General features: G+C 44.3%; 2 protein-coding genes across 2 annotated transcripts; one reads left to right on the top strand and one right to left on the bottom strand.

The window, feature by feature from the left end:
- Positions 1-57540: 57540 nt before the first annotated feature.
- Positions 57541-87528, bottom strand: LOC148525183 (carbonic anhydrase 12-like). The gene is made up of 7 exons (XM_088471133.1): positions 87462-87528; positions 84216-84380; positions 74288-74382; positions 68631-68723; positions 67788-67851; positions 59956-60110; positions 57541-57666 (listed from the first exon to the last, which is right to left on the bottom strand). The coding sequence occupies exons 1-7, from the start codon at positions 87526-87528 to the stop codon at positions 57541-57543; spliced, it is 765 nt and encodes a 254-aa protein (XP_088327259.1).
- Positions 87529-96637: 9109 nt separating this feature from the next.
- On the top strand, positions 96638-143962 carry LOC148525182 (uncharacterized). Its single transcript, XM_088471132.1, has 5 exons — positions 96638-96675; positions 103168-103267; positions 115546-115674; positions 130884-130959; positions 143679-143962. The coding sequence occupies exons 1-5, from the start codon at positions 96638-96640 to the stop codon at positions 143960-143962; spliced, it is 627 nt and encodes a 208-aa protein (XP_088327258.1).
- Positions 143963-144179: the final 217 nt, after the last annotated feature.

The following is a 144179-nucleotide window of genomic DNA, read 5'->3' as shown; positions in this document are numbered from 1 at the left end:
TCTTGGTCTGTTTATGTATTTTTGGATGAATAAGCATGTATGCATTATTGGATGTGACAGACCTTTTCCCTTTGTTGTTGTCGATTTATGTGGGATTAACTCCAGCTGGTGAATTTTAATTTAGAGGTCTGATACGACTGAGGGCCTGATTCAGACCCGGACACAAGAGTCCGCTCGCTCGCTCTGAGCGATGTTTTTCTGTCTGCGCATGCGTACGGTTCTAAATACGCATGCGTCAACCAGTCTGTGCGATGTGAATTCGTACACTCGTGAAACAATGACTGAGCGCTACTTTGAGTGACAAATAGTGTCGTTTGTGGGTGGTAACAGGGGAAGGTGCTTGTGAACGGGGGAGTGGTGTTGCGAATGCAGGCGTGTCTGACCGTCAGAACGGAGTTTAATGGCTGTGCATAATTACCAAAGGAGCGTCATTGTACACATCACTTGGTTGTTTTTTACCCTGAACTGCTCGCAGTGCTTGCGGTAGGTAAGGTCTACCACAAGCACTGCGATCGGCTCCGATGGCCCTCAATGGCCCCGATTAATCCTACAATTTCCGGAGATGACGTGTGTTGTGAGTGGAAAGGGGGCACCTTCATACAATTGCGAGCGCTTATTGCCGTAGCTCGCTAAGACAAACAGGGCGTTCTTACGAGATGCAGTGCGAGCGGTTAATTTAAATATCCGGCCCTGTTTTTCTACCGAGGGAGCGCAAATTGCGAGCGGGTCTGAATCAGGCCCAGAATTTATTGTATACAGCAAGAATCCCCATAAACATTATTTTTATTTTTTCTTTAATTTTATTCATTTTTTTTTTTTTTTTTTATCATTACATATGCGCATGTCTTTCCACTAGGCGTTTTAGTGCAATAATTTATGTTTTACGGTATTACATATTACTGTATATGTCTTTCTAGACTGAATGTTTAAATAAATTCATTATGTATATTCATCTTCCTGCACTCACTTATTTATTATTCAAGCTAAAGAATTGTGTTTGGTCAATGAACACTAAAAGCCTTTTGCTGATGGCAGAATGATTAACAATTGACTTCCTAAGTCAGAATGTCACAAACGCTCTGATCCTAATTCAAATACCTTTATAATTTACAATCAGTGCATAGCGCCTGGACTCAATCCTCTTTGGCACAGCAGAGCCACCTATTAAATATGACATGCTTTTAAAGCTGTGCATACTCCTAAACACACTCTGCATAACACTAGCTGTATATTCAGTCCATATTTCATGCATTGGGCCAACATCTCCCCTTGATGGTACTACATCACGATAGTTTATTCAGTGGCGGCCATTTTAGCTGTGAGGCTCAGATTCTCAGCCACAGACTATATTTTTGGACTCTTCCACCCCTGTTGCAGACACTTTGGGGTCTATTTACTAAGCAATGTTAGGCGACAGAGTGAAAAGTGATAAGGTGCCAGCCAATGAGCTCCCAACTGTCATCTCACAGGCTGTGTTTGAAAAATTACAGTTGAGAGCTGATTGGCTGGCACCTTATCACTTTTCACTCTGTCTGCTAATAGAGTGCGTGGCTTCGGTAAAAAGGGGGTGGGGCCTGTGGAAAATGGGGCGGAGCCTCACTGCGTCCCCCGTTTTCGTCACTATGGGGGCGTGCCCAGCACTCTCCGAGATTCTGGGCAGACCCCAGGCTCTCCCTACATGAGACATGCGCACAGCATCTGTTCACCTCCTGCACACCCGCTGCTCTGCTATGCAGAGCAGCGGTTTGTGCTCCCCTCAACTCCCCCCCCCAACGCAGGACTCTGCGGCCCACAGGTGGGACAGTGGGACAGCCCCAGGAAAATGAAAATGTCCCGCTGGATGCGGGACAGTTGGGAGGGATGGCTTATACGCACGCACCCGGCCACTGCAAAAATAAGCTAATGACTGTGATCCGCCACAGCACAAGATGCAGACGCCCAGCACTACATAAAGCCGCCCCCTCCCCTTTACTCACATCCGTAAGAGCTAGTAAAACAGAAAAAACATTGGTAACCCTTACGCACAGTTGTGGTTGACCTGACCTCTCACACAAACTGCTAAACTTCCTGCACGCAATGAGAGCTCAGGCTGCGTATGCCATCGTAGGGGCTTAATTATGCACGCCCCTGTAACAGACATGCCTGCGTTTCACTGACCACCCCCCATCACCACCCACAAATGGCACTTCCTGTCAATCAATTTTCCCTTGGTCTGTGTATAGACTGCGATTGCTTCTACGATCGCAGCGGCATACGCATGCGCGGAACGCAACCATCGGCCGATTGCATGCATATAAGCAACAGCGTTCCTTGATGAATCAGGCCCAGAGATTTCTATCCTTACAAATACCAATATGTGACAACACTGGAATAAATCTATTGATTTGTTCTGCATGAAGACCAGTGTACCTCAGTATTCTCTTGGTAAGTCATTCAGTATATGGTCTTTACATTCATGAAATATTATTTCAATTACAAAGATATGTTTTTTTTCTAAAGCAATGAGACTATTCCATTGGAGAATGCTACAAACAGTAGGCCTGATTCAGACCCACTCGCAAGCGGCTGTCCGCTCGCAAGTGGGTCGATGTTGTGCACTGCGCATGCGCACGACGGCGGGAGCTCCGTCGTGCGCATGCGCCAGACGCGACGAGCGAAGGACTTTCCTTCGCTCGTTGTGTCTGATCAAAGGGGGCGTGCTGTCGATGTTGATTGACAGCACGCCCCCTTTGGTGGGCGTGCCGGGGGCGTGCCTCCCTGACGGGGGTGTTCCCAAGGGAACGCCTACCGTCAGAAGCCGGCCCACTGACATCACTAGTGATGTCAGTGGGAGTGATTTTGGCTCTGATAGAGCCAAAATCACTCCGGGCCTTGCGGTTGAAAACCTCAACCGCAGGCTCCGGCTCGCAGTTTCGATGGACGCGATGGTCACGACCATCGCGGCCATCAAACTGCACGCTCGTATAGGCTGTGGGTGGTGACCCACAGCTATACGAGCGTCCAGGAGGACGCTCCATAATTATGGAGGGCGGCCCTCATTCAGAGCGTGCGCTCTGCTCAGAGCGTGCGCTCTGCTCAGAGCGTACAGCTCTGAATGAGGGCCAGTCATGGCAAAAATACATGACTTATGCATTAATCTGAACCCTGACATTATTTTGATACTACTTTGGTGGTTTCCTTCACGTAATTTACTTTTCTCTGGTCATAACATGGTAGCAGGCACAGGATTGCCCACCTATTATGCTATCGTCACAGGCGAAGAATTATATTTAGTGGTAAGGGGGCCTCAGCGGTTTTAATTGGCATCCTGTTTATTGTGCCTCACTTACTGGTATTGACCCTTTGGTGTCAACTTCCCTATTCAGGGCCAGATTCAGCAAGGAACGCACAGGAGAGAACGCACACACTCAGCCAATGTTTCAGCTCTGCGCATGTGGCAACCAGCTATTGCGATGAGTACTGCGTGTGCAGAGGCAACGCAGAACCAGAGAAAAGTGATTGACAGGAAGTGCCGTTTTGTGGGTTGGACGGGCAAACCAGGCGTGCCTGTGCGTTTGGATGGCGTCTTAGGGGTGTGCATAATTAAGCTCTTGCGGCGACGTCTGTAGCCTGAGGTTTAGTTGCACACAGGAAGCGGCACACATCCTGCGTGGTGTCAGGTCAACCACTAATATGCTAATGTTTTCAATGGTTCTCGATCAGGGGCGTTTCTAGAGAGGAGGGGGCCCGTGTGCAGTCTCCGACATGGGCCCCCTCCTCTCCGCCTGGCGGCTGGCAGCGCACTGAGCTGTGCGCGGCCAGCGCCGGAGTTATAGACTCTGGGCACTAGAGTGTGCCCAGAGTCTATAGTGTATGCACAGATCACCGGGAAAATGGCCACGACGGCCATTTTCACTGTACTGCGCATATGCGCCAATGACGGGAAAATGGGCGCCGTGGCCATTTTCCAGCCGTTTTACAGTGCCGGACGCCAGCGCTGACGTGGGACTCTGGAGAGGTAAGTAATATTATGGGTGCAGGGTGTGCGGTGCGGGGCCCCCCTGGACCCAGGGGCCCGTGTTCCCCGCACACCCTGCACCCATTATAGATACGCCCCTGTTCTTGATGTTTCCGCTGTCTTGCGTGGTATAACAGAACGCACGTTAAAGGAAGTGGGAGGTATTTTATTTTGCTAGGCATCTGCTTATTCTGCGTGCGTATACATTTATTAGCAAATACTCGCAGCGGACTGGTGCGTGCGTCCGCATCTGTGCGTTCCTTGCTGAATCAGGCCCTCAGTTCAGGAAATGGAAAGCATATAAGACCTGACTCTTCTACATCCAATATTATAAGACCTGACTCTCCTACATCCAATATGCAAATAGTCATCCTATTTACACAAATTAGACCTACTCAATAATTCCTCTCTGTATTCTCATAAGTATGACAGGATAACTACTTGTTGAAAACTGCAAGTAATGTAGATAGTTAAAAAAAAGTAGTGTATTCAACCTTGTTAAGTAAAGAAACAGAGGACCTGACTCAATGCCAATGTATTTAGGAACTTAGCAATGTGCATGAGCCAAGTGTAATTACTGACGGCGGTCGCAGTGATGATTTGTACACACAGTGATTGACAGTATGTCAGTGTATGATGGAGGTAGCAGGGTGGGGTGAGTAAAACGCTGGCATGGCTATTTTGGGGGGCTAGCCTCTGCCTGCGACTGTGTCTTTGTTATCAGTCAAAACAGCTCAGACGGCTTCCGATGGACATTCTAAGCTATCATTGGGTTGCTCAGATGTTCAATGTTAAGACCAATTTGCCAACGATGGTGTGTTGGAGTATGCAAGCTGTGGAGTTGAGACACAGCCAAATCCAGGCGGCTGCAGCATTCTACTAGCAGAAGGTTTGGATGAGCCTGGAGTGGCTTAAACCAGAAGGCTGGTGGGCTGGCTTGAGTAGTGATCCCATGCTCCCTGTTGTACCTATTAGGAGTCAGGAGCTGTGGTTTGTTTAGAGTCTATTTATGCAGGTCCTGGGCCTCTTTTCTATCAAAAGTATGGCTTATCATCAGCACTGGTGCAGTAGGTGCATTGGGTGCACTCACTATCTAGAGATTGTGGGGAAATACTGTACCACCTTTACGGGGGCACTATGTCCATCTTCGGATGGAAGAGTGATAGTCGAAGGTTTGAGTTTAGTACCTTAGGGGTCTAGTTACTAAGCAGTGTTAGGAGACAGAGTGAAAAGTGATAAGGTGCCAGCCAATCAGCTCCCAACTGCCTTCTCACAGGCTGTGTTTGAAAAATGACAGATGGGAGCTGATTGGCTGGCACCTTATCACTTTTCACTCTGTCTACTAACACTGCTTAGACCCTCTAGTGATTTGGTTTGACATCCACTGGGCAGATACCGCCCGAAATGCAGTGTTTGCTGCTTAAGTTTGCATTGTTGGGCTGCACTGTTTAGGGGCCATCCTTTCTTGCCACCGTGCAATTCTTTAAATAAATAGCTGGCCTTTTTTTTATTTCCAATGACTATCTCTGTGTGTTTATTTCTTAGATAAGTTCGTTATGTATGATAATCACACAATCAAGGCATACCTCAGCCGTTACTAGGTTTAAGGCCCAGAATCAGCAATTAACATACAACAGTTCTCAATGAATGAGTCTCACCTTTGCAAGATGCTTTAAAGTGACATGTCCAATAATTTAGAGGTTGCAAATTTCTGACTATTGTCTAATAAACCATAAGCTCCTATTTCACCAGAATAGTAAACCGATATTTAAAGACAAGGCTGGCATTTATTTATTTATTTTGTGTTTCAGCTTTGCCAGGTATATGAACTGTACGATAAGATCCAGGGACAATTAGAATTTCTGCCTCATTATCGTGGTAATCGTATCAGCGGGATAATGAGGTATTAATGGAGATTTAATGTGCATCTCAAAGCAGAATCCCTTGGAGAAAACACACAAGGAAATTGCTGTAAATTCAGTTAATGATGGAAAGGTCCCGAAACGAGATATTTCTACTGGATGAAAAATGCACCATGTAAATGAGATAGAATCAAGGTCACCGGCTCAGCAGGGACCATGCAGAGAGGAGGTATAGTTGAGAGAAGGGAATATGTCTTATGGAAAAGACAAGAAGAAATGCTCTCTGATTTGGAAGTTCAATGTACCTTGTTGCAATGTCAGACATACCTACATATCATGGGACCAACCTTTGTTCATCTGTGCAAGCCAAACTGACCCTTATTCCATAATGCAATCATTTGCATGTGTTAATGTCCTAGAGGGCAGGTCATGGGGCAAGAATTGACATCAGACTGAACCATTTAATACAGAATACATGTATTTGATTTCGATATTACATCAAAGAAAGAGAATATAATGGAGAGCCTTATTGTTTAATAAACCACAAGCAAAAGAACTTCAGTAGGAATATACAAAGGTTATACAGGTTGAGTCTCCCATATCCAAAATGCTTGGGACCAGGGGTATTTTGGATATCGGAATATTCCGTATTTTGGAATAATTGCATATTATAATGAAATGTCTTGGAAATGGGACCCAAATATACACACAGAATGCATTTATGTGTTATATACACCTTATACACACAGCCTGCAGGTAATTTTAGACAATATTTTTTATAATTTTGTGCATCAAAAAAAGTTTGTGTACATACATGAAATTCATTTATGTTTCATATACACCTTATACACACAGCCTGTAGGTTATTTTATACAATATTTTTAATAATTTGTGCCTTAGACAAAGTTTATGTACATTAAACCATCAAAAGTCAAAGGTTTCATTATCTCAGTCATGCTGAAAATATTCTGTATTTCGGAATATTCCGTATTTCTGAATATTTGGATATGGGAGACTCAACCTGTATATCCATTTACAGTAATTATCCTAGACGATGGCTCTACGCTGTTTCTCTAAAAGGACTCTACATCTAGCAGGGTAAAGAAAAGGAGCAAGTGTAAAAGATAACTCCACCCAACACTTAAAAAAAGAAATGTATAATTACCATGTATATTCTGTTTGCCAGATCTGGCATGATCATTGATGACCTGTGTCAGGTTTATGAAAAGAGCTTGGAATACAATTAGTGGCAGATTGAGGCATTCCTCTACATGTCAGCCTATTTCCACTGTTTACACTGATTGCCTGGACATGACGTAATGTCCCTGATCAGGCATTAGGGCTTGGCAATGGTACCTACGCACTCGCTAATTTGGCATTTGTATGATTACAGCAGTGGACTTGCGCAGAACAATAAGAGGTACACTAGATGGCGCTCCAACAATTTAGAATCATACATTAGGTCATAGAGCTGGTTCATTCTCTGTGCACCCAATGACACTAGGTCTGATCCAGGAGAGAAATCCCCTGGCCAACGATGACATGGAGAAAGGAAGAGATTTGCTTGATTGGCTGGAGGCCCTATGAGTTTTTCTTTGGTTTCCCATTTCTCTGGATCAAACATCCTTCCAGAAGTTTTTGCAAAGTACTGGATACAGTATGTTTGCTATGTCTTGCGCTTGCCATATATGGGTTGTTATATGTATGTTTACTTGTTTCATCTGGCCCCATATCCCTATACATTAGAGCAGCAGTTCCCAAACTCGATCCTCAAGGCACCCAAACTGTAAAGGTTTTAAGGATAACCATGCTTGGGCACAGGCAACTTAATTAGTACCTCAGTCAATTTGATTTAACCATCCATGCTCAACCATGGATATCCTTAAAACCTGGACCATTCGGGTGCCCTGAGGACCGAGTTTGGGAACCTCTGCATTAGAGTATATTGTAATTTATTACCATTCACAGGTAACAGCTGGGAAATTGTTTTTACTGTAGAGCTGGTCCCTGAGAAGGCACAAATGAATGGACGTGGCCTTAAGCTGCATACACACACAACGATTTGGTTACCAACGATTTTATGAACGATTTTATGAACGATTTGCTGTCAGATTATCTGTCAGATTTTTTTAAAGTGTAATGAACGATTTTTTTGAACTACAAACGATTTTGGCATATTCCCTTAATGAAAATCGTTGAGTTGACAAGTCTGACTGAACTACAAACTACAAACGTGAACACGCATGAACGATAATCGTTCATCGTTTGACTCAGAAAGTGAACGATTTTTTCAAACGATTATCGTTAAACGATATTGTTTAACGATAATCGTTAAAAAAATCCTTGTGTGTGTATGCAGCTTTAGGCTAGGCTCCTGAGAAGGTACAAATTAATGGGCGTGGCCTCAGGCTAGGCTCCTGAGAAGGTACAAATTAATAGGCGTGGCCTCAAGCTAGGCTCCTGAGAAGGCACAAATGAATGGGCGTGGCCTTAGGCTAGGCTCCTGAGAAGGCATAAATGAATGGGTGTGGCCTTAGGCTAGGCTCCTGAGAAGGCACAAATGAATGGGCGTGGCCTCAGGCTAGGCTCCTGAGAAGGCACAAATGAATGGGCGTGGCCTTAGGCTAGGCTCCTGAGAAGGCATAAATGAATGGGTGTGGCCTTAGGCTAGGCTCCTGAGAAGGCACAAATGAATGGGCGTGGCCTCAGGCTAGGCTCCTGAGAAGGCACAAATGAATGGGCGTGGCCTCAGGCTAGGCTCCTGAGTAGGCACAAATGAATGGGTGTGGCCTTAGGCTAGGCTCCTGAGAAGGCACAAATGAATGGGTGTGGCCTTAGGCTAGGCTCCTGAGAAGGCACAAATGAATGAGCGTGGCCTTAGGCTAGGCTCCTGAGAAGGCACAAATGAATGGGCGTGGCCTTAGGCTAGGCTCCTGAGAAGGCACAAATTAATGGGCGTGGCCTTAGGCTAGGCTCCTGAGAAGGCACAAATTGATGGCCGTGGCCTTAGGCTAGGCTCCACATACATGAGGTTTTTGTATTTATGACTATAGAGAGAATTTCCAGCAGCGGGAGTCTGAGGGCTATTTCACACACGCCGGTTTTGGCTGGCCAGTAAAAAAACTTCCAAAACGTCAGTTTTTTTCCCGGCAATCAGTGGCTTTCACATGCAACAGCTTTATGCCATTTTTAATGCTGTGGTTTTGTTATTTCAAATAAGTAGGCATGCACAGCAGCTGCAGTTGTGGGTGGGTACAAGGTAAAAAAAAAAAACTGGTGTGTGTGAAAAGCAAAAGTTGGAATTTGTGCTTCACTGACTTGCAGTGATGGCACGGACATGGCACAGTCAGTGGATATTCCTGTCTGTAACACAGCAATCGTGCTGTGTCCGTGCCATCTGAAAGGACCCATCTGTTTTTATGCATTATTAAAAATACTACATGGCAAAAAAAACGTGCGGTTTTTTTGCTGTCCGGTGAAAACCGGCAGGTGTGAAATAGCGCTGAGGGCAGTACACATACTCTTAAGCAGTTGTGGCAGGTCATGGTGGGGGTGGCTGGAGTTGGTCCCTTGGAAGACAAAACAAGGTACCATGCTAGATGGTAAGTACTGAAAGTATCCCTAGAGTCAATCCAGTTAGCTTTGTGGGCAATGAAAGGACACCCCGCATGAGGAGGTTGAGAGTGAGTGCTTGCTAGAGCCATGCAAAGGGTAGGTGGATGTGTTTTACCCCAGTTGGCTATGGAGCAGTCACAGCGGCTGTCCCCCATGTAAGTGGTGTGGGAGAGGATGACAGCACAAGAAAACTTTTATAGAGACCCATCAGTGCACACTGACAGACTTGGGAGAAAAAGGAAGGAAATTACACAGACACATAGGGATACCACAGGGGTGCAGAGTCACATGGGGATGATAAGGTGTCAGTATTATATACCCCCAAAATGTCTCCATTTATAATTATATATACAAAAATGTTTGCTATGGAACTGCTATGTAATGGGAAATAGTTTAATGTCAGCAGCATTATTGGTGGCCTCACCTCCCAGGGACATCTTGCCAGGAGTCACCAGGAGGGTACTGTAAAACGTCGCATGGACCTTGAAAGACTAGTGGATTGTGACGTGGACAATAGGCACGGCTGAGTGGCACCCCTGGTCAGCATCACCACGGGTCACAGAGGAACCTAATTCCATTGATATTTAGGTTTCCACGGCTTACAGAAGATGCCATAATGCTGGGGGCCAAGACTGTCAAGTACCCACCATGTTTTACGGGGTACGTACTGGCTGCCTTCATTTCACAGTCGCGATTTTATGAGGGAGAGGAGGGTAGAAGTCCCCATAAGCAAGGCACCCCTGAGTACACTAAAAGAGGGGGGCTACCTAATGTGAGAGGGTGAGTTTTTTACATTTTTCTGTAGGACAGAGCCCCCTTGAAAAGGCTGCCATACTGTGAGGGGGGATAACTGCATACTGGTAGCATGGCTTCAGTGTAAAAGTCTGATGGAGGGGAGGAGGGCTCACCAGCAGGCGTGCCCCTTGGTAAAGTAAGGGAGAGGGGGTCATCCCTTGTTAGGCAGTGTGTCTGTTCTGGAGGGAAGTAGATGTTTAGCCTGATGGAGGAGCCATATATATGGAAGAGGAGAGTACCCTATATGAGGGAGAGACCAAGCCAGCAGCAATATTACCAGCAAGTGACAGTTCCTGTACTGTATTTGGATGGCTGTGTAACAGCAGGAGGTGGCATAACCTTTTGTAAAAGACTCTCATACTATGTAGGGGAGAGGGGACGCTGCAACAAGGCAATCTTGCTGCAGTTTCAGTTCCTGGCTAAGGGAACAGTTGCAAGTTGATCCCTGTTATAGGTGAGGGTAATGCCGATGTATCATTTCCACAATAATATAGCAAAAATTTGCCTGTTATCGTAAATTTTCGCAAATGCCAAACAAATCTTTATCGGCGGAATGTAACAGAGAGAGTCAGAGCAAATGCAATGCGAAAACCACTCTGGAATGCAAAACTAGTTAAATGCAATGGTTTTCATTTCAGCTTATCGCAGATTTGTAGACCAAGACCCTGGAATCTAAAGCATTGTGCAAGTGCCCAGAAGAAGAGGAGCACGTGCAGTCATCCAAAAAACATGTTTCGGCTACCCATTACCAGTAAGATAGGATTACAATTACTTCATTAAAATATATCAAATATTGTGGATCGATTGACTTACACATGTAGAATAATAATTAAAGATTCATTTGCAGCAATCTGTGATGAAGGCTCCTGCTCACTAGTAACAAGTAGAGATGTGCGGGTTCGGTTTTATTCGGTTCTTATCACCAAATTATCACATGTTCGAATTAGTTTGAATTTCTCTTATTGGCTATCCAAAACACGACAGCCGGATAGCCAATATGATGCTGTTTTTGAGATCCGAACATATCCGAGTAAATACGTGTAAAACCGAACCGCACATCTCTAGTAACAAGTAGGCCAAGAAAAAGGAGGAGCTGCACTACATGGGAGGTCTTGCCATACATGGGTGGGCTCTCAGAACCCCCTCTCCTACCTTCTTCTTATGAAAAAGCTATTTCTACACCACCTGAGGAATGCGATAAACAGGAGCAAGAGAATCCAATAAATATTTGCAATACTTGAATGATACATAAGAAAATATCGCAGTTTTACTATTTTCAATTGCAAGAGAGAGGTTTTGCAATCCTCTCTAAAAAGATATTTACCGCAATAGTTTTCCATGAAAAAAAATCATAATTTCTTTTTTAATACATCTGACTAATACTACATTATAATGAAATCACTTTTTTTTTTTTTTGCAGGATCCATCTTGTTACATTTGCCCTGAGTAATTGTGACACTAAGTGGTCTATTAACTAAGTCTTGGGTGGAGATAAAGTGGATGGAGATAATGTACCAGTCAACCAGCTCCTAACTGTCATTTTTCAAACTCAGCCTATGATATGACAGTTAGGAGCTGACTGGCTGGTACTTTATTTCCGTTCACTTTATCTCCATCCAAAGGCTTAGTAAATAGACCCCTAAGAACAGTGCTGGCTATTAAGAATGGAGGGGGCCCGTGTGCATTCCCTATCCAGGGCCCCCTCCTCTCTCCCCGGTGGCAGACTGACCGCAGCAGTAGACTCTGAGCATTAGAAGGAAGCAATGGGATATCAGATGGCGCTGTATAAGCTGCAGGTTCAAAAGGGGGTAGCACCCCCTATATAAAGAGAAAACACAAAATGGTAGAACCGCGCTAAGAATTATTAGAGTGAATATCAATATATGTATATATTGTGTACAAGTAATTCACATAACAATAAACTCAATGCAATGAATATTCCATAGGCAAACAGAGATATAGGTATGGTAAAAAAATATAAATACGGCTTGGTTGAAATAATCAATAAAAATAGTTTAATAGCATCAATAAAAAAACATTAATGGTCTAAAAAATCAAGAAAATTATATATAAGTCTTATTGGGACGCATATTATTGTCCACTGATGGTAAGTCACTAAAAAAAAAAAAAGAGTATTCCTTCAAAAGTCACGGAAATAAAGTGAAATGTTGAAATAGACATATATCAGTTCTCAATCCGGATTAATGTCCAGCTGTAATTGTATTTACCAGCCTCCAATGGAGCCTCACGTCCTTATTGTAATTCCACCAGGTGATATTCGGCGTGGTTCCAAGGTATGGATTTGGCTGGATAAGCAAAGTCGCCGGTCCGGAATAGTCAGTGGACAATAATATGCGTCCCAATAAGACTTATATATCATTTTCTTGATTTTTTAGACCATTAATTTTTTTTATTGATGCTATTAAACTATTTTTATTGATTATTTCAACCAAGCCGTATTTAGATTTTTTACCATACCTATATCTCTGTTTGCCTATGGAATATTCATTGCATTGAGTTTATTGTTATGTGAATTACTTGTACACAATATATACATATATTGATATTCACTCTAATAATTCTTAGCGCGGTTCTACCATTTTGTGTTTTCTCTTTATATAGGGGGCTGACTACCCCCTTTTGAACCTGCAGCTTAGACAGCGCCATCTGATATCCAATTGTTTCCTTCTTTGTTATTAGTCTGTATCAGGGGCTGCAGTCATGACAAGTTTCTCTAGTAGAGCTAATAGGAGACAGGCCTATCTTTCTAAATGGGATTCTGATTTAAATTCTACTAGTGAATCAAATAATGTTGAATTGCATAAGAAATTTTATTTACTGGAAGACTTACTAAGAGCTGAATCCAAACATTGGTTGGATAGCCTACAATTAGAGAAATATATAGAAAAAAACATGATCCCACATGGACTTAGGCTATTCAAACCTTCTGTTTTTCCAGAGGACTCTGAATTTCAGACAGAATGGAATAATATTTTGGATTGTTGCTCCATCTCCTTAATGAAATTAGTGGTGAAATTTAGAACTTCTAGGATCCATGACTGTGAAAAGGAGATAGATAATCTTAAAAAGGAATTAGATCCTTATAGTTCCACTGCTGAATTTATTGAAAAAGATTGTATTACTTGTGATCGAATAGAAAGATTTGAGAAACAGCTACTGGAAAATAAACAAAGGAAATTTAAAAGAGATCTAGAAGACTATAGGGACAACAAGGTGAGGACCTATAAAAATAAATCAGATCCTCGTAATAACAACTATAAAAGTATAAATATTCCACTAGATTAAAGAGAGATAAGAACAAAATAGAGGGTAGGAATGGGCCTATACAAGATTCGAATTTTGATAAATATGATGATGAGACCACTAAAGGTGAAATATCAGAATCATCTAAATTTACATCGTTAGGTGCTCGTTCAAAAATTCAATCTTCAATTAGAGACCCTCATAGGAAAAGGAGCCCTTCTCCTGAGGATTTTCGGAGCGGTCACCCACCACCGAATCATTGGGAAAGAAATTCCAAATCTCACCTTTATGTTCCCAATTACAAAAGACAAAGAGACAGAAGCCTAGAGGGAGGAGAGGAGGTTTTCATTCCCAGAAAAAGCATCAAGAGAGTTTAAGTTCCCGTAAGACTGTAGTTAAAGAGCAATCGGAACTAAATACACCGTCTAATGTATTCAATCTTTCATCTAAACCATTGGATAGAGATCAACTGTCTTTACTAAGTAAAGGTTTGAAGTTCTCACCCTCATCAGATCCAAACATTTTTGAATTGTTTGTAGATCTCAACAGATTTGTTCGCAATTTATGTCGTCAAAGATATTTTGCGAACAAGTCTTTTGAGAAAAATAGGGTTAATTCCATTCCGATCTTACTCGATTCCAATGACTCTGTCCCTTTGTCTATTCTTGATGATTTGTGGGAGGAGGGTAGAATTTCACCTAATCACTCTCCAACTACTGTACGTATCTTTGATTCACACTCTCATGATCTCACTAGTAAATTAAAAAGTAAGTCAGAATTTTATCCAATATCAGCGAAGAGTACTACAGTGGATTCCTTTTATAGAATTACATTAGAGGATTTTAAGACTCTATGTCATCAGAATCAAAGAGTCAGACACCTTCCCTCAAATCTATCCAGGCAAGAAAAGAGAGCTTTAAAATTGCTGACTCAAGATACCACAATTGTCATCAAGGAGGCAGATAAGGGTGGGGGTTTAGTGGTTCAGGACAAAATAGATTACTTAAAAGAAGCATCGAGACAACTCAACGATGCTTCTTTTATTGTAAATTATCCACTGACCCCACCCAGGTCTTCTTGGTTGAGTTAAAAACTATACTCAACAAGGCTTTATCGGAAGGGATTATCCACAAAGAGACCTGGCGGTTTCTATTCAATTCACATCCAGTTACACCAATATATTATCACATCCCCAAAATTCACAAATCTCTCACTTCACCTCCCGGGCGCCCAATTATCTCAGGTATCAATTCCCTCACATCCAATCTTTCACAATTTGTAGACACATTTCTTCAACCTTATGTCCCTAAGCTCAGATCACATCTAAAAGACACCACCCATTTTCTTCAGCGGATAGAAACCATAGAGTGGAAAACATCCTATGCCTTTTTGACTATGGATGTCTCCTCTCTATATACCAACATTCCCCATTCTCTTGGGATTCACAGTATTTCCTCTGTACTTCAACAAGATGTTGATCTGAGCCAGGGACATAGAACCTTTCTATTAGACTGCATATCCTTTATTCTTACGCACAATTATTTTCTTTTTTCTGACACTTTTTATCTCCAAGTCATGGGGACGGCCATGGGGACCAGATTTGCGCCGAGCTATGCGAACCTCTACATGGGCGAATTTGAAAATGTACATGTGTGGGGCAGCGAGTTCGGTGCGGGTCTGGTCTTCTATGGCCGTTACATTGATGAGCTATTTTTTATTTGGGATGGGGATCTTTCCTCTGCTTCACAGTTTGTTTCTTCACTAAATCACAATTCCTTCAATCTTTCTTTCACCCATCAGTTTAGTTCTAATCATATAGATTTTCTAGACTTAACATTAGAAATAGTGGATGGCCGAATAGTTTCATCCAATTATACCAAATCAGTCGACACTCAATCCTATCTTCATTTTAGAAGTGCGCATTACCATCCATGGAAGATTAATATTCTAAAAGGCCAACTTATGCGATTACTTAGGAACTGTTCCACTCTGGACTATTTCAAGTCACAGGTTGTGGTTATGTTGAATGCATTCAGCAAGAGAGGCTATCCAAATTATATTCTTTCTAGAGCTTTCAATGAAGTTATTCTGATGGACAGATCTGAGTTACTCAAATCTAAAAAGATTGAGAGCTGTCAGACTCAAGATTTTGGCGATAGCAATGTTGGACAGCAGAACAAAGTGATTCCATTTATATGTAAATGTAACTCTTGTCATAGGGAAATTAAAGAGATTATATCTAGGAATTACAAGATCTTACGACATGATAATATTCTGAGGGATCTCTTACCATCAAAACCAACAATCACATACAGGAAAAATAGATCTCTAAAAACGATTCTTGCACCTAGTTACCTTAAATCTAATAAGGAGATGAGAATACACAAGACACCAGAAAATGCTGAACAGTGGATACCATATAGACCACCTGGTTTCCACCGTTGTGGCAAAACTAGATGTACAATGTGTACTTTTATTCCAAAGAAAACAACCTCGGTTCTCTTAGGATGTGGGAAGGAGACACATGTTATTAATCGGTTTATTAATTGTGATTCCACATACATTATTTATTTGATTACTTGTGGATGCGGTCTACATTATGTGGGCCGCACCACAAGACCTCTAAAAAAGCGCTTTATGGAACATCGACGTAATGTCCTTAATAAAGTCACCACCCATAGCCTATCTTCTCATTATTTGAAAGAACATAATAGTGATCCCATATCTCTCAAGATCATAGGACTTGAACAGATCCCCAATACCTCTAGAGGTAGGGACAGATTCAAGATCCTATGTCGCCAAAAGAGGTCTTCTGGATGTTTAAATTCAACTCACTACATCCAGAGGGCCTCAACAAATCAGTGGAATTGAATTCATTTTTATGATGTGAAACTATAGATAGATAGGGTCCCCATCACCTGTTCTCTCATGTCATACCATCTGTACATCCTTTTTGTAATAGTTCTGCCCAGGGTCATAGGCACTACATCTGATTAGTTTTTGTCAGACTTAGATTCTATAGTCTTTTTTATTTAATAAATAGCCTATTATTGTTTATTGTTGTATTTATGGAAGCTGAAATTCTGCCCAATTATTTTGATTACGACAATTGTCTGTGTGATATTGATCAATACACGACACCATGCATATCCCCATTCCAGTCCATTTATTTTTTGGATCAATAGTGACCCTAGGTAATTTTTTATATGTATATGATATGTATATGTTTAATATGAATTCCATTATGTGATCAGATGCATTGATTAAATGTTATTATTATGTTTTATATGTATCCACTTTGGATGATTGTATCATTTGGGAGAGTAATATATTGTGTGCTGGATTATGGTGACCTTCAGGGTCACCAATTTCTTAACTTATCAGGGGTCTTTCAGTGCAGTTCAGTATAGATAAGTTTAGATATAAATGGATACATGTGAGCTCATAAGGTTTGCTATGCAGCATATGAGCGCATTGTTGGGGAAATTGATTTTGACGGCTAGCATATCACAGGTTGTTTTATACCCGGGTGATCGGCAGTTCACCTAATATATTTGAACCATTCTATGGTTTATATTATATGCTTGAGATGAATGTGATTAAGACAAAACTTGATTTTTATAATAACCTTACACGTCCTTATGATGCCCAAAACTATATACCCCATGATTGCAATGCTGGGGAGTCCCGATTCGGCTGCCAGCATATCGCATGTTGTTGTTTACACACGTGACTGCTGGTTTGCCGAGGGAACACATGAGCCATGTGGTTATTGTTTACATCACGTGATTGAGATACTAGTGTCTAGCATTTTCTAATGAAAATTTGATCCGCACGATCACCTGATGTGCCCCGTGATTCGGGGCTGGAAGCCGGATGAGCGGCTCCTAGTATTATGTGATGCCAATAGGACACGTGATTGGGATCTTTCCCATTATGTTAATGGCTGTTATGGCCCATCTATTTCCTATTTACAACAGGTGACTAGAGATTTTAATGTGATGTGATTTTCATGTTTTAAATGTATAGATATGTGTTTTTGATTATTAACAACGATTTCCATATCACTATCTCAGGGATGGAATATATATATATATATTGTATATTAAGACTATGATCGATAGATCCTGGTTTCTACGGCTTGGTTGATTAATCTTTTTTTTTGCATCAGCTGATACCATTTACATCCCATTAGGAGTATAAAAAGCCATCATTTCAGTCTAAGGGAACACTGGTTCTGAGGAAGGTGTGGGTTATTCCACATCGAAACGTGTTTAGCTGTTTCCTTTATCGTTCATCCCAGTGGGAATTCATCTGACTCTATTCCGGACCGGCGACTTTGTTTATCCAGCCAAATCCATACCTTGGAACCACGCCGAATATCACCTGGTGGAATTACAATAAGGACGTGATGCTCCATTGGAGGCTGGTAAATACAATTACAGCTGGACATTAATCCGGATTGAGAACTGATATATGTCTATTTCAACATTTCACTTTATTTCCGGGGGGGTGCCTAAACCTAACCTCCCCCCGGTGGTCCCTAATCCTCCCTCCTTGGGGTCCCTAACCCTAATCTCCCCCCAAAACCTAACTCTAACCCCGCTAGATTGCCTAATACTAACCCCCCACCACCCCGTGGCTACCGCTAGGGGCGGCCTGGACTTACCTTCGTTCGGGCTGGCTTCCTCGGAGTTCTGGCATCGGAATTAACATAGGCATCTGCCGGGATTCCGCTGTCGGCATTGAGACTGGCGGCCATGCGTATATATTTGCCTATGTCCATCCTTTCTGAGTTAGATGAAACTTGGCCGGATCTGTATTCCCGTGAACTACGGGCATTAACTGGGTGAAGTCGAGCCATCGGCTTAACCACCCTGACTGGGAGTGACGTAGAATGTAGTAGGTGTGAACCGAAAGCTCCATGCAATTCTGAGTCATGCCTACGGGTCAGGGATGCCTGTTTCTGATGGATCTCTTGCACCTTGCATGGGGCTGGTGATACTAGTGATGATGGCTGCAGCAGTTGGTGTAAAGTCAAAGGGCGGCACAGGCTTACACTTTAACGATACTGGATTTAAACCTCTATATGCTCCTGCCTACACCTTCTAAATCCTGCCTATACCTTCTAAATCCTGCCTATACCTTCTAAAATTGTTGCTATTTGCGTACACAGTCATATAGTAAATAAATGCCTTCAGACTTTGAAATGTGTTTCCAATGCACAAAGGTTATTATTCAATATAAAAACAGTAGGTTACATGCTGTGATCTAAAGACAATTTAGCTCAAAGAAATCATACAGACCCAAGGTACAGTTATTACATACGCACGCGCTCTGGGACCAGTTACCGGCATCAGCAAGAAACCTCCGTCATCATCAGCAAGAAGACTCCAGATTGGGGTCTGAACGCACATATATACCCTTACAGGGATAAGCAATACAATAGACAAGTTTGGCATGATTCCATTGGTTCTCCGTCACAGTGCTTCTGTTACAGGACATTTAACAGGTCGATTCAAATGGAGACAGGTCAGCCTCCAACAGCCTTTTGTCTCCTTTTTCCCACCGCATGCAAATCTAAGCTGCTAACATTACATAGTACATTTTAGTGCTTTAACTCTCTACAGTCCATAAGTTGTGAACTCATGTTGCGATCTTCTCACCGATGACACCGGAAAGCTGTTGAGACAGAGTAGATCGGTACAACACCAAACACGGTTTGCTTATCATGTACTAAACCTTAGATATCAAATAGTCTTTATTTCACAACATTAGTAATAAATGAATAAACCTTGAATATTACACTTTGAAGCTATGGAACCTTTTATGTGAGTGTGCAGTGTGTAAGTATTAGGGGTTTGGGAAAAGACGCTAGTTAGATTTATGTAGCAAGGACTTTTAACTTAGGGAAGATGTGTACACATAAAGCTAATTAACAGCGTCCGTACGCGGGGTATTATGCATTCGCTAATGTGCGTATTTTTAATGTGTGTATGGGGTATGGTGAAATATGCGATCGCATGATGCTAATAATAGCATCGCCGTATGTACTTAAGTGTGAGTTTCTCTAAAATGGCGCTGGGCGGCCATTCGCAAAATGGCGTCGTGCAGATCTCATTTTTTTTTTAAGATGGTGTCTTGTGGCCATTGGCAAGATGGCGTCGTTACAATCTAATTTTAAACTGATTCCGTCTCAGCTAATTATCCAGCTTTGACAGTCCACCCTTTGATAGCAACCAACATGCTATCATACACTGATCTTACATTTAATTTTTAGGCTTACATTTTGACATATTATTTAATGTTATTATGGGATGGTACAAGGTGGCTCTTAACCCATCAATAATGGGTCTCTAGGAGGGGACATAAAACTACCCTTATACGCACACCGCGGATCTTGAAAGATCATGGGAGAGATGTGGGGATGCACCAATCCTATAAAGGAAGTCTTGAGGGGGAATAGGGACTTACATCATTTGAGGTGTTTTAAAATAACATTTTAATAATACATTTTGTGCATGTCTAAATATAATACATTATATGATGGTATTTCCTAGTTCAGGGTTGTAATTCAGTTCTACATTTACCTCAGTATTCATATTGTCACTACTGACCACCATCATAATTTCGCTCTTCCGGTTTACCTTATTTTTACATCTTCCACACTTCAACACAGTAGGAACACACTTGACACATATGCCAATTACTATGATGACAACCAGTATGAGGATCAGGAGTTTACCTATGCTTGCGATCATTTCCTGGACCCACTCTCCTAGACCTGAGAACCATTTTCCTGGGTTCAACCATGAAACCCATTCCTCTACCTTCTCCTCCACTTCAGCCACTGAAGCATTATGGTTCTTTCGAAATTCCCATTTTAGCTGCAGAATTTCATCCATCTTCTGGTCTATCACCTCGTTGGGGTCGCTGGTATCATTCATGACATAAGTGCAACACTTCACTCCAAATTGGGTGGCCAAAGTTACGCAGTACCCTCCAGTGACAGCTGTTGGGTAATTTAACACTACTCTGTGTTGTACCAGTTCTTTCTTGTACGCTTGCAATTCCCTGCCTGTATACCTGAAGGTGTCATCATACATCTCGGTTATATTATCTATCAATTTAGCAAGATCTTGGATATATCTAAAATTTAGTGTACCCCGAGCGATCCTGGTGGGATCCAGTGCTACTAAAACTTGAAAGCCAGTTGTCTCACTAATTAACTGTGTGGCTTTATGCACATCACCAGGTATCATATTTCTTTTGCTTCTGTGTTCATACTGCGTGTGAAGATATGGTGATGGTGTGTTTTTTTATGAATACCAAGCATTTCAACATGTGTGAGGGTCATATCTCTTAACAGTTACAGTACTAAGATTGGTCAGACACTCCCCTGATTGGCATAACACTCCTCCTCCTGACTCCACTCCATCAGAACTGCCATCAGCTCCCATCTCCTCTATCGGTCCCCCGTCACAGAAACCAGATATCCCCGAGCAAACCAGGATGATGGAAACTCTGGAACAGAATATAAAAATTAACATAGCAGACCAGTCCATCGCCGCAGCAAGAACCTGCAAATTTCTTTAGCTCAGGTATCTCACTACAACCTTTTAATTCTCCCGGAACAAGCTCGCGATCGACAGGTCCACATTATCAGCCTTGTCTCCGCCTTGTTTCTCTACCGGTTGGTTGACCTTTTTGCACTGAGTTTCAATGGACCCAGGTATCTCTCTCGGCCACCTTCAAAGATGTGGTACTCATCAGCAACACCTGATACGGATCCTCCCAACGATCAGTCAAACAACCTGACCGTAAAAATTTTTGGATCATAACAAATTCTCCAGGTTTGACATCATGACAGTTTGCATCAGACATGTTAGAAAATAACATTTTCAATTTCAGTTGTTCTTACTCATCTTCGTGAGACACTGCACAGTAACCTCATTATCATATTTTCACATGAGGCTGCCTGTCACACAGTATCTCAAAGGGGGACAGATAAAAAAAAAGAGAGACTGTCTGGGGTGATCTTGATATTGTTAATACCCACCAACTTACACATGTTTGTTTTTAAAGACATCACCTGTGAAATGAGTATCCCTATACTCTAGGGATACTGTATCTGCATACAACCTTCTGTACAATTAAACCCTGTTATTAATAGCTACTGCTCTAGGTAGTGTCTTAGCCCCTAGGTTTGGACAGTTTCTCAAGTACTTGACCTTAGCCTGGCATGGCTGCAATTTGTCCTTAGCAACCTTGTGTCCTGTGTGTGAGAGATGATGCACAACAGTTTAGTATAATTTAAACATGGCATAAATTAAACAGGCCACAACAATAAATTGTCCACATATTTTATCAGAACAGATCCATTGGCAGGTTGAAAAGATTTTAAACAGTCGTATAAGGCCTGGGAGAAGATACTGGGGTTGTCTATGAACCCATGGGACACTCGTGTCCATGTGTGGTGTACACCTCCCCCTATGTGAAAGCAAAGAGGTACTGACAGTCAGGGTGTTATGACACAGGGAAGAAAGAAGAACAGAAATTGGGTGTCAGTTACATTAATTACCACTACCATTTTTTTTCCTAGTACTTCCCGTCAACCTGTTTATCTGTAGACCACAGGTATGACCCGACCCCTAGCATTGGCTCCCACTCTCCAATAAAGCATTAACGGCCACAATTGGAGCTGGTGCATGTTGGACATTTGCTGGTCTCTGCGTATATCCTTTATGGGGATATCCAGGTATTCCCTTGTTAGGGGGTCCTATCCTCTTTGCCGTACAGTTCTTACTTACATGTCCTGGCTGATTGCAATTAAAACACTTTCGTGGGTGGGGTGGATGAAAGGATTGTTGTGTGGGTTGAGCAGGAGAGAAAGGTGGTGGGTATGGGTAAGGATATTGAGGGAGAGGATAGTACGGGAATTGTGGTTGTGTGTGATAAGTGGGGTAGGGCTGTGTTTGTGGTGGTATAGGATTAGTGAGGATGTGTAACTGTTCAGGTGCAGGTGCAGGAGTGGATGCAAGTGTGTCTGCTGGCTGTGATGTTATCGTCATTCCTTCTAGAGCTTGAATACTGACAGCCATTAGTTTCTCGCTCTGGGTCTCTCTCTTTTTAGATGGTTACTTAAGAGAGGGTACAAATTACTTGTTACATTTTTATGGGTTTTTTTTTTTCAATAACTGTACCTGCACCCCCATCCACATAGGGCGGCGGTGGTGCGCGTGAACCACTGGCAATATCTTCCACAATGCTACCTTGCTGCACGTGCGTGCCATTTCGCGGCTCGCACGTATTGCAATTTAGCGCTGTGGGTGTACTCTCTGGTAATGCGTTCGCAACGCTAGTTGGCGTCGCTTGCACACCTTTAAGCCACGCATCCCCTTCATACTGCCATAATTTTAAACATTAGTTATATTTTACCTTTTTCACTCGAGAACGTACCAGACTGATGTGATCTCGGACATTGTTCAATACATCCTTATCAAAGCTACCAATTCTGGGAAACGGTCTAACACTCTTCGTTGTCATTTTACACCATACATTGCAGTACCTGCTACCATAAACACTGTACTTAGTATGCATAATCCGGCGTGCCGACCCAAGCGACGCCTCACACTGCAGCACATCATTGTCTAACATCTCTACAGTTTGCGTGGCTCCCACCCTGGAAGAACCCTACGTTTTTCAATAAAGATTTAAACCGGTGAAAGACAGTCAACACACTTTCACTTACCTGTGGACGTCTTGGAAAAAGGGTGTATCCACAAGCCCTATGGAGGACATCTAGACGCCTCCACTCACCTATGGAAGAAATGCAGCTTCCACTCAGAAATCCCTTTTTGACTACGTTTCAACCGCTAGGGGGCAATATATACCCTTTGTTTTCCAGTTGATTTCGTCCACCCTCTCACCAGTTCACAATCACAGTTTATCCCAAAACTATGCGGTTCAATTATAGTGCTCAAATAAGCCTAACTGATTACTAAATACTATAATCACACTGGGAGCTGAACCCTAACAAAAATAACAACCCATACACCTGCCTTGCGTAAAGTAAACAGTAAGCTGCTACCGAGTCACTATGCTGTTCGCCTAGCACTTAAGGGTCCTACGATACCCTAAAAATTTAGGTCCCGTGTTACACCCTAAACAAATACTCACAGTTACACACTTTTTTCCTGCGCAGAAAAATACACGTTAACCCAGTTATTGGCAACAATTGATAATGTAATCTCAACGGCTTTGTTTAAAACATGTGGCAGCAAGACCGGAAATACGTATACGCTATTGTGCGACTAGTCGCATACACAATAATGCGACTACTACACAACCGTATTATGACTCTTAAGTTATATTACAACTTAGCTGCGTACGCAAAAATGCGACTCCGCAGCATATGCAATAATACAACTCAGCTGCATACGCAAAAATGCGACTTCCTCTTTTTTAACACACAAAACAAAACCGGAAAAACCTATCCACGAAGGAAAACAAACTTTTTCCTCCCCCGTCCCTGGATTCTCAATCAGCGCTCCTAAAGTCACATTAACCGGTAGCGCACTCCCAGCAACAACGGTGGTAACAGATTCCGAACGCACAATGTCAGGCGCCTCCACCCTTTTGATGGGAGTTCGATACCGAGCATTACCGACCGGTTGCGTAATTACACTGCGAGCCCCCAACTGACTATACTGGATTTAAACCTCTATACGCTCCTGCCTACACCTTCTAAATCCTGCCTATACCTTCTAAATCCTGCCTATACCTTCTAAATTTGTCGCTATTTGCGTACGCAGTCATACAGTAAATAAATGCCTTCAGAATTTGAAATGTGTTTCCAACGCACAAAGGTTATTATTCAACATAAAAACAGTAGGTTACACGCTGTGATCTAAAGACAATTTAGCGCAAAGAAATCATACAGACCCAAGGTACAGTTATTACATACGCACGTGCTCTGGGACCAGTTACCGGCATCAACAAGAAACCTCCGTCATCAGCAAGAAGACTCCAGATTGGGGTCTGCACGCACATATAGGGCCTCAATCAACATCGACAGCTCGCCCCCTTTGGAAAGAGACCCGCTACGACCGGCGCTGTCGGTCGTAGCGGGTCTCACGCATGCGCACGAAGGAGCTGGCTCCCTCGTGCGCATGCGCACTCGCCAAACACCGAGGCGGCCGTGCGGTCGTAGACCGTACAGCCGCCGCTGAATAATGTCCTTATACTCTTACAGGGATAAGCAATACAATAGGCAAGTTTGGCATGATTCCATTGGTTCTCCGTCACGGTGCTTCTGTTACAGGACATTTAACAGGTCGATTCAAATGGACACAGGTCAGCCTCCAACAGCCTTGTGTCTCCTTTTTCCCGCCGCATGCAAATCTAAGCTGCTAACATTACATAGTACATTTTAGTGTTTTGACTCTCAACAGTCCATAAGTTGCGAATGCATGCTGTGATCTTTTCACCGATGACACCGGAAAGCTGTTGAGACAGAGTAGATCAGTACAACACCAAACACGGTTTGCTTATCATGTACTAAACCTTAGATATCAAATAGTCTTTACTTCACAACATTAATAATAAATGAACAAACCTTGAATATTACACTTTGAACCTATGGAACCTTTTATGTGAGTGTGCAGTGTGTAAGTATTAGGGGTTTGGGAAAAGATGCTAGTTAGATTTATGTAGCGAGGACTTTTAACTTAGGGAAGATGTGTACGCATGAAGCTAATAAACAGCGTCCGTACTCGGGGTATTATGCATTCGCTAATGTTCGTATTTTTAATGTGTGTATGGGGTATGGTGAAATATGCGATCGCATGATGCTAATAATAGCATCGCCATATGTACTTAAGTGTGAGTTTCTCTAAAATGGCGCTGGGCGGCCATTCGCAAAATGGCGTCGTGCAGATCTCATTCTTTTTTAAGATGGTGTCTTGTGGCCATTGGCAAGATGGCGTCATTCCAATCTAATTTTAAATTGATTCTGTCTCAGCCAATTATCCAGCTTCGACAACTTGCACAAGCATAAACCCCGTATTAGTTGAATGGATATTCACATTAGCATAAATAAGTAAAGTAGGCTTCCGCTCCTACTTGCAACTACAGCCACATTGCAGGCAACTTATACCCCTTTTCCACTGACTTTTTGCACATGAATGCACATCAACCCGGGATTTTGGTAAATGGAAACTGCTTCACCCAGGTCCAGTCACCAGGGAAACCAACCCTGCTATCGAGCATGTTTTTTCCTGGGAAGGACCAGGGTAAGGCTCAGTCGAAATGGGTAACATTTACAGAATCGGGAGAGGTGCATTCCGGCACAAGGAGATGATGTCATCTTCAAGCTCTGGCACTGCACCCTTTTGCAGTGTGAACAGCGCTGATCCAGGAATAACCCGGATCTGCACCGCAATCGAAAAGGGGTCTGTCCCAGGTCTGACCCAGTTTAGAACGGGAAGCAGTCGGGAAGCCAACGGACTAAATCCCGTCCGCCGGATTCCCGACTGTCTAATCCCGACAAATGTCTAATGACAGGCGTCGAAATCCCAAGGCCTGTCATTAGACCTACGCCGGGAGCCCGACACCTGGCTTACCGATCGAATGTAAGCCCGGCGTGGACAGCCGGAAGGGGGGGGTTAGGTTATAGGCTCCCCGGGGGGGACTTAGGGTTAGGCACTCCCCAGGAGGTTATAGTTAGGCTAGAGGAAGGGGGGGTTAGGGATAGGCACCCCCGGGGGGAGTTTAGGGTTAGGCACCCCCTTGGGAGACTTAGGGTTAGGCACTTGGGGGGGAGGTCAGGGTTAGGCACCCCTAAGGGAGGGTTAGCGTTAGGGGGTGGAGGTTAGGTTAGTAAATAGAAAATATACTTACCTGTCGTGATCTTCACTGCAGGGCTTTCGCTGTCGGGATTTGCGGCAGGCGGTAAATCATACCAATCCCGTTTGGAACTGTGTTCCAAATCTCAGGCCAGACTCGGGACTTAGGTGGAAAAGGGGTACTAGAATCAGCCCCAAAATACGCTCCACAAATGGAGCTGTGTTCAGGTCTGCATTAGCCCCCGTGCCTGCTCTTGATTGTTGCAGCTATTCCAACTTTTTGACATCATAGAAATATTCTTCGTTTCATCATGAAGTCGTTGAATCTACTTCAGTTATCCAACTTTTTTCCATGATTTCACCACTGGGGGCCTGTTCCTTTGTAATCCATTCACATGATCAATATGGAAGCTTTTACCAACAAAATACATTTAAATGTTTAGAGAAATAAAACTGAATAAATAAATAAATGCGTCATTTAATATTCATACATTATTACATTATATTTTCCCTCTTAAAAACATATTGTGAAGAGCAGACACCTTCCATAATTTGCTCCACTGAAGGTTTACTCAGCAGATATTGTCTCATTAGCAATATGACAGACGTAGCTGTTTTAATTATAGGTAGTTAAGTTTAATGGGCCTGCACAGTGGGACTCATTCTCCACTAGTGTTAGGACAGCCGCTGGCAGAGATGATGATGATGGTATTTTTGCAGATGGAGCTGTGGAGAAAGCCCAGGAACCTCCCAAGCCACTTTCATTTTTGTTTTGTTTATCTTGAATTCACCTCCAATGCTCAGGCCTCAGCTGCGAGGGGACGTGTGGTGCTATCATTATCACCTGTCAGCCCTTCATCTGCTCACTCCTAAAAAGGTAAATAGGTTACTGCCATCAAAGAAATGGTATTCAGATATGTGCTGTTTGCTGCATTAATTATAATGGAGCTGCGATTTACTCAACAGTCAGTTGTATCGCTTGCTATTTGTGTTTGAAGTTAGCCATATAAAGAAACATTAAACTGAAACAGACATTCATAATTCATACATTGGAACAAGATTTGGTGTGATAATTCCAAAGAGTTTGGTATAATTCCAGCCAAGTCATTAGCATAAAATAATTCAGTTATAAGGGCCCGGAATAGTCAACTGGGGAATGCGATTGAAATGCCGGCGGCTGTTTATCCGCTGGTTCCAATCTCGACAGCGGATGTCCGACAGGAGGAGATCCCGACAGGGGCAGGTAAGTATCCTAACCCTCCCTTGTCCCCCCCCTAACCATAACCCTTCCTTAGTGGTGCCTAACCCTTACCTCCCCCGCTAGTGCCTAACCCTAACCTCCCCCCATGGGTGCCTAAACCTAACCCCCCCTCCCCGCACCCTGAACTTAACTGTCCCGATGGGGAGCCTAAACCTAACCTCCCCCAGTTGGTGCCTAGCCCTAACCTTCCCCCCTAGGGGTGCCTAACCCTAACCCAGCTGGAGTCTCTAATTCTAACCTTCCCCCCCCCCTTGGCTAACCTTAAGGGCGCCCCGTACTTACCTTCATTCGGGCTGGCGTCCTCAGCGTTCCAGCATTGGGATTAACATAGGCATTGGTATTTTGACGCCTATGTTAAATCCCTTGCTGGGATTCCGCTGTCGGGATTGAGACGCATAACTACATCCTGTCAATTGGTTATAAGCTTAAAATACACTGTGAATATGATATAAACACACATCTTATAATATTATCAATATAGATGAGCAAACATAAGCAAAAGGACAAAATCTAAAACAACATAATAAAGCAGACATAATTTTCATGCTGGCAATCTAAAAATAAATGTGTCTCTTTAGAGATTAATATAATCCCTGAGGATGTCATAGGGGAGAGTTTTATCCATCAAGCAGCCTTTTGTACATTCAACAAACTACGGACCTCGTCCAGACTTGTACGCAAACTGATGATTTGCGTACAAGTCCGATGGCGGGAGGACTGTGCATGCGGAGGACCCGTTTTGCACTCTGCGGCTCCAGACGTCAGGTGAGTGACAGTCTGTAGCCATTTCTTAGGCCTATTTACTAGCAATGCCCATTTACTAGCCATTGCTAGTAAATAGGTATAAGAAAAAGAATTACTCTTATGGCATTATGCACTTAGAGGACCTGACAACGTGTCATATAAGCATGTGGAGTACCATCCCTCTACACAATTCATTACTAATGCTGGGCATACACTGCCAGATAAAATGCCTATCAGACCGCCAGACATTTTATCTTGCAGCCTGACACCCAGCAGGTATGGCGGGCATACACTGTGAGATATCTGACAGTCTATTGGCCCCGATATCTGCGCTCCTCCCCTGGGGATAAGACATTTCCCTGTTCCTTCCCTGTGAAGGAACAGGGGAAATGTCTGCCAGTCGGCCATGGCTGGGCATACACTGCCCAATGCGGCTGACATTTAACTTACTGAATATCACATCGGACGGGCATGCTGGATGATCCGGCATGCCCACCGATCGATATTTTACCCTCGGTCGCCCGTACACACAGTACAATTATCGGGGCGATCCTCTAATATCGGGCGGATCGCCCCGATAATTGTATAGTGTATGCCCAGCATTACCAATATACAATGTGGCTGTTCCAACATGTAGGTGCGAGGTAAAATCCGTGTCAAAACGACCAAATCGGCCTTGCGAGTCCCGATTATACGGCGCAGGAAAAAGGCTATTTAATTGAATAGCTTTTCCCCGCGCCGTGGGAATTTAGGCCGGTAATTAGTCGCGGGGTAAATCCCGCTGCTAATTGAATCTGCCCCTATGTGAGGGTTTTATTTGCCATTGGCCGAACATGGGGCCATAACAAATGTGGTTATGGGGCCCAGGGGTGCCAAGAAGGGGGGAAATAATAGATCCTGCAATAATTGTACCTATTTGTGCCATACTAGAAATAGCAGCACAATAGTTCTCATCATATCTGATTCAGTAGTTTTAGTCTAGAGAAGGAATTCAAGGCAACTCTCTCTCCACTCGTTATACATTGGCCCAGTGGTTTCCCAAGGTTTTTATATCACAGGGCTCTAGAGTATCTGCATTTATTTCACGGCATCCCTAAGCCAAGTTTCTTATAGAGAAATTGTGCCAATATTATTAAATAAATTGTGCTTACTGTATATATCATCCCCAGGGTCAGTTATGTGATGGTGGACAAGGTTGCAATTCTGGTTATTCACACATCATATAATTGACAGCGACAAGTTCTGGTTTTGCCAATCACATTGACCACAAATAATTTGACTTGGTCCTGGAACACCAACCCGTTGCACCCCTGCAAGTGCCCCACGGCACCCTAAGGTGCCATGGTACCCAGTTTGCATTAGCCTATATAATAATTTAACCACTAGTATGTTAAACAATTGTATTTCAGGTTTTGAAATGGTCATGTTGTTAGATATCCATTAGATGTCAGTATAATAAAACTATTTTCTAGAGAACTTTAGAAAATCTACTGTCAAATTCTGTTCTTGTAAGGTGTATTATTTTCAGGGTTTATGCTGCTGTAGGTTTTCTGTCACCCGGGGTAAAGCCTCAGCTTGGCAATTCCCTCCCCGGTATCTCAGCATATACGCTGCTGACAGACGCGTCTGACCTTGCACATTCAGACGCAGGGATGTCCATCATGGAAAGGGCTTTGTAGTGGCATTTGCATAAAGTTGCAGGCGGGCGACTGCCAAAAGCTGAAATCTACTCAGAATTAACCCCTTAGTCCTACGTGTTCAACTTTTCTTTCAATGTCCATGAGCTCGATAACTAAATTTAAAGTATGTATGTGTTATGTCGACAATCACACTGTCAACAGTCAAAAGGTCGACACCATAATGTTGACTGTCGTAATGTTGATATGGATAAAATTTAGATGCCCAAAATGTCGACACAGTCAAAATGTTGACATCAGAAATATTAGGGTTAGGGGTTAAGTTTAGCTTTAGGGATCAGGGTTAGGGTGAAAATTGTGTGTCAACATTATGTACCTTTCCACATTTTGAATTTTGACATGAAAAAGTCAAAATTTTTCAGTGTCAATAGTTTTCATGTCGGCATTGTGGTTGTCAACATTCTGGAGATGTCGACATTATGGTGTCTAGATAATGAATGATGACATTATGAATGTCGGAAAAACAAACTGAACCCTCAATGTAAAGATAAGGGTGATTCGTTGTTAAACCTTGAATATTAGTACACAGTTAAGTCCTCAGGTATATACTGTACGCATTGTGATTGAGGCTCCACACCTTCCTCAGCTTCTATTCTTACCTGTACATTTGATATGTCCCATTCTGTACATCTTTAGGCTCACCCTGCCAGATCACTCCAGCAATGTGAGCCACGTATTTGTTACCTAACAGTGGCGTAACTAGTAGGGATGTGCACTGGACCATTTTTGCCGGATTTGGATTTGGTTCTAATTCGTCATCCGGCTTTGGATTTGGATTTTTTATAAAAATTGATCAAGAAAGCTAAAATCACATAAATAGTTTTGTTTTTTTTCTTCCTAGAGTATTATTAACCTCGATAACATTAATTTCCAGTCAATTTAGACACCTCACAGCTTATAGTATTGTTTTCACCATTATTGGCCAAAGGTTGCAGTGAGCTGACTGGTTACAAAAAGGGCTCTATTTATTAACATTATTTTTACTAAAATAAAGTGAAAAAGGGTGTTTTCACACCCTTTTCACATTATTTTAGTTTCACCTGTAGTTATTACAGGGCAATTGGAGTAGAATTAGTAAAATTCTACTCCAACCCCCAGTATCACTTATTTTTAGTAAAGCAGATCGCATTTCCCATAATTGTAATGGGAAATGTAATCCGACCACAGTTACTAAAAATAAATTGTAAAAAAATACCGGGGGAAGCCCTGTGATAATAACGCCACCTGGAGGTGGCGTTATCCAGGGTCTCCTCCGGTTACCGGGCTCCCACTCTGCTCTAACGGGGAGAGCAGAGCCGGGAGCCGGTACCAGTAATCAGCTATGTGGTCTAAGCAGACCGCAATCTGATTGCTGTAAAAAAAGAAAAAAAAAATTAAACATTTTTTTTTACTTACCTGAATCCAGGGACCGGTGATCGGGCCTCCGGTGATGGCTCCTCTCCGGTCAGCTGGTCTCCCATAGTACACTGGGGCCCGGTCATCAGATGATCGGGCCCCAGTGCAGTATGGGAGATCACCTGATCGGGAAGCCCGGAGAAGATCACCGGAGGCCAGGAGAATGCAGGTAAGTGTAATGAAGGTAGGGGGGGTCGCGGGGGTCCGCGGGGGCGGGGCTTAGCACCGGGGGGCGGGGCTTAGCATTGGTAGGGGGGTAGTAGCGGTAGTCGGTCGGCGCATGCGCGGGCTCTTGGTCGCTGTATTTTTTCCGAAAATACCGCGACTAGAGTGCAGATGGGAACCGCAGGGACAGAGCTTTATCGCAAGCTCTGTCCCTGCAAGGGATTTATAGTAAATCCCTGTGATATTGCCTGAATTCGCAATGCGAATTCACTCGGTAATATCACACTACAATCCGCATTCAATATACGGATTGTAGTAAATAGAGCCCCAAGTGACAGAGCAGCGACACAGACACCATAGTTTAAAGCACATCAATGACACATTGCCACACAGCAGTGGCAGAAATGAAAAGTAGTGTACCCACCCAGTGGGATACGGCCAGCAGAATCACAGTACTTGTTTACAAAGTGGGCTACGGCCCTAGGAGTCACAGTGCACAATCTTATTCACATTACACCGCACATAGGGCCTGATTCAGAACCGCTCGCAAGCGGGTCGATGGCCGGTCAGTGCGCACACGAGAAATTCTCACTCCGGGGCTCACTACAAACGGGGTGGCTGTCGATGTTGATCGACAGCTCGCCCCATTTTGTTGGGGAGAGGTGGTGGCTGGCCGTTTGGGGGCAGCCCTACTGACATCACGAGTGATGTCAGTAGTGAGCTTCCGGCTCTATTAGAACCGGAAGCTCACTGGGGCTTGCGGCAGACGAGACCCTACCACAAGGGTCTCGTCGCAAGCCCCAATGGTCGCGACCATCGTGACCATCACCTGGCAGCTCACCAAAGGGGATTTAGTTTGGAAGCCGACGGTCTAAATCCCGACCACCGCCTTCCAGACGTTCTAATCCCGGTGTGGTACTAATGACAGGCGTCTAAATCTAGACGCCTGTCATTAACCAGACGGCGGAAGACCGACGACCGGCATCCCGATCTAAGTTATACCGGGTGCGGACAGCCACGGGGGGGAAGGGTTAGGTTTAGGGCTACCGGGGGGGACTTAGGGTTAGCCTACTACGCCCCACAGCTTAGCGAGCGGCCAGAAGGCCGGCCTCAAAATAAAAAAAAAACGCCCTTCAGACCTGGGAGCTGCCTCTGGCAGCGAGCGGGTCTGAATCAGGGCCATAGTGCCCCTGATTCACATTACACCATAAAGTAGTATCTATTATTTATGTTACGACACATAGTAGTGACCCTTATACACAAAGCCCACAGTAGTAATGCCCCTTATACAATGCCCACAGTAGTAGTGCCACTTATACAATGCCCACAGCCAGGGCTGCCATCAGAAATTGTGGGGCCCGGGACTGACAAAGTAGGCAGGACCCCCCCCGCCCCCCTTTCGACCTTCTGAATGTGTATATTACTTTAGAAATATCGTTCAGCCCTTGTTCCCTAACACAAGGATGGCGTTCAGTGATAAGAAACAATTACGTTTAAGCACACTTTTTAGTAGCTATAGCCCCATCGCTTTTCTTTGTGGATTGGCCCCCTTGGAGTGTGGTCAGTGCCACTGAAAAAGGTCTTCCACCTGTATTTGTGCTGCTACAGCTGCCCATTCACCAGTTTGGAGTCTGCAGTCAATACAGTCATGACAGCAGAACTTGGAAACACAGGGGGCTCAGACTGATATTCTTATTACAAACAATACCTGGATATCTCTACACTATGGGGGTGATTCAAATTGAATAGCGCCGGAATGTTGGTCCCGGAGCTATTCAATTGACTGCAATGTGAAGTCCGAATTGAAGCGTTTAAGAATGCCGGCTCTCACGACTTAAGCAGTGTATAGTAGTGAGAACCTGCATTCACCCAGACCAAAGTGCCGGCAGCGAGGCTGTTAGATCTGTGCTAAGCCGGAAAACAGCCGTGCGGGCACTTTAGTCGGATTTCTCCTCACACCCACAGGAGGGTGTGGAGACAAATCAATTAGTCGACCTAACAGCATGCTGAACTGAATAGCTCCGGGAGCTCCCTCCCGCCGCTATCAATAGCACACAGAATTGAATTGGCCCCTATGACATAATAGGTAATGATATTTCTGAAACAATCCACATAATGCTTAAGAAGTACTGTATGGCACGTTTCTACTTGGTACCTTAATATAGAACTCAAGTTACATGTTCAGAATTGGGCCTGATTCTACAGGGAGGGTGAGGGTAGGGACACTGAGGGAACATTACAGGAAGGGTGAGAGCTGGTATACTGAGGGGAAATTACAGAGAGGGTTAGGGTAGGGGAGGTTACAAGGAGTGAGGGTAGGGACACTGAGGGGAGGTTACAGGGAGTGAGGGTTTGGACACTGAGGGGAGGTTACAGGGAGTGAGGGTAGGGACACTGAGGGGAGGTTACAAGGAGTGAGGGTAGGGACACTGAGGGGAGGTTACAGGGAGCAGGGCCGCAACTAGGGGGGGGCTAGAGGTGCACGTGCACCGGGTGCCGGAATGCAGGGGGTGAAAAAGGGATGACTCACTGTGGCTTGGGGACTGGAGAGTCAGAAAACGGCTATCCAAAAATGGCCGCCGCCAAGGAGAAGACAGATGCTAGAGGTCCTTTCTGGACCTCTAGTGTCTGTTAGACCAGCGCAAGTGCCAGGAGAAGATACTGAAAGCTGCATCTTCTCCCTTGAAACCCCCTGGCAACGAGCATAAACCCCATGGCAATGAGCATAAACCCCATGGCAATTAGCATGTAACCCCTGGCAATGAGCATAAACCCCATAGCAACGAGCATAAAACACCTCTGACAATGAGCAGGTAATTTTAAGTAATTAGAAGCCTTACTGTGGGGCATAAAATGGTGTCGGGCAAATATGTAAGTGGCACTTTGGAAATAGACATACAGTGTGTGGCACAATGTGTAATGGGCATTATTGTGTGTGGAATAATGTAAGTCACTATACCAGGGACGTTTGACTAGTGCACTGCCTTATGGAGGAGCAAGGACAAAATCCAGGTACGGGAAGGGAGGGGGCGTAAAATTGCTACCTTGCATTGGGTGACAGATATCCTAGTTTCGGCCCTGCAGGGAGTGAGGGTAGGAACAGAGGGGAGGTTACAGGAAATGAGGGTAGGGACAATGAGGGGAGGTTACAGGGAGTGAGGGTAGGGACACTGAGGGGAAATTACAGAGAGGGTTAGGGTAGGGGAGGTTACAAGGAGTGAGGGTAGGGACACTGAGGGGAGGTTCCAGGTAGTGAGGGTAGGGACACTGAGGGGAGGTTACAGGGAGTGAGGGTAGGGACACTGAGGGGAGATTACAGGGAGTGAGGGTAGGGACACTGAGGGGAGGTTACAGGAAATGAGGGTAGGGACAATGAGGGGAGGTTACAGGGAGTGAGGGTAGAGACACTGAGGGGAAATTACAGAGAGGGTTAGGGTAGGGGAGGTTACAAGGAGTGAGGGTAGGGACACTGAGGGGAGGTTACAGGGAGTGAGGGTAGGGACACTGAGGGGAGGTTACAGGGAGTGAGGGTAGGGACACTGAGGGGAGATTACAGGGAGTGAGGGTAGGGACACTGAGGGGAGGTTACAGGGAGTGAGGGTAGGGACACTGAGGGGAGGTTACAGGGAGTGAGGGTAGGGACAGAGGGGAGGTTACAGGGAGTGAGGGTAGGGACACAGTGTGGGGAGGTTACAGGGAGTGAGGATACGAACAGAGGGGAGGCTACAGGGAGTGAGGGTAGGGACACTGAGGGGAGGTTACAGGAAGTGAGGGTAGGGACACTGAGGGGAGGTTACAGGGAGTGAGGGTAGGGACACTGAGGGGAGGTTACAGGGAGTGAGGGTAGGAACAGAGGGGAGGTTACAGGGAGTGAGGGTAGGGACACTGTGGGGAGGTTACAGGGAGTGAGGGTAGGGACACTGAGGGGAGGTTACAGGGAGTGAGGGTAGGGACACTGAGGGGAGGTTACGGGGACTGAGGGTAGGGACACTGAGGGGAGGTTACGGGGAGTGAGGGTAGGGACACTGAGGGGAAGTTACGGGGAGTGAGGGTAGGGACACTGAGGGGAAGTTACGGGGAGTGAGGGTAGGGACACTGAGGGGAGGTTACAGGGAGTGAGGGTAGGGACAGAGGGGAGGTTACAGGGAGTGAGGGTAGGGACACTGAGGGGAGGTTACAAGGAGTGAGGGTAGAGACACTGAGGGGAGGTTACAGGGAGTGAGGGTAGGGACAGAGGGGAGGTTACAGGGAGTGAGGGTAGGGACACTGAGGGGAGGTTACAGGGAGTGAGGGTAGGGACACTGAGGGGAGGTTACAGGGAGTGAGGGTAGGGACACTGAGGGGAGGTTACAGGGAGTGTGGGTAGGGACAGAGGGGAGGTTACAGGGAGTGTGGGTAGGGACAGAGGGGAGGTTACAGGGAGTGATGGGAGGGACAATGAGGGGAGGTTACAGGGAGGGTGGGGGCAGGGAGAGTGAGGGGAAGTTACACAGAGGATGTAGAAGAGCCACACTCACATCAAACAAAGCCCAAGGGATCAACTGGGGGGGTCTACCCAAAGTGGCATCCACAGAGACCACCAATGATGGAATAAAGTAAATGGGGCACTCAGCATGGTTCAAGAGATTTGCATATATACATATATATATATATATATATATATACACACACATATAGAAATACACGCACTCTTACCTGATAGCTTAGTTACTGTAGGCAGCATCCACTCTTCTCTGCTTCAGGGTTCAGGGTCAGCTGTCACATTGGGTCTTTCTCCCAGCACAAGCTGACACTCTGCAGCGTCCACCTTCTCCTGAGCTTTTTCTCCTCCTCAGCTCCTCATCTCCTCTCCTTCACGTGCAGCCGCTGGCACACAAAAGAGCATGCACGGCATGACGTCATTAGGCCGTGCGTGCACTGAAAGGCAGTGACTAGAGGCAGGGGAGATGGACCTCTAGAGATTCCTCTCCTCTTGTAACTCCTCCCTGGTTGTTACCAGGCAGGCGGCGCGTTAGCGGACCTGACCAGAGAGTAATTACAATAAATTGTTGCCCAGCTGACTAAAGAGTGGTCCTTAGTTTCGTCCTCTCAGAGGACGGGCCCCGGCGGGCCCCCTTTCCCCCGTTCTACCAGTGGCTGGGCCAGGGACTCCAGTCCCGACAGTCCCCCCCTGATGGCGGCCCTGCCCCCAGCAGTAGTGTCCCTTACACAATGCCCCCAGCAGTGGTGTCCCTTACACAATGCCCCCAGTAGTGGTGCCCCCTATGCAGTCCCCTTAGTAGTAGGGCCCCCTATGCAGTGCCCCCGTAGTATGCCCCCAGTAGTAGTGCCCCAGTAGTATGCCCCCCAGTAGTATGCCTCCCAGTAGTATTCCCCCATTAACAGTGCCCCCAGTAGTATGCCCCCATTAGCAGTGTAACCAGTAGTATGCCCCCATTAGCAGTGCCCCCAGTAGTATGCCCCCATTAGTAGTATGCCCCCCAGTAGCAGTGCCCCCATTAGTATGCCATTAGCAGTGCCCCCAGTAGTATTGTCCCCAGTAGTAGTGCCCCCATTAGCAGTGCCCCCAGTAGTAGTGCCCCCATTAGCAGTGCCCCAATTAGCAGTGCTCCCAGTAGTATGCCTCCAGTAGCGCCCCCTTACACACACAAAAAAAAAAACTTACCTGAATCCCCGCTCCTGCCGCCGTCCACGCTGCTCTGTCACCTGCTGAGGAGGCAGCAGCTCATCTCTAGTAACTAGTGAGCGGTGGACCCAGGTGCATATCAGTTAATGAGCAACTGGGGCAGTGGTTCCCAAACTGTGTGCCGCAGCACCCGGTGGTGCCTCGGGACACTTGCAGGGGTGCATCAGGTTGGTGGTCCAGCACCAAATCAAATTATTTATTGTCAATGTAATGCAAATATGTGGACAAACAGAAGCGCAATCCTGTCACCCACTACATAACTGAATCTAAGGATGACAGATAGCACAATTTACTTCACTTTACTACTTAACTACATTTTTTTCTGAATTTTTCAATAACAAACCTTTGGCTTAGCGTTGCCGTGAGAACAATTCTGATACACTAGGGCACCGCGATTCAAAAAAGTTTGGGAACCACTGAACTGGGGAGTTAGCTGACAAGAATTGGGCTTATATATGGAATATGGGGTGCAAGAGAAAGTGAGACCACAACATTTTATATAAATAATAGGCTTTAGTCCACGGACTCAACCATCTGCAGTGTCTGAGGTAGGTGACCACACCATTTAAATAAAAAAAAAATCATACAGTACATGCTCTGCACTCTGCTACTTACACCGTAAACTCTGTTTCATTTAAATTTAGAGAATGTTGGTTCCAAAATATTGCAAGAATTTGTCAAGCCGGCCAATATTTTGGAACCAACATTCCTTGAATTTAAATGTTAGGTGGTGTTAGGTGAGTGTGTTAAATGTTAATGTTAGGTGAGTGTGCCCGGGATTTCAATTTTTTATTTTCAAAACATACTTTGCTGGCAGCTACCTGGAATTTCCTCGCTAGCTCCAGTGTTAAGGCTCCTTGCGGCAGCTCCCGACCCTCCTCCCAGCATTCACTACAGCCAACAGAGAGATAGACAGCTGCAGTGGCGTCAATGTGAAGGGTGATGATTGATCTCCCCATCATTCATTTGGACTGATGACATCATCGAGGCTTCCCCCATAGCTGTGCCCATGCTCCTCTCCTCCTGCCCCAAATCACATCCGGGCATCCTCATTATCTTTACAACCCACAGTGCAGCAACAAATGGCATATAATGAGTCATTCATTATAATGCTGCGGGTCCTTTATTTGCGGCGGGCCTCGAATCAATGACACTGGCTGCACTGCCGCTAGTTCCGCCCCTGTTGCCTGACTGCATTTTAGAACAGTGCTCAGCAATCACCAGCTTTTAATGTAACATGGCTCCCACTCACAATGGAACTAGCCATGGTTTGGGCTATACTGACATTCAGGAACCAATGTCTTCCAGGGACAATTTACAGCTGGATAGGTGCCGATCAGTATGTTTGTATAGCGCTCTACATGCAGACCTTGATGTATTATAATATTTATTGTGACATCTTCACCAATCATAGTTATCAGTTCATTCTGCCATTTAATATTCTCATCTTTAAAACATATTAAGTCCATGGAAAAAAGTGAAGACGGTAATAAATACCTCTTCTTTTACATGATACAATATATTGTACTATACATTAAATATTGGGAAAGGACTGATAAAACTGTACAGCAATTAATCATTCTTCATCTGTTCATCCAAATGTTTGATTGGAGAATGAATACCTTTCATGTTTCCGCTTATTATTTTAAGGGTATGTGACATGACATATACATTGCTTCCTATACTAATCCACTGTTGAATTGATCTTTCTCACATGACAAAAACCCACAAAAATTGTATATGCATTGAACTAGCAGAAAAAAATCAATTATTATAACTAGAGTACAACATGAGTACTCCCTGTATACGGTACATCAGGCCTGTGGCTACCCCTTAGCAACACTATTACCCATGGTCTGACTTAGAGATGGGCACCAAAGCCACCAATGAGATCGAAACTACGATTTTTGTATGCAACATAGTTTCGAAAAATTCTAGTGATTGTACAGATCACCCAAGCGTAGGGACACTCACTGCTGCCTTCTCATCTGCGTACAACGTCGCTTACAGTACCTGCGTAAATATAGGTAATGTCGACGCATATAGAGCAGCTATCTTGCCATTGCAGAAGGCCTGACCAGCCGCAAACACTGCAGTTCTCCTCGCACGCTGAGAGCACTCATGCAAATGCAATCTAAGCACGCCCATGAAACATGAAATGGCATTCAGACGGTCAGACACGCTTTTTTCTGACACCCCCCCGTTACCACATCTGGACTCTGACTACCTTTCACTCACTTTGTGAGTGGATCTTCTGTGCAACAGATTATTATCTGATAAACAATTAATATAAAAGTTTTAAAAAGATTCCACAGACCAATATTTGCTTATATTAGATATAGCATAACAGTAAGATTATAGAAGAAATTATATAAATACATAATAGGAGGTAAATAATTCTTTTAGCTGGTCTTTTCAAAATTGATAAGACTATGGCAAGCCCACTGCTTGTCCCATTGTGTCTGAAATAGTCTCTATTATCTTATATTTATCACATTGTTGATTTAAATTTACAACTACTGCATTAGATGTTAATTTTTGGCAATATTTCAAAGATACTACTTCTATGCTATCACAAAAAAAATTAGTTACCCACGTATTATTTAGTCATTCCATCTGAACTATGAACAAAGTAGTTTCTAATTATTTATCTATAAATTGTTTATATTCTCTGCACCAATATATTTTTTATTTGATTCAATTTTTACTTACAATTATTTTCTTGTTGTTAGAATACATCATAACTGGATGTGTGGGATGGCCAATGGTCATTTGCTAACCTTTACAAATGCTAGTTGGAAGCTAATATTTATTTTGGACAATTTATTTCCTCTACTGAGAAGGTACATGTAGAAGATACTTACAATATGAATAAACCTCAAGAATCCCTAGGTGGATGTATCTTAGTCCTGGATGACCCTAATTATAATTTAAAAAATTACTTAGATATATTGTGAAACTAATATCTTTTTAGGCCATATTATTTCTATTAAAATAATAGTTTTACCACTGTGCTTTTAAGAAATGCTATTTCTTAATGCCATCCACATAGTTGTCATCAGGAAAAATAATTATTAATTATACCTTACAGTCAGATTTAAAATAATTACTTTTTAAATTTATATTACAAAAATATGCAATTTTTTAATACGGAGTGTAATCCACAACATTGTGTTACTGAGAAAAGTAATATTGGGAATTTCGTTTGTAATGCAATGCAATTTTATGATCCCTTATCCCAACTTATCCCAAGGTCATCTACAAACTATATATTTTTAAAAAGAAAATATAGGGCCATACGTAATAGGGTACGAGTTTAGAAAATGGGAGATATTTCTCACACTTTTTAAACTCGGCCAATGTAATAGAGTCCGAGAACAAAGCAACAAAGCAAACTTGCATGTTTTTGAGACTCAAAAAACTTTCACAATTTAAAATCTCATCCAGATGTTTTCCCATTTTGAAGATAATACTCGACCAATGTGAAAGTTTACTGCGAAACTCTCACATTTTCTAAACTCTCACCCTATTATATTTGGCCCATAATGTTTGATGTTATTTGTGCACATTGTAACACTTGCCTTTTATTGAAAAAAGAATCTTCTGTAATAAAATTTAAATAAGACATTACTGTCTAAGAAAATATATAATCGATTTCTTAATGTATGTATTTGGTACAATCTGAAGGATTGGCTAATATAACATACAAATAACATTAAAATATTTCTAAAACCAAAATAGCCAATGGTAAAAAATAGTATACTAACACAACTTCATATTTTGATTCATTTATTATATTATATATATTTTATATATATGCTTTGTATTAAAGTTTACACAGTTGTTACCAAATGGAAAAATATGTTATCAGAAGCTCTAATGTGTCACAATCTAGATGTTCTGCTAGCACTCATACCACTTCAAAAGAAGAGACATTAGCACTTGCCTCCTGTATTAGGTTATCTGTATCTGGACTTTTACTTGTGACATTCTCCCTTTTATTTTCTTTTTATTTTTTTCTATTATGCCATTCACAAGGGTAATGGATAATCCTCACCAAGTTCCTGATTGCTGCACCTGTGGCTTCTTTATATACTTCCCTAAGCACTCCTCAGCTATCCAGTTCCTTCCCTGTGTGTCCTGTTGTAGTTCTGCTTGATCTCCCAGCTTTTGACCCTGATTGTCCCTATTACTCTTGTTGGGTTCCAGTCAATAGATCTACAGTAAAAAGGTTGACAGTGTGTAGACACCAAATGAATAGGTCGACAGGGACAAAAGGTCAATGGGGACAAAAGGTCGACATGGATGAAGGTCAACCTATTACCTGTCTAACATCCGTTGTCTATCTATACATTGTCTATCTTTTTCTTGTAGATCTTTTATACCACACCCTTTTCTGTTACAGTAGTCTACTGATTTGGTACCTCACATATGAACTTCTGGTTCTGACCCTTGGCTTATCCTGAGTATCCTACTGTACTTTCCCTTGTTTTATCTGCAACAGTTAGATGCACCAGTCCGTGGCCTGTCTAACCACAGTATTTCTATTTCTGCTACACAGACTTTATCTTGTACTCTGGAAACCCTGTCGCCACCAGCTCTCGTCAGTCTCTCTGTGTACAAGCTCCAGTCCCTTTGCAATCATCAATTCTCTCTGCTATTTTGTACATAGTAGTCAGATCATCTCTTAGTTTCACTATCATTCACTTTTTGTCCTCATTCTGCCTTTAACATTTTTTCTGACTCCCGTATTACATTGCATTATGGGACTTCATGTTGTAATTGTATATTGCCCTTCTGTACAACCTGATTCATGTTACCGGATTCAGTGTTTCAATATGCAATAGTATCTACTGGACTTTTTATTTGTTTTATTTCAATATCAACTCAATATCAAAACCTGCTGCAACTCATTGGAATCTACAATGCTTAATTAACTCGGATGTCTTTCTCTGCAAGCCTTGGTTACGTGTATGTAACACATTAATAAAACTAGAGTTGAGCTGTTCAGTTTTGACTTGGATCTTCCCACCAAGTTCAGATCTCAAAACAAGGCAATACGTCATCTTTCACGGACATCTGTGCCTCGTTCTGAAATTTTACCTTTGTGGGAAAATCCGAGCCAAAACCAAACCACTCATCTATACTTATAATAAAGTTGTAATGGTTATGTCTGAACATAGAATTTTTTTGGAGAAATGTGCTCCTTGGGACTGTGTATGAACTATAGAGACAAAAAAAAAATCAGAATATTGGTTTGTCTGTCTGCCTGTCTGTTCTTTCCGGCATCACACAAAAACTATGGGATGAATTTGGACTGCATTTTCAATACTGTATAACTTAGTCACCTAGAAAGAAACTGAGGTATGTATTATCTCAATGTGATATCAGGGAGAGGAGCAATAAAGGAAAAACCAGACGCTTGACACTTGGCATGTGCAGTCAAGCCAAAAATGACTAGATGTATAACAAATATCATTTTGGGGGGTCAAATATACTTTTAGGGACTGTTTATGAACTATGGAGACAAGAAAATGTTATCAGAATTTGCACAGGCTCCTCAAGTCCAAAATGACTAAATGTATATAAGCCTATATATATATATATATATATATATATATATATATATATATATATACTGTATACACATATATAAATATATATATATACACACAAATTTTGCACTCCCCGAATGCAAACAATTATATATTTATGCATATATAAATACATAAATATATGTATCTCAAGATCTATTTCGCAGGAAAATCCAACTATATATTAAGCACTAATCGGGAAGCTTATCTTGACTAATAAAGTTGCAGTATACGTGTCAGTCCAGTAGATGGCGCACCAAGACAAATACTACATATCATAGAGTCGCTGCTCATGTTACTTGCAACCTTTCAGTGTTACTGTAGGTTAAGTATCAATGGATTTGGGATTTACAAGAAAGTGCAGCGCACAGCATTGCACTGAAAGTTGGTGTTCCGATCATGCTTCTGCAGAACTTGACTCAAGTTATGCAACAGAACCTGACTTAAAGTTACTGCTCTAGAGAGGAACCTAATTGAGGCACAGATTCTAACAGGATCTGGTGCAGGTGAGACTGTGTTTATACCATGTATGCCCCTTATCCCCAACAATTTTCCTTTTCAATTCAAGCGCCTGCAGTTTTCTGTATGCGTTTCCTTTGCTAGGACGATCAACAAGTCGCACGGACAAATACTCAGGGCTGCAGGCGTAGATCTCAGGACCAGCTGCTTCTCCCATAGCAGCTTTACGGAGCTTGCTCATGAGTTAGTAGCCCCCAGGGCCATAGCTAGGGTAGTGCGGCCGGTGCCATCGCACAGGGCACCACAGGTCAGGGGGCGCTGTTTGGGCCTGTGAAATTTGTGTTTATTATTATTCTCACTTATAACTTCCTCTTATTTCATCCCCAGAATCTCCTGGCCTCCCATATCTCTTCCCTGGCCCTTCCCCATGAGGCCATTCCTTTTTTTGGGGTGCATCATGTCCCTTTGAAAACTGAGGTGGGCGCCAATGCTCTTTCTGGCACAGGGCACCAAAAAGTCTAGCTACGGCTCTGGTACTAGCCCCAAGCATCTTTTTGAGTTAAACCCTGAAGAATAAATTGCAAATAATATTTACATAGACATTTTGTGCTCAATGTCTACAATATAAAATATACACCACAATATTAGATGCCACTACTGTCTTTGTAAAATGAGTTCAGGCGAGCAATAACAGACAACCACGCGAGCGATATATATATAAAATGATGGGTACAAGCTGATTGATTGATTGATTGATTGCTACGGACAACTTCTCCACTCTCACTCTTTAGAAGGTTCGATACATCTTCCACATAGTTTTTGATTCTGAGTTGCAAAGTGAGGAGAAGAAATCCAAATTTCCTCAGTATTTGTTGCTCCTATTTCAACTTCTGTGCCAATTAAACTTTTAAATAAATAAATATATATATATATTAGGGATGTGCAGGCTCGGATAGGTTCGAGTTTGCACGCCGAGTTCGGATTTTTCCCTCCAAAAAAACGGAACTCAGAAAGAGGCAAAACGTCATCTTACATGGACAAACATCAAGACCATCGCGACCATCAGGCTTGCGACGAGACCCTTGTGGTAGGGTCTCGTTGCCATAAGCCCCTGGAGTGCTTTCGGCTCTATCAGAGCCGAGAGCACTCCCACTGACATCACTTGTGATGTCAGTGGGGCCGGCCCCAGACGGTAGGCTCCGTCTGGGCAGCCACGCCCCCGGCACGCCCACCAAAGGGGGCGTGCTGTCACTCACCATCGACAGCACGCCCCCTTTGTAGCGAGACCCGGAGCAACGGCTTGGCCGTCGCTATCCGGGTCTCGCGCATGCGCACGACGGAGCCGGCTCCCTCGGGCGCATGCGCACTGGGCCAACATCGACCCGCTTGCGAGCGGTCAGCGCTCACGAGCGGGTCTGAATCAGGCCCAGTATATCTATCTATATATATATTAGGGATGTGCAGGCACAAAAGTCCAGGAATGATGATGTTTGTCCATGCAAGATGACGTTTTGCCTCTTTCTGAGTTCCGTTTTTTTGGAGGGAAAAATCCGAACTCGGCGTGCAAACTCGAACCTATCCGAGCCTGCACATCCCTAATATATATATATATATATATATATATATATATATATATATATAAAATCAACACAGCTGGAACCTGCTGATAGCCTGCTTGGGTGCCTCCCTGGGGCTAGCATACCCCTAATGCAATCGAAGAACAAAAAGGTGGCAATCCAAGTCTTGTTTAGAAAGGTGAAAAACAGGTGCTTTAATTGACGTTTCGGGGTCCAGGCCCCTTCCCCAGGACACACACTGAGGAATGGGCCTGGACCCCGAAACGTCGATTAAAGCACCTATATTTCACCTTTCTAAACAAGACTTGGATTGCCACGTTTTTGTTCTTCGATTAAATATATATATATATATATATATATACTGTATATATACATACATACATACACACACATATATATATATACATATATATATATATATATATATATACACAGTATATATAGCATTCAGATAGGCAGCACTCCGAACAATAAACTCCACACACGGCTGGATAAATGGTATCAACGTTTCGAGGATTCTTTAATACCTCGTCATCAGGATAACAACATATATAAAACACTCACCTTAAATACCCTCCACCATCACCGCGCCCAGCGCCGCCTCCCGAGGAAACAGGAAGTCGCACCATAGTGACGTGATCCATATTCACCCGTTGCCAAGGCAACCGCTGTGTGTATAAACAATAAATAGTGCAATCGAAAAACATGCTGGCAATAATGTAGTACATAGGAAAAACAAAGAACATGGCACAAATCCCTTAGTCATAATCTTTACAAATGGCATTTAAAGCATGAATCTACATATAGACGCATATATCTAAAAAACAATATTACAGACTCCTTAGTATCATACATTTAGTCATAAACCCATCGGTCACACTATCAAAGGAGACCCTGACTATGCTGCCACAAAATTTAGTACACATACTGTATCTCGCTGTTTATGTAAAACAATGCAGTCCCCAATTTATGAATCCAGCGTGTTTCGCATCGTAATAACCTGCCAGCTCGGTCCCCACGACGCATTATTTCAGGAACATGATCAATTAAGATGAATTTAAGCATAGCGAGACCATGACGAGCAACAAAAAAGTGCCTCGCTACCGGTTGATCACTGTTTATTTACCACAGCGGCCTTAATCACAGATCGATGTAATGCCATTCTCTCGCGTATAGTACGCTCAGTTTTACCCACATAACTCAATCCGCAAGGACAGGTTATGAGGTATACTACAAATTTAGCGAGGCAGGTAAGTCTATATCGAATATCAAGTTTTGCTCCACTGTGAGGATGTCTAAAATACATGCCAGTTTGCATATATCTGCAAGTAAGGCAGTTTAAAAATCTATAGCAGCCTGGTTTTAATGATAAAAAATTTGATCCACTACTCTGTCCACCCCTTAAGTCAGAAATGTCAGTCCGCATGACCAGATCCTTAATATTGCGTCCTCTAGTATAACATGGCATCACTCTGGTATCTTAAAGATTCAAAGCTGAATCAGACTGCACAATGGACCAAAGCTTTTTATACACACTATTTATTAATCCTAGTGCTAAATGGGTTAAAATGGTTAACCCATGGGATATATTTCTTATTTTCTTTTACTCGGTTGTTTCTCAATAATGAATCACGGGGGATAGCCATTGCCCGGTTTTTGACCTTTAATAATACTTCATACTTATATCCACGTAACAGAAAATTCTGAAGCATGCTATCCATATGCCTTTCAGCCTCCTCTTTCTCGCTGGAAATACGTTTTGCGCGCAAGAATTGAGAGAAGGGCAAACCATATTTACATGGTTTTGGATGATCACTACTCGCATGCAAAAACGTGTTTCTGTCAGTAATTTTCTGAAATAAAGAAGTTTTTAATGCACCCTGATCTAATGACACTTGTACATCCAAATAGTTCACTTTATGAGCATCAATATGATACGTAAACTTAATTGGGCTATTGGATGCATTATGCATACTCATGAACTCTTCAAATTGTTGTTTTGATTCTGACCAAATCAGGAATAAATCATCTATATAGCGGCAGTATGTCACAATAAACGCAGAACTAGCACTATTCTTAAATAAGATCTCTTGTTCAGCCACTAGCATAAAGGCGTTAGCATATGATGGGGCCACATTGGACCCCATCGCACAGCCTGATACTTGTAAATAAAACCTGCGGTTATATAGAAAATAATTATGAGTCAGTCATCTCAAGAAGCTCCAATATCAGAGTAATATCTGGTCCTTTGTATAAAGCATTCCCACTAATCAATGATCTGACCGCAGCCAGACCATCAGCATTGGGGATAATCCTATAAAGATTAGAGATATCAATGCTACACAAAAACAATCCTTTGGAACATTAACAATACCCTTTAATAAATTCAGAAAACCAGTAGTATCCAGGATATATCCAGGGCTAGCAGTGATACATGGTTGTAACAGTGCATCTAAATATGTGGAAACAGTTTGGAAGAGTGAGCCTCTGGCAACATCATTATTCAACATACGAGAAAAAGTACATATTGAGGCGTTATTGTTCCTGATTATCCATGTCACCACTTTTTGAACCTTTAAAGTGTTCATGTCGTTTTAACTGTCGAGTAAGTTTATACTTCTCAATTCGTTAAACTTTAAAGTTTCAAAAAGTTGTGACAGGGAGAATAGGTGAGCCATTTACCCTCATTATTCTCAGCCCTTACATCCTAGGTGGGCAACAGAAGGGTTAACCGCAATTATTCTCACCACATCTCCTCTCCCTTCTTCCCCCCCCTTCATCATTTACGAGGGGTTCATAAACTTTGTTCCGCAATTTTGACACAAAAAAACTTTATGCTTATACGAATAGCAACTATTGGGAACATTGTTGCCACGGATCCTCACAAGAGAATTGCTATTGTATTTAGAGTTTAAAAGGACATCATCTTATCCTCCAGGAGGAGTCTATTACCTTATATTGGTGCATTCAATTGAATTAATTTTTAGCTACATTTACCAAAGATCAGAGCATACAATTGATACTCTGTTTTAAGTCTTTTTCACATGCATGTTTTATAGTTTTATGATTATATGAATTTTGCATATGAATATATTGCTTATTTAATAATTGGTGTTCTGTTAGAACTCATCTTTATATCTGTTTATTATCCATGTCTAGAAAACAGCAGACTTTGTAATTAAGGGTTAATTTCTATTGTACCTAACACAGGTGTGATCATAAATAAATTTAAATTTTATTTTATTAAATACAGTGTGTCTCTTGGGTCCAGTCAGACATTTATGCGCCGTCCTCACATTCTATATTGTTTCTTATTCCTTCCTGGAATTGGGGGATTGGAGGACCCCTGGGACTTCTGCTGGTCGTGATTCTTTTGCAGAGAGGTGGGCGCCCCACAATTTCAGTAGCCCAATTAAGTTTACGTATCATATCGATGCTCATAAAGTGAACTATTTGGGTGTACAAGTGTCATTAGATCAGGGTACATTAAAAACTTCTTTTTTTCCAGCGAGAAAGAGGAGGCTGAAAGGCATATGGATAGCATGCTTCAGAATTTTCTGTTATGTGGATATAAGTATGAAGTATTATTAAAGGCCAAAAACCGGGCAATGGCTATCCCCCGTGAGTCATTATTGAGAAACAAACGAGTAAAAGAATATAAGAAATATATCCCATGGGTTAACCATTTTAACCCATTTAGCACTAGGATTAATAAATAGTGTGTATAAACAGCTATGGCCCATTGTGCAGTCTGATTCAACTTTGAATCTTCAAGATACCAGAGTGATGCCATGTTATACTAGAGGACGTAGTGGATCAAATTTTTTATCATTAAAACCAGGCTGCTATAGATGTTTAAACTGCCTTACTTGCAGATATATGCAACCTGGCATGTATTTTAGACATCCTCACAGTGGAGCAAAACTTGATATTCGATATAGACTTACCTGCCTCACTAAATTTGTAGTATACCTCATAACCTATCCTTGCGGATTGAGTTATGTGGGTAAAACTGAGCGAGAGAATGGCATTACATCGATCCGCAATTAAGGCCGCTGTGGTAAATAAAGGTAGTGATCAACCGGTAGCGAGGCATTTTTTTGTTGCAGGTCATGGTCTCGCTACGCTTAAATTCATCTTAATTGATCATGTTCCTGAAATAATACGCTGTGGGGACCATTGTGGGGATTACGATGTGAAACACACCTGGATTCATAAATTAGGGACTTTATTCCCGCGAGGCCTTAATGAGAATATGGGGCTGCATTATTTTACATAAACAGCGAGATATGTGTACTAAATTTTGTGGCAGCATAGTCAGGGTCTCCTTTGATAGTGTGACCAATGGGTTTATGATTAAATGTATGATGCTAAGGAGTCTGTAATATTGTTTTTTAGATATATGCGTTTATATGTAGATTCATGCTTTAAATGCCATTTGTAAAGATTATGACTAAGGGATTTGCGCCATGTTCTTTGTTTTCTCTATGTACTGCATTATTGCCAGCATGTTTTTCAATTGCACTGTTTATTGTTTATACACAGAGCGGTTGCCTTGGCAATGGGTGAATATGGATGACGTCACTATGGTGCGACTTCGTGTTTCCCCGGGAGCCGGCGCTGCACGCGGTGATGGTGGAGGGTATTTAAGGTGAGTGTTTTGTATATGTTGTTATCCTGATGACGAAGTATTAAAGAATCCTCGAAACGTTTATATCATTTATCCAGCCGTGTGTGTAGTTTATTGTTCGGAGTGCTGCCTATCTGTATGCTGTACATTGCACCCTGGCTGCAGGGTTACTAAGGTGGGCACTTGACGCTGGTGTTGGACATAGAGGGAGTGCTGCCCGCCTGTTGTACTATACAGGGCTGGATTAAGGGGGGCGCGACAGGGGCGGTCGTCCCTGGACCCCCACACACAGAGGGGCCCCCACTAGCAGCGGTGCAGCCGGTGGCTTCACCCGCCGCTAGTGTCCCCACCGCTAGTGTAGTGTAGACCGCGCAGGGAGCGCGGCCACAGTAAACAGTGACAAACACACAGCCGCCGGCGGCAGCTGTGTGTTTGTTACAGCAGCCGATGAGAGTCACACAGACCCTCATGGCTGCTGCTTCAACGGAGGGAGCCGGCTGGAGCTCACTTATGATCTCCGTCTTCCGGCTCCCCCCCGGGTGATGATGGGAGTGACGTCATGATGCTGACGTCTCTCCCATACTGCAGGAAAAGAGGAGCCGGAGTGGACAGCGGCGGTCGCGTCAGGAGCAGGGATTCAGGTAAGTTGTGTTTTTTTTGTGTGTGTGTAAGGGGCGCTGCATAGGGGGGGCCGCTTCATGGGGGCACTGGAGGCAATGCATAGGACAACTACTGGCGGCACTGAATAGGGGTGGGCTACTACTGGGGGCAGTGTATAGGGGGGACCACTTCTGGGGGCAATGCATAAGGGGGGACTACTGGGGGCACTATATAAGGGGCACTGCATGGGGGGACCACTACTGGGCCTGGGGGCACTATATAAGGGGCACTACTGAGGGCACTGTATAGGGGGACCACTACTGGGGAGTTATAGAAGGGGCACTGCATAGGGGGGACCACTATTGGGTCTGGGGGCACTACTGGGGGCACTGTATAGGGGGACCACTACTGGGGCATTATATAAGGGGCACTGCATAGGGGGGACCACTACTGGGTCTGGGGCACTATATAAGGGGTACTACTGGGGGCACTGCATAGGTGGACCACTACTGGGGACACTGCATAAGAGGCATTACTACAGGGGACGGTGGTATATAGGGGCCCCCACAAGTTTGTTGCCCAGGGGCCCCCACAGACCTTAATCCGGCACTGTATACTATATATAGTCTTGATGAAGTCCTTCAGTGACAAGGCTCATTGAAATACCACAATACCAATACCTCATTCAAATACCTTCCATTATACTGGTACCTTCCAAACACCCTTTTGAGGTTTGGGATCTCTACAGATAAGCTTGTTTTTATCTTGATTTAAGTATGCCTTTTTAATCACCTATTGTCTTTGTACTAGAATAAACTCTTTAGACGTTATTGCACTATACATATTCATTATCTCTTTTATATGGATTTAATGAACTTAATTTCACTGCACAATATCAACGGCTGCAGACCACTACAAAGAAACACAGATAAGCTTATTGATTTTTAGGTCTGGCATGAGCATATCAATATGTCTTTTTTTTAATACATATGTAGCATGAAGACGGAAAAATAAAGCCCGAAACATTGCTGCACTTTGTGCATGTGCTATTATAACTTATACCCCGTAGTGTGCCGCACTTGGGACTGCTTGTATGGATATTTAGAGCTGGCACTGCGGCATTGTGTTGCAGGGAAGAAGTAGTGCTGGGCCATTTACACTATATATATATATATATATATATATATATATGTGTATGAAGTGGTGTAATTCAAAAGGCGTAATTAAAACGTGTAATTATTCAGCTGGATTCGTACAAATTCAAGCATAATATAGGCTTATCTGTGTATGTCATAGTGTAATATGTTTTAAAAAAAGGATTTATTACACATAACAAACAAAAAAATATGCTATTCAGCATACATAAAAAAATGAATGAAACCATCTTGGCTGGTATATGTAGTCGGCATCCTTGCGGTCGGGATGCCAGCGGTCAGAAATCCCGGCTCTGGAATCCAACAGCAGAAGGAATCCCGACCACTGACATCACGACGGTAAATATTATGGTTCGGGGGAGGGTTAGGTTTAGGGTTAGGCACTAGGGGGAGGGTTATGGTTAAGCCGCGGGGGAAAGGTTTAGGGTTAGGCTGCAGGTGGAGGGTTAGGCTGCGGGAAAAGTGGGTTAGTGGGAGGGTAGGGGATAGGATTAGGGTACTTACCTAATTCTGTCAGGATTACCACAGTCGGGATGCCGCTGTTGGTATTTTGACCGCTGGCATCCCGACCGCCAGGATCCTGTAACCAACCCATATATATATATATCCTTGTTCCACATGAATAATAGGTACAGGCTTATCTGAGATTGTGCTTATTCCATTTGTGTCCTGCATCTTTATCAGGTAATTTCATCAAATATACTTATTAACAGCTTATCTGAAATGACCCTCACATTTCTTAATGATGCTTATTAAGAACTGTGATACAGACACCTTCATGGCCACACTCACAATGTAACTGTGGTTTAATAATCTGCTTTTATAACATGTATGTGCCTGCCCTCAGCTTGGTAGTGTGGTTCAGTACGAACGTAATAAACTAATGTGGGATGAAGAATAAAGGTATTTATTGACTAATAACATGGAGTCACAGTGCTCCCTTGAATATAGGATAAGATATATGCGCTTCTTCCTAGATATGCTCTTCTGTTCCTCGCCATCCACTGCCGCCGCTGGAGTGTGCGCCCAGCTACACACACACAACCTGTTATCTAGGAAGAAGCGCATCACTGAACAGGACGCCGCCCCTCCAGAGCGCAACACCCATAAGACTTCTTAATGCGCACATCCACTTGTCGATTTCTATGAGCGATTGAATGATAATGATATCGTAATCGTTCAATCGCTCATAAATCGTGCATGAATCAGGCACATTAATGTCGGAAACGACCAGCGATGCACGCTCCGACATCAATCATTGCCCGAACATGCTGGCCAACCTGATGATGATAATGCTAAGAAGCATTTTATCCTACAGTATATTCAAGAGAGCACTGTGACTCCATGTTATTAGTCATTAAATACCTTTATACTTCACCCCACAATAGTTTATTAAATTTTGTTCTGAGCCACACTACCAAGCTGAGCGGAGGCACATACTTATGTTATACTGTATATAATGAATATTGAGGAGGCCGGGTTGATCTCCTAGTGCCCACAGCTAGCCCAACACCCACAGGAGTAAATGCAGGTTCTATACTATAATTTTTCAAGCTAACCATCTGCTTTGTTTGTCAGGGTGGCAGGCAGCTTTCACACAAATAAAATAATTTCTTCTTGGTGATCCCTAGCACTGAGCTTAGACAGTCCTGCTGAATATCAGATCGGCCAGCTTGTCCAGCGTCCATCACCCTGCACACAGAAAGCAGCACCTTTTTAAAGGCTAAGGACCACCTTGGCTCTATTCTCTTCTTAGCCGGGATTAAACTCCTCTTTTTCTTTTCCCTGAGGCTAACAGTTCACTGCTTCCTTATATACAGCTATATGAGCCTATGTGATCTTGTCTAACTGCAAGCAAAGAGCAAAGAGAGCTGTATCTCCATCACAAGCATGTTATAAAATCTTGGCTGTCTCTCCCCCTTGCGTCATCCTACCAGATGGTGATCTATGTAATGAAACTGATCTATGTTCCACTATACTGCTGCACCCAAGAGTCTTATCTGTGTAGTGCCTAACATCCTGAGCCCCATATGGTGCCTAGCCTAAATGTGTTGCCTTAGCTGTTTCTTAGGTTAGTGTACAGTAACATACCCGGTGCTCAGTCAAATACATGATACCAATACCATACGTACTTGTAGAGCTTTCTTTTGCATAGAATAATATATTTTGCTCTACCTGTTGCACAACCTTTAGGCAACCATTATAATAAGCTGTGCTTTCCTTTGTCCCCAATCTCATATGTAAATATATGCCGGTAAAGCTGAGCTCTCAATTACATTGCATTACTGACCTGCACACCTATACAGGATGCGTATGGGATACCCAGGGCCAGATTAACAATGGGGCAGATGGAGCTACAGGTCTCCACATAAAAATAGGCCTATCATCATGACAGCATGATTACCTAACTGGCCATAAATAGTTTTCTATTTTTCCCCCTAAAAAAAAATTATGCAATTTTTCTATTTTTATGTAGTTAGGGAGACTTTGTGTCTCATAGTGTAGGGGGTGTACAAACCACGGTGACTTTGAACACGCCCACACAGCACTGATCACAGCTCTTCCCGTTCTCAGTAAAGGCCTTTGAACATTTTCAGCTCCAGGCCCATGTGGGCCTTAATCCGGCCCTGGGGATACCGGCATTCGGGATCCCATCAGTCAAAATCCCCACGCCGACATCCTGAGCGGGTTAGGATACCGACACCTGTCGTTAGGTATCCTAACCCTCCCCCTCTACTTATCCTAACCCTTCCTCCCCGGTGCCTGAACCTAACCTCCCCCCCCTAATGCCTAAACCTAACCTCCCCCTCCCCGCACCCTAAACCTAACCCTCCCCACCTAGTGCCTAACCCTAACCCTGCCCCCAACCCCACAACTTACCTTCGGGATGCTGGCGCTGGGATTATGACAAGTGTCAGGATTCCAGCGCTGGTATTCTAAGCGCCGGCATTCCCTGTGCCGGGATATTGAACGTATCCCCACCTATACATATCAACTGACCATGCACTGGTTCCAAAGACAGAGTTGCAATTGGAGCATCTCTGCTATTTATACTTCATAGCAGAGGCTGCCCCAGATCCTTCATATAGTCAGCTGACATGCCAAGGCTCCAAGTCAGGAAGCAGTGCTCTTCTGCTATACGTTCCAGTGCCTCAGTTACTGTTATTGAAAGAGTTGGAAGTCACATACAGTAGTGAACTGGCACTGTCACTTGCCACCTTCACATGCATACGGTGCATACACATAGGTCATCAGAGGGGAGTGGCGGGGTGTCATTGGAGGAAGGGTGGCCTTGAGGCTTCCCTTCATGCCCCAATAGCACTAAGTACAGTCCTACTGTGCTTTGGTCTAGTGTCTGTGTGTCTCATGGTTTCCTATCCCCTGGATTCTAACATTGTCACCAGTAAAACATGGTCTACCATTAGAACCAATCTGTAAATTAAACTCAGTTTCTATGATTATCACAATATCTGTAATCTATAAACAAGTTCTACTAGTACAGATTGAGTCTCCCATATCCAAATATTCCGAAATACGGAATATTTTTGGCTTGACTGAGATAATGAAACCTTTGCTTTTTGATGGTTCAATGTACACAAACTTTGTCTAAGGCACAAACTATTCCAAATATTGTATAAAATTACCTTCAAGCTGTGTGTATAAGGTGTATATGAAACATAAATGAATTTCATGTATGTACACAAACTTTGTTTGAGCCACAAAATTATTTAAAATATTGTATAAATTTTTTTTTGCATACAGCGCTTGCGCAGATGCAAATTTAGGAATTCTTGTGTATCTCTGCCCTAGGGGTATATTTACTAAGTGCAGGTTTATAGAAGCGGAGGTGTTTCCCCATAGCAAGCAACCAGATTCTAGCTATTGTCTAGAAGGTGCTAGATACATGATTAGTAGACTCTCATTGGTTGCTATGGGCAACAGCTCAACTTCTAAAAATCTGCACTTTAGTAAATATACCCCCTATTCTGAGTCAGACGGCAATTGGGTAGATCTGTTTTTCCGTGATATTGGGCATTCGGGGTGGGCACTGGGCGGCCACAATGCGAGTGCACAAAACCGCACTGACTTGTGAGAGTGTCATAGGCTCCGTGTGACTCTGAGTTGTGCGTATGGTGGGAGGGAAGCCTGTGTCTGACGGATCCCTTGCACCAGGGCCAGCTCTAGGGGTGTTCGACCAGTGCGGTGACACAGGGGCACCACCCGTACAGTGTGCACCCCTCCCAAGCATCCCGATTTCAGCGGGACAGTAATGTCCCGCTGTTCCACCCGCGGGCCACAGTGGCCCGCGGTTGGTCAAATCGGGAGGTTGGGGACCTCCATCGGAGTGTGAATGGATACCGCGCGCATGCGCGCGGCAACCATTCACGGACGGGAGAGGGCTGGGGGAAGCCTAGCCAGTGACGGAGTGCTGGACTTTACCCCCCAGCCTGACGTTATTTGGAGGCGTGCCATGGGGGCACGCCTCCAAATAACGACACGTAGGGGCATGGTCTATGGTAATTAGGCCACGCCCCCAAATTAGGTCACCCTGCCTTGCACCTACTGTAGCATGTGGCTGGCGCACTGCCGATACTAGTGATGCCAGTTACCGGCGGTAGGCCTAAGATCAATGGGCGGCACAGGGTTTCCACTTGAACACGTGAACCACCCCATTAGACCTTGGGGTAGTAAATCTAGCTTCCGCGGGTGCCTGCAGCTATAGCAACTTGGTATGTGCCTCAGAATCAGCCCCAAGGAGGTCATTCAAGACGGGTTTTCACACCTAACAAGGAAGGCAACAAAATGGATTTTTGCGGACAACAGTTAGAGGGGCCTATTCATCAACACTAAAATAAAGTTTTGAGGACATTTTCCTTAATTACCGTTATTTTAGTATTCATTAACATACTTAACGCAGGAGATATCACTGATATCTCCTGGTTAAGTCCCCCTGCGTTAATTTCCACACTCCCCATACATTAGTATAGGGATGTAGAAATTAGGCTATTCATCAAATTCCGAAAATCATGTACTTTCGGAATTTGCTGGTGTTACTACCCGCACTCACAGGTGCCGTATAGCGGGTTACACTTACCTGCTTTCAGCTGGGCAGGTCATCCTTCAGGTACCTCCGTCGCTCCGGCTGCTGCGCTGTGTGTTCTCCCCTCCGCAATGCTGCTGCTGCTGGGTAGCGTCTCCTATCTGTTCCCCGGTGACACTTGTAAGTGCTTCTCCAATTAACTCCACTTACAAGTGCCACCGGGGAACGGAGGGGAGACGCTACCCGGCGGCAGCAGCTGCAGCATTGCGGTGGGGAGAACATGTTAAAGTCAAAAATAAAAGTTTCGAAAAAAAAAACTTCAGACGGGAGATCCAGGGTCCGCGGCTGCAGTCTGTGTACCAGGGGGTCAGGTAGGTGGGAGAGGGAAGCGGAGGGAGGAGGACATAGAATTACCGCACCTATAATCATTGCTGCGCATGCAACTCTTTTGTGAACGTAACGATGCATGTACAGCTGCGGTAAGTTAGGGCAGATAGGGAAAAGTATCTATTTTCTGAAAAGCTGTCATCACAAAAATGACAGTTTTTCGGAATAGACACTTATGGGGGGAGATGTACTAAGCTCTGAAAAGTGATAAACTGGAGAGTGATAAACCAGCAGCCACTCAGCTCCAAACTGTCATGTTACAGACTGTGTTTGAAAAATTACAGTTGGGAGCTGATTGGCTGGTGGTTTATCACTCTCCAGTTTATCACTTTTCAGAGCTTAGTACATCTGGCCCATGGAGAGGAGGAATGATGAATTCCTCCGGTAATTAGGTAGAACTTTGTGCGAGTTCTAAACCTAATTACCTCCATCGTTGTTTTAGTTGTGATGAATAGGCCCCTGACTCTGGTCCAATACCAAATCAGGCTCACACTACAATATGTTGCAGAATTATTCTCCCCAGTTATTGGAGACCAGTAAGTGAGTGAGCCCTCGGTGGAGCTCCAACAGAATATGTACCGTACACACAGTGTCTTTAAGGAAAATGTGATGCAGATTCAGGTATGTAAATATGTGTTTGCACTTTTCTTATTCAAGAAAAAATGAAGTTACATTTAAAATATAGAAAAATCATAGTTTTTGGAATACTGAGGTCAGAGTACGTTTTTATTGTAGTCAGTTAGGAAACCTCTAATACAAAAGCACATCCACTTTATTGCCTGTATTTGAACACTTTCCTCCCATTAAGAGCCTGGACTGGCCTAAAGTTGTCTGCCATTGGGATCTGAGTTTCTTCTTCCTCTGCGGTAAAGTACAATGAAGAGACGATTGTGTTGTACTATGGGAATAAAAGAAGAAAAGGATTCTGTCAATATTAACAATGCATTTTATTACTAAGTTGTTATGGGGCTTATTTGAGAACACGGTACAAAGCGCAAAGCCCCCAGTGTGTGGGGCTGGTACTGACGTATAGCTCTCTCCTGTAGCCTGTATTGTTTATGATGTCTGTGGAATTCTTGTTTGCCCTTTTGAGCCCACTCAGCAATGAGTTCCGAGCAACCTTCTCTGTATTTTGTCTTTCTTGTACCATTTTTTGGCATGTGTCTACCTAGCCCTCAAGGATAGTGCAACACACAAACTACATACAGAAAAATAATACACAGAACCGGGTTAAGGTCAACAAATGGATATAAACAACAGATATCAAATTAATAGGAAATTGCTAGCAAGAATAATCAAGGTAAAAAGACCACATCCAGTAACTTCTCTCAAGATTTAAAAGGAATTGGATAGAATCCGACTAAAGACACTGACCCCCAGTGGTCTAAACAACAAAATGAATCTGTAAACCCTAAGCCAGGACCATCAAATAAAAAACACACAGAATTATTCCTCAAAGGATTCCATCACCATCCACCGTAACTGCAACATATTCAACCCATGATATAAACTTTTATTTATTACTGTTTTATTTAGCCAGAATCTGCATGTTACAATGCTACTTCTGGCTGAGGAACTTCCAACACTCAGGATATCTGGTGAATTCACGCTGCCAGGGCCAGTAAAAGCTGTGGCCACCGGCTTCACCACTGCCAGAGTACAGAGCCGACATGCCCCCATTTTCTGCAAAGTTGCCCGCCGTTGCCCCCAAACACCAGCAGCATGTCAATCAAGGGCGTTTCCCTGGTTGTGATTCCTTCCCTTGGTTACATAAATCCTAATCCTTCTCTGCCCTGGGATAGGGATTCTATATCTATCTATCTATCTATCTATCTATCTATCTATCTATCTATCTATCTATCTATCTGTAATCACTGCACCATTCAGGGATCAAATTCATATCTGTCTGACAACAGTAAGCTAATAAAAGCTGACATCTGACTGGTTGCTATGTGTGTAGTATATTTGCAGCTCTTTGCTTCATGTTATTAAATAAACCAAAATTTTTTATATGAAAAAAGTTTTAATATGATCAATTAAACATTACATTATTACTTCATTAATGAGAAGTAATAATAAATATGAAAAACTCAGAAACTGAGATCAGTGTTATGAACTGGCTTCTGCATTTAGATTTAGCACTCAGGCTGCTGCGATCAGGAGGTTTATTTACTAAGAGTCAGGTTCTAAATACTAACGCTTCTGATCGTGTTTAACCCTGAAATTTAAAAAGGTAATGAGTTTACTAGCCATGTTTTGCTAGTTAAAATCACTGCCCTTTTAAAATTCGGACCTAGGGCCTCAATCAGCAGCGTATGCAATTGCGAATGCAGCTGCGATTTCATATGGAATACAGGTGCTCATTCAGAACCGCTCACTAGATGCGTACGCTTGCCCGATGCGTATGCAAATTCAGCAAGGTAAGGACAAGGCAGGCGATCGCACAGCAAGGCATAAGCACGCCCACTATGTCTTGGCGTGCGATCGCCCAGGGCCGGCTCCAGGGGTCTGAGCACCCTGTGCCGGCCCTTGAAGGCGCCCTTACATCGCGCGTGGCTTCGCCGCAGCATTTACAGCAGGTCTGATTAGCTGCAGACACTGCAAGACTCGTCACACGCAGCAGGCTCTCAAGCCGCGTAAGCAATCACAGTGGCTAATTTATGCACGCGCATGAAACAGCATTCAAATGGATAGGCACGCAGGCATTTTCCTGACCACTCCCCCGTCACCACCCCTAACTGCTGACAGCCTATCACTGACTTTGCGATGGATTCTTCTTTCTATCCGTAATCGCAATGTGATCGCTGCGCATGCACAGTGCGGCTTCTATGCATGCAAAATGGCACACAATCGCTTGACTGTGTCCGTAATCGCTATTGCGTATGTTGCTGAATCAGGCCCATAAACAGGCTCGGAAGCGCCGGATTTTAGAACTGGACGCTTGGTAAATAAACCCCTGTGATTCAACTAGTCGGTATGAACTGAAGATGATGACTACTAACAAGGTGAACATGCAGATCCCGTTTACCTTGAGATGCGCGCAACTCTTCTTCTGCGCAATATACTGTATGCCTGATTTACTTCTAACTCCACATCAAACATTAAGGGTCCCATTCATCAATAATCATTTGCAATTGCAAGAGGAATCGGCCCCTAAAACACTAGTTTGGCCAGTGAATGTTCTTACCTGTGACAAGCTAATCTGCTGAACGGAGCTCAAGACGTGCCAGGCTACATTCTCAGAGCACGTTGGGGTTGTGAGGGAGCCGCTGTACCTATAATAATTCCCCAAATGGAATGGTAGGGCACTCCTCAAGTTAAAGCTTAATAATGCGCTGTCCCCTGAAAAAATAGAACACATATGAGCAAAATCAAAACAAGTAGTAAAACCCTGTATGGCCACAGCCTGTGTATTGAATAATGTAATTTAAAGTATTTCATTCAATATATAGAATGTATAGAGGCATTGCCTTTAAAAGTATGCATACAGTACAACTAAAAAAGAAGTTACCCCATCAGCCCAAGTCATGGGTGTCTGTTTATGAAAGCCAAAACAGAACTGATGTACACTACCCCACATCATGATATGTGTACTGAGCGTAACATACTTCCCAATCATCCTGATATTTTCCTGACTATTCCACTTACTGAATGTCAAAGGGGTATGGCCTAATGCTGGGCATACACGGCCAGATAAAATGTCTGTCAGACCGACAGACATTTTATCTGGCAGCCTGCCAGCCGGAGATGTCGCCAGCATACACTGTGAGATTTCTCTCACAGTGTATCAGCCCGACATCTGCGCTCCGCCCCCGGGGGAGGAGACATTTCCCTGTAGGAAGGAACACAGGAAATGTCTGTCTGTCGGCCGCGGCTGGGCATACACTGCCCGATGCGGCCGACAGTTTACCGGTAAATATCACATCGGACGGGCATGCTGGACAATCCGGCATACCCGACCGAGCAATATTTAACCCTCGGTCGCCCCCCCCCCACACGCTACAATTATCAGGGTGATCCGCCGATATCAGGCGGATCGCCCCGATAATTGTAGCGTGTATGGCCAGCTTAAGGGATGTGCTCCCAGATTCATGTTATAGGGGGATCATAGCTGTGGCCTAAGGGATGTGCCCCCAGATATGTGTTATAGGGGGCTCATAGCTGTGGCCTAAGGGATGTGCCCCAAGATATGTGTTATAGGGGGAACATAGCTGTGGTCTAAGGGATGTGCCCCAGATTCGTGTTATAGGGGGATCGTAGCTGTGGCCTAAGGGATGTGTCCCCAGATTCGTGTTATAGGGGGATCATAGCTGTGGCCTAAGGGATGTGCCCCCAGATTCATGTTATAGGGGGATCATAGCTGTGTCCTAAGGGATGTGCCCCCAGATTCATGTTATAGGGGGATCATAGCTGGGGCCTAAGGGATGTTCCCCCAGATTCATGTTATAGGAGGATCATAGCTGTGTCCTAAGGGATGTGCCCCCAGATTCATATTATAGGGGGATCATAGCTGTGGCCTAAGGGATGTGCCCCCAGATTCGTGTTATAGGGGGATCATAGCTGTGGCCTAAGGGATGTGCCCCCAGATTCATGTTATAGGGGGATCATAGCTGTGTCCTAAGGGATGTGCCACCAGATTCGTGTTATAGGGGGATCATAGCTGTGGCCTAAGGGATGTGCCCCCAGATTCGTGTTATAGGGGGATCATAGCTGTGTTCTAAGGGATGTGCCCCCAGATTCGTGTTATAGGGGGATCATAGCTGTGGCCTAAGGGATGTGCCCCCAGATATGTGTTATAGGGGGATCATAGCTGTGTCCTAAGGGATGTGTCCCCAGATTCATATTATAGGGGGGATCATAGCTGTGGCCTAAGGGATGTGCCCCCAGATTCGTGTTATAGGGGGATCATAGCTGTGGCCTAAGGGATGTGCCCCCAGATTCGTGTTATTATAAGGGGATCATAGCTGTGGCCTAAGGGATGTGCCCCCAGATTCGTGTTATAAGGGGATCATAGCTGTGGCCTAAGGGATGTGCCCCCAGATATGTGTTATAGGGGGATCATAGCTGTGGCCTAAGGGATGTGCCCCCAGATATGTGTTATAGGGGGATCATAGCTGTGTCCTAAGGGATGTGCCCCCAGATTCGTGTTATAGGGGGATCATAGCTGTGTCCTAAGGGATATGCCCACAGATTCATATTATAGGGGGATCATAGCTGTGTCCTAAGGGATGTGCCCCCAGATTCATATTATAGGGGGATCATAGCTGTGTCCTAAGGGATGTGCCCCAGATTTGTGTTATAGGGGGATCATAGCTGTGGCCTAAGGGATGTGCCCCCAGATTCGTGTTATAAGGGGATCATAACTGTGGCCTAAGGGATGTGCCCCCAGATTCGTGTTATAGGGGGATCATAGCTGTGTCCTAAGGGATGTGCCCCCAGATTTGTGTTATAGGGGGATCATAGCTGTGGCCTAAGGGATGTGCCCCCAGATATGTATTATAGGGGGATCATAGCTGTGGCCTAAGGGATGTGCCCCCAGATATGTGTTATAGGGGGATCATAGCTGTGGCCTATTTTGTTACATGTTTTGTCCCAGTTTGGCAGATATACATGGGCATTTTCACCAGTGATTTAGGAGGTCTATGTCTTGGAGAGAGATAAAGTGGACAGGGATAAAGTACCAACCATTCAGTTCCTAACTGTCATTTTTCAAACACAGCCTGTAAAATTACAGTTAGGAGCTGATTGGTTGGTACTTTATCTCTGTTCACTTTTTCTCTCTACAAGGCTTAGTACATAGACTGTAAAGTTTGTTTTTACTTCGCTCTATATAGTAAAAGGGTTAGAGCTAATCATAGCCCTGTCATTGCTGCAATAACCTTGCTGGTTTCAAGCATCAGGGTATATGTAGTTCCCCGCCCCACCAGTGTACAGAGAGCTGATTCCGAGTTGGTAGTAAAGCATAATAAAGGAGTAACCTTACTCCTTGGCAAAACCATGTTGAACTGCAGGTGGGGCACATGCAAAAGCAGCCAGTATTTCAATAAAAAAAAATAATGTATTTACACCCCTTAGATTGCAACATAGTTTGCCCCAGGGGTTAAAGTGGCTCGGAATTGCGTTCCGTCATATGTATTGGTATGGGAAGCTAGTTCTGCCTCCTCCTCTGGCCTGCTATTTGATTGAGGTCACCGAGGGTACGATGCCCTTGGGGAAGCACGGACATTGATCGAGCCCGAGATAGTGGTACTCACCTGGCGGTGTGTGTGTATGTGCGTATATATATATATATATATATATATATATATATACATACACACACACACATAAATAAATATCTATCTCCATGATGACAGCACACACCCCTGTACTCCACCAGGCCAGTCACTGGTGGGAGACTTGCTCGCCCGCTTGGGCCATCTAGCTCAACCACTCCTCCAACACATACGAATCTCAGCAACCTACTTGTCTTGTCCCTGTCACCTGCCGAAGAAACTAAAGAGTCGACCAAGGGGGCGTGGTCTAACCGTGAGAGATGTGGCCACGCCCCTTAGGGGGGAAAAACCCTTTTTGCAGAGCGATGCGGCATGTCCCTGTGCTCTGAGCTGCATGCGTTATGGTAAGCATTGCAGAATGCAAAGCAAGTCACTCAATTCATCTTTAGAGATAGAAGGCTGCCCGTAATGTGTACACAGTGGTTGTGTGTTATGGGGGGCGATCGCCCTGATCGCCGCCCCCCTGGATCCACCACAGGTGCCGGAGTACCCTCTACAATGGACGACTGAAAACATTATGCAGTATCAACACTGTGTGCACCAGGGGAGTAACTACCGTGGGTGCAAGGGGTGCAGCTGCTATGGAGCCCAAAGCTGAGGGGGCCTAGCTTCCTTGTCAAAGTTACATGTGTTATGTACATTTTTCACCATTGGATGGTACATAGGGGCCCTTACAAACTTTTGCTATGGGGCCCTCAAATACCTAGTTACGCCTCTGGTGCCCGAAGCACCTCAGGGGCCCGCCTCCCGTTGCACTAAGCTCACCTCAGCGGCATTACAATGAGAGAAGCCGCTGATGGAAATTTTGCTATGGGGCCCCCATAACTCTAGTTACGCCCTGGTGTGCACTTCTAAATCAGGCCAGGTCAGGGCCATCTCTTCCATTGGGCTTGTTGGGCAGTTGCCCAAGGGCCTGAAGCTTGTAGGGGCCCAGCAACCTGCCCCCCTACAGCCACGAGTACTTACCTCAGTCCCAGTTTCACTTCATCCGCCGGCTTTAAACCAGTCAGACAGAGTCTCTCTGCATGTCTGGGAGGTCTGATGGGCATGCAGGGGGGTTTAAATTTATTGACCATTTAAATACTTTTCCAATGAATGGGTGGGTAGGGGCCCCAGTGCATTGGTTTGCCCAGGGCCCACACTGCTGTTAAGACAACCCTGGGCCAGGTGTGTGCACAAGGTATTCATCCCAGTCATATTGAGGTTTTACCTTGCTCTTCCTCATTTGTGTTTCCAATGTGTATTTCAGTACCCATATAAGGATACAGCCCGATTAAAAAACAACAAAAAACACTTTTCTGACATTTCTGTACGTGACCTGGGAACTATCAACCCTAGTTGCGCCTCTCTGGCTGTGTCAAGGCACCATCTGAGGGTAGCCCCAGTAACAAGGGGGCAAGATGAGTTTCCACCACTTCTTTAGTACCACTTTAAGTGCTGGTTTGCCCACGTGCAAATATACTACTTTTTTATTTTGCTTTGCTCTCAACTCTGAATAAGCCCCCAAATGTATTGGCAATGCTTAAAAACACACTCCCACAACAGAATATTGTAGCTTGGAGGGGGTGCTACCACTCTTAAGGGGCCTATCCACTAGACGATTTAAATGAGCGATTGAACAATATCGTTATCGTTCAACCGTTCATAAATCATTTGCAAAAATATGTAAAACGACCAGCGATGCGCATGCCAGCTGGTCGTTTAAACATCTATCATCGTGCAAACATGCTGGTCAACCTGCGATAACGTCAGGTTGAGCATGTGTGCAGATGATTGATGAGCCTGCACTGAACGACTGCTCGTTCAGTGCAGGCTCATCACAGACTGACAAACGACTGCACAATTACAATGTCGTAATCGTGCAGTCATTTTCATGTCTGCTAGTGGATAGGCCCCTTTAGAAGTAGCCTTGTGTACAAAAGAAGAAGGAAGTTAGGGCCTGATTCAGACCCACTCGCGAGCGGCTGTCCGCTCGCAAGTGGGTCGATGGTGTGCACTGCGCATGCGCACGACGGAGGGAGCTCCGTCGTGCGCATGCGCGAGATGGGACGAGCGAAGGACTTTCCTTCGCTCGTTGTGTCTGATCAAAGGGGGCGTGCTGTCGATGTTGATTGACAGCACGCCCCCTTTGGTGGGCGTGCCGGGGGCGTGCCTGCCAGACGGAGGCATTCCCAAGGGAACGCCTACCGTCAGAAGCCGGCCCCACTGACATCACTAGTGATGTCAGTGGGAGTGATTTTGGCTCTGATAGAGCCAAAATCACTCCTGGCCTTGCGGTTGAGAAACTCAACCGCAGGCTTCTGCTCATCCTGCACGCTCGTATAGGCTGTGGGTGGTGACCCACAGCTATACGAGCGTCCAGGAGGACGCTCCATAATTATGGAGGAGGGCCCTGATTCAGAGCGAGCGCTCTGGTCAGAGCGTCCGGCTCTGAATCAGGGCCTTAGTTTGCAGAGCTTGGTGAACATGTTTGAGTAAAACCCACCAATAGCGATCTGACAGGGGTATTACACATCGGGCTCACAAGAAAGGAAGCGTTTCTTTGCAGCAACCACAATCGTGTAATTCTGTGAGGTACTGTATGTACAAAAGCCAATTAAATAACTGTTGTTCTCACCTTAAACAAAATCAACTGCATGTTTATCAGGGTTTCTTTGCAGCAATGAGACCCTGATATGCATTCAATTGAGTTTGTTTAATGTGAGGGCAACAGCTATTTATTTGGCTTTTGTACATACAGTACCTCACAGAATTACACGATTGTGGTTGTTCTTGCTTATCTTTTTTCTATGTGACCACACTGAGGAAATTATCCCTGAAGGCTGTACATGTGGATCCGTCAGAAGTGTGGCTCTATTGAAAATACATATACAGTAGTACTACTGCTCCAGTCTGGACGTTGAAAGTAACCTTTGTGTACATCAATCACCTATTTTAAGTGAGTGGATCAACTGGAACACTTAAATATCACCGTTACATATATACTGTATATAGACTCTCATAATTTTCCTCCTCTTTTTTGCATGTACTGTTGACCAACGACGGAGGATTATATCTATTATGGTTTCACATAGGAGTGAAATTAAAAGCGCTTTTTGGCCTGTCCATTGTATTACTTGTGGGATTGTACATGAGTAGTGTGCCTCAGGATTGGACTAAACTGTTGTTTTTTGAAGCAAGAGTCACAAGCTAATTTATATCTAATTACTAATCGGGCTCTTCACCACCTGTAGGGTCTGTTAAATAGAACTCTGCATTTTAATCAGCAAATTGATTTAGCGCCTAATATATAGTCTTCCCAGCATTTTTTATCTATCACAATTTAGGGGTCTATTTACTAAGCTGTGAACAGAGATAAGGCACCAGCCAATCAGCTCCTAACTGCCATGTCACAGGCTGTGTTTGAAACATGACAGTTAGGAGCTGGTTTGCTGGTACCTTATCTTCGTTGACTATCTCCAACCAAGGCTTAATAAACAGACCCCTTAATCTTTTGGATGTCAACAAGACAGTAGTCTTACTTAAGGAAAGATGAAGTGAGAATAATATTAGACTACCTTATAAATTCAGAATTATAACAAAGAGCCACCTAAAAATGATCTCTTGCACTCAGGTGTGCCCTAATGGGGGAGTTCCTGTTGCCCGGAGACACACCCATAGCTCTTTGTAAATGTAAGTGTTGAGAAGCTGCAGTTTGGAATAGTTAGGTCTGTAACTCCACCCATAGCTTCTCAACTGTCTCCACCTGTGACTCTAGCCCCTTATATGTACAATGAGTCTGCTTCCTGCTGGTACTAGAAGTAAAGAAAGAGCTGAGAGATGAAAGCCACTTCCTTTTTTTACAGTTACTGGCAAGAAATTTCTCAAATATATGTTTCACCCAGTATAAAACTTGAAAGGAACAGTCTAGTTGTATGTGACAGTAGCATGTGAGTATTGTGGAGTGCATGACATCAGCATGTGGTGGTGTGAGTCGTAGTATGGTATTGAATTGGTTCCCCATGGAACCCTCATACTGAGCAGCGACCGCTAACATTGAAGGGCAGCAATCAGTAGCTTCTTCTTACCTGTTAATATGCCAGGTGCTGCTCCTCCATGTCAGTGTTTGGCTAGTTGTGTGGTGCTTGGCTATGATGTCAAAACACAGCAATACTCTCCCAATCTGAAGGAACAGAGAATGCCACCCCTCCTTCCCCCCTGCCTGGCAACATAATAAGGGGGAAGAGTGCAATACCTGAAGTAGGGCTGGCTATTGATGGTTAGCACCATCCAATCAATGGTTTGCCAACTATGGTCAATGGTGTTGCCATGGATAGCAGAGTGATGGCTTTTTTCTTCTCCCATGACATTGGGTATATGGAGCTTAGCTCTGCACCCCGACATGACCCACAAAGCCCCACCCCCTCTCTATATTGGCCTACTGCCAGGATATCACGAGCGATGAAGCCCCACCCCCTACCCTGATTGGCCCGCTGCCCCGCATGTCACAGAGCAGGCATGTAAATTGATGGGCGATGGAGACCATCCATGGTTAAGCCTTTACCAGCAATCCCTAAACTGAAGGTCACAATGGAGGTTAGTGGGGGATGCTGATGTTGCAAGTAGTCTTACTACTCTTAAATGTATTACAGAATTTCAGTAGAATGATTTATTACCTGATCATCATCATTGTGTTGATGATTGTGACTTAAAAAAAAACAACTTTATTTCTATAAGAATTTAGGTGCAGCTAAAACCAGCTTACCTTTGTGGGACACTTCGGGAAGAAGTTCGATAAAGCTACTGAAAAATTCATTTGTTGCTCCAATCTGGAAGCAAAAATACATACAAATGCTAATAGAATAAGTTATTAATATTATATATTTTTCTTACATTTTACTTATATCAGTGCTAAACTATAGATCTACAGTATTCTGGAGCTACTGTACTGTATGAATCAAACTCCACATTTTCAGAAAATTTCCCTTCTGAAATGTTTATATGAGTCTGTCCAAGGGTTATCATTAAAAGCTATGCAAGAAATGAGGAGAAAAACTTCTGCGGGAAAGACAGAGCTCCAGTGCATCTAAAGGCCCCCATACACGGTGCAATATAGCAGCCGATCCGACGGATTGAAACGATATCACTGTTATAGCGTTCCGTATGGGCCCGTGGGATCGTACATCGCTCCTCTAGATCTTACATGCTGCACAAGAGATCTGGAGATGCAATGTACGATCCTATGCAGCGCTATGCGGGGAGAGCGGCATATCGGGCAGCAGATTGCTCCGTGTGTGGGGACAACCCAATATGTCAGCCGTCGGATCGCTCCGTGTGTGGGGACAACCCAATATGTCAGCCGTCGGATCAGTCGTCGGATCGCAAGGTGCAAATCGCACCATCTGTGGGGCCCTTTAGGAGAGACTGCAAATGTATTAGCTGATGTTGTCTTATAGTAAAAAGCTATTTTAATCATATTCAATTTCAGAAACAGTCATCTGCGCTAAAGACTAATTTTAAAAATTGTCCTTGGCTCTCATTCTAAAGAATTTACATTTATTTCCCTTTTTTTTAGTAATCTCTACAAAGGAGTAACAATAGTCCTTACTTCAAAAAGTTGACCAATTACAGCCAGGCCATCCGATTTCGTTTTGGCTTCTGCTACATCTGCATATTTTGTGTTGTAAAAAACAAAGTGCATCTGTGGGGGGAAAAATTATAGTAAGTACATGTCACAAAATTGCCATTTAAAGATGTATTCCCAGGTAATGTCAAAAATTTTTTTTATAAAAAACCCTCCTTAGTCTTCTACAGAAGTCACCTCCTGACCATACACTTAGGGATCAATTCAATTAGCTGCTGGAGGGGGAGAGTTGCCTTTACAATGGTGTGAAAACGCCATCAGCTGAACCTCAACTCATCCCCCTAGTGGCCCGATCTCATCCCAGACTCGTGGGGGGTCAATTCAATTAGGAGCAAGGGGGGCAAATTGCAGTTGCAAGGGCGTGGCAATACCAGTAACTCGCCCCCTCACGGGCCAATTTCCTGCTGGACTCAAGGATTTGATACAGCCCTCTGGGGTTACTGAGTGTCCTGTATTTCTGTATTTATAATGTCGGTGACCTAATCCCATTGGATGAGTAATGGGGGTTTGTAAGGGGGTGGGGTGTCATGGACCATGGTTCTACACTATTGCTGGGATTGTACAGTGGTTTACTATAAAAAGTGTATTGTCCAGTGATCTTGGTTGCTGTTGTATAAACCAGTATGTGTTTATTGCTGATAAGTACTGTATATTGGGTGTATGTTTGTACAGATATGCCCAGCCACATCCTTGGCCGTAGTGCAGCAAATTGTGCCATGCATGGTGCGAGACGCACTCCGTGATCGGAGACGCGCATTTGCGTCTCCATAGAAATTAATGGGAGATGCAGTACCGCGCTCGGAGACACGCATTCTCATCTCCATAGGACTGAATGGAGACACACTCCCGCGATCGGGGATGCACCATAGCGTATCGTGGTGCATAGCGCAATGCGCGTGCATGTTTGTGCCGCGATCAGCCACATTGAACTTGGGCGCATCTGTACACTTAAATGTGCAGTATATAATCTCCTGAAAGTCATGACATGTTCATATAATGATAACTCACTTGGGCGTGTATTTGTGTACATTACGTTGTTTATTATATATTGTTGCAGATGAAGTGCGTTGTTTATGGCTCCATTGTTCATTTTTCTCTCTATATAAGATGTGTACAATACTTATATGGTGTTATTTTTCATAACTGTTGTACATAATAGCTAATCATAAAAATTAGATACAGAATAACAGAACAGTAATGACATTGAAACATGCAGGCACATCTTGAAACCTTTAAGTTAAGATAGGGAAAAACAACAATTAATGAAACACACTTATCATTAAATGAATATGAATAAAACAGAACTACATTGAGACACAGGATCATCAAGAATAAAACAGGGATTACCAGTATTGAAGACGCTCAATACCACACTGTAGATAACTATGAAGTGGGATGTACAGTGTAGCAAAGACTGAAGCAGAGACTAGAAGGATAAAAGATGTTCTTAAATAAAAAAAGTGGTTTGTGTAGCAGTCTCTTACCACCACAGGTAGAAAGGGTACTCCCTAAAAGAATATACCTGATACATAGGGGCATATTCAATTGGGAGTGAGGTTTAGCGAGGAAAAACCCTGCGCCCAATTTTGGATTACCACAGGTATGCGCACTCCCGATACCCGCTGTATCCAATTTAAAAAAGTGGTCGCAGGATTTTCAGCTCTGAAAACCCTGTGTCGCGTAAAAAAACAAACAAAAAAACTGCACTTACCTGGGGGTCTCCGGTGGTCTCCGCGGCTCCCGGTGGCTTCCCCTCTATCTTTTCACTGGAGAGGGGGCTACTGGGAGTCCCGGGGGCTGCAGGGAGGCTACAGGGGCAAGGGCTGCTGGGAGATGTAGTTCTCCCAGCGCCCATTCCAGGGGGCCACACTGAACTTGGGGGGTACACATACGCTCATGCACACATACTCACTCATACACACTTACAAACAGTAATAAACACTCACACACACTGACATACTCACCCTGCTGCAGAAGACCCGGCTTCCGACGCTGGATGAAGAAGACAGCGCTGCAGAAGATAAGTAATTAAGAACCAATTAAGCTAATTGGAAACTTCCAATTGATTACTTAGTCCTCAGGAGAGGTACCACCGGGGTGCCAGAGCAAGTCCCACAGATTTTTCCAAAAATGTAGGTTTTTAGAAAAAAAAAATCACACTTGCTCTGGAGGTGTGAGAATAAAAACCTCCCGGCGCGCAAAAAAAAAAACGCACCTAATTTAATAGCAACAATCCCGCACCTGCAGGAAAACCTTGCAGGTGCAGGATTTTCACTTTTCTCGCCCCCAATTGAATAAGTCCCATAGTGTAATAAACCCTTTTATTGGATAGCCCTTTGCCTCTCAATTAACAAGAAAATAGTTTTAACCCACAAATCATTGTCCATATCATCATTTCAATAATACTGTGATGGTGGGTACACACTACACGATATGCTCCCTGAGCGATATCGTGTAGTGTGTCCCCGGCAGGCTGTGCTCAATATCGTCCATGACTTTGAGCACAGCCGCTGAACGATATCATTAACGATATCATTCAGCGCCGGGCTCTCTCCACCATTCCCTGACATGCAGCAACCTGACAAGGTCGTCAGGTTGTGCTGCATGTTCAGGCGATGGACAATGTCGGAAACGACCAGCGGGAGTGCGCAACGCTGATCGTTTCCGACATAAAAGTGCATGATTTCTGCACGATTACTGAGCGATTGCACGATTACGATGTCGTAATCGTGCAGTCGCTCAGTAACATCGCCCAGTGTGTACCCACCATAACACTCATGTGCAACCAACGCCATCCACATTGTACCTATTCCAACAGATACACCCATAAATGTACTGCTTTGAAGCACCCCCGATCCATCGGTCAATACTTAGTAAGAGCAGCTCCCAACACCCAGTTCTCAACCCCTGAGTGCAGAATCCACACCCTCCTGTATTCAAAATAACTGCAGTTAAGACAACCTAGTGGTGGGCCTATCTGACAGCACATGGAAGAGAGCTTGCATACATCTTACTGTCAGTGCTCTGCAGTCTGCTGGGAAACTGGTTTCCGGTCTTTATTAGTCTAGTTCCAAGTCTTCCACTCTATTTCAGAAGTGGCATTGAAAATTGGAGGTATAGTCAACAAGCATGTAAGTGAGCATGAGACTAACATACATATTGCAGGCTGGCTATGAGTCACACATTTTTCTCTGAGTACAATGCATTTTGTCTGGTGGTATGCAGACTTCATCAGGGATATGCCAGCCACCAGATGACCCCCTTCTCTGGACAGAACCTACTGCAGAAACTTTGCACCTAGACAAACTGCAGTCACAATGAAAGGGGTACAAATACTTTTTTTTTTTTAGTTAAGTAATTGTTATTACCATTTTAAGAAAAAAGTAACATAACCAAGAATATAATAAATAGCAAGTAAGACATATGGCTGTCAAAGAAGTAGTGTATATATATCAGCATATTTTACAAATTATAATAAATATGATAAAGTCAGTGCAATTAATAATAATAAAAAAAGGAAAACATTCCATGGTGTTCAGGGTCAGATTAACAGAATATAAAAAAATAATAATAATAATAATAATAATAATAATTAAACAGCATACACAAAAAACACATCACTACCCCTGTCCCGGCGGAGGCCATATTGAGACTGGCACTAGTGTGACGCCACCTGGGGCACGTACCCTGCCCAACTCCCCTTTGTTACGCCACTGCAGGTTCTAGACTTTGTGGAGCTCAGGGCAAAAGTTCCCATTAGCCCCCCCAAAAAAAAAAAATCTTGTATAGATATCGTTCCTCTGTGTGAAATGGGGCGTGGTTTATTCACCCTGCGGTGATTGGTCACTGCAACTTTTCCCATCCGCAGGACACTGCAAACCCGTGGGACACTGCAAACTGATGATGGGAAAGGCTCAGGCTCAGTATACACTAGTATCACAGATATCTCCTGCTTACCTTTCTCTCTCGGAATGGCCCGCTGTCCCCATACACTAGTATCACAGATATCTCCTGCTTACTTTTCTCTTGTGGAATGGCCCGCTGTCCCCATACACTAGTATCACAGATATCTCCTACTTACCTTCCTCTCCCGGAATGGCCCGCCGTCCCTATACACTAGTATCACAGATATCTCCTGCTTACCTTCCTCTCCCGGAATGGCCCGCTGTCCCCATACACTAGTATCACAGATATCTCCTACTTACCTTCCTCTCCCGGAATGGCCCGCTGTCTCCATACACTAGTATCACAGATATCTCCTACTTACCTTTCTCTCACGGAATGGCCCGCTGTCCCCATACACTAGTATCACAGATATCTCCTGCTTACCTTTCTCTCGCGGAATGGCCTGCTGTCCCCATACACTAGTATCACAGATATCTCCTGCTTACCTTTCTCTCTCGGAATGGCCCGCTGTTCCCATACACTAGTATGGGGACAGAATTCATCAAGCTCCGAAAATATAATATTTCAGAGCTTGAGTGCGAGAGCATTCGCCATCTTCAGATGGCGAATGCTCCCGATACCCGCTCCTTCCCTGTGGAAAGGAGTCCCGGGTCATGAAGAGGGATCTTTTCGGATACCTCTGCTTCTGTCCGTCTCCTTCCACCTGACGTCTGGGCTGTTGTGCGCATGCGTGACCTGCAGGTGGTGCGAATGCGCACTCCCATCACGGCTCCGAAAGGAACAGTGAAAAGTTTCACTGATTTTCGGATCAGCTGTCACTGCGCCGGAGCAATGATGAATTGCTCCGGAATCCGCAGCGAGTTAGAATGTTAATTATCGGACCCCAATAATTAACATAATGAATAGGCCCCTAAGGGGTAAATTTACTAAATGTTGATTTAGCTAGATTTAAAACACACATGGGCTTTCCAAACGCAAAATTTGCATATTTATCATCCGTAGGGTTTCATCTTCAATTGGAAGTTGAAACCCTACGGATGATAAATATGCAGATTTTGCATTTAAAAAGCCCATCTGTGTTGATGAGTGACCATATAGACGTACAGTGCTGCCAGCCTAGTCTATTATACAGGTCATAGAACTCTGCGGTGACCTCTGATATCTATAGTAATGTAAGGTGGGGGGGTATATTGCAGCTTATGATACACAAGATTTAATTACATTTTGTAAGAAATAGAACTTGTGAACAGTATTAGCAACTTCTTACGGTTTTAGGTTGATCAATACCAATAAATGTATAAGACTATGGGGAGTTAGATCACCTTTGTGTCACAATTTCCGAACAGTAAAATGCGTTAACTAAATAAACACGATTGCTTGTAAATACAAATTTGCAAAAATTGCAAGATGCGTCAGTCTGCGCCAGAATTTGCGCCAGGATTATGTCATGCATACATCACATACACTTACACTTACTTTTTGTTGTTAGAAATTGGTTTATTGCTAATTATATACAAATGTTTTTCTTTCTCCTGGTTTTCCTTCTCTTTTTTAAATTCTGATGACAGCACTGTAGGCAGGAGTTAGTTTTGCTCCTACTCATGACTTGCTCTCTGCAGAGAGTCCATACATAAATAGAGCATGAGGGTTCACCATCGATCTTCCTCTTCCACCATCGATAGTCTTGCACCACACGCTCTTATATGTCAGCATACAGCTTCTCGTTTATGCTCAGTTGTTTCTTTATTAGCGCCACCCATGTTCGGGGAGTTGGGGCGACAGGGGCCATCCATTTTCTGGCTATCATCACCTGTTAGAATAAACAATTTATCCAGAAATAGATGTGGATTCCGATTAACCATGACAGAATGCTGACCAGCATATAAACATATGGGTCATCAGCATTCTTACAGCCAATGATGTTTCCTTCTCCATTGTTAGAACTTTCTTCCACAGGCCCCTCCGGCTCTTCCTCTTCACCTATACTGGGAAGATTTTCTTCCACAGGCTCCTCCGGCTCTTCCTCTTCAGGTATACTGGGAAGATTTGGCCTAAATGCATAGCTGTTGTATTTGTAGATCCTACGTTTGCTATACATTGGTGGGGTGGTGATGATTTTTTCAAGAATATCTGCTTCCTCTTCTAACGAGAGATCCATGAATTGGACATTAGAGCAGATGTCAGGATTTTGAGCTATGGCAGACGCAGCATAATCCCCATCATCATCTTCGTCTCTACAGCATTTGCTTCCGCAACATCCCATTTTGCAATGGAAACTTCTTACCTCCAGCTCCCTTCAAGAAGTGAGCACCAAGCCAAACAGCTCAGTGTATATGATCCATATGTGACCTCATAATGGCCAGGCTTAGTAATACATTGTGACATCACCAGTCTGTGTAATCAGCAGAAGCAGCATCTGTCATACCTATGTGGCTTTTTCTTGTTATCCACTATCCATGGATTATAATGAAAAATACTGTCCCCAGTCATTAACAACCGGAGTTGACCAGTGACAAAATCAGCACCATTAGTCAGTGCTACCTATGCTTACTTATCAATCTGCCTCCACTTCCACAGTGATGCTGAATGTACCCAAGTAGAACAATAAATATATCGTGAGATGAGAGGGCCGAACTGATGCTGATGTGTTGCTTTATTTTAAATAGTTTTTGTTATAGGAATAATAAATATTACAAAACTATTACAATGTCAAGAAAATCATGGAAAGCATGAGATAGCACTGATCTGTTCAATTTAATTTGAGTGTTGTGGGCGTGTAGACCGACTTCCTTGCTGGTGTGTAAGAACAGTGGCCGGGTTAAGCTTCCACATGCAGTCACGCGGATATTTAGTATACATGAGCGGATTCTCGCATTACCATAATGTAGTAAGCAGGCAGCCGTAACAGTGACCAGGGATATGTCTCTCTCAGAATCAGCCTTGCCACACCTCCCTGTTCATTGGGTACACCCACTTTGGCAGATGGTCACACCCCTTTAGCAGGCCCCTATCACTGCATTCCCCTGGTGGGCCCTTCATGCTCCAGTGCACAGTCCATCACTGCATTGGTGGAGGGTTTGCCTGTATCCAGGCCTGAAGGACACACAGTCACGGCGATCAATACATGTTTTCTCCCATCTCTGGTCAATTTCAAAGAGGAATGAAGAATGGCCAATATTGCCCACCCTGGGGAAATTGGGGCATAGAAAAGGGCAGGATGTTTTAGCAAGGCACCCCACTAAAGCAGCCTAGCGAGAACACTAGTAATGCCCCTTACACAGTATCCCACACACAGGGCCGGATTAAGGGAGGCAACCGGGGTGGTCGTCCCTGGGGCCCCACACACGGTCGGTGTGACCCTGCCAAGAACAGGTGTTCAGTGGCACCTGTTCCCAGATTGGAGGCTCACTGCCAGTCAGTGTCGCTGCATACAGTGCAGAGCGGCTGCCCTAGTTACAGCCCTGGCCACAGTGGTCAGGCACATACCATATTTGTATAAAGCATTATGCAAAGCCTTCTTGAATGCAGTACCCTGGGTTGCAGAGCAGGGAGAACAGGAACAGTAGGCTTGATTCAGACCCGCTCGCGAGCGCTGAGAGCTCGCAAGCGGGTCAATGTTGGGCCAGTGCGCATGCGCACGACGGACCCGGCTCTGTCGTGCACATGTGCAAGACCCGGAATGCGACGGGCAAGCCATCGCTATGGGTCTCGCTACAAAGGGGGCATGCTGTCGATGGTGAGTGACAGTACGCCCCCTTTGGTGGGCGTGCCGGGGGCGTGGCTGGCCAGACGGAGGCGTTCCCATGGGAACGCCTACCGTCTGGGGTCGGCCCCACTGACATCACTTGTGATGCCCATCATTTTACTGGTAACGGTCTGCAAATCTGCTGATCATGGCCATACACTAGCAATCTACAGCCCCAATGATCTGTGAAATCCAACATTTTGAACAATCAGATTTAACAATTCCAATCACTTTTTGGTTGCAATCTGCGATCTCTGAAGCCCATACATTGCAGATTTTTATACACAATCGATTGCAAATTGCACGATTGCTGCAATCCATCTCTGATGTATGGGGGCCTTTAAACGGTACACACATCAGCTGAGCGCATTATAATTTATTCCTTCGTTGCATTTCATCCAGCATCACTGGGCACGCACACACATTTTTTCACTCTCTTTGTCCTCTTTTGAACTAAACACAGCGGTTCAGCACATACAGAGAGTGAGTTTTAGGCGCAGACCTTCTGCATATATTTACATATGCCCCTCTTTCAAACATTGTCCTAGAAGAATAAGGGATTTTCTTCAGTTAGGTCTTGCTGCTAACCACCAGAACCCCCATCTAAGTGAGCGCCTGTGACACCATTTTTCTACTAATATACAGAGCTCTGTTTGGCACCATATTTGTTGTCCTGTCTAATATAAAGAGCCATACAGTATTTGGTGCCAAGCTGTATCCGGTGTCTATTTACTTGCACAATCATATCTGAGCTACCATAAGCACTAAGCGGTCATATTTGTTGCCGAAACTGCTATTTGTAGGACCATAGCCTTATTTATCTCACATCACACTAGGGGTGTGCACCGGCCACTTTTCGTGTTTTGTGTTTTGGTTTTGGATCTGGATCTGGATCTTTCTTCGTGTTTTGGATCTGGATTGGTTTTGCCAAAACCACCCTTCCGTGTTTTGGGTTCTGGGTTTTGTGTTTTGGATCTGTATTTTTTTTTTAAAAAGCATAAAAACAGCTAAAATCACAGAATTTGTGGGTTTTTCTGCTCCTATGCTATTATTAACCTCAATAACCTTAATTTCCACTCATTTCCAGTCTATTCTGAACACCTCACACCTCACAATACTGTTTTTATGTCCAAAAGGTTGCACCGAGGTAGCTGGATGACTATGCTAAGAGATACGAGTGGGCGGCACAAACACGTGGCCCATCTAGGAGTGACACTGCAGTGGCAGACAGGATGGCAGTTTGAAAAACTAGACCCCAAACAGAACATAATGCAAAGAAAAAAAAGAGGTGCAAGATGGAATTGTCCTTGGGCCCTCCCACCCACCCTCATGTTGTATAAACACTTTAACAAACCAATCATTTCAGTGCCAGGGTCTGCCACACGACTGTGGCTGAAATGATTGGTTCGTTTGGGCCCCCACAAAACAAGCTGGCAATTAATGTGTCCCTGCACAAACTGGTTCTACGGAGGCAAGATGTCGTCCTCATCATCCTCATCCACCGATTCCTCACCCTCTTCAGTGTTGTGTACATCCTCATCCTCACAGAGTATTAACTCGTCCCCGCTGGAATCCACCACCATAGGTCCCTCTGTACGTTCTGGAGGCTGGTCTCCCTGGAAGAGTTGATAATTCATTTTTATGAACATCATCTTCTCCACATTTTGTGGAAGCAACCTCCTACGCCTTTTGCTGACAAGGTTCCCGGCTGCACTAAACACTCTTTCGGAGTGCACACTGGAGGGGGGGCAACTCAGGTAAAATAGAGCCAGTTTGTACAGGGGCCTCCAAATTGCCTCTTTTTCCTGCCAGTACATGTACGGACTGTCTGACATGCCTACTTGGATGCTGTCACCGATGTAATCCTTTAACAGACAGACGCACGCTTGTCGCTGCTGCTTTGAGGATGCAGGTGCGGCTACAGCCCACACAATTCACAAAGACAGAAAAAAAAATAAGAATTTTTTTATTGTTTGTGGAGCGCACTTTGAGGGTTACACCACCCTTTAACAGACAGACGCACGCTTGTCGCTGCTGCTTTAAGGATGCAGGTGCGGCTACAGCCCACACATTTCACAAAGACAGAAAAAAAAGAATTTTTTTATTGTTTGTGGAGTGCACTTTGAGGGTTACACCACCCTTTAACAGACAGACGCACACTTGTCGCTGCTGCTTTAAGGATGCAGGTGCGGCTACAGCCCACACATTTCACAAAGACAGAAAAAAAAAGAAGAATTTTTTTATTGTTTGTGGAGCGCACTTTGAGGGTTACACCACCCTTTAACAGACAGACGCACGCTTGTCGCTGCTGCTTTGAGGATGCAGGTGGAATCTAGACGGGATTTGGAACCGGGGACACACTACCTCCATCAATTGTCTAAATCCCACTGCACTAATGGCGGATACCGAACGTACGTCTAACACCAACATAGCAGTCAAGGCCTCAGTTATACGTTTTGCTTCAGGATGACTGCTGTCGTACTTCATCCTCCTCGCTAGGGACTGTTGGAGGGTCAATTGTTTAGTAAAAGTAGTGGTATTCCTACTTCCTCTCTGGGATGATGAACAACTCCCAGCAGCAGCAACAGCACTAGGAGGAAGTGGTTCTTGATCTTTCCCTATTTTATTTTTATCGGAGAAAGTTTGGTCCTCCATTTATGTTATATTGATATATACGTGCGGCTAAGGCGAACACAAACACAGAAAATATTTTTTTATTTTTGCTGGAGAGTAGTGCACTTTGTGGGTTACACCACCCTCTAAGAAATGAGCCAGCCGGCCCTTTACTTATGGGACACAGGCGCATGCTTGGCTCTGCTCCTTTGTTGATGCACGTGCGGCTACTGCGCACACAATTCACAAACACAAAAAAATATATTTTTTATTTTGTTTGGAGTGCCCTTTGGGGGTTACAGCACCCTTTAACGGACAAGCCAGCCAGCCTTTTACTTATGGGACACAGGCGCACGCTTGGCGCTGCTCCTTTGTTGATACACGTGCAGCCACAGTGCACACAATTCACAAACACAGAAAAAATATATTTTTTTTTTGCACTTGGGGGGAGCACCCCTGATGGACAGAGCACCCCCTGGACAACACTACAGCACCCCTTTAGGACTGGGACACTGCACAGGACTTTGGAGTGGACACAGCCCCTATGGAGAACTGACTGCACAACACAGTCCAGCCAGCCCCTATGGACTTTGAAGTAGTGGACACAGCCCCTATGGACAACAGCAGCACAGCGCAGCACAGCACAGCACAGCACAACACTACACTGCACTACACTACACTACACTACACAGCCCAGCCAGCCCTAACTCCCACCCTCCCTCTTCACTGTCCACAGCCAAGTGAGAAAATGGTGCCGACGCGGGTACCTTATATAGGATCCAAAACCCGCGAGACCCAGAAGGCGGGATGATGAAGTTTTGCCTCGATTTCAGATCCGAGTCAGGCGGGGAAAGTCGAGCCTGACTCGGATCGGCCTCGGATCGGGGGTCTCGGATTTCAGAAATCCGAACCCGCTCACCCCTACATCACACCCATGCTGAACTACCTAGAACTCAGTAATACATTTGCAGGTACATAAACACATCCCTAACAATTGAATGCTATGGAGTCATGGCATCAGAGCAAAAATAGTTTAGACATTTCATGATAAATCAAAATGGATGATATCATAGATAGGTGCATATTTTCCATATTCCATGTGAGCAAACAGATGGAGCAAACAGGAGTAATACAGTTGTCACTCACCTCTAGTGGGAAGGCTATGCCATTGATTTGATGCTCTGATCCCAGATCAGTACCTTCTGTATTGCCAAAATGAAGGTGAAAAGCAACAAATTTATAGATATCACTAAGGCCTGTAGTGCTTAGATAATGCACTGAATCCAAGGCCACTTCAACTGTAGGGGCACAGAGAATATTGTGATGTAAGTTGAGATGCAAGTGTGTGTATTTATAAAGCTTTGCTATACAGTAGCACAAGGCACAAATGTCATTTTGCAGCAGTATTAGCAATCTTAATTTTTGTTCAGTATTCTGCGCTATGTGTATGGATAAAAAGAGCAGCTCAGTAAAAAGGGATACGATAAAAACAAGATATACCAGCGCTAGTAATCATAAAACTAAGAGAATGTATAAAAATTTAATGTTTTTAGCCCTTTTGAGCAACAAGTAGGAGTTAGTGGGGCATAGATGTTTTTAGTTCGTTAATAATTATTTTCCATATTTTTATTTTATTTATTTTTATAAGAGAAAGTATTACAAAGAAAAAAATCATCCTTTTACCATGTGCATACCGCTCTTTTTGTGATGTCACATCCAGTTATGCACTTCTGTTTTTTAAAGATTTTCAATAAAATTTCCCTATAAAAGGTCAATTCTTGAAGATTCCCATCCTTGAAAAAGTGCCTGCAGCAGCATGAAACGCGTTGAGACTGAGCCAAGTGGAGCAGTGGATTGCACCAAGCCATCCGTGTTTGTTACACACGATCCGGGCTCCTGAAGTCATCGGCGGGTGACGCTGCAATTGAATCCCCGACTGGTCGCTGACAGTGATCCACGGTGGACTACAGTCCTTAGACGTAGGGTTTAATAGGGCTAGTATTAGCATCCAGCCCACACCTCATGGACTACAGTGTGCATTATCTGTAAGCGGACTAAAAACATCTATGCCCCACTAACTCCTAATTGTTGGCCAAAAGGGCTAAAAACATTAAGTTTTTATACTTTCTCTTAGTTTTATAATTACTAGCACTCGTATATCTAGTATTAGCAATCTACATAAGATGTTGGAAAGGAGATGTAGTCAGCATCCCAGCAGTGAGGATGCTGCCAGCGGTGGCGGAATCCCAACAGCAGTCTGAATCCTGGCTCCAGAATGCCGACCGCTGACATCCCGATGGTGAGTGTTAGGTTTAGGGGGTGAGGGTTAGGCACCAGGGGGGGGATTAGGGTTTGGGTTAGGATTAGTTAGGCACTAGGAGGAGGGTTAGGATGCAGGAGGGGAGAGATAGGAATAGGCTGTGGGAAAGGTGGGTTAGGGGGAGAATTAGGGTAAGGGTTAGTATCTGTCGGGATGTCAGTGTCAGTATTCTGACCATCTGCATCCTGACCGCCGGGATCCCGTACCCAGCCTGTTGGAAAGCACTAAAGGTTAATGAAGACATAAATCAGAAATAGCCAGTATTCCTCTACAGTACGTCTGGCATAACATATGGCAATCTCTAAATCTGTATTACAGGTCGCTAGAGTGCCGGTATTCTCAGCTTGGTATCATTTGGGATATTGTCAAAATCAATGACATATATATTCACTAGGGATCGCAAGTGCGAATGCAATAGCGATTAAGCACGCAGTTCAACTGCGATAGTATGCTAATTCATTGCAGCACTACACAGGCACGGCCACATTACCTTATACATATCCGTAATGTTTAGCAAGCCTGCAAAACCATCAGTAACATCGAGTACCATCGCAGCTTCACGCACACTTGCACAAGCTCTGACCTTACTCAGAAATTGCTCAGTGCCACGCACGCTATGACTCCTCAGGCTGCGTAGGCCCTCGCAGTGGCTAATCTATGCACACCCCTGCAACGGCATTGAAACGTACTGGCACGCCCTCCCCTCCCCCCGTCACCACCCACAAACAGCACTTCCTTTCAATCACTCTGCGATGGCTCTGCGATGGCTCTGCATAGTCGCTGCGATCGCAGTGCCGATCACAATGGTAAATTCGTGCATACGCATGCACAGAACACAACAATCGTCCGATTCCGTGCATAATCGCAGTTGCCTAAGGTAATGAATCAGGCCCCAAGTCAAAAACAAATAAAAAATACACTTTAACGAACCGAGGGCCTGATTCAGCACGGATCACAATTGCAACCGCGTACGCAGATCGGCCGATTGTTGCGTACTGTGCAGTGGCATAACTACCGTAGGTGCAGGTGCTATGGGGCCCGACCCTCCCCCTGCACCTATGGTGCCAGGCCTCGGTCTGTGACCCCCCCCCTCCGCACCCCTCCACTCTCAACCTCCTCACTCCCCTCTCCTCGAGTCGACTTACCTGCTCCGTGGTCGCGTCCTCCCGGTCGGCTCCGCCTCCGGCTCTTCTGTCTTCTCATTCACTGATACAGCATCAATCAGTGAGGACCTAAGGAGATGGAGCTGACCGGGAGAGGAAGTGTTCCTGCCCTGCGGAGCACGACCACGGAGCAGGTAAGTTTACTGTCTAGGAGAAGGGAGTGAGGAGGGTGAGGGAGGAGGGGGTTGTGGACCTAGGGAGGCCTGTGAAAATTTTGCTATGGGGCCCCCTAGGTCCATTTACGCCCCTGGTACTGTGCATGCACTGTATTGCTCGTGCACCACGATCGCACCTAGATTACGCTCGCACACAGGAATCCATTGCAGAGTGAGTGACAAGCCGTGAGCGTTTGGGGGTGGTGACAAAGTCCAGGAATGATGATGTTTGTCCATGCAAGATGATGTTTTGCCTCTTTCTGAGTCCCGTTTTTTGGAGGGAAAAATCCGAACTCGGCGTGCAAATTCGAACCTATCCGAGCCTGCACATCCCTAGTTTGAATGCCATTGCATGGGCATGCATAAATTAGCCACTGCGATTGCCTACACAACTTGGGTACTCACTGCGTGCGACGAGACTTGCAGTTTCTGCGACGGGCCAGAGTTGCTGTAATTGTGCCTGAGGGGCCGATGCACTTCGATGTTACCAATGTATAAACAGGAATGCGAGGTGTTAGGGATGTGAGTAGGCAGCAGTGGGCGTCTCTATGCTGGCTGAGCGGTGGCAGACATTAGCATATTTTCGCAGCTGCATTGCGTGCAATTGCGCAGCTGCGATCACAATTGTGATCCGTGCTGAATCAGGCCCATATATTGCACATTCAGTAGACAGACACATGGGCTTATCAGCAAAGGAACCACTCGTCTCTACATATTCGCATTATAATATTGACTCCACTTCAACATGATGATAACTAACTGAAATCAATAAACTGTGTGCTATAACCTACTTACAGTAACCTACTTGAATATTTCCTGATACTTGAAATACGATTTCTGATAGAAATCTCCAGCTTAAGCCTCAGAAACTCATCTTTGCTGCCATTTGTCCAGTAAGCAGTAAAATCATCAAACCCCAATGCAGTCTCCACATTATTTCCATGGTTACAGATATTGCTAAATCAGCTGTTCCAAATCCATTTTACAAATACCCGAAAAGGTGTGTTTCTGAGGTTTAAAGAGGTGATTTCATGCAGAAGTCCTTTTAAAAGTGCCATAAGTAACTACAGTGATTTCCAGCACCAGCATAATTAATGTAATTATTTTACACTATTTTTGAGCAGAGCTACCCTATGGTGACAAGAATGGCAGCTGCCATAAACTGGTCTCATGACGAGTTAGCTGCAGAAAGTTAAAACAAGTAATAAAGTAGGGGGTTCTGCAATATTTGAGGTGCTGTTATCTTGCAGGTGATTAAATGCATGTACTTTAATAGCATATGCAGGGCCGTCAAGCGCTCTGAATGACCCGGGTACTGGCGGGGGAGGTGGGCTCCAGGGGGACACTTCTCCTTTCTGCCCACTAGCACTGCAGCTAAGCCTGTATAGCATCGCAGTGGCACATCGGGCAGTGAGCGGAGACTGCTGCAGCAGCATTTTCTCTCTTTCACTGAGCGATGGGCCACTGCGGCTGCACTGCTATATGGCGTGGACGCATAGGTAGTCGGCAGAGCAGTGGGGGTGGTCGCAAATCCGGGCCCCTCCAACATGCCCAGGGCTGGGTAAGTTACCCGCTACCCTCTTCCTCTTGGCGCCACCTGAGCATATGCTATAATTTAATATCTAAAAAAAAAAAGTACAAACTTACCCGTGTGGCCATTATTAGTTACAACAGCTGTGATAGGTCCTGTTGCATCAGTAACCTGGAGAGGTCCCAAAGTAGAGTTATACTGAGTTTGTGATGTTACAATATTGATGGGTGACTGAGAGAACAGTCCACAATATGGAAAATTCTCATGCCAGGTATCTGGTCCTAACAAACACAAGACATATGTCCATTCAACGAGATGGCAATTTGTTTTCCAAACAATTAAAATTGACGTATATACAATATACTGTATAAATGAATAGTAACAATATTCCAGCAACTAGTACAAACAACCTGTACTGTAGTTTATTTTGAGTAACAGTAATAGATGTCACATAATATAAATATATTATATATTGCCTATATGCCAGTGAGTCACACTGCTGTCGTCAGGGCTGGATTTAGGGGTCAGGTCACCACTAGGCACCACATTAATGGCTGCCCCTCACACCCCAATGTTATTTGTTTCATGATTAGGTTATACTGTACACCCTATTTGGCGATTGACAGTATAATATAATAGAGTAATAAAACAAACCATGAGCTTTGACATTTTATTTGTGATTAAGGGCCTCATTTATTAACTAATTTTATCACCGGAACGAGTGATAAATTTCACTGTTTATGATAAATGGTGCTCCAGCCAATCAGCTCCCAGCTGTCAACTGGTAGTAAGATGACAGTTGGCAGCTGATTGGCCGGAGCACCATTTATAATACACAGTGAAATTTATCACTCGTTTCGGTGATAAAATTTGTTAATATGGGCCTATATACGCACATTTACTAAGCAGGACAGATTACAGGGGCTTCCTTCTTGCTTTTAAAACGGTAAATTCTTCAATAAGGTCTTCTTACTGAAAAGCGTTTTTTATAAATCAGCTTCAACGTTAAGGGGTCTATTTACTAAGCAGTGTTAGGAGACAGAGTGAAAAGTGATAAGGTGCCAGTCAATCAGCTCCCAACTGCCATTTTTCAAACACAGCCTATGAGATGGCAGTTGGGAGCTGATTGGCTGGCACCTTATCACAGACTTATCACTTTTCACTCTGTCTCCTAACACTGTTTAGTAACTAGACCCCTAAGAAACCATAAAGAATTAAGCGGTCTCTCTCCCTTGGGGGTGTAGCAAGCCATTTGACTGTACATGGCTGTATATTTTAAGATAAGCATAAGTAAATGGCCCTTTAACCACTTAACGCAGCCAACTGTGCTTTGGCTGACAAGGTGTGACCGCAACACCCGCTTTTTGAAGACACTCCCTGGACTCTCCTGTGGGCCTGGCAATTTCTGACCGGTTTTGCTGGAAAAAATCATCAGTTAAGTGGTTAAAGAGCAGTACTGACAGACTAGTCCAGAAAAGACAGGTCAGCAGCAAACCAAACAGATGGGTGACTGCACCATGGCCCAGGCCGTGTAGTGGGTGGACAAATGTGTATTACTGTGTCTGCACTGGATGTCCTGTGTTACGTACTGTCCCCAGGCTGACATGCACATATGATATGTGGTCCGCTTGCTGGGGCGAGGTGGCACTCAAACACTTGTTTCATTACCATCACTTACAGTTCTCACATATGATGAAAGTCTGTTACTCTGAAATTATCAATAATTCCAAAATATGTCCAATGTGGCTACTATATACTATCTTGAGTGGCAGGAGTGAAGCAATGCTTTCTGTTACACAGGGTAAAGACTCTTCCTGGAACTCCCCATGCCATATAACGCAGAGAGCATCAGTGACCGTCATAGAATACAGAGAGCATCAGTGACCACCATATAATACAAGGAGCATCAGTGACTGACATTTAATACAGATAGCACTAGTGACTGCCATATAATGCATAGAGGGCCTGATTCAGAGCCGCTCGTAAGCGGCCGCTCGTTCGCTCCGAGCGATGTTTGCCCAACTGCGCATGCGTACGGATCGTTATACGCATGCGCGAACCAGTCAGTGCGGTCGAAATTCATGTGCTCGCAAAATAGCGAATGCCTGATAATTTGAGTGACAGGAGGAGGCGTATGTGGATGGTAACAGGGGAAGGTGCTTGAAAACGGGGAGTGGAGATCCGATCGCAGGCGTGCTTAAAGGTTATTTTATAGCCAGAACTGCTCGCAAAATTGTGGTAGCAAAAACCAACCACAAGAATAGCGAGCAGCTCATACCCTGTTCAATGTACTCGATTAATCTAATAAATAGCGGACATGACGTAGGATGCGAGCGGCCAGGGGGCGTAGTTTCCGAAAAAACGACCGCAAGTTTTGTTCGCTCGTTCAGACCTAGAGGCGTGAACAGACCGCAAACAGCGAACGGTTCATTTGAATAGCCACCCCTATTTTCTGGACGAGCGAGCGCAAATAGCGACCGGCTCTGAATCAGGCCCAGAGTATCAGTGACCACCATGAAATACAGAGAACATCAGAACCTGCCATATGATACTGAGAGCAACAGTGATTGCCACATATTACAGAGAGCACCATATACTAGAGAGCATCAGTGAGCACCATATAATACAGAGAGCATCAGTGACCACCATGGAATACAGAGAGCATCAGTGACCACCATATAATACAAGGAGCAAATGCAGCAGTCATCAATATTTTCAGCATTTACACCCACCCTATGGTGGGTGCAGGGGATACGGAGTACACACTGCATACTCACTACTTAGAATGACGAGTAACTCTGGCAACATATGTACTTTTTGACTATATGTGCAAATCTTAATTTAAATATACCTCATGCTTATTGTGCACCTTTTCAGCTAGCAAGAAACTAAGGACATAATGCCTGTGTAAGGACACAATACAGTGCTATTGTGACCATCCCCAAACAAAGTGAACCATAACGCAAATAATAAAAAATAAGAATTAGGGCACTTCCGTCCACAGCTAATTACAACTATGGTCCACTGTAAGTGACTATTCCATACAAAATTGGATAGTTAATGGTTTATGCAGTTTATAAACAAATGTGTTTATTTTTTCTGATTTCATCAAGTGTGACTTGGGGGTCCGCTCACTTTGTATCACCCCCCTTTGCCATAGAGGCACCCATCATGGTCTCGGGAACTGGGAAGTCAGTCTATCTAGCCTGGGGCTTGTTACTGTAGCCCTCTATTTAAATGAAAACTAGAATAGGCATTCTGGCACTGATGCTGGCTATGGGCTATGTTTTAATTCTTAATTATTTATTATCACGCAGGACAGGCCCGACCCTTTGTAATTTGGTATGCACCATTTGACAAACCTCCTTGCCTTCCCACTCTTACTAATGCCTTCTCTGCCTTCTTCCACATGACTGCAGGTCGTACCATGCCGGAGTGGGCAGCAGAGAAGGTGCACAGGCGCTATCGCAATATTTGATCTGTGACTTTGTCGTACTGGTATGTTGTTGTACGACGCCTCTCTCTGGTTGACACTTTACGTGCATGTGTACCTGCAGCACCTACTGGGCAGACCCTGTCTTCCTGCTCATTTCAATGGAAATCCAGATCATGTGCCAATCGCATACTTAAATATAACATTTGGTGATAGAAGTATTGTACTTGCATGTGACAAAGGTAATTTAGACATAAGGCACAGGGAAACACACAAGGTGTTCTAAGCAGGGTTGCATAAAAATCGGATTTTTTTTTTTTTTGTTAAATCTAAATGGATTTATTTGATTTAAAGCAGATTTTTTTGGGATTTAAATAGGATTTTTTATTAAAAAAAAATTTTTAGTAAACGTTTTACGTTTTTCAACGTTTATTTAAAAAAAAATTGTATAAATAAAATCTGATTTAAATAAAATAAATCCGCTTTGATTTTTTTTTTAAAAATCCAATTTTATGCAACCCTGGTTCTAAGCCTTGGGGAGAGATAAAGTGGAGTGAGATAAAGTAAAAGTGGACTAAGATAAAGTACCAGCCAATTAGCTCCTATCATTTTTCATACACAGCCTATAACATGGCAGTTAGGAGCTGATTGGTTGGTACTTTAACTCTCTCCACTTTATCTCTCTCCAAGGCTTAGTACATGGGTAGACCATCCCATAGTTGCCCATACCTACCAACCATCACACTTTTTGAGGTATAGTCCCCATTTTAGAGGACTGTGCAGCAGCCCCGCAATCAGGAGATTTAACCTGATTGATGAGGGGTAGGGGGTTAGGTGGTGTTGGAGTCCTGCAGTACTCAAATTGGATTTGATGTATTTATATATCCTCATTTTTGTCAAGGCTGCACCCCCAGTCCTACTGTCGAGACCTCAAATTAGTGTTAATTGTTAATTAGTGCAACGTAAAAGTAATTAGAGCTGACAATGCAATATGTGTTAAGCAAAGCTTGCCATCAGGAAGCAATGTTCTGGCATCTACTGAGTCATCTTCCAGATCTACATATTTCTGTGTCTCCATGAAAGTATTTTTAGTAGTATAAAATAGCACATACCACACTCAGGCTCTTCGTAGCACCAGTGCACTGTAAAGTAAAGAAAAAAAGTTATTTAAATGATCGGTAGATTGTATTAGTAACGACTACACTCTTCAATGTTAGTGTCACCCACACAACTGAATGTTGGTCAGTATCTTGTTTAAATAGCACCTGCCAGGTAGCAGGTCTGATGCTGAGTTGGACCTATGCCCCTTTGTTTACTGTAACATACTCATTTACATACTGCGCATGTGCAAGAAACAAGTCTGATCAAACATCCATATGCAGATGCAGACACATCTTACACTTACGAGGCAAGATGGGGCCAAGCCAAGTACAGTAAGGGCATGTTCACATCAGACCTGGACACAGCCACATACATGTCTGTCAGGAGGGGTGCAGCTGCAGGAGGGCTGGTGCAACAATCCATGGTGATGATAATGATGATGAGAGCCCACCAGGTGACATATGTGACACAGAACAAAATGAAACTGCTGGAAATTTTTGAAAATCTGACGCCGAGTGAGGGGGTCTCCGTGGGACAACGCCCCCTCCGAGCCCCGGGAACTTCCAGCTGGTGACCTGTGCTGGAAGCCCCGGGCTCCTCCTCCCCCTCCTCCCTGCACCCGGCAGAAGATTAGGAGGAGGAGGAGACGGAGGACCCAGGAGGAGCACGGCCAGCAACCATGGAGAGTCACGTGAGTGGGGGCCAGCGCTGGGCGTCTGCGGGGCGGTGGCGAAGCATCGGGTGCGGGGTGCGGTAAGAAGCCCATAGGCTTCTATAGGGTAACGCTGGTTTTTCTGGCATTACCCTCCACACCAATAATAGGGTGGCTGAGGTTTAGTACATACGGAAATGCTGTAAAAACCCAGAAAACAGGGTTTTTACGACATTTTTCCTTTAGTACATCCCACCCAATGTATGTATGCAAATTGTAAATATTGGTAAAGGAACATACACCAGTGAAATGGCGCTGTCACTACAGGCATAGATGAACAGTATGTTTTCTACAACAAAAATATTATGTAAAGATTAAAACAAGGTTTTGCACAACACCCAACATGTCCCCTACCTGCTCCATGGCAGCACACTATAAGGGAAAGGACCCCAATGAGCACAAGTCTGAACATCTCTGAAGTCTGATCTTCCACACGCTGAAATACAAAGAATTGCAACTGTTCAGTTCAAGAAATAAATCTGCAGGTTTGAAATTGCATTTGAAGCTACAGTTACTGTAATTAAAGTTGTAAGTCCAGTTTTGGGCAACTGCCCCCCTTCCTACCACCAACACTCCAATTATTGAAGTTGGGAGCCGATAGTGCAGTCAACTTGCAGTTCTATCATTGGTGTGCAGTGCACATGTGTTGTGGGTCCAGGGGGGCCGCATACTCTGCACCAAGGACTGACCACTGTGCCAGCATAATCCATTGCTCTTTACAGTTGGGAACCAGTGGCGGATTTTACCTAGGGGCTGCAGGGCTGCAGCCCACCCACTGTGACTGGCAGTGGCTTCCCATTGGAAGCGCTACCTGCCAGTCAGATACACAACAAGCAGTCTTGGGGAGGAGACACCCCCCCTGGGACTGCAAGTCTGGACTGCTATTAGTAGAGAGTGGCTTCCAGTAGGAAGCCGCTCCTCTGCCTTTCAGCCAGCCCTACCCGGCTCCTTGGGGCTGCAGACAAATCAGCCCTTGGGAAGCCGGTGACATGAGCATGTGGGACCCGGCCAGTAGCCGGTGAGTTTTTTCTTCTGTAGCCTCTCCTTCTCAGTGGCAGCAGCCCCCCTCATCTAAGAAGGTAGGGGCCACCGCTGTTGGGAACTGTATTAAAAGAACGATAACACAACAAGACTGGACAATATAACCGACAGACAGAGGTTAAGAGGGCCCTTTTCACAAGCTTACAGTCTATAGGAAAATAGGCATTGATAAACAAAGCTTAGTGCTATATATTGCATATTAGTCCAGGCAGATTGCAGTGGCTCTTGGTGGGCTGTATGACCCCGTCACGCGGCAATGCTGGCCTCGGATCAAAAAGTTGTAAATTTATGTGTGGACATTATTTAGGTACATCTGTATACTGACTTGTTTTTATGCAAATGTATGGTCAGCCAATCATGTGACAGCAACTCAATGCATAAAAACATGCAGACGTGGTCAAGAAGTACAGTTGCTGTTCAGAGCATACACCAGAATGGGAAAGAACTGTGATCTATGTGACAGAACATGGAATGATTCCTGATGCCAGACAGGGAGATTTATCTCAGAAACTGCTACTTTCTTGGGAAGTTCACCCCAACAGTTTTTGCAAGTTACAGAGAAAGGTGGCAAAATAAAAATCATCCAGTGAGTGCCAGTTCTATTGGGGTAAACACCTTGTTAATGAGAGATGCCAGAGGAGAATGGGCAGTGTAGAAGGAGACAGTAACTCAAATAAGCATGTGTTATAAGTGTAGCAACTCTGAACACACATGTTGAACCTTGAAATGGTTGGGCTACAGCAGTAGAAAGCCACACAGGAAACTGAGGCTAAAGTGTGCACAGGGTCACCAAAACTGGACAGTCAAAGATTGGAAAACCATTATCTGTGCATATGGAATATGTTTTCTTGGACACATTAGGCCAGGGGCGTCTTTAGAGAGGACCCCTCCTCTCTTCCCGGCAACTTACAGCCGACTGACGCGGCTGGCCGGCCACCGGAGCATTAATAGACTCTGGGCACTAGAGTGTGCCCGGAGTCTACTGCGCATGCATTCTCAGAGGAGATCTGTTCTGCATATGTGCAGAACGTATCTCCGCCTTTTCTTCCAGTCCCCAGGCTGTGATGTAGCCGTCTGTAACTGCCAACATCACTGCCTAAATTGCTCCCCCGAATGCTGTGAGAATGGCATTCTTATGCGCAGACTGGTTATTTTAAATTAAAGTGCAAAGAGGAGAACTTCATGCCTGTTATTGATCTCTAAACTGGGGACAGAGAAGGTTAATGACAGAGGGGGTAACTCATGGTCACAGGAGGTTAACTGTGCCCACTGTGGGCCATCCTGCAGACATGGGGGTTGAGGGTAATTTAGTTAGGGGTTCAGTTACTACTGGAGGGTGAGGACCAATGCCACTGTGGTACATTTATTGCCACTGGGGAATATATTGGCACTAGGAGGGGGGTAGTATGACAATGGGGACCAATGGATCCTGGGTGTCGCTCGACACCACTAGGCATATTTTTGTTTTTCACAAAAATATTTAAAAATATGCTTTTAGATTAAATTAAAATTTTTAAAAAGACAATTTTGAGGTGACTTTTGAAAACAAAATCATCAGTTAAGTGGTTAAGGGGGTGACAACTCCTTTCTACTCAACCAGGCATTGTTCAGGGCAGACTAGTCATGGAGTTGCCCTATTTGCTGGTGCGACATCTCCCCAAGTCCACACGCCACAATGGTCCCCATCTAGCATCCAAAGCTCCTGTCATCTATTTATTGAAGCCAGACCTTATTAGAAATAGCTCCCATTGTGTCAGTTGAATATACCACAGGTTCTTGTAGCGAGCGAGCACAGAGATGGGGAATCTTGCCTCTACTTGGTGAGCGTCATAGATATCCAGCAACTTTCTTAGTTAAAATTTTACTTTAGTGCAGGAGGACCTCTTTGATGAGAATATGAAGGAGTAACAGAGGTCCTCGTCTTTAGTCTGGGAGTGCACGGATCTGGCTCCACTCTTGAATGCAAAATTTTAAAATGCATACCGTGTACCAACTGGCTGGTGTTGGGATACCACAAGAGGGGCACTTTTGTTCTTCAGACATTAATTTGTTCATAGGAGTCCCCTGTTTGGTCAAGGTGGATAAAGCTCTAACAACTCTTGAGAAATTCCAAAAAAGGACCAGTAGTAGTGGCTAAACCTCACAAACCACTGAATTGCCCTGATGATCTCTCTGGACCAATCAATTACAGCAGAAAGCTCTAGTTACAATTGTATTCCCTGAGCTGAAATAATGTGTAACAGGAAGCTCAATCTAGACTGGTTGAAGGAACACTTCCTAATTTAGCAAATACTGTAATTAATTGTCCAGGAGCCTCTGCAATAACTCTCTCAACTGGTTGGGAATTTCCTCAAATGTTCTGTAGAAAATGAGTATACCATATAGGTGAATGAAGACTGATAGTAGCACATGAAAGATGTAAATCATATTTGTTTGGATAATGGGTGGAACATTGCACATGATTGGTGACTGTTTGAGCTGTCTTTCATTCATCCTCCTCCTGGACACTGACCAGGCTGTAGGTATCTTGCAGGAATCATCTTTCTTTGCCATGCTGATGTTTTGTGTCATACATCCACAGCTTCTACTGCCATTAGCTGTTATTTTTCAGAACCATTCCTAATATATTAAAATTGTCCATAGTTACAGATCCTAAGAAGGACTTTGTGTCAATGGAGCAAACCCCATAGACACAAAGTCATGGTGTACCGATAAGTATCGCTGTTTAAGATAGCTTAATTTTTTTTAAATTCTGAGGACTGTTTTTTTTTCTATTGGTCTTAGTGGCCACAATAAAGGTGTTAGTCCATCTTTCAGCAGCAAGTTCTCTCATCCTCAGTCAGCAAAGCCTCTCTAGCTACTTAGGCTCTTCAATATGCTCAGCTGACATAGGCCCTCATTCAGAGCCACTCGCTAGCGGCAGTACGTTCGTTCCGAGCGATGTTCGCACATCTGCGCATGCGTACGGTTTTTAGTACGCATACGCGAACCAGTCAGTGCGGCTGAAAATCGTTTGTACGCAATATAGCGAGTGCCTGCTATTTTGAGTGACAGAATGAGGCGTATGTGGGTGGTAACAGGGGAAGGTGCTTGAAAACAGGGAGTGGAGATCAGAACGCAGGCGTGCTTAAAGGTCAAAACGGGCGTTTTATGGGTGTGCATAATTAATATAGCAGCGTCATTGACCATGTCACTTGGTTTTTTTTAACTCAGAACTGCTCGCAAAATAGCGGTTGAAAAAACCAACCACAAGAATAGCGAGCAGTTCATATCCTGTTCGATGTACTCGATTAATCTAATAAATAGCGGACATGACGTATGGTGCGAGCGACCAGGGGGCGTTTTTAACAAATAAACGAGCGTATGTTTTGCTCGCTCGTTCAGACTTAGAGGTGTGAACAGACTGCAATGTACGAACGGATCATTTGAATAGCCACCCCTTGTTTTTGAACGAACGAACGCAAATAGCGAACGGCTCTGAATGAGGGCCATAATACAAATCTTCTGCAGTTGATGGGATGGGATGGGGTGAGTAACGGTCTATCTACACACTGGCAAATGGACCAAAGAGAGATGGAAAGATCTTGGCAAGCAAATTACTACTAATAAAGCCTGCCTATCCTCTTTGTAAGGAGATGAGCAGCACTAGATCTAGTCTCTGCTGCTAGTATGACATTCTGGGAGACTCAGCAACCACGTTACTTGCAGAAACATTGGTGGAGTGTGGATCATCTTTCTTGTGGAGTGATGTGGTCCAGACCAAATCTGGCCAGTCATATTCCACTCTTGCTGGTTGCTCCAAGGGGAACCACCATGCTGGTGTAGCTCTCAGAGACTCAACAGATCCTGGGGGACTGGCCATGAGGGACAAAGCTGGTTGACGAAGGTACAATTGTGAGGGATGAAGCACCAGTCAATGGACAGACAAACAAACATGGCACATGTAGCACCAACAGAGAAATTCAAATCCAAACTTTGTTTGTGCAAAGCTTGGTAGGAGGTCCATATTGAGGCTGTTTTTTTTGATCTATGGAGGAAATGCTGTGCGTGCATTAAATGCTATATAAGAGTGTTGCCCTATGCTTTTTTTGTGTAAGATGATGATGATGCAGGTAAGTTCTCATTGGCTTGACCATTAGCAGTAGCTCTTAAGAACGTATATTATAAAAGTTATGCAGTATACTTTTGTCATGCAAGGGTGATGTTGCAGTGCCACTTGTCATTCCTAACCGATATTGTGATGGTTCCTTACACACAGTTGCCTATTCATGAGGAATGTCCTGAAAGCTCCCAAATTAGTGTGAGACCTACTGGACTCCTGGAAGGATAGACAAGTCTCCCGTAAGGTGGTTGGGAATGTACTGTGAATGCAATTTTTTTTTAAGCCATACCCACTTCATTGTACACAAATAGACAAAAGGTAAAGGCCTGAGGGCCTGATTTAGACCCGCTCGCGAGCGCTGAGTGCTCGCAAGCGGGTCGATGGTGCCCTAGTGTGCATGTGCACGACTGAGGAAGCTCCGTCGTGCGCATGCGCGAGACCCGCATAGCGACGGCCAAGCCGTCGTTATGGGTCTCACACCAAAGGGGGCGTGCTGTCAATAGTGAGTGACAGCACGCCCCCTTTGGTGGGCGTGCCGGGGGCGTTGCTGCCCAGACCGAGGCGTTCCCATGGGAATGCCTACCGTCTGGGTCCGGCCCCACTGACATCACTAGTGATGTCAGTGGGAGTGCTTTTGGCTCTGATAGAGGCAAAAGCACTCCAGGGCTTGCGGCAAAGAGACCCTACCGCAAGGGTCTCGTCGCAAGTCCGATGGTCGCGATGGTCTTGACCATCGCGACCATCATCATGGACGCTCGCATGTGCTGTGGGTGGTCACCCACAGCTATGCGAGCAGCTAGGAGGCCGCTCCAATTTTAGGTAGAAGGGCCCTGATTCAGAGCGAGCGCTCTGGTCAAAAAGTCCGGCTCTGAATCAGGCCCTGAGTTCTTACAATCTATTGTAAAATTGTAGGTGTTAGATACATGAGGGCAAGTTCCAGAAACTGTCAGAGACTAGCCAGAAGGAACACCGGCCACTGGCATAAAACAATAGCAGATTCCTTCTGTAGCTGCTGCTCCACCATTGCATGGCCCCAGTCTTTACCACAAGACCACTGCCTAAGCATTGCCTAAAGAGGATGAAAACACATCCTTTAGAACAGGGATGGGGAACCTCCTGCCCAAGGGGCCATGTACGGCCCTCGGAATCATTTGGTCTGGCCCTCTGAGCTTTTTTTCTGCTAGCCTCATCTGGCTAGCAGGGTGCCTAGAATGGCACCCTGCAGCCAGAATCTATGCAGCAGTGCTGCCTGGAGCTTCCGTAAGATGCTACAGACAGTCACACCGCTGCCCTTAGAGCTCCCCGGAAGCATCCTCAGGATGCTCCGGGCATTGCTGTAATCACCAGCGATTGTAACCCCGTCCCCGTGTGCTGTCACTTGGAGGGGGGTACAGAGCCGTAACTAGACTTTTTGGTGCCCTGTACCAGAAAGAGCATTGGTGCCCCCCTAATTTTTCAAAGGCACATAATGCACCCAAAAAAGGGAAATTGCCTCATGGGGAAGGGCCAGGGAAGAGATAGGTGAGGCCAGGATATGCTGGGGATGAAATAAGAGGAAGCTACAAGTGAGAATAATAATAAACAGAAATTTGACAGGCCCAAACAGCACCCCCTGACCTGCGGTGCCCTGTGCGATGCCACCGGCCGCACTACCCTAGCTACGGCCCTGGGGGGGTGGCCTGCACCGGGCCCGCGAATAATGTTATATATATCAAAATGGCCCTCGGCAGAAAAAAGGTTCCCCAGCCCTGCTTTAGAATGACAGAAGAGTTATTGAATGAAATAAATGAATTCTGGGGAAGAGAAATCAAACAATGAAACTGTGCTAAAAATGAGCTCTCAATCAGTCTTACTAGCACCATCTCATAAATTAGATGAAATAATATAACAAAAATATTTCACCCTTTAATATGTAAGTCCCATATGTAATGTTCTTTTTAACAAGCTAATAAATCTGTGTTATAAATACTGAACATGGGGTATCTCAGTCTTACGATCTGTGTAGCTTCCATTAGCTGCAAGCTGTGCGGTGCAACTGCATTGATACAGTTAAGATTTTGGGAACTGTGACCTGTATGACAAGAGTTTGACAAGAGGTCACACAGAGAACAGGAAGTTCACACTGAGCTATAGTCCTGGATCCAGACTGATGGAAGAGAGAATTTACCAGGAGTGCCAGAAATTTGGGTGAGTTTTACAGGTATTTGCAGTAAAGTCAGAACAATTAAATCAGTTAAGTCTGTATTTCTTATGCCAGTGTTTTATTAGTTAAAATGCACACATTAATCAAATGCATTATATTTTCTTATACAAGCTACACTATTCACAACAGTTGATGCAAAGTTTAGTGAAGTAAAGGATAAGACTTGATGCACAAGTAATGATAATATTTGTATAAAAATCCCTGTAAATAATATCTGTATAAACAGTAAGATCTGATGTCATCCATTATAATTGGTCATCAGTCACCAGTTCAGTGTCCATTACTAAAATATGTGTATTATAAGGAATAATGCACCCCTACTATAGACTGTTATAAGGTACCTAAGAATCTCCTGAGATTTATAAAGGCACCCACCTAGCCTTGTGCTTTCACGTGGTCACAAAACTCCTTGTTTACCTGTTATCCATATCTTCACCAGAGATTGCATTATTATTATTATCTCATATATAAAATGAATGCTGCTTGGAGATTATAGCATTTAGTACAACAGTGGCACCCAAAACTTTTGATGATGGTGATAACTAATACATTCTGTACAAAGATGGCTTACTACTATAGCAATAACAAAAGTATAGTTGACCTATTTCAACATATTCATATATATTCATACATTTCTCCTATAACACCTAAATCCTTGCAAGTTGCAACACATACAACCAGTTGTGATGACCTACAAATATGTTGTGGCATACTGGATGGTATAACTGCACCACAAAAAGATGGGTCACTTTTAAGTATATTTTTGTTCTATTGATTTTGTGTATACGTTTTACAAGCTTCAGTGATCTATGGATCTGATAAAGGCAGGCTTGCCTACCCTCCCGGTTTGGCCGGGAGCCTCCCGATTTTCGGGTGCCGCTCCCGGCCCCCCGGAAAGGCAGGCAAGCCTCCCGGAAGCTTGCGACCCTCCCGACCTCCCCCCTGAAAAAAACGGAAAACCCCGCAGCGGGGGGCCCGGTGACGCAATTCGCGCAGAATCGCGTCATCGTGGCCCCGCCCCCTGCTTCACAATGCTGAAAATAACAGCATTGTGAAGAGGGGGCGGAGTCACGATGACGCGATTGTGCGTCCCCGTCCCTGCCCCCAGTGTGCCACCAAATGGCCGCCCCGCCCCGGCTCCGCCCCCAATGGCCGGCCCCGCCCCCTGCTATTAGCCGACAATCAGCTCCCTCCCGGAAGACTGGAGCTGATTGTCGGCAAGTATGGATAAAGGCCAGGATGCTTGACGCATCGCATTCGGTAATGTAGTAACGCCGGTATGCAAGAATGAAGGCGCAAAGGACAGCTCTCTCTGTAAGAGCGGACCTTTGCAAATGAGGGTCTGAGACTCAGAAGTCCCTCGGTTAATGACACACGCGCCGCAGTGGGTGCTGGAAGTCAGGGTTTTGGGGGAGGTAACGGGGTGTGTGGTTAGAAGAATGCAGGCGTGTCGGACCGATTAAACGCCGTTTCATGGACATGCATAAATGAACCATTGCGATCTCCTTCGCAGCATGAGAGCTCTCTACGTGTCAGGAGAGGCGCTGTGTTTGCGGCTGATCAGACTTACATACTTCACAGCTGCCTGATGTGCATCGATGATGCCAATGTTTACACTGGTGCACATCATTGTACGAATATATGAAGCTATCAGTGGGCATCCCCATTTTAGCAACTGCGATCCGAGAGAGTCTGCAGTTGCGTTTGCATTAGCATCTATCCCTATGTAACACAATAAACCACTGTGGTAAGTAACATACTATTTCCGATTCATTTTACACTTTGTACGATACCTTTTCCCGATCCCTTTAGGTGAGAACACAAAATAGCCCATCTTTAACATTTGACCTCTCATTTTTATACAAAATATTACAGACATTGCCATTGACATCAGCATTACATTACAATAAATATCATGTATATTTTTTGGAAGAGGTATGAAAAACAAAGTGTAATCATTTTCCATGTCCCCATTGCTGCACTTCTGGATACATTGGGGAAAGTTGTGAAATTAAAGCAAAACAATCAGCTCTGTGGGGCCTATTCCATTAGCTGCGAGGTTCTGGTGTGTAAATGAATTGCCCCCTATGTATTTATTATCTAAGCTGCACTAGTAAAATTACAGATTAAATGATGCAGTTCCCACAATTGCACCACAAAGCACAGGTATTAATTTCTAGTACTACGAGATCGTGCCTGGTCAGCACCAGTTACCACCACCTCTCTCCATCTCTGCCCTTTTCTCCCCATTGTTTCTACCCATATCCCAGGGGTAGATCCAGGGGGAGGGACAATCAATGTGGTTGCCCCTCCCACACTTGAAGATATACCCCTGCACCGATTGGGATGAAATCAATGCAAGGTGGTACCTGTCCACTACCGCTGGCCACTGTATAGGAGCACAGCGGCACATTATAAAAATATAGAAACATAGAATTTAATGGCAGATAAGAACCATATAGCCCTACCAGTATGCCCCTTAGGGTTGAGGTATTATAATGCAAGAGTCTCTTCTTTCACCCTGTCCAATGTGTCAATGCGCTGCTATACAGCAGCAGTGGACAGGTAAGCAGTGTTACCTTGAAGGGGTTGCACTGATCGCCCCCCTCCACCTCCTGGGACCACCCATGCCTTATCCCCTATAGATTGTATTCTGTCATGAGCAGGGCCCTTTTCACATGGTATACTCTACCTAGTTATACTAACTGCACACAGTAATGTGCATCTATGTGAATTTATATACTGCCTTTATTAGTCTGTACTTATGTATAATGTTGTCAATTTTATTCCCTGGTACGGTGCTACAGGATTCTTGTGATGCCTTATAATAAAAGCTAATAATACCATACTTGCTGACCTTTAGGCTCTCCCTTTTGAGAGGGGGCAGCTTGGTCGGCACTCTGTTGGGCATGGCGCAGAAGAAGTGGGCAGTACTGGGGGCATGGCAACACAATTGCATCATTGCGCCCCGCTGGACAATACTACGATTACTGGCATTGAGAATTGGGGGGTGGGGCCATCATAACACAATTCCATGCAAGTTGCGTCATTGGTCTAAAAGTAGGCAGGGTTGGGGGTGACTCTTGCCAACTTTTCAGAGTGGCTGAGAGCGTCACCCGATTTTGGGGAGCCTCCTGGCTGTTCTGGAAAGTACAATATGAATAATACACTTGCACTATTGGCAAGATATGCTACAACAAACTAGTATAGTACTCATTCTGTATCCACCCCAGAATCTGGTTGGTTGCTATATGCAGTACCACTTTGTTCCCTGTGCACTAGTTTTCATAAATGTCCTCCTTTAGCTTAAATATTAGAATTTTCAAATTGTATTTTTTTTATTCTGAGAGTCCATTGTACATGTTCATATGCTGTAGGAATAAATATTGATTAACAGTCACGTAGGATATATATTTTTAAAGTGACAGCATTTCCGCCAATACAAAGGGTGTCAGCCGCCTGAATTTGAAACAGTAGAATCAGCTCTGTGTGTGGTCATCTACAACTATAACTTACACTAAAACTTTATGGGTGGGATGCCCTAAGGGCAGAAATGGCGTTACCCGATAGAAGCCTATGGGCTTTTTTTTCGGGACGCCCCCTGAGAGGGATCCAATCGGATGCTTCCAAGCTCCCTCCGCGGTGCGTGCGTCCTTCTGTGCATGCGCAGAAAGAACATCAGAGGGATTTCTGGGTGATAAACACGGAAGTCCGTCTATCGCAAAGGAAAGCTCTTACCAGGAAAGCTGTCCTTTGCGATATCGCCAGTATGTACCCGATAATGGGCGGTATGTACGGCATCACGGATGCAATGTTTAGTACATCCGCCCCATATGTGACTAGGGTTCTTATTTAAGGGTTCAGACTATTTCAGTGGATGTGACCCTAAGCAACCTTAGTACCTGGTATTGGTAATGCCTAGATATACACCTTGTACCACCTGCCAAGGATTCCCTTATTCACCATTTCACATTTACCAAGTTTGCTATCAATTACCAACAGGGCCGCAACTACCAGTTGTCCGACAGGGCACTTGTCAGGGACATTGATGGGGGGGTCTATCTAAGCCATCCACATATTTTAAGCCCTAAAGATACCTTGGCCACCCTATGCTGGGGAAAGATCCAGGCTCTGGGCTCTCTCTCGGAGCCTCCATATTGTTGTGGCCCAAAAATGTAGTTGAGGAAGTTTTAGTTAGCCAAGTCCTTCACTTTGCCAGAAGTGATCGGACCTCTTCGTACAGTACTGATTACCAACAGCCCGTAACACATTCTATTTAGTCACTTTGAACAAGACATGTACAGCTGTACTCCGCATTTAATGCCATTGCTACTGACTATGGGCCTCATTCAGAGATGTACGCTAACCCGATGGTTAGGATCTGCGCATGTGCAGAACAGGTCCTGCGATCTCACTCGCAGACCCCCCCAAAGCAGCAAGACTGACAGGCTGCAGTGCTTGGCGGGTGGAGTGGGTGCGTGGCTGGTCACTGTTCCCGGAAACGGGGGCATTTCGCCCCCGTTTTCCGGGAGGGACGAGGCCAGGGTCTGCGTCGGTGGATGCAGATTTCCTGGTCTTGCAGCTACCAGAACCCAGACAGGCTGCGGTAAGCTTCAGCTACCACAGCCTAGCCAAAGGAGATTGCGATAGTGATCCCAGGCTGCGACCTGCCAGCAAGTTGTGTGCAGGTCTGCAATGCCATCCATCTCTGAACAGGCCTAATGTACGTATAGGAGAAGCTGAAAATGCATCTTCTGGCATTAAAAACATAATCTAATATATATATTTTGCTTAGTCCCTTTGTCCGGAACGCTCTTTGAATTTTGAATATCTCAAAGAGTAATTGAGATATTCATTTGATTCTTTGGCGATGGATTTCAATCAGTAATAAATTACAGAAATTGGAATAAAACTGATAAAAAAAAATCACCAAAAAACAAAAATGGGCGTGGCTACGTGGATAGGTTAGAATCAGTTTCAGAGCTATCTAACAAACTTATTCTAACTGCCAAGAACCAAGATGCACTCCACTTCATTGATACTGAAATCCTGAGTGGAAGCAATAAAGGAGAAAGAGTTTGCATTCCACTAATCAATTGTCCCCGAGTGAAACTAATTTGCCATTTACTCTAAAGAGGAGACAATTTCCTGTAACTCCAGCGTTTGTTATTACAATCAACAAAAGTCAGGGACATCCGCGGGCTGCCACAGCGCTGACGTCATCGGATGGCGTCTTATCAGCCGGCCGCAGCCGCCACTATCCCGAACCGCATTGTGACCCATCATCATCCCATACTGGTCTGTCTGCCCAGGCTGTCACAGCGCTGATGTCCCCTGTGAATCAAGTGCAGGCGCCCCTTCCCCGGCAGCTTTCCTCCCCTTCTTTCTCCTCCCCATTTCCCTTGCGGAATACATGGCTGAAAACGAGGAGGCAGAGCCAGCTGCAGGGCTGAGACTGAGAATGAAGTTTGCAGACATCATGCAACTGGCATAGTACAGTAGGTACTTCTGGAAATGTGTTTCTGTGTATAAGTGTATGGGTGTGTAATTTCTATTTCTATGTTTGAGTGTATGGATTTCAATCAGCAATAAATTACAGAATTTGTAATTAAACTGTATACAATCAAAAATCGACAAAAACCATAAATGGGCGTGGCTTAGCCAGTGAGTGGTGATCATGTGACTTGTAACTAATGCAAGTTGGTATGATCCCGTTGCAATTAATTTTTTTTTTATTTAAGTAGAAAATAATGCCGTAGAGGCAATGATGTTGGGGGCGTGGCTATGTAGAGGAAGCGGAGGTCACACAATCGGTCCCCTCCGGGTGCATTGTAGGATATGGGCTCTGCTCCGGAGGAGGAGGAAGAGGTGTAACTCACACTGTGGGGGCCGCATCACTCTCTCCCCCCCCAGCCAAAGACCAGCAGCGGCTTCTGCTCGGCGGCCCTGACTGACTGACCCAGCTCGCGCCAGAGAGGATGGTGGGGCGTGCGCATCTCCACCCCCTCCCTGTCACAGCTCCTGCCCTTCTTCAGCTCCAAGATGGCGTAGGGTGTTGTGGAGGCTCCGGCGCCCTCCTGGCCAGGTTTTAGGGGGGCTAGGGTCCCAGTTAGACTTCCCGTGAGGCAGAACTTTTAGCATGTTCTGGGCCTTCCACTGGATGGATTTGGATGAAAATTTTGCAGAGGGGTGGCAATTGGTCTTGCCTAATAGAATGGTTGTGGTCCTGGTCGGACCTCACAGCAGAGTGCTCCGGACAGAACTTTGACCCGGGGAGCCTGTTCTGGGCCTTCCACTGGATGAATTTGGAAGACTTCACATAATAGAACTAAATAACTTGAAAATTTAAACCCGGGCAACGCCGGGTACTTCAACTAGTGTGGAATATTTTGATGTTTTCATACATTTATTAAAGAAACTCAGTGGGTTTCACTAACGAAAAGTTATTTTGGTATTGATCTTTCTTTATCATTTAGGGTCCCACAGTGGGTGACATCAATTATGGAGATAGCAGCCAGGATGAAGAATGACAAACTACGAAGAAGAAAGGCCTACAGAATGCTACAGAGACAGCTGGTGAGATACACAAGAATGTTACCCATATAGTCTTTATCAGGGGTGTATCTAGGGATCCAAGCGCCCCTGGCAATGTAATGTACTGGCGCCCCCCTACCCCCCTTATGCAGTGCCCCCAGTAGTAATCCTCCGGATGCTACATTGCCCCCAGTAGTAGCCCCCCCTATACAGTGCCCACAGTAGTAATCCCTCCTATGTTGCATTGCCCCCAGTAGTAGCCCTCCTATACATTGCCCCCAGTAGTAGCCCCCCTATACAGTGCCCCCAGTAGTAGACCCCCCTATACAGTGCCCCCAGTAGTGGCCACCCCTATACAGTGCCACCAGTAGTAGCCCCCAGTAGTAGTCCCCTATACAGTGCCCCAAGTTGTAGACCCCCCTATACAGTGCTCCCAGTAGTGGCCACCCCTATACAGTGCCCCCATTAGTGGCCACCCCAATACAGTAGTGGGCACCCTCCCATAAACTGCCCCAGTAGCGGACATCCCCTATTTCAGTGCCCCCCCTCCCTGTAGTTCCAGGCTTACACACACAAAGAACCAAAAAAATATTCAACTTACCTGGCCCCCTCTCCTGACGCGACCGCCGCTTCCCGAGTCCCGGCCCGCTCTTCTCCTGCATGGGAGAGACGTCATGACGTATGACGTCTCTCCCATCACATGCTGCGGGGGGAGGCGGAACACGGAGCTCATGAGTGAGCTCCAGCCGGCTCCCTCCGTGGACAGAGCAGCAGCTAATGAGAGTCTGTATGACTCTCATTAGCTGGCTGCTATTACAAACACACAGCCACCGCTGGTGGCTGTCTGTTTGTAAACTGTGTAGAGCAGACCCCTATCACTGCGATCTGCCCTACACTTGTGGGGCTGAGGGACTTGTCCACCCCTTGGCTACTGGTGGCACTGCCGGGCGGCGACCCCCTTTGGTCGGCGCCCCTGGCGAGTGCCATCCTGGCCAATGGGTAGATACACCCCTGGTCTTTATTGCTCACTTCATGCTTTTGCCATAGTATATAGAATACCAGCGCATGTGTCTACCCTTGCATTTTCTCACTCTGATCACTTACAGTACTTGTCATGTGGAAGTGCCATCTCAGGATAGTGATAGAGGTGGGACGGTAGAGGGAAAAATGCTTAATTTATTCAAATAAATAATTTTATTGTTTAGAAACATATTGAAATATTTTTTGTGTATATTCTAAAAAAAATTACATTTCAATGTTTAATGGCAATGCCTTATCACACATGTGCAGAGGGGACCTGGATTGGCTGGTGAAACCATAAGAGTACTCTTACTGCTGCCATTGGGGAGCTGAGCATCTGTTCTACCACCATATAATGATAAATAGATCCCTGTCTAACCTATCGAGAGCCTGTAGATTCATGTATTTATATAAATTTTTGTAGTACTCCTTATATAAATTGGATTAAGAACATAATCAGGTAATTTAATAACTGAAGGACAGCTAAAAAGGTTAAAGAGAAATTGCACCATGAATAGAGCTTTTCAAAACAAGCAGTATAAACGATGAGAGGTTTTGGAGATAGAGGCTACTAAAAGATATTATTCCAATCAGTCTTGTTAAGCTGGAGCGATGTCGGGACGATATGCCGTTTCGTAACGACATATCGCCTACATCGCTCTGTATACGCATGTTTGCATGCTCCCGCGGTCGCTAGCGACGGTCGCCAGGTTATCTTTAAGATAATAGTCAGGTGTTTGGTAAGCTAACTATATACTGTATTGTGCATAATCTAACTATTTGCAAATCGTTAACTGCACACGATAGATCGTTAGATCGTTGGTCAGATTGGACACTTTTTAGCACCATATCGTGTCCTGGAGTGCCAGGGAGCTGTCGGGGAGAGTTTAAGGGAAGTAGTTCACAATATCTTATCATGAGCACATAGTCTTTTAAATGTAAGTGTACCCGGGTTCCGGACTATAGATAGACAGTAATTAGTTAGACAATGTCTAGATAGACACCAGATGTTAGACAAGGATAAAAGTTCGACACAGGCAAAAGTCAGACAAACTAAAGTTAGACATGTAAAAAGTTTGACAGGTACAAAAGGTCGACAGGGTCAAACGTTCGATATGAAAATGATCGACACAAAAATGGTCAACATATTTAAAAAAAAAAAAACTTTTTATGATTACGGTTAGGTTTAGTGTTAGGGTTAGGCACTTGCTGGAGGGTTAGGGTGGGGCACTTACCCAGACGGTTAGAGTTAGGCATCAGGAGGGAGGGTTATGGTTAGGCACCATGGGGAGGGTTAGGGTTAGGGTGAAGATTAGGGCTACAATACAAAAATTGTCGACACATTTTTTTTTTCTTCTCTTTTTAAGATTAAGGTTAGGCACTTACTGGACGGTTAGGGTTAGGCACTTACCCCCACAGTTGGGGTTAGGCACTTACCAAGGCACCAAGGGGAGGGTTAGGGTTAGGATGAAGATTAGGGCTAAAAAAAAAAAATGATAAAAAATTGTCAACCATTTTTATGTCGACCATTTTCACGTTGAACTTTTTACCCTGTTGACCTTTTGTACCTGTCAAACTTTTTACATGTCTAACTTTAGTGTGTCTGACTTTTGTCTGTCAAACTTTTATCCTTGTCTAACTATTAACTGTCTAACATCTGATGTCTAACTAATAACTGTCTTTCTCTCATACCACACCTGTGTACCCACCTTTAATGCTCCACAAACATTGAGCTCAGGTGGGCAGACTATGTTGTATTATAAGTTTAAAAAGTACATTTTAAAATCAAAGTTTGCGGAGAAAAAAAAAATTCTTCTAATGGTGCATACACACGATCAGATTTTTCCTTCAGATATGAACGATAACGATTTAAAAATCGTTCAGTCGTTCATATCTGAAGGAAAATCGTTCATATCTGACATGCCTGAACGATGGACGATCAACGATGCGCGTTCCCGTTTGTCAGATAACGATATCTGACATCTGATGGGTTTGCAGTCAGACTTGGACGATTCCATTCATTTTAATGCAGTCAAAAATCGTTCAATCGTTCAAATCGTTCAAATCGTTCAGTCGTTCATCTGACAAATCTGACAAATCTGACCGTGTGTACGCTCCATTACAGTATATTCATTGTAAAACTTATCTATAGTGCCATTACAACCAAGAGGTTAAAAGCTTTGGTAATGATTATTCACAGAGAGAAAGTTATTACCAATGCAGTGTATTTAATAAACATCCCTAGCCCATTGCAAAGTGAAACCTTATAAACCTTTGTAACCCGTCCACGTCTACTGTCAAAATCCTTTTTCCCTCTCAGTGCTCCTTGTCTCAGGTTATCAGACCACCTGATTAATCACAGCCTATAATACCAAGCGCATCTTCCAGGTCTACACTCAGTACACCAGAGTTCACTGACCTCTTACAGGCATTTTCATGTATGCCACTTATAGGACTTAGAATGGCATTAAGTGTATAGTTACCTAGCAATTTCCAATGAATTAGTCACCTGCAGAAGCATAGGTAAGTATTGCACACAGTGATCGCAAGGGTCATTCATACAGCCATTTGTGGCACCAATGTAATGCAGAATGGAGCATAGAGATCATCATAGGATAAGTGGTCTCCTTATCAATCCCCATCTAGAATGCAGTCTGCTAATTTCACAGTTGATGTAAAGCAAGTTATACATGGAGGAGCATTGTGGGCAGACTGACTGGGTGCCTGCACTCTAAAAAGACTTTCAAACATTATATTGCCATTGTTGTTTCCCACTGTATAGAAGTATTTACCTCCTATTTATGTCTGGATGTTTCCAACCATTCGTTTACTGTAAGTGTATTGTATGTATTGCATCTGTAACTCATGCGTACACCCTGTGGCGATAGAGAGAGAAAGATAGAGAGAGAGATAAATGGATAGAGAAAGATAGAGAGAGAGATAAATGGATAGAGAAATAGAGAGAGGGAGATAAATGGATAGAGAAAGATAGAGAGAGAGATAAATGGATAGAGAAAGATAGAGAGAGAGATAAATGGATAGAGAAAGATAGAGAGAGAGATAAATGGATAGAGAAATAGAGAGGGAGATAAATGGATAGAGAAAGATAGAGAGGGAGATAAATGGATAGAGAAAGATAGAGAGAGAGAGATAAATGGATAGAGAAATAGAGAGAGGGAGATAAATGGATAGAGAGAGAGAGAGAGAGAGATAAATGGATAGAGAGAGAGAGAGAGAGAGAGAGAGAGATAAATGGATAGAGAAAGAGAGGGATAAATAGATAAAGATAGAGAGATAAATGGATAGAGAAAGATAGAGTACCTCATTCAGAGGCGGTCGCTAGATGCAAGCGGTCGCTCTGAATGAGGGCGGCCGCTTGCATCTTGTAGTGCCGTCTCTTGGTCGATCGCTAAGCTGTGGGTGATGACCATTGCGACCATCGGGGCTTGCGACGAGACCCTAAGGTTGGGTCTCGGCACTCGCAAGCCCCAGGGTGCTTCCTGCTCTGATCGAGCAGGAAGTTCCCCACTGACGACATTGCTGATGTCAGTAAGGCCGCCCCAAACTGCAAGCGTTCCATTGGGAACGCCTCAGTTTGGCCGGCCATGCCCCCTGCCCGCCTCCCAAACGGGGCGAGCTGTCACTCACCATCGACAGCTCGCCCCCTTTGGTGTGAGACCCCTAGCGACGGAGCACCCGTCGCTAGCCAGGTCTCACGCATGCTCACTTCGGAGCTGGCTCTGACATGCGCATGCCCAGTGGGGAAACATCGACCCGGTTGCGAGCGCTCAGCTCTTGCGACTGGGTCTGAATGACCCCCAGAGATAGATAAATGGATAGAGAGAGAGAGAGATAAATAGATAAAGATAGAGAGAGAGATATATAGATAGAGAGACAGAGAGATAAATAGAGAAATAGACAGCGAGAGAGCTAAATCAATAGATTGAGAGATAGAAGGAGAGAGAGAGATGGAGAGAGAGAGAGAGAGATAGAGAAATAGAGAGAGAGAGAGATTACAGATGTGCCTGGACCCCCGTCTAGATTCATCTTCGTGTTTTGGTTTTGGATAAAAATCGATAAAAACAGTTAAAATGTCAGAATCCAAAACCCGAGTTCGGTTTTTAAATCCGAGTTCCGAACCGAGACTCGATACGAACTGGGTCACAGAAGTGAATCTGAACCTTGACCCGGTTCTACTTGGAACCTATAAATTCGAGGGGTGTTCGTAATTCAGAAATCTGGACCCGCACATCTCTTATATATATATATAACAATAGGTGGCACTCCCGGCGACTTCACAGACAACACAATACACTCATGTTTGATTATATCAACGTTTCAGACCTCTTGTATTGGTTCTTTCCTCAGGATACAAAAAAAAACTTTTTTTGTATCCAGAGGAAAGAACCAATACAAGAGTTCTGTCTGAAACGTTGATATAATCAAAGACGAGTGTATTGTGTTGTCTGTGAAGTCGCCGGGAGTGCCGCCTATTGTTGCATATACTTTTTCCTTCCCATTGCTTGGAAAGGTAATTGAGGAAGGCACACATACACATACGTACGTATAATATATGTACTATTTACATTTTACATCAACATCATATATAACATTAACTATCTCCCCATAACAACTACCAGTACTATACTTGAGACAGAAACAACACAGAATACTCACAGCTTGTGGCTATGAAGAACTCCTAAGCTGAGCAGCTCTGCTGCAAGTAATGAGTATATATATCACTATTATTTAGTAGGTTGTGCATATATTAAAATACCTCCTCCTTTGCACACTGTCACCCTATAAGCTTGGAAACACAACCACCTGTATATATTCTAGAATGTTTGTCTTTGAGGAACCGATGGTCATTTCATGATGTTCCAGAATGAATGTTTCCAACAGAGCTTAAAAAAAACTGTCAAGGTTGTTTTATGTTGAACTTTGCAGACCCTAAGGTATAGATTGAGATATACTAAAGGACAAGAATATATATAATTTAGAGAGTACAATGTGTGATGTTGAGACCTACTATTTTATTTTACTATATATTTCAATTTGATTCAGGTAATATACTTTGTTTCCAGTAATATAATTTTTTATAATTGTTTTGTGTGATATAAAGTATACTAATTTCTGGTACAAGAGGAAATCTATAGCTTATGTCATCATACATATAAAGTGAAACTGTCAAAAAAAATTCTGTCTTCTCCCATGGTCTAGGTCGTCTCATCTTATACTGACCTAACCAGTGTTGTTCAAATCACAGTCCTATTCTGCCCTAAGAAGAGCACAATTTCAGTGCAGACTATATACAGTAGATACACTCAACCAACAGTTGGTTTATTGATTTAATAACATCAGCGCCGTAACTAGGTGTTACAGTGCCATGTGCCGGCCACACCCCTGAGCACATGACATCATGCAGAGGGGACGGGGCCTCCAGCGGCCAGAAGAACAGGGGACGCTCCGGATGGCACTGCAGCTGGGATTCTGGCTGAAAGGTGCTGTCCTAGGCGACCAGCTAGCCTGACGTAGGGGCCGTGGCACAGCGACGGTGACATCTACAGAGCCCTGCGCTCTGTGTGGTGGCACTGCTCGCACACCGCTAGATACAACCCTGAATAACATTATTATTGTTTATTAATTTTGGTCAAGCAAAGTAATAAAACAAGACGAGGTATTAACAAGCAGACGAAGAGGGAAGAGGGCCCTGTGACAAGGTTGCAGTCTATAAGAAATCGAAGTTTGATTCATTTGATACAATGCATTGCCTATGATGGGAACCGCAAGGTTCACCTCAATTAACCTTGCGGTTATCATAATAGGCTATAATGTAGTGGTTCCTACCGTAGACTTCAATGGCGCTTTCCCACCATCCCTTGGATGCATAGTTGGAACGAAGATGATGTGATCTACACTAGGAATAGGTGAGTATGGAATTTTTTTTTTACAGGTGTCAGGGATTCTACTGGACAAGTGGACGTGAATGGTTACAGGGATTCTAGTTGAGTATGCGTGAATGTGAGTGTGCATGTTTGCTTTGATAAAATATTATTTTCACGGTGTGAGCCTTTGTTTTAATATTTCGTTTGTAGGTAAACTACAGCTACCAGCGGGCCTTTAATGCCCCGCATGCTGGTACTAGTGGTTCTCCAAGTACCAGCATGTGGGGAGGCTTGTTGGGACATCTAGGCCTCTAGTAAAAGACAGCCCAGACCTGGGGTTCCTTGAAGAGAGGGAACCCCTTATGAATACCTTTTTGATCTATATACCCAAATGTCGCTATTTAGCGTTGTAAGTCATACAAGAAATAATTGTTTTCCAGACTTTGAGTGTGGTTCCAAAGCACAAAAAAGTTATTATTCACATAAAAAGCTACACGCTGTGATCTAAATACATTTAGCGCAAAAGATTATACATAAGTAAGGTACAGTCGATACATACGCAGGCGTTCTGGATCCAGATTTCCGGCATCAAAGGTGAAGCCTCCGTCAAAAGAAAGAACACGATGACTGCCTACTAGAAATAGAGCGCCTGAATATATACCGTACAGAGAGTGGGCAATACAATAGAAACAAGTTGGCATAATCCCATTGGTTCTTCTTCTTGGCTTCTGTTACGATGTAGTTCATAGGTCAGTTTGCACAGTGGTAGTTCAGCCCTCCAACGGCCCTTTGTGTATCTTTTCCTGCCGAAGAACAAGTCTAAACTGGCTAGTAAACATTACATTACAGAGTACATTTCAATGCCCAACTCTCTATGACTCATAATTTGCAGACGCATGTTGCGATCTACCTGCCGATGGAACCGAAGATCTGCAAATAAACAGTAGTTTAGAATGGCACCAAACATGGGGCCTGATTCAGACCCACTCGCAAGCGGCTGTCCGCTCGCAAATTGGGTCGATGTTGTGCTCTGCGCATGCGCACGACGGCGGGAGCTCCGCCGTGCGCATGCGCCAGACGCGACGAGCGAAGGACTTTCCTTCGCTCGTTGTGTCTGATCAAAGGGGGCGTGCTGTCGATGTTGATTGACAGCATGCCCCCTTTGGTGGGCGTGCCGGGGGCGTGCCTCCCTGACAGGGGCGTTCCCATGGGAACGCCTCCCGTCAGAAGCCGGCCCACTGACATCACTAGTGATGTCAGTGGGAGTGATTTTGGCTCTGATAGAGCCAAAATCACTCCGGGGCTTGCGGTTGAAAACCTCAACCGCAGGCTCCGGCTCGCAGTTTCGATGGTCACGACCATCGCGGCCATCAAACTGCACGCTCGTATAGGCTGTGGGTGGTGACCCACAGCTATACGAGCGTCCAGGAGGACGCTCCATTTTTATGGAGGGCGGCCCTCATTCAGAGCGTGCGCTCTGCTCAGAGCGTACGGCTCTGAATGAGGGCCATGGTCTGCTTATCATGTACTAAGCCTTAATTATCAAATACATGTATTTCTCAACATAATTGATAATGAATACAACCTTTAATATTAACCTTAATGCTAGGGAACCTTTCAGTGTAAGTGGGCAATGTATAAGTATAGGGATATTAAGTAAAGACGCTAGTATGCGTTGTGCATCTACGTGTTTGTGGAGTATATTACGAAACGTGCTTCGTGGGGTTGTTCATATTATATGTATTAATAAATGTACATATTTGTGTACTGTGGACTTTTGACATAGGGCAGTGGCAGACGCACAACGCTAATAATCATAATATAGCGCTGTACATGGAGGTATCGTGTAGGCACCGCAAAATAGCGTCATGTGAACAATGCAAAATGGCGTCTAGCAGATATTAATTTAAGGATCTGGTCTCAGCCAATCATCCAGCTTCGACACCCTTTATTGGCGGGTCCACAGGGATCCCTGGCCTAGGCTAACTAGCGGTCAGTTGTAATGTTTTGGCTGGGGGACCTGTTGAAAGGGTTCCCAGGCTGTGGCATTACACTGCCCGGAGCCTGGTGCTGGTTCTTAAAATACAATGGAAACCTATACATTTTTTCCCCTGTATTTTAAGAACCAGGACAGGCTCAACAACCCGGTGCTGGTTATGCTTTTTTACTGCATGCACGGATCTCACGGATCTATGCATATTTCTGTGTAATTCAGACCTGCTCAGGCTAGACTGTTTTATCTCAAGTTTTAAGGCAGTAATAGTGTGCGAGTTAAACACTCGCACTCTATTACATTGCCCAACATGTATTTGAATGCGTGTTTTGCCATTGTGAGTTCCGGGGGTGTGAGAAACATGCGAGTTTGCATGTTCTCGCACCCTATTACAGTATAGCTCTATACACACACATTTTACAAACTCGGACCCTATTACACTTACCCCATTGTATTCTAAATTTAAAAAAAAAAACAGAGATCACTTGTTTTAACCAGAAAAGTTTTGAATTCCAAGTAAGTTGCATAATCAAGATGGACCTGGTGAGAGTTTACTGCTAAACTCTCACATTTTCTAAACTCTCACCCTATTACATTTGGCCCTATATCTTCCTATTTCCTGTATATAAAACCTCTGGCTTGTTTCCTGATTTTGAAGCTTGTGACCATGACCTCACGTTGTCCTGACCATCCTAATCGCATGCTGATTCTGTACCAACTTCTCCAGGCTGTTAGTGACCTTGCTTGTGCTGACCCTCTCCTCACTTCTGTGTACCAGCCTGTCATGTCTGGCACCTGGGTAGAAGGCCACGACCTACGTGTCACTCTGCACTTTTAACTCTATAAAGCATTAACTAGACCTTAATCTGGGAATTTTTGTCGTTGATTCTACTGTTATGAGCCACCACCAAAGCTCCTCTGTATGCAATCCTGGCCCCTGCTAGGTGGCCGGGACGTTGCGTCTCCCCGGGGCGCTCTAGTTCCGGGTCCTGCAGTTGCTAAGCAGCCAGGACGCCGCAGCTGTACCTACCTGGTTTGTTTGCAGCCCTATCTCCTGACTATTCCTAATTACTGTTCAGGTTCTGAGCTACATTACTCTTTTCTAGAAACTACCCTGCATAAAGAGACTAAAATGGCTAATTTTTTTCCAGTTATGGGAGGGTTTTATAGATTCCTTTACTTTGGCCCTACAGCGTCAAATACATTTGTGCTTTCATAGTACTTCTTGGTATCAAACCCAAATTTTATGGATGATCCACCCATTTCTTTGTCTTCTACAGGTTGAGGTGGGCTCTGTCTATTTTTGGTCCCCCTTTTCCTTTTTTTTGTATATTTTACTGGCAATTTATTTATTTTGCTCAAGGGGATGTTTAGATTGTACTGGCTATAATGTGACATTTTTGGCTTTTGTTTTTTTAATGGAAATGTTTTTCTGATTAATACATTGCATTATTTTTATACATATATATTTTATAGGTTTTTGTTCTATTTGTTATTTATTTACATTTTTTTATATAAATGATGTGTAATGTATTATTGCTCTGACGAATAAAATAAATGGAAAAAAAAAAGAAAAGCAAAAAAGTACAATTATCTATTAAACAATCAGTGGACAGGAGCTAGTCCATAGTATAATCAGGATTTATAGGCTGTTTTTGTTTTAATAAATGGTAAACAACCGGAGGATGCCTATTTATTTTTATTGCTTAAACATTAAATAATGTTATTTAGATGCAAATTGAAAAACCTGTCCCTAATGCTGGGCATACACTGCCAGATAAAATATCTGTCAGACCGACAGACATTTTATCTGGCTGGCTGCCAGCCGCAATGTCCGCGGCATACACTGTGAGAGAAATCTCACAGTGTATAGCCCGACATCCGCGCTCCGCCCCCGGGGGAGGAGACGTTTCCCTGTTCCTTCCGTAGGAAGGAACACAGGAAATGTCTGTCTGTCGGCCGCGCTGGGCATACACTGCCCGATGCGGCCGACAGTTTCCCGGGTAAATATCGCATCGGACGGGCATGCTGGACAATCCAGCATGCCCGACCGAGCAATATTTAATCCTCGGTCGCCCGCATACACGCTGCAATTATCGCGGCGATCCGCCGATATCGGGCGGATCGTCCCGATAATTGCAGAGTGTATGGCCAGCATTAGTAAGAAAGAGCTGCTCAGACCAACTGCAAATTGTATTTCAAACCAATTCTTTAAATCCATAGAAAAATGTGAAAATTTGCTGGAATTTCTAAATAATTTACATTGATTAAGGAAAAAAAAAGAAAAACGTGGATCTGAATTCCAGAAAGAATAACAGGTTAGACCAAGTTCGAGCCGGTTCGCACAATTTAAGTTCATATATTACAGTATAACTGCTAATTGTAAAACATTGTAGTGCTTGGTATTAAATGTAAAACAAATGTTAAAACCACTAATAGTAACACAGTCCTCAAATTAGAAGCGGTGTGTATTGAAGATTGTAGTGCAAACATATTCAAGGCAGTCAAATACAAGTGTAGTTAAAAAAAAATGTAAGTGCCACTGTGCTGTAAAAAGGTACAAGTAGAAAAAATAAATAAAGCTCGCTCTGAATCAGGGCGTTTTTTTATTTTTACCCCCCCCCCCCGCCTTTAGCAGGTGGCCTGGCGATGGTCGCGATTATTGTGACTATCGGGCTTGCGACGAGACCCTTGTGGTAGGGTCTTGTCCACCGCAAGCCCCAGTGAACTTCCTGCTCTGTTAGACCAGTGATGTCAGTAGGGCCGCCCACAAATGGCAGGCGTTCCTTCTGGAACGCCTCCGTTTGTCCAGCCACCCCCACTGCACGCCTACAAACAGGGCGAGCTGTCAATCACAATCGACAGACGCCCCGTCTTGTAGTGAGTCCCACGGCGAGTGAAAATTCACTCGCTTCGTGGCCCGCACACGCCGCGCGTGTGCACTGCCCGGATATCAACCCGCTTGCGAGCGCTACGCTGAATCAGGCCCAAAAGTTCATACATAGTTTAGCATGGTTTTTCTCAAACCTATTGTCACCAAATGATGGAAGGTTTGTGGTCAGGTGGAAATGTAGAGATTAGATTCTTAGGAAGCAGATATGACCTGTTCCCTCTTGGTATAGCTGAATGCAATATACATAGTCAGCAGAGTAATACACATTCTCAATACATTGCTATGAACTTGAATGTGAAAACTTTCAATATTTTCCATTTTCCATGAAGAAGAGGAAAAACAATGAAGTGAGTTCCCAAGTAAATGGAGCTATATTGATAAACCAGTTAATTGGTTGGTTTTATGTAAACTTGAGGAATTATTTCCATTTATAATGAAAAACAAGCGTATTACACAGACACCAGTGCTGTATTCATGATTGTGATGTTGTCCTTGAGTATTACTAATATTCTGACATCTGTGTTGCTAGTGGAGATCTGGAATAGGGCTTGAATTCAATTCATTCCCAACCTATGTGTACCCAGTACAAGTGAAGACTTTGATCAGATCCATTTTTCCGGAGGAAATCTGCAACTATCCTGATCCTGATCATGAAAAGGTGAGAGTCGCCTTCCGTGGAGGGAGTTTTTTTTTTTTCAAATATACTTTTGTTCTGGTTGGCTACAATCAGAATTCAATAAAACAACACAACAGGTCAAACGCGATTGACAAATGTAAACCGTATTACAGCAGGGTCATGTTAAGGAAGACACAGTAAGATACAGATAGAAGGGGCAGGTGGAAAGAAGAGGTGACATTTTTGTTTATGATTATTCTTTTAGATATAGGGTACCGTCATGTAGTGGGAAGTACATTTCTATTGTCCCCATCTCTCTCCCCTACGGTTAAATTGATTGTGTACTAGTATTGTAATTCTAATTAATGAATTAATTCTGATTTGGATGTAATTACCCTCAAATTAAATCTGAAAGTCTGCAGTTAAAGCACATCTTGTTTGTTTCATTTCAAAGCCATTGTGGTGGTGAATAGAGGCCAAAATATGAAAATTCTGTCAATGTCCCAATATTTATGCACCTGACTGTATATAGATTTTTATATATTCTTTTTTATCCCTATACCAATTGAGCTCGATACAGCATTTTCAACCCATTCAACATCCTCAGTCCTCTCGTCCAAATCACATACCCAAGCAAGATCATGAGGGCAAGAAGGATTTAAGATCAAAAGATGTGAGCTCGGAGTTTAAAAGGGAAATTAGTCCCTTGTGGAGGCCGTACAATATTCTAGAGAGTATGTTAATTTTGACCCTGGTGATATGGCCAGTCTACGGAATCAAATATTGGGAACAGGCACCAAAATCTGTTTTCATTTGAGAAAGGAGGTGAAGAAAATTTGCCCAGAAGAGTTGGTGGTACCGTCTGATGATACATGCTTGATTTTCTGCTGATGCCCTTTAAATGAGAATGTCTGCCCCAAACATAATCTCACCTCCTCACTCAAATATAAACCCATAACATCTGTTTTCCGATGATTAATTTTCTACCCTGATAATATGGCATATTAATCTATTTCATCAAAAAGGAGAAGGAAGGATTCCCTATGATATAACAATGTTGGCATAGAGAGCTACCTTATGCTCCATGACTCCTATCCTCACATTTGTTATTTCTGGATTGGTTTGTATTCTTGCAAGTAGAGGTTCTATAATTAGCTGATCTATAAGAGGGCACATCCTTTCCTTTTGGCTCTACTGATCCAGAAAGGAGAAGAGTTTAGCTGTTAGCTGAAATTGTGGAAGAGTGATAAGACCAATCAATTAATTTCCCAGAGAAGACCATGGATCTGAGCATCCGAAACATGAAATGCGATCCAATATTTTTTAACTTGAACATTTTTTATTAAATCTTTTGAAATTACAGTCAGATACATCAACCAGAAATCACAAATATACTGTATATAATAAAAAGTAACACACAAGTAAAAAAAAAAAATAAAACACAAAAGACAATCTACATATCAATTACAACAATAGAATATAAAGAAAAGAAAAAAAAATTACAAAGGGGAGATAAAAAGAAGAAAAGGTCAGGGGTACAATCCTGAATCATCCATGAAAAATCCCCAAAAAACCCCAGAAATATCTAGAGAAAATCCACTATATTCCTGTGAATAAAATCTAAATCAAAGACAGAGGCCCGGTCATTATCATATTGGCAATCCTAACACTGACTTCAAAACTACTTAGAGGTAGAATAGTATTCAAACCACAATCGCCACTTGGTTAATGGGGAAGTAACAGATGTGGAGTATTTTAAACCAATGGTCTCCATGTCCTAGCTCCTTTGAACATATCCTACAATCTTAGAGAGGGACGGGGGATTACAGTTTTTCCAAAGTTGAGCTATGGTTGATCGAGTGGCAATAAAGATATGTCCTGTGACATATCTACAATGGGTTTGGAGAGAGGGCGGATAATGATGAAGAGCTATTTCAGGTCGTTTTGGTAACTTAATACCAGTTACTGTATCTATAAGATCGAATACTTCGGACCAGAGCCTTTGAATTTTTGGACAAGACCTACCTCTCCACATTGTCTCCAGCAGAGTTGAGAAGTATTCGGCCAAAATGTACACAAACGTTCATTTCTGAATGATTAACACATTGAGACATTTTAAAGATATTTTGAAAGATCTTGTCCCACTCCTCATCAGAAAAGGAAATATGTAAATCAACTCCCCATTTAGCTTGTATTGACAACCTATCTCTTTCGCCTGGAGCTAAAAGAATCATATACCAAACAGAAATAGCACCTTTCAGGGAAGGGGTATGTAAAATGGAAAGAATAGAGGAGAAGGACTCATGTGGAGCCAAATCACTTATAAAGAGTGATTGGAAGAAATGACGGACACACAAGTACTTATAAAAGTCGTGGGCAGGGACACCATATTGTGACTAAAGCTGTGTAAAAGTCTTGACACCAGTATCATCCAAAAGATAAAAAGATTTAGACATCCATAGATCCAACCAGAGAGACAGAGACAGGTCTGGAATAAGTTTAGATACCGCTTTTAGAGATAAATGGGCTGAGGGAAGTTTAATAATTCCTGTAATACCAAGCAATGTATCCCAAGCTCGTAGAGAATCTAAAGTGCTTCTTAGTAGCGATCTCGATACCGGCCTATGTCCAGTGTCCAACCAGAGGATATCCCCTAAGGGGATGTCAACAGATTGAGAATGTTCAATCTCCACCCAGTGTTTAGGAGAATCGAGAACAAGCCAATCAATCAGATAATTGCTCCAGCAAGCTGGCAAATTGGTAAAATTCCAGGTTGGGTGCAGCAAGACCACCTCTAAGCTTAGACCTGGACATTCGGACACGAGAGAGTCTGGGACGTTTCTTGTTCCAAATAAAAGAGGAGGAAACTGCATAGAATTAATTAAATAAATGACGGGGTATTATATATGGGATGGCTCTAAAAAGATAAAGTATTTTGGGTAATAGCATCATTTTCACAGCAGCTAACCTGCCCAACCAAGAGATTTCGTAGTTAGTCCACAATTTAGTTAATGTCATAAACTGTTTTAATAAAGCAAGGTAATTACAGTCAATAACCATGTTAAGGTCTGCAGGGATCTGAACACCCAAATATTTTAACGATGCAGACTGCCACGTATATGTGTATCTAGATTTAAGAGACAGGAGGAGGGATTGATCAATACAGAGCATCCGCCTTAGAAGTATTTAATTTGTAGTATGAAGCTTCAGAGTAGCTATGGAGGACAGGATGGATAGCGGGAAGGGAAAATTCCGGATTGGTTACAAACAATAACACATCATCCACAAAAAGGCAGATTTTATGATGTGAGGAACCAACTATAATACCAGTGATCTGGTCATGAGACCTAATACATTCAGCTAATGGTTCAATAGAAAGGGCAAAAATTAAGGGAGATAAAGGGCACCCCTGTCTGGTTCCATTAGAAATGGAAAATGGATTGGAAAGAAAAACCCATTGCTAAAAACCCTAGCTGAGGGATTTGTATATAGCGCAAGGATTGCCCTGAGGAAGAACCCCTCCAGACCAAATTTAGTGAGGACCTTGGACAAATGTAACCAATGGAGCCTATCAAAGGCTTTTTCAGCATCTAATGATAATAAAAGCAAGGGAACAGCAGCTTTATCACAATAATTGAGAAGGTTAAAAATCATCTCGTATTATCGGGGGCTTGTCTGCCCAAAATAAATCCCACGTGGTCCTGATTTATCAAAGCAGGAAGAAGGGGGTTAAGTCTATTGGCTAAAATTTTGGCAAATATTTTAATATCAGAATTTAAAAGGGCAATTGGGCGATAATTTTGGGGTCTGGTAGGGTCCTTGCCACGTTTAGTAATAATCCTAGCTCCCAATATTTCACCAGGAAATCCAGCCTGTTTGGTAGAGTCATTATACAATGCTGTAAGAATTGGCCCCAGTTCAGACTTGAAATGAATATAAAAATTATTAATGAAACCACAGTCTGCGCATAGTGCCAAAAAATCGTCAGTTGATAATTTAGGAAGATTAAGAGTATCCAGAAAAGTCGCAATGGACAGTTTTGTGGGTTGAGGGGTAGACGGGTCATCCTGAAGATTATATAAATTCTCATAGTAAACCAGTCAAACTCCCCACCTGCTACTGTATACCCATGGTATAGGATGTTTGGTTAAGACGGGCTATGGCACTCTGAACAGTCTGGAGAGAAAGTGTATTGAGTTTCTTACGAGCGTCATCTAATTCAGTTTTAATGCAAATTGTATTTTATTATATTATAGAAGAAAAAAAAAGACTCAATAGAATAACAATACAAATACTTATAAACAATATCCGGGTCATTGTCGGAAAACACAATGTAGAAATATTAAGACACTGTAAAAATATTTGAATCTTAATCACAAAAATTACCAGTGACATCATAACATATCAAAAATGGAAGACCCATCTATATAGAAAATGAAAATAAAAAGAAAGGGAGCAGAAAGAAAACACAAACAGACAGACATAACTAGATGACAAGGTCAGAGGGGGGAGGAAAAAAGGGGGGAGGGAATTGAGAGAAATATAAGAATAAAAAAGATATGTATAGCCGTTAATTAAATTCTGAACCATATGTAGGGGCGTAGGTTTTGTCATTTTTTAAGGATTAATCTAGGAAGGTGAAGGGCGGGAACAGGTAAAGATATTTTTAAAGGACAACGAGTCCTTGAAATCCAACCAGCGACACCAAGTGTCTCTGAAGGATTTATAATCACCATCAGCAGAGGACAGTATATCATCCATATCCATATATAGATCCAGCCTCGTAAACCATTCCATAACTGTTGGAGGAGAGGAGGAGCGCCATTTCACCGGAATGACTGCTTTTGCAGCATTATTCAAATGGCATAATAAAGATTTCTTATATTTCGAGATGGGTCTAGGTGATAGGTGAAACAGCCAGAACGCTAGGTCTGTAGGGACCGATTCTCCCAGAATTTGTGCAGAAAGGTTGAGAACTTCGTTCCAGAAAGGCTGAAGGATGGGACACTGCCACCAGATGTGGAGTGGGTTAACCGGGGCCCCAGAGCAACGCCAACATATATTCGGAACCCCAATCCCCATCTTGGAGAGGGTGTCTGGGCATCTGTACCAACGCGATAACAGTTTATATTGAGTCTCCCTAACACCAACACTAGGGGAACAGGCATGAGCTAACTTAAATATTTTCTCCCACTCTTCGTCAGTTAGGCCGACTCCAAGCTCCTGGTCCCAGACCTTGGTAAAATTGGGGAGAGAGAGGCTAGTGTCCGTTGAAAGAAAATTATAAATTAGCGAAATAGTGTGGGTCGGAGGAGTACGGCTATTACATAGTTGCTCAAATGGCGTACAAGGTAAACAGAGAGTCTTAGAGGGACCAAGAGATTGGAGAAAGTGACGCAACTGTAGGTAATGCCAGTATTCCCGAGAGGGCAAGTTCCATGTCCTACAGACCTCATCAAAGGGCACAAAGTTACCAGCACTCACCAGCTGTCCGAACCTAAAAAGTCCCACCGCTAACCAGGGATGAAAAGTCTTAGCATCCATACCTGGAAGAAATTGTTCATTAAAAAGGAATGAGGTGAGGGAGGAGTGGGATGAAGACATCGAGGGATACTTCCTTAATGATTTCCAAGAGCCTAAAGTAGGGCCAATGGTAGGATGAGAAATCCTAGGAAGGACAGGGAGCCATGGGGCTATTGATAAGGGGATATTCAACATCTGATTCTCAATTTGCACCCATTGTTTAGGAGTGTCTGGTCTGGACCAGGCCAGAACTCTGTGGAGAATGCAGGTTTGGTAGTAACCTTTAATATTTGGGAGGCGTAAACCCCCTCGGTCTTTGTGACGGAACATAGTATTTAATTTCAAACGAGGCCTGCCACCTCCCCAGACAAACTCTCTAATGAGGGCCTGGACTTCTAGGAACCATCTGGGAGGTAAATGAATTGGGAGGGTTTGTAGTAGGTAAAGAATCTTTGGGAGAGAATTCATTTTAAGAATGTTCAGCCTCCCAAACCATGAGAAGGGTCCTGATTTCCAAAGTCTCAAGTCCGAACGTAACCTACCCAGAAGAGGAGAGAAATTGGCCTCTAATAGGCGGGACAGATCTCTAGTGAGATTGACTCCTAGATATGTAAGTTGGGCGGGGTGCCAGGAGAAAGGGAACGCTGATTTAAGACCTGTAACCATCTGTGGAGATGCCGTAATATTCAGAGCTACTGACTTAGAATAGTTAATTTTGAAGTTGGAGAGGTCCCCAAATATCCTGAATTCTTCTAACAGATTAGGTAGTGAAGTAACAGGATTTGTGATTGTGGCCAATAAATCATCGGCGAATAAAGCTAGTTTGTACTCATCGTTATGTAACCTAAAGCCAGATACGTTCGGATTCAGCCTGATCGACCTTGCCAGGGCTTCCATACAAACAATAAAAATCAGAGGGGATAATGGACAACCCTGTCTGGTTCCATTATTTATGGAGAAGGAGGCAGAAAGGGAACCGTTAACCCTAATGCGGGCAGAGGGCGAACGATAAAGAGCGAGGACACGTTGAAGGCAAATAGGACCCAGTCCCATGTGTCTCAGTATTCCAGACATAAAGCTCCAATCTACCCTATCAAATGCCTTCTCGGCATCAGTAGATAGTAGAATAGTTGGGGTATCAGTAGATGAGATATAATGAATAAGGGCTATAATTTTGGAGGTATTATCCCTAGCTTCACGGCCCGGGACAAACCCCACTTGATCGCTATGTATCACAGATGGTAGTAAATGTTTTAGTCTGTTTGCGAGAAGTTTCGCGTATAATTTAACGTCTATATTGAGCAGGGAGATTGGACGGTAACTGGGACAAAGGGAGGGGTCCTTGCCTTCCTTAGGGATGACCGTTATGTGGGCTTCTAGGGATTGTACTGAAAAGGGGGTCTTGTCAGAGACTGAATTAAAGGCCTCCAACAATGGAGAAGCTAGTTTGTCCTTAAAGGCTTTATAGTAATTTATAGAAAATCCGTCAGGGCCAGGACTTTTCCCGGAAGGGGTAGATTTAATAGCCTCTAGTAACTCAGGTAGAGTGAAAGGTCTCTCCAAATCCTCACTGGCAAGGTCGTCCAGCCTAGGAAATCCAATTCTAGTGAGGTAGGCCTCAATAGCCTGTTGTTTCCCAAGGACATCAGGAAAGGCCGATGGGGCAGGTAGATTATACAGTGCCGAATAATAAGAGCAAAAAGCTTCTGCAATCTTATGGGTATCATGGGAAACTAATCCCTTCCCATCCTTAATAGAAGGGATGAAGGAACGAGCTCTCTGGGTACGTAGAGCTCTGGCTAACATCTTTCCGGGTTTATTACCCCAACGGTAATACCGATTACGACATTTTCGATAAGAATGTTTAACCTTATCCAGTAGTAGTTTATTTAAGGCTGTGCGGGCTTGAACTAAATCTACATAAACATCAGAGGAAAGGGAACTTTTGTGGGTAGATTCTAAAACTTGTATTCTCTGCAATAGGTATTCTATCTGTCCCAACCTTTGCTTCTTTAAATAGGAGCCGAGTTGGATACATTTTCCTCTAAGGACACACTTATGGGCTTCCCATATAGTGAGGCCAGATACATTCGGGGTGGTATTACATTCTAAATATATATCAATGGCCTCATCTAATTGGGATCTACAGTAAGGGTCATGCAGAAGGGATTCATTGAAGCGCCAGGATCTGGCGATTGGATCAGAAAATCCGAGGGAAATGTCCACTCTCACTGGAGCATGATCAGACCAGGTTGTCACTCCTATAGAGGAGTCCTGTATCAAGTGGAGAAATCTATGGCCAACTAGTATGTAATCTATCCTATAATAAGACTGATGGGCACTAGAATAATATGAGTAATCCCTGTCTGAAGGATGTGATATTCGCCAGACGTCGGACAACTGGTGAGTATAAAGCAACCGTCTGACCTTCCTCGATGTTCGGCAAGGAACTGTTGAGAGGCCCGATGAGGTGTCCAGGAGATGATCCAGAGCCCAGTTAAAATCTCCACCTACTATCAAGATCCGCTGTTGAAGTATATCAACCTTATCCAGAACCTTCTCAAAAAAGGTTGACTGGCCCTGGTTTGGAGCATACATATTAACAAATGTGAACAGTTGATTAAAAATAGAACACTTAACCAGAAGGCATCTCCCCTCCAAATCATGTACTTCAGCATTAGTGACAGGTAGATGTTTAGCGAATAAAATAGCAACTCCCTTAGATTTCGACTGAGAATAATTACTATAATATGCTGTAGGGTAGAATTGATTACTAAGTCGAGGAGCAGAGGAGGAATGGCGGAAATGGGTTTCTTGAACAAAAACGACATCTGCTTTATCATAATGGAAGGAACGGAGGGCTTGGGTTCTTTTTTCTGGGACATTTAACCCTCTAGCATTAATAGAGATTATAAACAGAGAAGCAGCCATGTATGGGAGTTAGAGCTCGAGCTACATAATGCAGAAAAATTGATCTGGAAAAAGAATATAATTAATAGAGGAATTAAATAAGAAGAAAAAAGGGGGGGAAGGGAAGAAACATGAAGGAATGAAGGGGAGACACAGAAAAAAAAAATTGTAATAAAATAACAAAAAAATCAATGAGAGGAAAAAAGAACCGCTGCCGGACAATGAGGGAACCACCAGGGAACCCATGTCACAGGAAAAATTTGCGGTAGGGGGCACACAGGAGCGGAATGTCCGCACCATCTAAAAGGGAAATTATCAAAAATCACAATGTAATAGAAAACACACAATATTATCAATATAAATTGAATAAGCATAACCCAATAACTCCTCATAAGAGAAATAGATATAATCATAATATAAGACATATATCAATTCCGCTTAGAGATTATATAACTAAATTAGTCTAAAATGTCTGATATATCTAACCATAAATGGGCATTGAGAAAAAGAGAAAAACAGATGGATGTAATATATCTAATAAATCTCTAGTGATATAAGAGGCCCAAAGGGCACAATAATGAATTACATCTCAATAAAGGAGAACCTCACAACATACTGAACATATATCAAGTGGGGTCCGACTCTAGAGGAGAGTCGGGACCTCTGGGTTTCTTTTTATGGTGTTGTATTTGTTGCCAACGGTCTCTTCTCGGGCGGCCAGAAGGTACTAGTAGGGGAAGTGAGAAAGCCTGCCAATCAGGAAGAGCGATAAGCTCCACGCCAAGGGCAGAGCAGAAATCAGGCAAGATCTCGGGGGGATTGGAGAACTAGGTGTTTACCGGCATGGGTAACCTGTAGAGAAAACGGGAATCCCCATCTATATTTGATTTCTTGTTTGCGCAAAGAGTCTGTGAGGGGTTTTAATAACCGTCGTTGTTGAAGGGTTCTAGAAAGAAAGGTCTTGGAAGATTTGCAGACGAGTCCCATTGAACTCCACACCTTCCAAGTTACGGACTTTACGAAGAATCTCCTCTTTTTGTGAGAAGTAGTGGACCCGGCAAATAACGTCCCTTGGACGATCAGTTGCAAGTCCCCTCGGACATAGGGCTCTATGAGCGCGATCGAATTCAACGTGATCGGTGGGGTCAATCTCCAATATTTCTCCAAAAATTTTATTTAGGGCATCAATCAGACCAGATGGAGGAACATCCTCAGGGAGCCCCCGGATACGGATATTGTTTCTACGACCTCTGTTGTCCAGATCGTCCAGTCTATTTTGCATTGACCTCATGTCTAAGGCTTGCTGGGAGACTAACTCGTGAAGATGAGATAGCTGATTGTCAACTGACTCTTTCTCCTCCTCAAGGGTAACCATTCGGGAACCTAGATGTTTAACATGAGCTTGAACTAATGAGATCTGAGTTTGCATAGAGTCCTGAATTCGCGACTCCAGAGCCTGCATGTCTTGTTTAGAGGGGAGAGAGCGAACATGAGTTAGAACTTCCGTAATTTCCCCTCGTAATTGGGACAATTGTGTATGGAGGTCACCGGTAGCGGGGGAGAGGGCCATGGTGGGAGACCAGTTCTGCACAGGTGTGGAGTCGGCGACAGGGGAATCCGCAGTGTGAGAGATGGATAGATATGAACGGAGGTTAGGTTGAGAAGAATCGGCCTTTGGTGTCTGAGGATCTTTTTTCTGCGTAGCTCTCTTGGTCTTGCCCATCAGGAATTGACATGAGGAGGAATCATAAGGTCATGTAGTGTGTTAGATAGATAGATGGTGAGTGACACATTCCCCTGTTAGTAGGACCACATTGCAAGCATGAAACATTCACATAGAGCCTCCAGTGTGAAGTGAGGAAAAGAAATTAATACATATATACACACACTTATATATATGGAACAATTTCCTCCATAGATTGCGTAGTGACAGGGACACGCCACAGGGGGGAGCCCAACTCACACAGAACAGGAGGTGCTATAACCCCAAACACCCCAATATAGGCACAATATAGTAGCCCTTTAGGAAGATGGGTTATACAGCAGCCCCACAGGAACGTATTATTAGAGCGGCTTAGGGGGGATTGAGCTGATGGGAGGTCTATATATAAGCTCACCACCTCCAGATCGGCACCCTCGGGACAGACGTCCTGGTTTCAGGGGGGAATCAGCAGGACTCCACAGGGCTACAGCCACAGCACCCCACTCAGAAGCAGTGGCCGACAAGGCAATCTGGGAGCACTGAGACCACAGGACTCCGGAGGAGGTCGTGACCCATGTAGCAGAGCGGGAGTGCAGCGCGGGGCTCCCGGCAGGTGATGTCAGCGGATCAGGCCGTTTGAGGTAGGGTAGCAGGGATCACCGGGAGTCCTTTATGCAGGGAGAAGACCAGCCGTCCACCCGCACATCGACTGGGATAGGCGGCGCAGACCCGGAGATACCGCCACGACGGGTCCGGAAATCGAGTCCCCGGCTTCAGGAAGGAGGGAAGGCTGCAACCCGCAAAAGCAAACTGATTACATTCCGATTCCGCGGACTCCCTCCCTCAGTATGGGCAGGTAGGATGCCGGTGAAGGGGAGCCAGGGGGGTCACAAGGAGGGCAGGAGAAGTCACTTTTAAAAGTGAATAGGCAGGAGCCCCTGTGAAGCACGTCCGTCTTCAGTGCTTGCTAGGCCACACCCCATCTAATTCAGTTTTAACATGAGCATCATGAGGATTAGATTTATGTTGGCCTGCCAGACGTATAACCTGGGATTCATAAGACACCTGAACTACTTTAGCGATAACTCTAAGACGTGCTGCTGCCCGGATAGATGCCTCTCTCATCACTGCCTTCAAAGCACACCAATGAGTACTAAACGAGGTACGCATCATTAGGAACATTAGTCTGAAGGTAAACTTCAAGAGCACCATGTAAAATACGTATTCCTTCTGGTTCTAATAATAAATAGGTTGATAACCGCCATGACCTCAAAGGGGGATTACGGGAAAACGGTGCCCAATTCCAAACTAGGGGGGCATGATCTGACCAAGTAATGGGGAGAAACGATATAGTGGATATATTCTGTAGTGCCTATTTATCGATAAGCAATAAATCTATACGAGAATAAGATTTATGAACGTTAGAATAGAATGAATAGTCTCTAGTGCCAAGATGTTTAACGCGCCATGCATCATATAAGGCATATTCTGACATTATCTGACAAAAAGAAGCTTACAAACTACGTGCAGTTTGAAGGGACTGTTTGGAAAGAGTAGAGGTCTTATCAAGACAGGTATCCGGGGCAATATTAAAGTCTCCCATAATGAATAGGCTTCCTTTACGGATATCCTGAATAATAGTAAAGGGTTTGCGTACGAAACTAATCTGTCTAGAGTTAGGGACATATAGTGAAACTAAAGTGGCCTCCCTACCTCCCAGCTTCCCCAATAGAATTAAGTATCTGCCATTCTTATCAGCGATCTATTTTTAGAGAACAAAAGGGCAGGCAGTGTGTATTAAGATTGCGACCCCATTTCTCTTGAAAGGACCACTAGAGAAATAGCAGGTAGGGTAGGTCTTATTGAAAAATTGCGGGGTAGCATGGGCTGAAAAATGGGTTTACTGAATGGCAACAACATCGGCCTTCTGAGAGGCAAATGAGTGAAAAGCTAGACAGCGTTTATTGGGGGAATTATGACCTTTAGCATTGACACTAAGAAACTGTACCATTAAATATATAATATGAGGAATGATATATTGTAAACTGGGAACACATACAGAGCTCGTAAGAATATGGTTTTAGACAGAATTGTACAAAAAAAGGGGGAACAAAATAAAATAACAAATAAACAAACAACAAAAATAGCCTCCATAGGGGGGCTAGAGTTTTTGCCACAAACAAAAAAATGACAAAAACAAAATATTAGTATTGAGGGGGTCTAAAAACCTGGACTACTCAATAATACTTCGGAATTAATAAGCAACATCACAAGATAGATATAAATGAAATATACTAAAGCTAAGAAAAGATGTGACAATGCTACATAACAGTAATAATAGATGTAAACATGATACTCAAACATTGTAGAGAAGTGATACTTGCATTACATTCCACCGATGCAAAACACCAGAAATGAATCGGTAATGGCAAACCCAGTCCAACATGAGTCCGTGACACAAAATACAAGAACTGGATAGAACTAGTGTAGGAAGAGGGAATGCAATTCTGCAAAGGCATAATGGAGCAAATCACTGATGAGCATGAATCAAGATCCAACCACAGATCACTGGGGAAGTGCAGCGATGGAAGAGGACCCCGGCAAATCAACTCTTGAAATGTCCCACTGTTTCAATACGGATAACCAGCCTCCACAGAGGTAATAGAAGTGAAGGATCCATTTCGATTGACAAGTAGCTTGGTGGTATATCCCCGACAGTAGAGAATAGACAGTAGAGAATATTAGCAGCCCTCAAAGCAACCGTAATGGGGCGGAAAGCACGCCGTTTCATCAGAGTGGTAGCAGAGACATCCGCGAAGATTTGAAGGTCCCCAAGATGTTTTGAGGTCGCTGAGGGAGGCATTGCGGGCTGGAGAAGCTTTTCTTTAATATGATAAAAGTGAACAAGAAGGTGGGTATCCCGTGGAGCAGAATCCGGTGCTTGCTTGGACTTGGGCAGTCTATGTTTTCTGTCCAACAATAGATCAGAAGCGGAAGGTAGCAGATTGTTGAATAATCGGGTAACAAATGAGGATAATTCTGCATTTGTGACTGTTTCTGGAATACCACGTATTTTGATGTTGTTTCGCCTTGATCTGTCCTCCAGATCTGCTACTTTGTCTTTAAGGAAAACAATCTCCTCCTGGAGAGTGTCATGGGAGGAAATAAGATCATTGTGTGAGGTAACAAGTTCCTCCATATTTTGTTCGAGATGATCAACCGGGATCCCAGTTCCGCCACTTCCGATTGTAATTCTTTGATGGTGGATCTAAAATCCGCCTTAATGTCCACCTTCAAAGAAGAGAGAAGGAGGTGAATGGACTGTAATATAACTGGACCATCCAACGCAACTGCAGGATTCGAGTCCTCCAGGTCTAGGTCTTCCCGGTGATCTGGTAGAGAAGATGGAGTTTTACGCTGAGAAGTGGAGGCCAGTGAAGTTGGTGGGGTATGGCTAGAACTGGGTGAGGAAGCTGACGATGCCTTTCCAAAAAAATGAACATGGGAAGCAGGTTTTGGGGTTTTGATACGCTTTGGCCCCATCATGAGATATATAATTTCAAACAAAAAGGACAGTCAATAGTAGCAATATAATGGAGGAACTGGTGTAGGAATACACAGACTGCAAGTAAGGTGAATTATAGGAAAAGGCTAGAGCATCATGATCCAATATTTTTTGTATATCTAGTGCTTGAATGAGGGCCTATTTTTGTTTGTGAATGGAGTGAATCAAGTTGATGGTCTATCTGATATAATCCAGGGCCAAACCTAACTCGCTATCGGTGTATGAGGAAGGAAAGGAGATGGCCTAGTCTGTTAGCTAAAGTTTTAGTGAAGATTTCAAGATCAATATTAAGTAAGTATATTGGCCTATAGTTTGAACATTGCTACTATGTTGGCTAAGCTAATTGCAGAATCAAAGGAGTATTTTATTATAAAGGGTATAGGCTTACACAGCTCGCAGCAAGTCATGGGATAGCAGAGGTGGCAGATGGAGTGGTTGCTATTACAGTGTAGATAGAGCTCAGACGGTTGTTCCAAAGCCTTTCTGCTCACTACATCATGTGCCTATTCTTTTTTTGCCATGGTGGTTACATGACGATTCTTTTTACGAAGTAGCCTTAGTGACTTAAGTGTCCCATATATCTGCAACTGATTGTCACAAACTGGTTCAATTATGCCTCCCCTGGCTCCTTCCTGGCTACTGTGAGTGGATCAGGGCATCTTCATGGGTTCATTGGAGGCTGTCTCTCACTCTCTGGGCCTGATTCAGATTTGGGAATAGAGTAAGATCGAGCAAGTAACTTTGTACCCAGGCAAACCATGTTACAATTCAAGCAGTGACGGCTCAAGGTAGGGGCTAGCAGGGCCGTTGTCCGTAGCGCCATAGCCTGAAGGGCGCAGCCATATACCCTGCCTGAGCATTATTTTAGAGATGCTCACTACCGCCTGGCTCCAGAAAAACCCATCCTCCACTCACCTACTGGTGTTATTGGTATACACTCAGGGACAGGGAATGGGGTTGGGAAGGGGCGACAGTGCAGCATGGTTTTACAAAGATGCTTTTTCTTCTTCTATTCCCAAATCTGAATCAGGCCCTATGTCTGCCTAAGACGTGATCCTGCTCCAGTCCCTAACTCCCACCCTCTCTAGGCTGCTGCTAAGTAACAGGGCACATTGCTAGCTGTGATTGGCTCTCACTTTGCTGTTATTGCACTATGGACAGCTACTGTACTTCAACTTGGTGTAAGCTTAGATTTTTTCCTGTGACTGCTTCACTAGAATAGTCACTGCACGGCTCCCTTTTGTCACAGATGAAAGATTCATACACCTAAACCTTCTTTGACCAATGCTGTATAGAATAGTGAAAAGAGTTTAACCTTAATGAATAGACAGACCCCAGAATCGGGAACTTTATTATATATATAGATATAGATATAGAGAGAGAGAGAGAGAGAGAGATTATTTATTTATTTAGGCCTTGCAAAAACATATTACAAAGTGTATGTATATCTGTCTGGGGCAGGTTGTAAATTGCAAAGTTCTAATACATAATCATAGGCATACTTTATTTTACACTTACATGGGTGTATTTATTTTTTTGTCTTGTTGCAAGGTTGTAAGAGTGACAGTGGAAGATCTGTTCCTGGTAAAGGCTGAAACATCTCCAAAACCCACCGCAACATTTGCTGGTAAAAGTTGATTTTGGAACGGAACATTAACACAATTATTTTTGAAAAAGTCAAATAAAATCTTTTCTTTTTGAAGCTACTTCTAGCCCTCTGTATTGTATGGTACTAAATGTCCCAGTATGTATTGCCAGTCACAGGTTCTTTACATGTGCTTTTGACCTTGTCAATAATGTCATTATTTTGCTTTGGTGTAAACCCACCAAATCCGGTTTAGCAACTAGAACAGATGTATGTGTACTATTTGGTAATGGTGTTCACTTCAGAGAGGTTTATAACACATTGATTATTCTCAGTAACACTAATCACTGAATCAAGTCAGTGGACAAACATATAGTCGTGGGAAAGTCCTGATGTTCCAAATGTGGATATTCCAGGTAAAAGGCCTTACACTCAAATATACCAAACCAGGTTTACAGCCGACATATTCAAGGACTACATATAGAAAACTGTTTTGTATAGAGGAATACCACTGTATAACAAAATAATATACTTAGCCTATCAGGAAAGTGTGTCAATCTATTGAACATTGCTTTCATTTGCAATATTGTTCTTTTAAAGTTAATTTCAGTATAATAATAATAATAATAATAATAATGATAATTAATAAACATCTCCCTTCCTTTGACCAGTTGAACTGTGGGGACCCATGCCAATGATCAGCCGCAACTATCAGGAAAGTGTGTCAATCTATTGAACATTGCTTTCATTTGCAATATTGTTCTTTTAAAGTTAATTTCAGTATAATAATAATAATAATGATAATTAATAAACATCTCCCTTCCTTTGACCAGTTGAACTGTGGGGACCCATGCCAATGATCAGCCGCAATTAAGAACGATCCCAAATGCTGGTATTTGTACTGTTGCACTCCCCACCTGACAACCGTTAGAACAAAAGAGGCGATGCACACGGCAGTGTTAGGGGGAAATTCAATTGTCTGCTATCTGCACAGTACCTCTATGGGGCGCGTGAGGAAATTTGTGAGGTGACTGCCAGCCCATCCATTTCTAGCAGTCATTAATAGCACAGAACCACATCTGTCTAGCTAGTGCCTGTGCCAAGTAAAGGCTCACTAGCAATTACGATGTTTCAGACTTAACTGTAAATCATAAAGCTTATGGGCCCAAGGGCATAGCTGATCTAACCAACAGATATATTCTGGAGGACATCCAGGAAAAACTGGTTCTACTAGTGTATTTGGTTCCATCATACCAGTCGGATCCAGCTGTTTGATCAGCCGAAGCTTTCAGTTTTGGCCACAGACACATCCACTAGTGATGTCAGTGGAGAGCTTCCGGCTCTGACAGAGCCAGAAGCTCTCCGGGGCTTACGACAAGTTAGACCCTACCCTAGGGTCTCGTTGTAAGCCCCGATGGTCGCGATGGTCTCTGACCATCGCGACCATCACCCGAGCGGTCGTTAGAGCTGTGGGTGTTAACCCACAGCCTAACGACCGCAACAGAGGCGGGCGGTCAGGATGCAAGTGGCCGCCCAGTTTCTGAGCGACCGCTTGCATCCTCCGACCGCCTCTGAATGAGGCCCTGTGTCACATGTGTTGGACCTGTCTAATGAAATGACATTTTATGAGTACTGAATACAGGGAGGGAAGGGGTAATAGAAACACAGAGGTCCTACGTAAAACGAATCTGCATGATCTCAACAATCAGAAAGACAGAACACTTTATTGTGGTCATTAGAAAGAAGTCTAAACTTTTAACCAAATATAAATCAACAGACAAAAATTGGTTTATGTATAAGAGGAGCTCAGCCTGGGATTTATTGCTTAGACTGGGAATTGTTATTTGGGAGTCACACATTCATCTTCAATCCCCCCCCATCCCAAACTTAAAAGTAAACCATTAAGTAATCAGACTAATTGAAATATTATTTTATAAATACTCATTATCATCAGTCAATACTTCATTAAACCATAATTGGCAGCAGTTACAATTATTTGTTCTTCATTTGGATAATAGATGTCCTTGAGTGACCCGTGCTAGTGTTGCTCTTGCAGGATTGTTTTGATGAAGAAAAACTTCCTCTCCCATTTGAGCTTTTTAGGAAAAGGGTAACAGGTTTTGGGAACCATACTGAGTGGGACGCAGCCTCACCTCTGTCAGTAACTTTGTGCTCCTAACACTACAAAGCCCTTCCGCATATAACAAAACTGATGGGAACCTTTGCACTGGTGCCGTCTATAAATTGAGCATATAATCAATAAACCGTTAATAAACCGTTACATCCCTGTGGAGTCTAACAGAAGTTTCTTCTCCTCCTTTGTGGCAAGTTATCTGTATATATCCATCACCACGGACAACCAGGGTTCTTTCTACTTCAGGGTCCATAGGGTATCCACAGGATACCTTGGGGTATAGGTGATGACGTCAGGCATTGGGCACCATAGAGTTAAGTTTCAGCCTCCCAGGATGCACTAGGGTCCCCCTCCTATACCCCGCCCCCGAGCCAAGGCATCTCAGTTTAGTTAGGTGCCCGGCCGGAGTCGGATGCACCTGTTAGAGGGGGGCCATGAAGAGCCCCTGAAGTTTCTTCGATGCAGCTGTGGCTGCACATCTGAAAGTACAGCATGGACAGTCAGTCCTGACGTCCATGCTGTCTTCCCTACACCCCCGTCGGTACCAGAACGCCGGTACCGATCCAGGGATGCTGGTAGGCATCTGGGGTCACAGCTAGCGGTGACCCCAGATGTTTAGGACCATGGCCGGAATCAAGGGGGAAACAGGTAAGAAGCGGGGTCCTGCGGTGGGTCCCCGCTGATACATGGTCCAGAGTCCCCAGGCAGGGGGCTCCCTGGGGACTGGCTGCAGCGTGGAGCCAGGTACTAACCTGCGCTTCCACTACCCCCTGGGATAGCACGCCTTCCCTGTCTCACAGCCGGCGCCTCCCCCACTGCACATGGCCCTCTCTGCTCTAGCTGACTGGTCCTGTGTCAGCGCTCCTCCCCCAGGCCGGCCTCCTCTCTGTTCCTCGGTGGCCATCTTTGGAAGAAGCATGGTGGGCGCTGCTACGCTGATGAACGGTGGCATCGCGGTCTGGGTCCCCCTGCATACCTCTCCTCCGTTGGATTAAGGTCTGTGTATGCAGCACTGTGTCCTACCAGGCTCTGAGTCTGCGTAGTTGAGGATCAGCGCTGATAGTGCAGGAATTGATTTCTGTGCATTGTATGTGACCTATGCTAGCGTCTGCTGTCTGTACTTTCATTTTCTTTTGTCATTTAACTGTCCCTGATCATTCTGCTAAAGCCCTTGCGGTGCGGTGCTTGCAGGGTGGTCTCACACTATACTAACGAGTATCAGTGAGAGGGGTCACATACTTACCATCATGTCTGAGAGTGACTTTCCTCTCCAGCTTTTATGTACTACATGCAAGGTACCTATAGCGGAGGGGGACGGTAGCGCGGAGGGGCTATGTCGGCAGTGTTATTCACTGTCGCGGCCAATTACGGTCACGGCTCCGGTACTGGAGCCGCCCTGGGCTTGTTTCGCCAAAGCACTTACAACCCTCTTGGGCCAGTTAGCTCCGCAGCCTGCCTTCACGCAGATGGGGTTGTCCCAGCAGTCAGTGGTGTCGTCACCCATGCAGGGTTTCCCGAGACAATTGATGGTACCCCTATTTCCCCTCCTCAGGTCTCTCATGAGCCTGCATGGGTTAATTCGTTAACAAGCTCTGTACAGCATTTGTCAGAAGTGTTGCAAGAGGAGTCTGTGATGCGGCCTCACAAGCGGCCGGGAGCGTCTCTGTCTGCTCCTTATGAGGATGACGACGGGACGTCCAATGATGGGGAGATTCTGGATCTTTTTGACCAGGAACCTCCCCGTCCTAAAGAGTCGGACGCTAAGTCTAAGGTTTATATATGGCCTTATTCGTGCAGTCCGTACTGCTTTAGTTATTGAGGATGAGGAGCCTCCGGTTTCAAAGTCCAAATACGCCTTTTTCAAGGATGTTAAAGGAGATGCCACAGTGTTTCCTCTTTCGGGGCAATTAGTTGACCACCTAGAGGAAGCGTGGAAACAGCCAGGCAAACGGTATCAGCCTCAAAGGCGTTTAGCAGTGGCGTATCCGTTTGCGGACAATTATTTTGCCAAGTGGGAATCTCCGCTACAGGTGGATTCCCATGTGACACGCCTGGTCCGTAGTGCCACGTTGCCCATGCCCTCCTTAAAGGATGCCATGGACCGTAAGGTGGAAATCTGCCTAAAGTCCATTTATTCCCTTGCGGGGGGGGGGCAGCTAGGCCGGCTATGGCCATTTGTTGGGTTGCCAGAGCTATGGAGCGCTGGGCGGATACGTTAGAGGCGTCCTTCGATTCCGACTGTTCAGCTGAACAGACAGAGTTGATAGGCAATCTCAGGGATTCAGCCACTTACATTAATGAAGCGGCTTTGGATATCAGTACCCTGACCTCACGGATTTCTTCGGATGCTGTGGCTGCTCGTCGCACGTTATGGTTGCGATCTTGGAAGGCGGATGCGGATTCCAAAAAGGGCCTGGAAGCCTTGCCCTTTAACGGAGAAGTCCTATTTGGTCCAGATCTGGACAAAATCGTAGCCACGCTGGCGGCAGCGAAATCGGCATGTCTCCCGTCTGCTGCAGTTCCGTCCAGCTCAGGTACGTCGTCCTTTTGGCCTTACAGGGCCCACGGTAGGCCTAAAGCACAATCTTTTCCCCGACAGGTCGGCCCCCCAAAATCGGCCAAGCCCCGGAAGCAGGCCTGGAGGCGTCCGGCTCCTAAGCCAGATGACAAGCCTGCGGCCTGACGGTCCGGGCCTCCTTTTGGGGGATTCCAAAGTGGGAGGCCGCCTGCTGCAGTTCGCCCGGTGTTGGTCGGTCACCACGAAGGACACTTGGGTTCTCGAGGTGGTTTCTCACGGGTACGCCCTCTCCTTCCGGCACAGACCTCCGTCTCGATTTTTCACCACGGGCCTACCATCAGACCGGAACAAGGCCTCGGAACTGCGGAAAGTTTTGCACACTATGCTCCAGGCTGGAGTTATAGTGCCGGTTCCATTCTCCCAGAAGGGCCAGGGTTTCTATTCCAATCTCTTTTTGGTGCAGAAACCCAATGGGTCGTATCGTCCGATACTCAACCTCAAAGCTCTCAACAAGTCTTTGCGGGTGCCGAAATTTCGGATGGAGACCCTGCGGTCCATCATTCTGGCACTGGAACCTGGGGACTATATGGTGTCGTTGGGCATACAGGACGCTTACCTGCATGTCCCTATTCTTTCACGCCGTCAAAAGTTCCTCCGGTTTGCAATCCGCAACGACCACTTTCAGTTCCGGGCGTTGCCTTTTGGCCTGGCGACAGCACCGCGTGTTTTCACCAAGGTGATGGCGGTCAGGGCACTTCCCTGCGGCTGCAGGGAGTCCGCATGTTACCATACTTGGACGACCTTCTCTTGGTGGCAGGATCTCCAGAGCTCCTTCTGCGTCACTTGGACCTGACCATTACGGTACTGCAACGGCACGGCTGGTTAATAAACTGGCAGAAGTCCACCCTGATCCCGTCTCAGTGGATTCTGCACCTCGGAGCCTTATTGGACTCCGGACAGCAGGGGATCTTTGTGACGGGGGAAAAGATCTCTGCCTTGCAGTCGAAAGTGCGCAGTTGTCTGCAGAGCCGCCGGGTGTCTCTGCACTCGGCAATGAGGTTACTGGGCTCCATGGTGTCAGTATTCGAATGGTGGAATATGCCCAGTTTCACTCCAGACCTCTGCAGCACCTGATCCTGTCCAAATGGAATGGACTGCCCCAGTCTCTAAAATCCCAGACGATAGTGCTCACTCCGGAGGTTCGCCTGTCCCTTGCCTGGTGGTTTCAGACGATCCATCTCAACAAGGGTCGTCCGTTCTGGGTGGCGAGTTGGGTCCTGTTGACAATGGACCACACTTGTTCCAGGGCAGGTGGACTCCGGCAGAAGCAGAGCTTCCAATAAACATCTTGGAACTCCGAGCGGTTTTCAGTGCTCTCCAGCGGGCACATCGGGTTTTCCAAGGTCACCCAGTGCAGGTCCAGTCGGACAACGCTACCACCGTGGCCTACATAAACCGGCAAGGAGGAACCCGAAGTCGGGCGGCTCTCGTAGAGGTGTCTCGGATCCTGGTATGGGCGGAGCGCAATCTTCCGGCCATATCAGCTGTCTTCATCCCGGGAGTGCTAAACTGGGAGGCGGACTTTCACAGTCGCCAGGACGTTCATCCGGGGGAATGCTCCCTGCACCCGGACATTTTTCAACTGCTGGTGGACAGGTGGGGTCTTCCAGAGATCGACCTCATGGCGTCCCGGGACAACAAGTTGCCGGTGTATGGGTCTCGCACAAGAGACGAAGAGGCGTCTCTGGTGGATGCTCTGTCCGTCCGGTGGACGTTCCGGTTTGCTTATCTCTTTCCTCCGGTTTCCCTTCTTCCACGGGTAATCCGGAAATTCATACAGGAAGGAGAGACGCTCCTGTTGATAGCTCCCGCATGGCCCAGACGGCACTGGTTCTCAGACCAGAGAAGGTTCTCAGACCTTCAAGGTCTGTGGGTCCTTCGTGGGCAGCTCGACGTGGTGCCTCTGCAGTCCAGATCTGCAAGGCTGCTACGTGGTCCTCTGTCCATACCTTTGTGAGGTATTATGCGTTTGACACCTTTGCCTCTCAGGATGCTTCCTTCGGGCGGCGGATTCTCCTTTCAGCACAGGAGCGTCCCCACCCTTAAAGGATACTGCTTTGGGACATCCCCAAGGTATCCTGTGGATACCCTATGGACCCTGAAGTAGAAAATATGAGATATGGTAAGAACTTACCCTTGTTATCTCTATTTCTACGAAGTCCATAGGGTTCCACAGGACTCCCGCCCTGCTGCACCTGTGCTCCAGATGGGCTTTACTCTGGTCACCGGTTTTTCCGTCTCCCTCTGGTGAGAATGTGATTCTTGTGTGTGTCCAGATCTTTCTTCTCTCTCTTCCTTCTCCTCCGGCCTATGGCTTGGTACCTAACTGATATGCCTTGGCTCGGGGGCGGGGTATAGGAGCGGGATCTAGTGCATCCTGGGAGGCTGAAACTTAACTCTATGGTGCCCGATGTCTGACGTCATCACCTATACCCCAAGGTATCCTGTGGAACCCTATGGACTTCGTAGAAATAGAGATAACAAGGGTAAGTTCTTACCATATCTCATATTTTTTCTTTCTAACACTCCTCTAAGATCAGCAGAACTCACATTGGTGTATGCATGTACCCAAAACAAAGGGAAAGTTTTATAGCATAATACTCTTAATGCAGCATAAAACACCATACAGTTACATGAATACAAATAATAGACATGTACTGTATGTGCTCCTTCAGTGGTAGAAATTAAACAATTGCAGGCTATACAGATGTGTCCACATACATCTATCCTCCGTGCGCTACAAGTCGCATTTGGATTGTATAGAAAGAGAGAAGCAGAGAAGGACAGAAATAGTATAAATAGTAGAGAGAAGAAGTTCTTAAATATCACCACTGGAGGCAGCAGACAACAGTATTGAGTGCAAGGCCCCACAATGAGCATACAGCAATAATTGTGGTTTTTAATTAATTAAAAATTAACAGTAACTAACTTTGATTTCAAATTTTTTTAGTTGCCTCGGCCGTGTTTTAATATGCTTGTATGTAAAATTTCACGATCTTGGCTTGTAAACTGTGGATTTGTATAGAAAGACAGAAGGACAAATTTTTGCTTTTATATAGTAGAGATAGATTTCTTAACTTTCTCTAAATCATTACATTTGCTTCAACCCGCTCATATTTGTTTCAACTCAGATGCAAATATGTGCATCATCTGCAAAAAGGCATCTTCCCTCGTAGAACAAATAGATCATATCAATAATCTATATAATAATAGAGAATGGTGTCCCTCCAAGCCAATGGCTCTCACTGCCGCAACAGAGAGGGATCAGACCAGCAGAGGAGAACCCTGCGGTGGCACTAGTGATGGCCATCAGTGGGTTAACCATCTATGGTATTAAACCATGGATAGAGAACCATCAATGGTTTTCACCCATCAATGGTTGCCCCTGTGGGTGGGCACAGTAGGCCACGGTCCAATCAACATGGGGGGTAGGGCTTTGCGGGCCACCAGAGGATGGGGATTATCTTTGTAATCCCCTCAATAACTGGGGAAAAAACCCCAAATATTGTCTCCCAGTCTGCCATTGATGGCGGAGGACCTTCAAATATCTGTTACCGATAGTGAAACCACCTTCAATTACAGTAAATAAAAGAGGATTGATCCCTCAGTTACTCCACTGGTCACCAGCCCTGGGGACTGTTTCACCTTTCTTCTTTTTTTGCTTTGTATTTTTTCATTTATTTAAATATGAATAACTCTAACTGGATATAAGTCATGGAATTTTCTTTCCTTCCGTTATGTGACTTGGGACATAATGATTGGAGAAAAGTATCCTGGTTCACGTGGAATCGAAACATGATGTTCGCCCGAAGAACTACCTTGTCTTCATGTATGATAAGGAATGCTCTTCTGATAACCCTTGCTAATGTAATAGAGACCAGGAATATAACTATACTTTAAAGAGAAGTCCTCCAAAGACTCAAACAGTGATTTTGAGTCTAACAATAAATTGATGTCCCAGGGCACTAAAGGTGGAAGAAATGTAGGTCTAATTTTTTTTTGCTGTCTGGAAGAAAGTTATATTCATAGGGTACTAATTAGCAGCTAGCTTCTTATGCAGCAGCTACTTAGTACCATCCCACTAGTGAAGGACTGTCCCACGATCAGAACGTTTATCTTGATTAACATACAAGTTTGTATGTGTGTTGGGAGCAGGGTTGGATAAAGGGGGGGCAACAGGTGCGGTCGTCCCAGGGCCCCCACACACAGAGAGGCCCCCACCTCTAGTGCACCTGCTGAAGTGGGGGCGGAGCCAATATGGTGTGTATACTGTATATGTGTGTTAGTGTGTATGTTATATATAAAATATACGTTTGCTTCATATATACAGTATATATATATATATATATATATGTGCGTGTTTAACAGAAGGCAAGTAATGGGGGGGTTAGGGGTAGGCTCCATGTGACGGGGGAAGGGGGGTAGGCTCTGTGTAGTTTGGTGGTGGCCATGACATGGCTTGCTACGAAACTGAGGTGCCTCTGGCCCGAAGGCGGGGTTATAGGAGGGAGATCCTGTGCATCCTGGGAGAAAATTTTAACTGCGTGGTGCTTGGATGATTCCCATCACCATTCTACTTCTGAACCCATAGAAGGTCCACAGGGTGACCTTGGGGATTTCCCAAAGCAGTACCTTCAAGGGTGGAGACGCTCCTGTGCAGAAAGGAGAATCCACCACCCAAAGGAAGCATCCTGAGAGGCAAAAATAGCAAATGCATAATACCTTAAAAAGGTCTGGACAGAGGACCATGTGGCCGCAGTACAAAGCTGAACAGCCGAGGCGCCACAGCGAGCTGCCCGCGAAGGACCCACAGACCGAGTAAAATGGGCAGTAACAGAGGGCGGCACTGGAAGGCCCTCATAAGCGTAAGCCTCAGAGATCACCATGCGACTCCCCTAGCCAAAGTTTGTGTATTGGCTGGCCATAGGGAACTGGTAAGGTCCTGAGGGCACATACCACATTCAATGAGGCCACACCTGCCGAGAGGTCTGGGGAATTAAAGGCCGGTACCATAATTTCCTCATCATTGCGGAAACTAGAAACCACCTTAGGAAGGAATCCAGGGCGAGACTGAAGCACCACCCTGTCCTGGTGAAAAAACAGAAAAGGGGGACAACAAGAGAGAGCCTCCAACTCTGACACCCTTCGGCGGAAACAATTAGCCAGAAGAAATATAATCCCAGTAGTAAGCCATTTGAGATCCACTGAGTCCAGGGAAACAAATGGAGGGCCCCGGAGGGCACAAGGACATCAGCCATATCCCAAGGCGCCACAGGAGGGACAAAGGGCGGCTGGATGCGAAGGGCCCCTGTGGGAAAGTGCGGATATCAGAAAGAGGAGCAATCCTTCGCTGGTACCACTTTGAAAGGGTCGAGATATGGACCTTCAGTGTAGCAAGGCAGAGACCAAGGTCCAAACCCGCCAGCAGGAAAACCAAAACTCTAGATATCTTAAACAGCTGGAGGTCGTAACCTCTGGGACAACACCATGGAAAGTAGTTAAGCCACACCCTGTGGCAAATCCTGACATAGGCAGGATTACATGCACTGAGCATGTTGTTAACCAGAGAGCTAGAAAAACCCTTGGGCCTTAGGTGGGATGTCTCAAGAGCCACACCCTCAAAGACAGATGACCCAGGTCCGAGTAAAGGCAAGGACCCTGAGACAACAGGTCCAGCAACAGAGGCAACAGAGTGTCGAAGATCCGAGTACCAGTGACGTCTGGGTCATGCTGGAGCCACCAGCAGGACAGTGCCTCCTTCTTGTTTAAACTTCCAAAGTACTCGAGGAAGAAGGAAGATTGGAGGAAACAGGTACACCTACTGGAAGGTCCACCTGACTAACAGAGCATCTACCAAGAGAGCTTTGGTGTCTCCTGTCCTGGACCCGTACACTGGCAGTTTGTGATTGTGTCAGGAGGCCATGAGGTCCACGCCCGGAAGGACCCACTTGTCCACTAGGAGCTGAAACACTTTTTGGTGAAGAAACCATTCCCCTGGATGCACGTCGTAACGGCTGAGGAAGGCCGCTTCCCAATTGAGAACTCCTTGAATGAACACTGCCAATATGGCTGGGAGATGACCTTCCGCCCATGTCAGAATGTGTGACACCTCTGTCATTGCCGCCTGACCTTGAGTTCCTCCTTGATGGTTGACGTAAGCCACGGTCGTAGTGTTGTCTGACGGAACTTGCATGGGCTCACCGTGAAGTATGAGTCTGGCTTGTTGCAGGGCCCTGAAGACCGCCCGAAGTTCCAGTATGTTGATTGGTAGGTCAGACTCCTCTGCTGTCCACCGAAATGAGTGTGGACCCGTCACTGCGCCCCAACCCCAGAGACTGGCATTCGTTGTCAGAAGGACCCAGAACGGAACCCAAAAGGGGCGCCCCCTGGCGATGTGCCCCGTCTGCAGCCACCAAGCAGGAGACAGACGCACCTCCAGAGAGAGCACCATCGTATGCATCTTTATCCAATGGGGTAATCTGTCCCACGTGGAGAGGATCAATTTTTGCAGAGGCCGGGAATTAATCTGGGCATAGTTCTCCATGTCAAACGTCAACAGTAAGGAACCCAGTAACTGCATCACTGAGTGGATGGACCCTCGGCGATTGTGGAGGTATCTGCGTACTTGCGTCTGCAAAGTGGAGATCCTTTCTGTAGACAGAAAGATCCGCTGCTGTTGTGAATCCAACAGAGCTCGCAGATGTAGCATCCTTTGGGATGGGATCAGGAAGGACTTGTTTCCAATTGATTAGCCACCGTGCATCTGCAACACAGATATAGTCAGCTGTAGGTGATGGTGAAGTCCCTCTGGAGATCCTGCCAATAGTAAAAAGTCAAGAAAAGTATTAATAATCTGAGCGCTTCACGTATGAGAGAGAAATGCTTCAACAGGTTAGTACATGTATCTAAAGCCTCTTCTTCAAAATATACTGGTCTGCCCAAACGTCACAAGAGTCACTTGCTGCTTTCTTCAAATACACTGAAGGGCTTCTTGTTCCTCAAAGACAAATAGTGGAAACAAAAGAGGGCCACAATAGTGTAATACAATTTTATTGAGTGGCAAATGTGTTAAAATAACAATGAGGCTGCGTACCAGACACACTGGTGTATAATAACACCATCAAGCATATTGTGTCATAATGACAGGATACTTCCTGGGTTCAAGAATCCACCCTCTCTGCCTTGGTCTGGAACAGCTACTCCTCAGAATAATCACCAATGCGTTTCAGCTATCAAAGAGCCTTTGTCAAGGTGTTTCTGGGCTAGACCATAAATCTTCTTTATATCCCCCTTCATACAATTTGATTGGTTGATACACTCCCTCTGTGTTTAATGGGGCTAATGCTTCATTCCAGATACATTCAGTGTTAATCACTTACAGCACCATGATAAATACCTTGTGTGTGTCCCAATCTTGTTAGTTGTGTGAAAAATTTCTTTATAATGTTTGAAACTTAGATCTCTGTGCTCGCGTGCATTCCACCGCGATCTCCGCGTGGAACGCACACACTTCCGCTCTTTGCACCCGGAGGTCGTCACCTCCTCTCTGAGCTGCGTTCCACAGATATTGCTGTGTGGAACGCATGTGTTTCCGGCCACTACCGGAGGGCCTTCTATGATTGCACCCTCCAGAGCTGTCCTATGTCCACAGCGTTCCACCACACCACTGTGTGGAATGCATAGACTTCTGGTGTTTGTTCTGTTGCCATGGTGATGCAGAAATTTTACCTGTGTATTGTTTGTTGAATCTATGGTGTACTGTGGGTGCACACCTTAATAACCTGTTGAAGCAGTTCTCTCTCATACGTGAAGCTCTCAGATTATTAATACTTTTCTTTACTGCATATCTTTTCACCTTTATAATCTGTGCTGCATCATGTTGGGGTATCGGGACCAATGAAGATTACTATTAAACACAGTATTCCAAGCAGGAAACATACATAATAATTTAGAGAATTCATTATCAGAAGAAAACCTTGACTATAACATGAAGAAATTAGAATTTGTTTTGTACAAAGAGTAAATTATGGTGTGAAACTGCCACATTAGAAAAATATGTGGCAGAAGGAATTATACCAAAGGGTCTCATAATTAAGAAAATTCCAGCAGGAAATAATGAGAGCAAGGAATTTTATTTAAAATGGGACAAGATCCTAGAGGATTGTTCAGTTGCTCTCATTAATCTCATCATACAAGAAAGAAAGAATAATCTAACAGAAATAGAGGAACAACTCACGAGACTTACGGCTCTGGTACAACCTTATAGAGAGCAGGAAGAATATCAAATATTAGAAAAAGATATGAAAGAAAGGATACTTAAAAAAGAAAAATAAATTATTCTGAGAAAACAAAAAAAGTTTTTAAGAGATAGACAACGGGGAGGATAATCTTAAGAACCCAGAACAAAATAATTAATTCCCAGATAGTATGTTCATACAAGAAGGGAACATTAGCACCCCCTGCGATTGTATAGACGAAGAAAGATTTACATTCAGAACAAATGATCCAACTCCATCTAGATTTAATTGGAAACGTAAAGATAAAAGGAGG

The sequence above is a fragment of the Taudactylus pleione genome, unplaced genomic scaffold (genome assembly GCF_031769625.1).
Source record: "Taudactylus pleione unplaced genomic scaffold, aTauple2 ptg000110l, whole genome shotgun sequence".
In the NCBI taxonomy this organism is placed as follows: domain Eukaryota; kingdom Metazoa; phylum Chordata; class Amphibia; order Anura; family Myobatrachidae; genus Taudactylus; species Taudactylus pleione.
Note: the sequence above shows the minus strand (reverse complement) of the source record. Positions and strands in the feature narration are given on the sequence as shown.

Coding starts and splice junctions, on each gene's coding strand:
- LOC148525183 (XM_088471133.1), bottom strand. CDS start 87,528: ATGGTACGACCTGCAGTCATGTGGAAGAAGGCAGAGAAGGCATTAGTA. Junction 74,383..84,215: donor AACTAATAATGGCCACACGG/GTAAGTTTGTAC, acceptor TTATTCTAACAG/GTGATGATAGCCAGAAAATG. Junction 57,667..59,955: donor AGCAGATTAGCTTGTCACAG/GTAAGAACATTC, acceptor TTATTCCCATAG/TACAACACAATCGTCTCTTC.
- LOC148525182 (XM_088471132.1), top strand. CDS start 96,638: ATGGAAGAGAGAATTTACCAGGAGTGCCAGAAATTTGG. Junction 115,675..130,883: donor CTGATCCTGATCATGAAAAG/GTGAGAGTCGCC, acceptor TCTTGTTGCAAG/GTTGTAAGAGTGACAGTGGA. Junction 130,960..143,678: donor ACCCACCGCAACATTTGCTG/GTAAAAGTTGAT, acceptor CTGCCACATTAG/AAAAATATGTGGCAGAAGGA.